The 141944-nt window shown below is 45.6% G+C and overlaps 7 protein-coding genes across 18 annotated transcripts; 4 read left to right on the top strand and 3 right to left on the bottom strand.

Moving 5' to 3' along the window:
• Nucleotides 1-6045: 6045 nt before the first annotated feature.
• On the bottom strand, nucleotides 6046-7953 carry LOC308265139 (alpha-1,6-mannosyl-glycoprotein 4-beta-N-acetylglucosaminyltransferase-like; the record flags this gene model as incomplete). Its single annotated transcript, XM_080698733.1, has 2 exons — nucleotides 6046-7247; nucleotides 7881-7953. The coding sequence occupies 2 exons, from the start codon at nucleotides 7951-7953 to the stop codon at nucleotides 6046-6048; spliced, it is 1275 nt and encodes a 424-aa protein (XP_080554859.1).
• A 9452-nt stretch (nucleotides 7954-17405) lies between these two features.
• LOC308265138 (alpha-1,3-mannosyl-glycoprotein 4-beta-N-acetylglucosaminyltransferase C-like) lies at nucleotides 17406-34075 on the bottom strand (the record flags this gene model as incomplete). The annotated part of the gene is made up of 3 exons (XM_080698732.1): nucleotides 17406-18529; nucleotides 32255-32411; nucleotides 33971-34075. The coding sequence occupies 3 exons, from the start codon at nucleotides 34073-34075 to the stop codon at nucleotides 17406-17408; spliced, it is 1386 nt and encodes a 461-aa protein (XP_080554858.1).
• A 5509-nt stretch (nucleotides 34076-39584) lies between these two features.
• On the top strand, nucleotides 39585-40431 carry LOC308264835 (transformer-2 protein homolog alpha-like; the record flags this gene model as incomplete). The annotated part of the gene is given in 2 exon segments (XM_080698363.1): nucleotides 39585-39616; nucleotides 39618-40431. Coding segments are annotated over 2 exon segments (846 nt in total).
• Nucleotides 40432-47234: 6803 nt separating this feature from the next.
• On the bottom strand, nucleotides 47235-51789 carry LOC308265137 (alpha-1,3-mannosyl-glycoprotein 4-beta-N-acetylglucosaminyltransferase-like protein MGAT4E; the record flags this gene model as incomplete). Its single annotated transcript, XM_080698731.1, has 3 exons — nucleotides 47235-48349; nucleotides 48983-49139; nucleotides 51781-51789. The coding sequence occupies 3 exons, from the start codon at nucleotides 51787-51789 to the stop codon at nucleotides 47235-47237; spliced, it is 1281 nt and encodes a 426-aa protein (XP_080554857.1).
• Nucleotides 51790-68810: 17021 nt separating this feature from the next.
• Nucleotides 68811-69431, top strand: LOC308264763 (high mobility group protein B1-like; the record flags this gene model as incomplete). The annotated part of the gene is made up of 1 exon (XM_080698246.1): nucleotides 68811-69431. The coding sequence occupies one exon, from the start codon at nucleotides 68811-68813 to the stop codon at nucleotides 69429-69431; it is 621 nt and encodes a 206-aa protein (XP_080554372.1).
• A 3180-nt stretch (nucleotides 69432-72611) lies between these two features.
• TMEM183A (transmembrane protein 183A) lies at nucleotides 72612-85130 on the top strand (the record flags this gene model as incomplete). Of its 2 annotated transcripts, XM_080699473.1 has the most annotated exons (8): nucleotides 72612-72893; nucleotides 73048-73137; nucleotides 73979-74146; nucleotides 76613-76772; nucleotides 77992-78172; nucleotides 80540-80620; nucleotides 82502-82657; nucleotides 84945-85130. In XM_080699473.1, 8 exons carry the CDS (start codon nucleotides 72785-72787, stop codon nucleotides 85128-85130), a joined length of 1131 nt encoding a protein of 376 aa, XP_080555599.1. The 2 variants fall into 2 exon arrangements, with proteins under 2 accessions (XP_080555599.1, XP_080555598.1); XM_080699472.1 differs by lacking the exon at nucleotides 73048-73137 and having other exon boundaries at nucleotides 72785-72893.
• Nucleotides 85131-104801: 19671 nt separating this feature from the next.
• PPFIA4 (PTPRF interacting protein alpha 4) lies at nucleotides 104802-141730 on the top strand (the record flags this gene model as incomplete). 11 transcript variants are annotated; one of them, XM_080698984.1, is made up of 29 exons in its annotated part: nucleotides 104802-105180; nucleotides 108681-108782; nucleotides 109170-109334; nucleotides 109617-109691; nucleotides 109869-109958; nucleotides 110556-110747; nucleotides 111026-111172; nucleotides 111434-111568; nucleotides 114072-114155; nucleotides 114405-114536; nucleotides 114762-114824; nucleotides 115410-115501; nucleotides 117323-117431; nucleotides 118945-119150; nucleotides 120839-121079; nucleotides 121702-121737; nucleotides 121961-122094; nucleotides 122381-122547; nucleotides 124508-124601; nucleotides 125071-125152; nucleotides 125266-125466; nucleotides 126156-126218; nucleotides 126814-126840; nucleotides 128789-128964; nucleotides 132755-132852; nucleotides 133374-133549; nucleotides 137742-137810; nucleotides 140986-141163; nucleotides 141681-141730. In XM_080698984.1, 29 exons carry the CDS (start codon nucleotides 104947-104949, stop codon nucleotides 141728-141730), a joined length of 3618 nt encoding a protein of 1205 aa, XP_080555110.1. The 11 variants fall into 11 exon arrangements, with proteins under 11 accessions (XP_080555110.1, XP_080555114.1, XP_080555119.1 ...); XM_080698988.1 differs by having other exon boundaries at nucleotides 104947-105180; nucleotides 111461-111568; XM_080698993.1 differs by lacking the exon at nucleotides 111434-111568 and having other exon boundaries at nucleotides 104947-105180.
• Nucleotides 141731-141944: the final 214 nt, after the last annotated feature.

Here is a 141944-nt window from a genome sequence, read left to right as displayed (position 1 = left end):
GTATAGTTCAGAGGTAGAATGCCCCTGGGCTCAATCCCCAATACTGTGGAAAATAAATAAGACTATTTGCTCTAGGAAAAAATTATACACAAGAGAAAATATAATCACAGATTGCAACTATTAAGTCAAGAGGTCAAGCTATTCCTAAACATGGGGTAGCTGCTTGGCTGACTTGCCACACTTCCATAAATCTAGTCTGTAAGGAAACAATGAGTTCTTTATTACCCATGACACAGCAGGCAGCCTGGACTTCCTATTGCAACAATGCCCACATTCCAAGGGGGTGATGCACGGTGGGTCTGTGTTGCAGTTGAGAAGTGCTAAGCTTAGGAAACCCCAATCTTATAATGAAACCAATACCAAACATGCCCAACCTTCCCTCCAAAGTCAGACATTATTTTCATTATCCTGACTGGGAAACAAAACAAGTCCTCTTTTGGGAGGGAAGGGAGATCTTAACTAAGTCACAATATCACTGGTGGACCTCTAACTCTCTCCAGAGGAAATCCTCTTTATAAACAAATCTGCCCTTTGCCCTGGAGGAAGACATTACCTCTAGCTTCTAAGCCAGTTTGACATCCAAACATCCTGGAAAAGATAATGAATATTAGTGGAGTAGCATCAAGGGTCTAATATCTTATCTAAAGTGATGAGGAGTGTGTAGAGAGCTAATACATTTCAAACGATAACCAAATATATTATTTGGATATTTGGTACCAGAACAGTTAAAGTTAAAGGGCTGGAAAGTAGTTATGTTTGGAGAACAGAGCTAGGGTGAAGGGAGGTGGGGCTGATTTTTTGCATTTCTTTTGCAGCTGTTTTACTTGTTCACTGGTCATTGACGAGGTCTCCTTTAACTTGCTCTATCAGCAGCCTTAGATCCAACTGATTATTCTACCCTCCTTCAAACACTCTCTTCCTGTCCCACTCACTTAATTTTCCTTCTATCACTATGTCTGCTGCAGATTCCCCTCTTCTGTTGGAATGAGTCAGGCCTCCGTCCTTGGTAATTCCATGGCTTTATATGCATTGAATCTCAAATTCTGCAACCAGGAGGTCATTCAAAATCTTGACAAAAGCAAATTTGGTTAAGTGGTGAGGGCACAATCATGGTATGAGGGATGTTCATAGATTTATAAAATATAGATATAGACCCCTTTTTTTAAGAATTCAGTTTATCTATTTACATTACAAATCCCAAATAAAACTTTTTTTTTTTTTTACCAAATGCAAAAAGTCAAACATAAATCGTAAAAAGTTTTTTTTTTTTTTTTTTTTTTGTGGTTCTGGGGTTCCTGGGAGCTCTTCTACCTCTGGGCTACACTCCCAGACCTATTTTTATATATATTTTTTATTTGGAAACAGGGTCTCTTAAGCCAGCGTGGCTGGCTGGCTTCGAACCTGCGCGATCCTCCCAAGCGTGGGGATTACAAGCGTGTGCCACCATGCCCGGCCATAAAAAGTTAAAAGAAATCCTGGTAAAAATTCTTTGACTTCACACTAATGAGTTTTGTCATTTATAGACATTTTTCTATAGTTTATAGAAATATTTTATAAACCATGACTTACTCATTAAACTAGTATGTATGCCTTATGTGGAGGAAAGCCACTTTTTTGTGTGTATGTGTGTGTGTGGTATTGGGAATCGAATACAGAGACATTATACCTTTGAGCTATACCCTCAGCCTGATTTTATTTCTTATTTGGAAACAGGGTCTCACTAGGTTGATGAGACTCTTACTACTAGCTCAGGCTGTCCTCAAACTTGTGATTTTCCTGTCTCAATCTCCCAAGTACTGAGAGTACAGGTGTGTGCAACTACACTTAATTTTTCATTATCAAACAGGGTCTGACAAAATTGCTAAGAGCCTTACTAAGTCACTGAGCCTGTCCTAGAACCTGTAGTTCTCCTGTCTCAGCTCTCCAAGTACTGGGATTACTGGTATGCACCACCATGCTTGGCTATAAAATAATTTCTGAATACATTTGCTGCTTGGAAAATCTAATATATCTTTGCATCATTTTGACACTTTCAGCTGTTACTATATTATTTTATTTCACTTGTGGGACTGGGGATTGAACCCAGGGGCATTCTACCTCTGAGCTACATCCTAGCCCTTTTTATTTTTTGTTTTTGAAACAGGATCTTGATCTTGCTAGGTTGCTAAGAGGCTCTCTCTAAATTGCTGTGGCCATCCGCAAACCTGCAATCCTCCTGCCTGAGCCTGAGTCTCCCAAGTGAAAGGATTATAGACATTCACCACCACTCCTGGCAAGTAAATTGTTTTAAAATATTCACATCCTGTCCCAACAGCTGCTGCTGATTCATTAAAGAGCAGGCACTATTGACATTGGGACCAGATAATTGTTGCCAGGGACTGTTCTGTCCATTATAGTTTGCTTAGTAGCATCTCCAGCTTCTTTTCACTAGATGTGAATAATATCCTCCAGTTGCAACAATCAAAAATATCTGTGTGTTGTTGAATGTCTCCTGGAGGGGGCAAAACCACTCCTGGCTGAGAACACTGTTGAACAGCAGGAAGGCTGGCAAAAAGGCTTCGGTAGATGAGGGTGAATGAAACGGGCAAATACAACCAAATACTTTTTGGTTGTCTCTTTTAATGTGTGTGTGTGTGTGTGTGTGTGTGTGTGTGTGTGTGTGTGTGTGTGTTTGGTGATGGAACCCAGGGCATTCTGAGGAGATAGAAAGGAAATAGGCAGATAGGGAAAAGGCCTCGGTAGAAAAAAGTTAATTTCCTGAGTTTCCTGAGGGGCGACAAATGCCTGAAATTACAAAGGCTCAGAGATAAAAAGGCCAGAGCTTCACAAAGCCATCTGTTTACTAATCAACAAACCCACCAAGCAAGTCTGCCATTCCTGAAAGGAGACCCTTCAAAGGACTTGCAAATACCCTATGCAAATCCTGAGAGCTGCTTCCCAGAATTCCTAAAAGTCACCCTAACAAAAAGCGGACTTGCAAGCAGTGGACAATGACCCTTACGGATCAACAATTGGGACTTTCCCTCTCAGGACCCCCTCCCCTTTTGGGGAGCTGCTCTCTCCCTCTCTCTCTCTCTCTCTCTCTCTCTCTCTCTCTCTCTCTCTCTCAGGTCGTGTTGGCCCTGAGAGAAGGCAGAGTGCATCTGAGGGCACGTGGCTCGGGCAACTCTTGAGTAGTGACCTGAAGGCCTCTGCTGGACATCATGGCTGACCAGGCCCCTAGGGGTGACCTGTACCTCTTTTCTGGCAGATCACGTGGACTCTGGGAGAAAGTAGTTTGTAACTGATGGGCACTTGGCTCGGGCGACACTCGGGTAGTGACCCTGATGGCAGCTACTGGACCCTGGAGTTCCGACTGCCCCTTTGGGGTGTTTGGCCACTTTTCTCTATTCCCTTCTGGCAGATCGTGTGGACTCTTGGAAGAAAGCAGCCTGCACCTGAAGGCAATTCAGCTTGGGCTACTCTCAAGTATTGCCCTGAAGGCAGCTGCTGGACCCGAGTTCCAACCCCTTTGAGGGTGTTCAGCCACCCTCCCCCCATTCCCTGCTGCTTCCAATAAACCTTTTACTCCCCTTCCTGAGGTCTGCGGGTGTCATTCTTCACTCACCGTAGACAAGAACTCGCCGGGTTTCCTCTCAAGAAATCCCCGTTTCAATTCAACCTCCGAGCTACACCCTCTGCCCTATTTTTTATTCTTTATTTTGAAACCAGGTCTCACTGAGTTGCAGAGGGCCTCACTAAGTAGCTGAGGTTGTCGACGAATCACAATCCTCTGGTCTCAGCCTCCTGAGTGCTGGGATTACAAGCCTGTGCCACACACCCGGCTTTCTTTTAATTTTTGCCTTTGTTCTGGTCTCTGTTACTCTTTGTTATTCAAAATAGCCCACATCCTCTGTGTACCAGTATTGGGAATGGCCTAGGGAAATTTGAGAAAGCTATGATTATTAATATATTTCAAAAATTGGGTGAGGGGCAAATCTGTGCAGGGACTTGGTTTCTGCCTAAAAGCGGGCAACTATTCCAATGTAAATTAACCTAGCTAAAAGCAATTAAGTCAATAGGAGAGAAGAACTAGGCCTTTCTCTATCTAAAGACAGATCTACATGATAAGCCAGCTAAGATGGTAGGAGGGGTTGACCTTCATGAAAGGAGACACCTTGCCACACCTTGCTAGGGGAGGTACCTTACAGGGTTAAGGGGAGGTACCTTACAGAGACGTTCACTAGGTCAGAATTACGCAAACAAGATGGAGGTCATGGGTATAAAAATTCTGGTCCACGTGAGTTGGCCCAGGCCGCCCTCCCCCCTCATGCCATTTTGGCATGGGGCTGTAGCTATTTTCTGTATTTCTTTTTAATAAACTTCTTTAAATCTTCAGCAACTGTCCAAGCTATGCATATTTATTCTTAGCTTAGGACAAGAACCTGCGTTTTTTCTGTTTTTGGTCGTTTGGGGTTTTGTTATGGGTTGGGGGAAAGTGTGTCCGGGACCCTCGCAGAGGTTCCCGTGGAACAGTTTCCACATTCTCTCAATCCGTAACACTCTGGGAACGTCAGGTATTTTGGTGTTTTCTGTACTTCTTGAGCATCTTTCTTGGGATGGCACCTCTGCGGGGTGGGGGTGGGGTGCAGGGGAGGACGTAGTATCTGGGAGGATTTTTTTATTTTTTATTTTTATTTTTGGTGGTACTGAGGGTACACTAGATTCCCTCCTATTACCCATTTCTTCCTAGTTTTTGCATATTAGGGAGAGCATCTGATTTTTTATTTTCTTTGATATTTCTCTGTGTATGCCACATTGCAAGTTCCGATCCCACTCTTGAAGGCCCCAGCACCAGCCTGGCCACCCAGCAGACTCTGATCCTGGCCTCGCTGGCTCCAGCACTGGCCTTGCCTCATGGCAGGCTCTGATCCTGGCCTTGGAGGCCCAGCCCCAGCCTTGCCTTTAGGCAAGCTCCTTTCCTGGCCTCGCTGGCTCCAGCTACGGCCTCACCAAATGGCAGGCACAGATCCCAGCCTTGCTGACCCCAGCACCGGCCTCGCCGCATGGCAGGCTCCGATTCTGGCCTCCTTGGCCCCGCACCAGCCTACCACCTCGGCAGGCTCCGATCCTGGCCTCCTTGACCTCGGCACCGGCCTCCCACCTTGGCAGGCGCCGATCTCAGCCTCCTTGGCCCCGGCACCAGCCTCACCCCTCGGCAGGCTCTGATCCCGGCCTCGTAGGCCCCTAGGGCTGGTGTTTATAGCCTGGAGGTAGAGGGCCCTTGGGTTCTACCACTAGTACCACAAACAATCAAACAAACAAACAAACAAACAAACAAACAAACACAATAAGGCTGGAGATGTAGCTGAGAGGTAGAATGCCCCTGGATTCAATCCTCAGTACCACACACAAGCACACACTCAATTTTTTTGTTGTTGTTTTGAAACAGGATCTCGCTGTGCTGCTGAAAGTCTCACTACTTGCTGAGGCTATCTTTGAACTTGTGATCCTTCTGTCTCAGCCTCTCAAATACTGAGATTACAGGTGTGAGCCACCATGCCCAGCTCTAGTATAGTTTGTGTGTATATATGTGTGTGTGTGTGAGTGTGTGCATGGGCATGTGTGTTTGTATGTGTGTGGCACTGGGGATTGAACCCAGGGGCATTCTACCTCTAAGCTACATCCTTAGCAATCCCTGTTTTTATTTTTCATTTTGAAATAGGATCTAAGTTGTAGAAGCCTTACTAAGTAGCTGAGGCTGGCTGAGAACCTTGGATCCTTGTCTCAGCCTCTCAAGTACTGGGATCACAAGTGTGCCCCACCACACCTGGCTCCCCCAGCCCTGTATATGTTTGACTTTGTAACAGAGTTTTGCTACGTTGTTGAGGGTCTCACTGCATTGGTGAGGCTGTCCTTGAACCTGTGACACTCCTGTCTTAGCCTCCAATGTACTGGGATTGCAGGCTTGAGCTGTAACACCCGGCTCTTTTCCTTTCACTCTCTAAAGGGTCCCAGATTGTAAAATAAACAACACAACTTACTTGATTCAAGGCACAGCCTTGGTCAAGTTCCAGATTTATTTGCTGCTTTTGTAGGTTCTATTCCCAAACTGAATCTAGATCCTCCACTACTCCCTCTAACATCCTCTTCTTCTGTCTCTGTCCAGACTCTGATCTGCCTGATCAGGAGCCACCATTCTTGAGTTGCTAAAACCACCACCTGTATGCAACTCAGCTCCTTCACAGAATCTTCTTCATAAAAGACTCTCTGGTCCAAATTTCCATCCACCAGTGGCCCCAGCAGAGCATAATGAGTACAGTGTTCACCGTTTTCCAAGACGTTGAAGCCCAGTAGTACTTTGCCCTGTTGCAGTCGGAACATCCCCTTTTCCTTGGAGCCCGTCAGCACTGCTACCCGGGTGACTTTTTGTGGTGTGTCCAGAATCACTGTCAGCTGGTTGCCTTTGACAGGATCCAGGGTAGAGTAGGCATCCTCATTTAGAATGTATGCATACTGTGGACGAGAATTCATTAAGGGCAGCATGTCTGTGAGGACGATGGCGGTAGGGTTGTCCGGTTCCCCGAAGACCTTGTCCTTCTCCACAGGAAAGCATGTGTCCTCTAACTCAGACTTATTGCCCAGGTGGTGGAAGAGGGAGGGGAAGAAATGAATTGGAACATTTTGAGCCAAGAGGAAACAGAACTGCGAGAGAAGCAAGTGAGTGGGGATGCCCTTGTGGAAGAGGAGGAAGAAAGAGATCAGGCGGGGGAGGTCGCTGGAGTGGAAAACTTTCCCAGAGAATCTCAGGCCGGAGAACTCCAGGATCACCCAATGGAATTCTTTCCAGGCTGCTAATGTCCTGTAGATGGTAGACACAAAGCTCGGGGAGCACCGGACATGATCCTCCATCAGTAGAAAGTAATCAGAGAGCTTGCTTGCGAAGTTCATGAGGAGGGCATAATTCTCTTTCTGTCTGGAATAAAGCTCTCCACAGGGTGAGGAGAAGTTCTCCTTCTGTAGGGGGGAGCCACCCAACAGCCCCTGGACCACGAATAGATTGTGGGCCTCAATGTGGGATGCAAAGAGGACTGAGATATTGGTGACTGTTTGGCTGAGCCATGCAGGGTCCTGGTCTGACAGGTGAACCACCACCACCATGGTCTCCAGCTCATGTAATGAGGATGCATGGAACAGGGACTTGAGGGTGTCCAAGAGGTAGCTCCCATGGGAGTGTTGCGCTGAGGAAATCCCCACTGTCAGCAGCTCTGGAAGATACAGGGAGGGGCTTAGGTGAGAGCTCCTAGGCTTCCTCCCAGGGCCTCCCCTGGATGCCAGTCCCTGTGACACATTCACATTTCTTTCTCCCTGAGAGTGTGTGGTCCAGGGGGCCAGAGGGTGGGAAGTGGTTTGTCTGGCAGTGATTTGAAAGGGCAAGGCTGTCTCTGGAGGGGAAGCAGGCACCCAGCCAAAGCAAATGTGCTGTCTTGGCCAATGATCTCAGTGTGGCCTTGACCTTCAACGGTACCTCAGTCGTCAGGGATCACCCAGCCCTGGATGGAGGGTGTCCATGGCCCTCTGGGCACTGGGGCTCAAAGCCCACATGGCCTCTCCCCTCTCCCCAGGGCTCTCCCGGGGCCACCCCTCTAATCCTGCCTTCCTCTCCCTGGGGGCCTGCCATGACGGAGCTCTGCCCTGGGATATCTCGCTCACAGGTCCAGTGTGCTCTTCTCATCCTGTCGGGCCTTCAAGGGGTGAGCAGGCGAGAGGAGGAGGCTCTCAGGACCGCACCCTGCACTAAATGCCCAGGCTGGCCCTGCCAGCTCATCCCTCTGGCCCTCCTCCATTGCTTTTGCTCCATGCCTTGCCTGGCCCTCTCGGGGCTCTGCCCCCACACTCACTCTTTGCTTTGGGCGGGGCTCCAGCCAGGATTCTGTAGGTCGCCTGTTCCAGTAGAGGGCAGTTTTTCTGCATCTCCTTGAAGACTTCCAAGTGGTTATAGCTCTTATGGATAATTTTTTCTTGAACTACCTTCCAAATTATTTCTTTCTTTTCGTTCTGAGGACAAGGTAGATATGTATTAGCCTTGAGGTTTATCCCCAGATCCTCTGGAAACGATTGAGGGGTATGGCCCACTTTGGGACAGGCTGGGCGAGCCAGTGTCAGGGCTCAGCCACCCACACTCCCCACCTAGTCATGAACCACACAGTGCTTTCCAGTAGAAGCCATGCTCCTGAGCCAGTGTGACCCCGGTGTCGTGTGGAATGTCTAGAGGAAGGTTGTAGGCTCTCGCAGGAATGGCCCGTCCCGCCACACCCCAGACTGGCCAATGTGGTCTCACTTGGCTTAGGTGTATGCCAGGTTCAGGGAGAGATGCTCAAAGCAGAGCCCGGTCCTGTCCTTAGAGATCTTACTCTCTTGCCCAAGCCCTTTGTCACCAGGTCTGACCACATGCAGTCCTATTCCACTCCCCCACACTGCCCTGTGCTTGGCTCTGGCTGGTCTGAGGTGGTGCCAGAGCCTCAGCACTACTGGTCTTCTCTGCAGATGTTTACACTGAGGGAAGCTGCTCTGCAAACGTTTACTTGTAAATGGAGATGTTTACCCCTAGGGAAGAATCCCATCTCCCCTCGCAGGTACCCAGGTACCGGTGAAGGTGGAGGCCGCAGCCAGGCAGTCCTCATGGCCTATGGTCCTGCCAGTCAGCATCGTCCTCCAGAGATGGCAGCACATCACTCTGTCCACACCTAGCACGCCCCCTCCTCTTCCCTGTCCTGATTTAGGTCCCAGCCATATCCTAAGGCTGACTCAAAGTTGATCTCTTCTCTGCCACTCTTTGGATTCAAGTGCTCTATCTAATATCAGAATGTGTGTGAGGAGACCTGAGTGTCCCCCATAATTATGGATGTGCCCCCCCCATTGAAGGGTTGACCAGTGCTCCAGCCTCCACATCTGGTACTCACCAATGGTAAACTGTACTTAACAGGCACTTCTTTTCTCTTGTGAAGGAAGACTCTCAGGATGACAAAGGACACAAGTATGATACATCTCCATCGACAACGGAGCATGGTGCCAGACCAGGGGCAGCTGTCAAGGAAATGTGAGCAGCCATGGATGTGAGCGCCTTCTACTCAGCGAGCATGGGAGTGAGCATGGGGGGGGGGCAGCGCAGGCGTGTAATCCAAGCTACTTGGGTAGCGAAGACAAAGAGGATCTTGAGTATGAGGCCAGCCTGGATAACTTAGAGAGATCATGTCTCAAAATAATTTTTTTTTGCAGTAATAGGGATGAAATCCAGGTTCATTCTACCTCTGAGCTACATCCCCAGCAACAGGCTCTCAGTAAGTTGCAGAGGCCCTCACTAAGTAGCTGAGGCTGGCTCTGAACCTGTGATCCTCCTGTCTCAGACCCCCAAGTACCAGGATTACAGTCATGCACCACTATGCCTAGCTTTCAAAATTAAATTTTAAAAGCACTGGGATCTGGGTATGGTGGCACATGACTGTAATCCTGGTACTTGGGAGGCTGAGACAAGAGGATCACAGGTTCAAGATTTGCTTCAGCAATTTAGCAAGACTTTCAGCAACCTAGTGAGAGCCTGTTTCAAAATAAAAAATTTAAAAAGGGATTGGAGGTAGAGTTTGGAGGTAGAATTCCAAGTACTATACACACAGAGAAAATAAATAAATAAATAAATAAATAAATAAATAAATAAATAGAGGCAGGAGATTAAGCTCAGTGGTAGAGTACTTGCCAAGTGTGCACAAGACCCTCAATCCTCAGTACTTCAACAAAGAAGTAAATAAAGGGAGCCTGTGGGGTCTTCCTCCTTCCTGCAACTTCTTGGCCCCCTTCCCTCCTCCTGGACACCACTACCTAATTATTTTCTTAACTTTTGCCCTGCAAATCCTCTTTTCCTTCTACTTGTAGCCCCAGAGGGAAAGACAAACGTCATAGAATTTGGTTCTATTCAGTGTCTACCTCCTTCACCTCCTCCTGGATTTCCAGGTGAAACTGGAGGCGCTTTCTTCATTGATCTGCTCTTAGAGACCCAACTTGAGAGGATGTGTTACCAAGATAGATGTTCATAATATTTCTTCACCAAACTTCAAACTCGAGCCAAAGTCTCCCCATGGGTTTTATGGTTTGATAGATTGGATCTAGTCTTTTAGCTCCAAATTTACTTTTGTGCCTGATCCTGTCCAGGATTATGTTAAGCAGACAAATGAGGTTTGGAATCAAATCAGAAGGACCAAGGAGAAAGCTTGTTGCTATATCTCCCCCAAGCCAGGATGATAAGAAGGATGAATACCTGTAAGTGACCAGTAAATTCTAATCATGTGAATGGCTTCCCCATGTTTGGACTGCTGGATCCATTAACGGTTTTCTGCCTAACAGAAGATGTAGCTTAAGGGTTTATCTGAGAGCAGGTATTCCTCTGCAATCAAGGAGAAAAGACTTTGATATTGAAGGAAGAGGTCCCAGAGTGGCTACTCTGAGGTAGCTGACACCAGGCCCTTCTCCTGGAGACCCCACCTGACAACCATTGTTCACCTTGAATGGGTCCTGCTTGCTTCTCTGACATCATTTTAAGCCTCTGTTTCTGGGTGAGGTGGAGGCAGAGTTTCAAAACCAGCTTCCCAGCTGGGCATGATAACACGTTTATAATCCCAGCATTTGGGAGGCTGAGACAGGAGGATGGCGGTTTGTGAACAGCCTCAGCTACTTAGTGAGGTCCTTCACAACTTAGTGAGAACTTCTTTCAAATAAAGAATAAAAAAATAGGGCTGGGGATGTAGTTCAGGAGAAGAAAATCCTTGGATTCAATCTCCAGTAGTGCAAAAAAAAAAAAAAGAAAGAAAGAAAAGTTTCTTCAAGTCCTTTGTCTTCAAATCTGGAAATTACTTATTAGTTTGAATCAAATCAATAATGGAATTCTAAGCTGGATGCTGAGTTCTCCCTCATTAGGAGGCTTACAGGGATGAATCACTGCTTCCTCCCTCCCCAGGATGTGGTCACCATGTGTTGTGAGGTGGGTTTTTTACTATCACTCCAAATTGGTCCTCAGATCTCCAGTTCTTGCAGATCTAAGCTGTCTAGTGGACCTCTGAAGTTTCCCATTTTTCTCTTTATCTGTTGTTGTTGTTGTTGTTGTTGTTGTTATTATTATTAGTAGTAGTAGTAGTAGTAGTACTGAGGATAGAACGTGGAGGCATCTGTGCCCCCAACCTGATTTTATTTCTTTGGAAACAGGGTCTCATAGGTGTCCGAGGCTCACTACATTGCTGAGGCTCGCTTTGAACCCGTGATCTTCCTGTCTCAGCCTCCTAAGTACTGGGATTACAAGTATGTGCCACCATGCCTGACTCATGTGCTCAGTTTTAAGAACATAACTTCTTCAGACTAAAAATCTTTCCCTCCTCCACTTTTCTTGTTTGGATTATTTTGTAATTCATCCTCTTTGTACCTCTTTCTAGGGAGTCAATCAACCAATCAACCTTTAACAACTATTAAGATTTTATGCAAGTTAAGGTAGAGAAGATAAAGAACAAATTTTTTTACATTAGAAAGTTATATATGGGCTGAGTGTGGTGGCACATGCTTGTAATCCCAGTAATTAGGCGGCTGAGACAGGAGGATTGTAGGTTCAAAGCCAGCCTCAGCAACTTAGTGAGGCCTTTCACAACTTAGTGAGACTCTGTTTCAAAATAAATAAACAAAGGCTGGGGGGTGTATCTCAGAGGTAGAATGGCCTGGGACTCAATCCCCAGTACCCCCCCCCCCCACACACACACAAATGGAAAAAAGTTATATGTAGCCAAGGTGTGGTTGCACAAATCTGTAAACCCGGTACTAAAGAAGCTGAGACAGGAGGAGCACAGGTTTTTAGAACATCTTTGGCAATTTTGTGAGGCTCGGAAACTTAATGAGACCTTGTTTTTAAATAAAAAAAAAAATGTGAAGCCAGGCGTGGTGGCTCATACTTGTAATCCCTTCTTTCAGGAGACTGAAACAAGAAGATCATGTTTCGAGGCCAACCTCAGCTACTCAGTGAGGCCCTTTGCAACTTAGTGAGACCCTGTTTCAAATTAAAGAATAAAAAAATAGGGCTGGGGTGTAGCTCCAGGTATAATGCCCCTGGGTTTCATCCCCAGTACGGCAAGAAAATAAAAAAGGTTGGGGTGTGGCTTGGAGGTAGAATGCCCTGGGGTTCAATCCACAGCACCATAAAAAAAAAAAAAAAGAAACAAAGTTATATATAGCCAGGTGTGGTGGCACATGCTTGTAATTCCAGTACTTGGGAGGCTGAAACAGGAGGATTGCGGGTTCATAGCTAGCTTCAGGAACTTAGTGAGACCTCCACACTGAGGCCAAGTTTCAAAATAAAATAGGGCTGGGGATGGAGCTTGGAGATAAAATGCCCCTGAGTTCAAGTCCTTGTACCTCTCCTCAAAATTATATATACTTATGATGAAGTTCAATTTGTTACTTTTCCTTTATGATCAATAGTTTTTTATCTTATAGACAAATTTATACATTGTAGAATTGCAAAGGTATTTTCTCATTCTTGTTCCCTTTCTTTGCTTTTTAATTTTCTTTGAGGTTGGGGTTTGAACCCATGGTCTGATGTGTGTTAAGGCAAGTACTCTCTCACTGAGCTATGCCCCAACCCCAAGGCATCCTCTTGTGTTACCTTCTACATGCGTCAGCATGTTCTTTGTACCACTTGGTCTATGATTCATCTCAAATTAATATTTGCAGGTTGGGCATGATGGCCCATGTTTGTAGTCCCAGAGATTAGGGAGGCTGAGGTAGGAGAATCATGAGTTCAAAGATAGCCTGGGTAACTTATTGAGACCCTGTCACAAAATAAAAAGTAAAAAGGGCCGGGCATGGTGGCTCATGCTTGCAATTCCAGTACTTGGGAGGCTGAGACAGGAGAATCTCAGGTTTGCAACCAGCCTCAGCTTAGTGAGGCCCTCTGCAACTTAGTGAGACCCTGTTTCAAAACAAAGAATAAAAAATAGGGCTGAGAGTGTAGCTCAGAGGTAGAATAACCTTGGGTTCAATCCCCACTACTGAAAAAAAAAAAAAAAAGGAAAAGATATTGCTAAGCTATTCTTGAAAGTGGGCATACCATTTTCAATTTCTACCAAGAATGTGCAGGAGTTGTAGTTGGTCCTCATTAATACTTGGCATTGTCAAGGCTGGTTTTTGTGTTTTATTTATTTTTTTAAATTTTAGCTAATAGCTGTATAATAGTATCTTATTGTTCTTTTAATTTACTGTGTGTGTGTGTGTGTGTGTGTGTGTGTGTGTGTGTGTGTGTGTGTTAGTGTTAGTTACTGGGGTTTAAATTAAACCCAGGGACATTCTACCTCTAAGCTGCCCTCCCCCCGACCTATTTTACTTTTTATTTTGAAAGTTGGTCTCAGTAATGTGTGAAGGGCCTCACCTGACTTAACTTACATTCTTATAATGGTTTATATGTTGACAAATTTTCCCTAAATAAGTTTGTGTGTGTGTGTGTGTGTGGTACTGGTGATGGAACCCAGGGGCATTCTACCTCTGAGTTACATCCCAACCCTATTTTGTATTCCTTATTTTGAAACAGGGTCTCACTGAGTTGCAAAGGGCCTCACCTAGTAGCTGAGGCTGACTGTGAACCTGTCTCAGCCTCCCAAGTACTGTGATTACAAGTATGTGCCACCACGCCCGGCCCTAAACAAACTTTTAAATGATTTATGTTTATCTTTTAATTTTTAAAATGATATATTTTATTCTAAGAAGTACTTTAGTTGCATCCCACTTACTAGCTATATTGAATGTTAATTATTATTCAATTAAGATTTTTTTCTTATTTCCTTTGTACTACTTCTTCTTTTTTTGTACTGGGAATTGAACCTAGGAACATTCTATCTCCAAGCTATACACTTTTTGTTTCTTACTTAGAAACAAGGTCTCCCTAAGTTGCTGCAGGTCTCAATAAGTTGCTGAGGCCGGCCGCAAACCTCCCATCTCCTTTCTCAGCCTCCAAAGCACTGACTGGGATTATAGGCGTGCATCACCACACCCTGCTAACCAACTCTTTCCCACTCCTCGGCTTCTTCTATTTCTGTCTGGGATTGGTCACCATCCTCCCTGTATAACCACTGGACTTAGTCTTGGTCCTGATTGGCTCTCTTGGTCCATATACCTTTCATAGGAAATAACTAATTTTTCTTATAAATCTACAATGTGTAAGGGATTAGAGTGGGATTCATTTATTTTACCTAACCAGAAATCTGAGTGAAGTGGGAAGCAAGATACTTAGAGAAGAAAAGGTTGTGGGCCTCGGAGGCTGATTTTCTAGGATAAAAATTCCTTGATGGGTTTTGGACATGGCCAGTCACATCTCTGGACACTTGCCTGGCCAGTCCAGGACAAGCATCTGTGCACGACAGAAAACTGATGCAGGCAGGGTGAGGGGATAAGGTGGGGGTGGAGGCAGGAGCCCAGTGGCCCCAGGCTGGGTAAACCTTCTGGTGAGTAAGATCACTTAACGCTCAGTTGAGAGCCCGAATGACCTCTGGAAATCCTCGGGGTAAGCTCAAGGCCGGCCTGCAAGTCCTCTACCAGAGCTAGAACCCTACTGAAAGCCAAGCTTGCCAACCCTATCTTCCTCTCCTTTGTGTCCTTCTGATGCAAGCAAGGAAGTAGAATAAAGGCACACTGGTAGATGCACTCTTTCCCTTAAGGGACCAGGTCTCTGAGGGATAACTGGGTGATACCAAATTCACCAGGCCTTTACTGTACTCAGATTCTTTCTGGAACTTTCTGGACAGATAAAACCAAGTGTTCTTTAGAGGAATAGAGAATAGCCAGAGGGTGTTTTTAATTATATTTTAATCATAGACCTTTTTGGACCTTTAAGGAAAAATGTATAGAACATGTCTAGGCATTCACTCAACCCCTGCCTCCCAATACCACCTACTTACACAAGCACCCATAACCTGAAATACATATGACAGTACATGCACACATGTAGCATGCCATGCCACATATCCATACACATACAAGCCTTCCTCACACCAGTCTGAACACCTGCATATATATCCACTGACCCATACAATGAGCTACTTCCTCTACCACTTACCCATTCACCCACCCACCTTACACTCTATGTGCACCCTGTACACCCCCCATTTAAAAAATTCACATATAAACCAGGCATCACGCCAGGAATGGTGATGCACGTTTAAAATCCCAGTACTTGGGAGGCTGAGACAGGAGGATTGCAGGTTGAAGGACAGCCTCAGCAAATAGGACTGGGGGCATAGCATGGAGGTAGAAAGTCCCTGGATTCCACCCCCCAGTACCACGCACATAAATACATATAGTGCTCCTTTCAGCTGGGCAAGGTGCTGCGTGTTTGTACTGCCCACTCAGTATTTGGGAGGCTGAGACAGGAGGATCACAGGTTCATGAACAGCCTCAACTACTTAGTGAGGCCTCTATTGCAATTTAGTGAGACCTTGTTTCAAAATAAAATAAAATATAGGGCTGGGGGTGTAGCTCAGAGATAGATTGCCACTGGGTTCCATCTCTAATACTGCAAAACAAAACCCCAAACAAACAAACAAACAAACAACAAACCAAAATAAAATGTGCTCCTTTTCTTTTTTTCCTTCCTGCCTTCATGGATTACAGTGAAATTCCTTTCTCTAACACTGTACAGTAGTGGAGGTCGGGGCTCAGATTTGGGGGGGAAAGACAAATTTCATATTCAAATTAAGATAAAGATATTAGTAAAATACCTAAAACCTTTCCTATCAGAACTATCAAAATAACCAAGTGTGGTGGTTCCCACCTTTAATCTCAGTACTAGGGAGGCTGAGACAGGAGGATTTCAAGTTTGAGGCCAGCTTCAGAAACATAGCAAGATCCCCATTAACTTATAAGTAAATAAATAAAATTGGACTGGGATTGTGGCTCAGAGGTAGAACGCCCTGGGCTCCGTCACTCAGTGCCACGTACACACATGCTCACACAAGAGAAACACATCCAAGTTACGTATAATCTATAGGCAAGACTACGGAGAAGACAGGAATGACCAGAAACCATGGCAAATTATTTGTAATAATTGAGATGCTATATAAAAAGGAATTCTTGGAGGCCAGGCACGGTGGTGCACGCTTGTAATCCCAGCATTCCGGAGGCGGAGACGGGAGGATCGCGGTTTGTAGACAGCCTCAGCTACTTAGGCCCTTCGCAACTCAGTGAGACCCTGTTTCAAAGAATAATAACACTAAAAAATAGGGCTGGCATGTAGCTTGGAAGTACAATGCCCCTGGGTTTCATCCCCAGTATTGCAAAAACAAAAAAGGAATTCTTGGCATGTTGGGTGATCATGTAGAAGATGATACTGCCTAACAGGAAAAGGTATTTGATAAATGCCTATTGAATAATGAGCACTAATAATGGAGAAATGAGATCACAGAAAAAAATACTCATGCTCCCAGCCAAATGACTGTCCTATGTCACATAGGAGGTTCAGCCTCTAACAAATCCACTTCTTGGCTAGTGGAAGGACCCTTTGTCTTCTCTCAGGCACTGTTATGGTCTGGTGATCTGAGCACTGCTCAGTCTTACTCACAAGTTCCGGTTGTTTTCCTTAGTCTTGATCCAAGCTAGTGGACCCTTTTGGATAGGAAACTAGAGGTCTTCATGAGCCCCTTCCTCCACCATGACTCCCCATGACCATGAGGATGTCACCTGTATTCTGTCATTTATTTATTTATTTATTTATTTATTTATTTATTTATTTATTTGTGGTACTGAGGGTGGAACCCAGAGGCTTTCTACCTCCAGGCTCTACTCCCAGACCATATATATATATATATATATATATATATATATATATATATATATATATATATTTTTTTTTTTTTTTTTTTTTTTTTTTTGGTGGTACTGGGGTTCCTGGAAGCCCTTCTACCTCCGGGCTACACTCCCAGACCTATTTTTTATACTTTTTTTATTTGGAAACAGGGTCTCCTAAGCCAGCGGGCGGGGCTGGCTTCGAACCTGCGCGATCCTCCTGTCTCTGCCTCCCAAGCGCGGGGATTACAAGCGTGCGCCACCACGCCCGGCTTTTTTTTTTTTAATATTTTATTTGGAAACAAGGTCTCACTAAGTTGCTGAGGCTGGCTTCGAACCCGTGCAATCCTCCTGTCTCAGCCTCCCAAGCGCGGGGATTACAAGCGTGTGCCACCACGCCCGGCTTGCATACTGCCTTTTAACAGGCTGTGTCTTCTGTAATAAGATTCTTGAAAGGACCCAGCAAAGAGATGTCCTTCACCATTGACAAGACTTTAATGTTTTGTTATCTCTGCAGAGTCTATCTCTAACCCGCCCACTCCCAGAACTCCCAATGGCTTCTCCATTTATTCCTTAGTCCAAAGGTTGATATTCCTGATTATTAATCCCGAGGACAGAGTGGCTGTCACAAGCAACCTCACACATTTCACCTTCTTCCCAGACTCTTCATATAATACCTGCTTATCGAGGACGCCATTAACTAGCATCCCCAGAAGAATATAATCGTCACAGTCATTGACCTTATTGGTAGTATCATAGCCCAGTTCTACTTGCCCCTCTTTCAGCTGATTCACCTGTCTTACTCTATAGCCAGTCAGCACTTGAACTCGGAACACTGTAGCAGGTGTGTCCAAAATCACAGTCAGATGGCTGCCAACCTTAGCCTCCTTGACATAAAAGAAGCTTGTATCCAAGCTATAGGCATTCTTGAGAATAGAGTTATCGGTGACATCAAGGTTAGTATAGAAGGTGGCAGCAGGGTTGTTGGGAGAGCCGATGTCATTCTTCTCAAACTCTTTATCTTTTAGGGCATTCCATTTGTCCTGAAAGGAGGTGTAATGGCCCACATGCTGGAAGAGGGGGGGGGAATAATGGATTGACTTTTTCTGTGTGAGATTATGAAAATGGGAGAGAAGGTGGTCATATGGCATTTCATGGTAAAAGAGGAGAAGGAAGTGAACAAAGAAAGGGAGGTCTTTGGAATGAAAGAGTTTCCCGGTGAAGCTCAGCTGAGAGAACTCTAGAGTAATCCAGAATTTCCTTTCACAGGCAGAGATTATTGTAACAATCTGGGTGATATATTCCGGGGCACATTTCACAGCATCTTCAATCATCATGAAGTAGTCAGAATAGTTGGTAGCAAAGTTCATGAGGAAGGCATGATCCATGTTCTGTTTGGAGTGGAAGGCGACATCATTTACGTTTTTCTTAAGGTTCTTCAAAGGAAGATAGCTTGTGCGGGGGGTACTGATCACTACTAGCTGCCTGGCTTGAATATATGGTTTAAAGAGGGTTGAGATGTTGGAAATCATTCGATTAAGCCATTTGCGGTCAGTATCTGCCAGATGTACCAGAACAATGAAATATTTCTGCTCAGCTGGAGAAGATGTAAAGAAGAGAGATCTCAGGGTGTCGAAGAGGTAGGTACCTTGAGGACGCTGCACTGAGGCCATCCCTATGGTTAGCAGTTCTAAAATTGGGGGAGAAAAGAGAACCTTTATCACCTTAAATAAATAAGTTGGGTAGTTGCTGGGGTAGTCTTCATCTATACTATTTCAAGTTAGAGGCTGGCTTGAGCAATTTATCAGGACCCTGTTTCAAAATGAAAATTTAAAAAGGGCTGGAGCTGGGCATGGTGGCGCATGCCTGTAATCCCAGTACTTGGGAGGTTGAGAGAAGAGGATAGCAGGTTCGTGACAAGCAATAAGAGGTTTTCTGCAACTTAGTGAGACCCTGTTTCAAAATAAAACAAAAAGAGCTGGGGTTGTAGCTCAGGTAAATGCCCCTGCGCTCCATCTTTCAGAACACCACAAAAAGAAAAAAAGAAGGGGGGGGGGAAGGCTGAGTGTGGTGGTGCATGCTTGTAATCCCAGTATTTGGAGGCTGAGACAGCTACTTAGTGAGGCCCTTTGCAACTCAGTGAGACCAATTCAAAATAAAGAACAAAAAATAGGGATGGGGGTATAGCTCGGAGGTAGTATGCCCCTGGTTCCATCCTCAGTACCGCAAAAAGAGAGAGAGAGAGAGAGAGAGAGAGAGAGAGAGAGAGAGAGAGAGAGAGAGAGAAAAGAAAAGAAAAGAAAAGAAAAAGAAAGAAAGAAAGAAAAAAAGAAGGTTGAGGGTAGTTCAGTTGTACCTGCTTAGCATGAGTTCAATCTCTAGAACTGGAAAAAGACATATAACCAACATAATGGAAGGGGAAAGAAAAATCCAGAAAGAAATTCCCCTAACGTAAGCTAACGAGGGAAACATTTAATTGAAGAATATCAGATATGTTAAATCTATTCTCAGATCAGAGGGGAAATCATATTCCTTTGCAAAAAAATAAATAAAAGCTTCCATGGGTAGGAAAAAAATTATGGAAAATATAGATAGAGGCCTGGAGTAATAGCTCAGTGACAGAGCGATTGCCTAGTATATATGAAGCTGAGTGTGATCTCCAGCAGCAGACACACACACACACACACACACACACACACACACACACACACACGATATGAGACTTAAGTTCAGCCAGATTCTTGGCAATAACACTTCATCATGGTGATGTGTTCTTTCATCAGAAATCACATGATAGCAGGTTGTCTCTGTTTCTTTGTTACCAGTCTTTGGTAAACTCAATGCCTAGATCTGTTAACGCAAGAAAGACTGCAATATGGTGATAGTCTAAGTTAAACATTCCTTCTTCATTTTTTTTTTTTTTTTTTTTTTTGGTACTGGAATCGAGCCCAGGGACATTCTACCTCTAAACATTTTTATTTTATTTTATTTTTTGTGGTACTGGGCATGAAACTCAGGGGCATTCTACCTCTGAGCTACACCCCCAGCCCTATTTTTTATTCCTTATTTTGAAACAGGTCTCACTGAGTTGCAAAGGGCCTCACTAAGTAGCTGAGGCTGTCTGTGAACCCAGATCCTCCTGTCTCAGCCTCCCAAATGCTGGGATTACAATCATGTGCCACCACACCCAGCTTTTTTTATTTTTTGAAACAGGGTCTTGCTAGGTTGCTGAGAGTCTTGTTATGCTGCTGAGGTGGCCTTGAATCTGCGATCCTCCTTTCTCAACCTCCCAAGTACTGAGATTACAGGTGTGGACCACCATGCCTGGCACTGATATGCTTCTATAAAAAGAAATTTTCACTTATTTACTCTTTAGCTACCTGGTAGTATAGTTATTGTAGAAGAGTGAAATAAATACTTGATTCTTTCCCTTTATTTATCAGCCTTTAAAATAATGGCTTGAAAGCTGGGCATGGTGGCGCACTCTTGTAATCCCAGCATTCGGGAGGCTGAGACCGGAGGATCACGGTTCGAGGACGGCCTCAGCTACTTAGTGAGGCCCTCTGCAACTTAGTGAGGCCCTGTTTCAAAATAAAGAATAAAAAATAGGGCAGGGGGTGTAGCTCAGAGATCAAATGCCCCTGGGTTCCATCCTCAGACCCACCAAAAATAAATAAGAAAAAATAAAAAATAAATAAGAAAAATAAATAAGAAATATATAAAAAATAAATAAGAAAAATAAATAAATAAGGAAAAAGAAAAATAAAAAGACTAAAAAGTAGGGCTGGGGTGTATAGCTTGGAGGTAGAATGCCCCTGGGTTCCATCCCCAGTACCTCAAAAATAAATAAAATAAAATAAAATAAAATAAAGGCTTGAAGCTGGGCGTGGTTGTGCACACCTGGAATCCCAGTACTTGGGAGGCTGAGACGGGAGGGTCACAGGTTTGAGGACAGCCTCAGCAAGTAGTGAGACTCTCATCAACCTAGTGAGATCCTGTTTTAAAATAAAAATAAAACAGGGCTGGGTGTGTAACTCGAAAATAGAATGCTCCTGGGTTAAATTCCCAGTCAAGCACGCGCGCGCGCGCGCGCACACACACACACACACACACACACACACACACACACACACAAAAGGTTGGTTCCTAGAATTCTCAAATGGTGGCAAAATGTACCAGATTTCCTCCTCCCTTCCTTCCTTTCCCCTTCTTTTGTATCCTTACAAACTCATAAGTTTTACATATTTCAGACAAGATCGGGAGCATTCAGGGTGGTATGGCCGTAGATAATAAATTTTACATATTTCAAACCATTGCCATTTTATTCTTATTGATGTTTAAATTATTTCATTGTTGACAAGTAGACTCTTTAAGTTATATCTTGAGCTTTTTTTTGAGATAACTTTAGTAATTTAAGAAATTATTAAGCTGGGCATGGTGGCCCACGCTTGTAATCCCAGCATTTGGGAGGCTGAGACTGAGACCGGAGGATTGTGGTTCGCGGACAGCCTCAGCTACTTGGTGAGGCCCTCTGTAACTTAGTGAGCCCCTGTTTAAAAATAAAGAATATAAAACAGGGCAGGGGGTGTAGCTTGGAGGTCGAATGCCCCTGGGTTTCATCCCCAGACCCGCAAAAGAAAAAAAAAAAAGAAATAATTAAGCCAACTGCGGTGGCATATGCCTATAATCCTAGTACTTGGGAGGCTGAGACAGGAGGATCTCAGGTTCAGCAAGCTAGTGAGACTCTCAGTAACCTAGCAAGACCCTGCTTCTAAACAAAAATTTAAAAGGGCTTGAGATATAGCTTGGAGGTTCAATCCCCAGTAACACACACACACACACACACACACACACACACACAAGTGTCAATCTTACTGCTCTGTATGATCTTAGTACTCTGTATGGGGAAGGAGAGAGGGGAGGCTGCTGGGGTCCACCAAGTGCTGTGTGCATGTATGTCACTATCAACATAATTTACATCATGATGAGAGACTATAATAAACCAACTAAAGTATATATGGCTGGTGGTGCAGCTTGGAGGTAAAATGCCCCTGGGTTCAATCTCTAGCAACACACACACACACACACACACACACACACACACACAGCCAGTTATGGTGGCACATGCCTTAATCCCAGTATTCAGGAGGCTAAAATAAGAGAATTTTTGTAGGTTCGAGGACAGCCTCAGCAAATAACGAGACTCTTATCAACCTACTGAAATAAAATAAATAAAATAAATAAAAATAAATGAAATAAATAAAATAAAAATAAAATAGGGCTGCCGGATGTGGTTGCACACACTTGTAATCCCGGTGCTTGGGAGGTGAAAACAGGAGGATCACGCAGGTTTGAAGCCAGCCTCGCTGGTTTAAGAGACCCTGTTTCCAAATAAAAATATAAAATGGGTCCGGGAGTGCAGCCCGGAGGTAGAAGGGTTCCATCCCCAGTAGCACCAAAAAAAGAAAAAAAAAAAAGAAAAAAAAGGGCTCGTGGGATGCCTCTGGATTCAATCCCCAATACCGGGGGGGGGGGGGGGGGATATTTTCAAGTGGAATTTAGAAGTAATAGCTCCCAGTATATTTGCTACAACACAACATAGAAAATAAATGACATGGAAAGCAGGGCAAAAACAAAACTACAGGAAGCAGAGTGTGGAATTAAAAAGATAAAAGCAAGCCAGGCATGGTGGTGCACGCTTATAATCCCTGTGCTTGGGAGGCTGAGACAAGAGAATCACACAGTTTTGAAGGCAGCCTCAGCTGGTTTAAGAGACCCTGTTTCCAAATAAAAATATAAAATAGGTCTGGGAGTGTAGCCTAGAGGTAGAAGGCCCCTGGGTTCCATTCCCAGTACCACCAATAAATAAATAAATAAATAAATAAATGAATGAATAATAAAAAGATAAAAGCAGAATTTAATTAAATACAATGGATTAAAACTAGAGGGTCAATAAAAAGTGGTTCTTAGAAAAGATTTCTAAACTAAATGCATGGTTGGAAAGTGAGAAGGCACTGGGCTGTGGTTCAGTGGTAGGGCACTTGCCCATCATGGGAGAGGCCCTGGGTTCTATTCCCAGCACTAGAAAATAAAAAATAAAAAAGTGAGAAAAAGACAAATACTATTAAGGATGAAAATGCATTATAACTAGAGGAATGCAGAGTACCAACAAAAATGTTACAAATAAAGTCTATACGCTATCTCATGAAAGATAAAATATAAATGATCAACAGATAAAAAGAAATGTAAATGATCAATAGACACTTGCTCAACTATAGTGGTATTAGAGAAGAACAAATTCAAACCAAGAATTAAAGAAGTTAAGAAACCTAATGATGAAGCCGGGCATGGTGGCGCACGCTTGTAATCCCCACACTTGGGAGGCGGAGACAGGAGGATTGTGCAGGTTCGAAGCCAGCCACGCTGGCTTAAAAGACCCTGTTTCCAGATAAAAATATATTTAAAAAATAGGTCTGAGAGTGTAGCCCGGAGGTAGAAGGGTTTCCAGGAACCCCAGTACCACCAAAAAAAGAAAAAAAAGAAGAAAAAAAAGAAACCTGATGATAATAGATGGAAAGGATGTAGAACAATATGACCTTTGTATCTTTTATTTATTTATTTATTTAACATATATATTTTTAAATTATTTTATTGGTGCACTGTATTCATACATCATAATGGGATAAAAAAAAAACTTCTGTAGATATACATGCACACATCGCCCAGTTAGCCGCTACCCGATCCCCACCCCATTCCCTCCCCATCCCTCCTTCCCATGCTTGGCTTAGTGGTTGACATCTAGTATTATAGCAATTTATCCAATATTAACGTTGATAATCTCACATAACAGTTTATTTGTCTGATACCAAGCTTTTGATGACTTAAAGATAACATTTCAATATTTCTTTTTGCTTTCTTTCTTACCAGAGAATCTTTTTTCTTTTTTTTTTTTTTTTAGGTGAAACTATCACACATTTATTTATTTATTTTTCAGGAAAAATCTATCCTAATATAGAATATGGAGTCTAGATACCCAAAATGATCTCAAAAAAGAACAAAGCTAGAAGATGTATATTTTCTGATTTCAAACCATATAAAGCTACAATAATTGAAACAGTGTAGTACTGTTATAAAGGCAGATATATAAACCATTGGAGTTAAATAAAAGCCTAGAGATAAATTCTTCCATATATTGTCAAGTTATTTTTGACAAAGTTTCCACAAACATTTGGTGGAGGAAATAATTATCTTTTAACTAAATAGTGTTGAAAAATAATAATTACATGAAAAAGAATAAAATTGGACCCTTACCTAACACCATATACAAATAGTAACTCAAAATAGATAAAAGACCTAAATATAAATCTTAAGACTATAAACTTTTAGAAGAAAATCTGGGTCATAAAACCTCACAACATTGAAATTGGCAGTGATTCCTTGGATATGATTTCAATGGCACAGGCAACAGAAGGGTAAACAAACTCCCTAAAAAATAAAAAAAAAATATTGTATATCCAAAGACAATGTAAACAGAGTTAAAAGTTACTGATAGAATGGGATAAAATATTTCCAAATGCTATATCTGAAGGTATATTAGTATTCCAACTAGAAATCCTAAAAATTAGCAACAATAAAAGCAAACAATACAATTTAGAGATAGGTAAAAGACTAACATAAATAATGAATCTCCACAGATAACTAATCTTAGTTGTCTGTTGGATGGAAAATCTTGTTTCTCTGGTTCTGGTGTGAGTTACCTATTTCTTCTTTGTAGTTAATCTCTTTGAGTATTTTCTCTAGCGCTGGTTTTGAAGACATAAATTCCTTCAGTTTCTGTTTGTCATGGAAGCTTCTTATTTCCCCATCAATTTGATAGAAAGTTTTGCTGGGTAGGAAATTTTTGGCTGGAAGTTGTTTTCTTTCAGAGTTTGGAATATATTACTCCAAGCCCTTCTGGCTCTCATGACTTGGTTTGGGAAGTCTGGAGTGATTCTAATTGGTTTGCCTCCGAATGTCACTTGGCCCTTTGTTTTTGTTGCCTTTAAGATTCTCTGCTTGGCTTTCACATTAGTCATTTTGACAGTTATGTGGCATGGGGATCCTCTTCTCGGATCCTGTCTAAAGGGAGTTCTATAAGTTTCCTGGACCTGTGTATCAACCTCTTGCTCTATGTTTGGAAAATTTTCTGCTATTACTTCCTTGAAGAGATTGTTGATCCCTTTGGTTTCACCTTCTTTTCCCTCCTCTATTCCAATTATTCTTAGGTTAGCTCTCTTAAAATGGGCCCATATTTCTTCAATGTCAGATTCCTGCTGTTGGATTTTTTTTTTTCTAAATTAGAAACTATGCGTTCATTTTTGGAGTGATCATCTTCTAGGAGCGAGATTCTATTCTCCATGTGGTCTAATAGGTTGTTTGTACTTTGAATTGAGGCCTTTACTTCATTAATTGCATCCTTTATCTCTTTTTGACTCTCTCTGAATTCTTTTCAAAACACCTCTATTATTTCTACATTTATTTTCCTGATTTGATCTTCTAGAAATCTCTGAATTTCTGTTTTATCAGGTTCTGATGTTGTGGGGTTGTGGGCATTCATTGCTCCATTGTTTTACCTCTTTCCCATGATTTCGGAAGTTTGTGCCTTCTCTGGGTTCTTGCCTTGGGTCACTACGACTTCACTTAAGGTGCTCTGGATCTCGAGTCTGTGGTATCTCAGTCCCCACTACTCCTTTACTGGGTTGTATTTCAGAGTCTCAGACCCAGGGAGTCAATCGAGGCTGTTTTAGACCATGGAGGGTGCCTGGTTGGGCGTTCTCCTATGGTGTGATATGTCTGCCACCGCCACTCCCCCACTGGGTCAAGTCCCTGGGAGTACAGTACTGGGATTTCTCCTCTAGGGGTCGCAATTTAACTCACTGTTGTTGAGTGCACCGATGGAGCTGTAGTGGACTCAGTGAATTCGCTGCTGCTGCCGCCGCCGGTGGCAATATGGCGCTGCTGACACGCCCTCGGCCGTGAGGCTGGTTATTTCTTCTCTGGTTTTGAGCTCCGCTCTGAGTCCCTGCAGGGTGTACTGAGCCCAGCCCCTGGTAGCTTCAGATGCTCCCTACGCTGAAAAATCTGCCGAATTTTGCCCGGCTGTTCCGCATCGGCTCACCTCAGCTCGCTGTCCACTCTCTGGAGCCTGGTGGGCTGTTGAGTGCATTGGTCAGGAGCCCTCCGGTGAATTTGCTGCTGCCGCCGGCAGTAAGGTACTGCTGCTGCGTCCTCGGCTGTGAGGCCGGCGTATCTCCTCTCTGGCTCTGAGCTCCGTTCTGAGTCCCTCTCCTCTCTGGGGCCTGGTGCTGCAAGGGAAGATGGCGTTCGCTCCGCTGCGCACCGCGGCTCCAGCTGCGGCACTGCGGTCTTGTTTCTTTCTGGTGTCTTGTTTTTCCAGCGCTCTTTTTCTCTGTCCCTTGTAATTACATTTTTTGTTTCTCTGCTGATGGTGTTTTCTGGCTATGAAAGGCACTGATTTTGTGGTAATAAAGACTGGTTGTTATGAGTTCCATCTTCATTACCACCACACACACACAAAAAAACTTACAAGAGTATAAATTACATATCTGTATTTGAAAATAAAGGAAAATGGTGATGTCCTAAGAAAATATAAATTATCAAAATTGGCTCAAGAAAAGTGGAGAAAACCTGAATAAATTAAAAATAATTAAATAACTTTAAATGAAAGGTAGAGCCAGGCATGGTAGTGAATGCCTGTAATTCCAATACTTAGTTGGCTGAGACAGGAAGATCACAGGTTCAAGGACACCCTCAGAAACTTAGTGAGACCCTGTTTTAAAATAAAAAAAATAGCTGGGCGTGGTGGCGCATGCTTGTAATTCCAGTACTTGGGAGGCTGATACAGGAGGATCCAGGTTCGAAACCTTATTCAGTTACTTAGTGAGGCCCTCTGAAGCTTAGTGAGATCCTGTTTCAAAATAAAGAATAAAATGGGCTGGGGATGTAGCTCAGGGGTAATGTGCTCCTGGGTTCAATCTTCAGTACTATATATATATATATATATATATATATATATATATATAATATATATAAATATATAATATATAATATAATATATAATATATAATATATATTATTATATATATAATATATATTATAATATATATATATTATATATATATATATTAGAGCTGGTGGTGTAGTTTGGAGATAGAAGGCTTCTGGGTTCAATCCCCAGTACCACAAAAAGAAAAAAACCACAAAATGAAACAAAACAAACAAACAAACAAAAAGCCTCGTGTGGTGGTGCAAGCTTGTAATCCTAGCATTTGGGAGGTTGGAACAGGAGGATCGCAGTTCGCAAACAGCTTTAGCTACTTAGTGAGGCCCTTTGCAACTCAGTGAGATCATGTTTCAAAATAAAGATAAAAAGCCGGGTGTGGTGGCGCACGCTTGTAATCCCAGGGCTTGGGAGGCTGAGACAGGAGGATCGCACAGGTTCGAAGCTAGCCTCAGCTACTGAGTGAGGTTCTCAGCAACTTAGTTAGACCCTGTTTCCAAATAAAGTATAAAATAGGTCTGGGAGTATAGCCCGGAGGTAGAAAGTCCCTGGGTTCCACCCCCACTACCGTACACACAAATAAATTAAAATAAAGAATAAAAAATAGGGCTGAGTGTATAGCTCAGAGGTAATGAATGACCCTGGGTTTCATCCCCAGAACTGCAAAAAAAAAGAAAAGAAAAGGTAAAGGCAACTTTGACCTTGTCAACAAACAAAAGTCAGGTCCAGATGTTTTCATAGTAAAAATGAAATATCTGAGAATTAAGTAAGTACATTATTTGAATTCATTAATAGACTTTAATGAATAAATTATGGTAAGCTTTTCTGTTGATTCTATCATATTCTTCATCCTTAAATTCCAGCATTGTTCCTGATACATAGTAGGTACTCATATATATGTTGAAAGAATAAAAGCATAGAGAAAGGCACATAGAACTATAGAATAATCAAAACAACCTTTCAAATAATATATTAAACCAATGGTATTAACTAAGGCCTTAAAATAACACCTTAGATCAGTAGTCCTGATCTTGGGAATGCAAGGATGGTAGTCAGTAGTGATAGTAATTGATCAAACGGAAGAAACATATGAGTAGCCAATTGATGCCCACAATGCATGACAAAATTCAACATCGACTTGATTCAGTCCTTATCTAGCTAGGAAATAAGGCAACATTCTTTATAGGATTGTAGAAATAGACTAATATGAGTCCTTCTTATAATAAATCGAAACTATGAATCACTTAAAAAAAGGTAACTGTACCAGTATTGGGAATGGCCTAGGAAGATTTGAGAAAGCTCTGATTAATAGATATATTTCAAAAATTATTGTGTCAAAATGGAAGACCTGGGGAAAGAAAGACTTGGTTTCAGTTTCAGCCAGGAAGCAAATAGCTATTGAAACGTAAATTAACCTAGCTAAAGGTAATTAGCAAGTCTATAGGAGAGGGGAACTAGGACTTCTCCATCTTCATTCTAAAGACAGGTTTACATAATAATTGGGTAATCTAGCTAGGATGGAAGGAGGTGTGTCAACCTGTCACCTTCATGAAAGGAGACACCTTGTTGGGGGAGGAACCTTACAGGGTTTTTATTACGTCAGAATTATGTGAACAAGATGGAGGGTGTCGTGTATAAAAAAGTTCAGTCCACGTGTTGTGTCTTTGGTGAATTCGCTCAAATCTTCCCCCATGCCATTTCTGAATGGCATGGGGCTTTAACTGTCTTCTGTATTTCTATCTTTTTAATAAACGTCTTTAAATCTTCAGCAAGAGTCCGGGCTAATGTGTATTTACCCTTAGCTTAGGACAAGAACCCACGGCTTTTCTGTTTTTCTGTTTTTGGGTTTTCTTGTTGTGGTTTGAGGGAAATTGTGTCTGGGACCCTAACAGGCATCCCTGGGGACAGTTTCCCCAAACCCTAACATATTCTCAAAACCGTAACAGTAACCAGTTTTAACTTAAAGGAAAACCGGAATCAAATCTTTTGGACATGCTGGGAGTGGTGGCACATGCTTGTAAGCCCAGTACTTAGGAGGTCAAGACAGGAGGATCACAGGTTCACGGCCAGTCTCAGCCACTTAGTGAGGCCCTCTGCAACTTAGTGAGACTATTTCAAAATAAAGAATAAAAAATAGGACTGGGGGTGTAGGTTAAAGGTAGAATGCCCCTGGGTTCAATCTTTACTACTCTGAAACAAACAAACAAAACTCTTGAACATAAGAATATTTTAAAAATTCAAATACTGACTACAATGTCTTAATCTATTTTAGCTTACTTAATTTTTCTTGAGCTCCGTTTTCTATACTACACAACAGCCCTCACTTCTGTGTTTTCCTTTTACTCATTGCAAAGGAATAAGAACCTTTGTCAAATTGTCTTATTGCAAGAGCTTCTGTCTTTATTCATCTGAAATATAAGCCTTTTTATTTTTATAGTCAGCAAGGGTTGTGAGAAATGTTCCAAATAATTATAGATAATAATGTTTGGCAGAGATAAGAGATGAAAATGATCCTTCATAAATTATATTTACTGTTAATTCATTTTAAATTTTTATAGAATGGAAAATCAACTTGTTCATTAAAAAAAAATTGAAATCATTTCCTTGCTCTGATGGTCAGTTTTAGGTATCAATTTCTAACCTATTATCCCCAGTTAGTCAAACACTAAGCTCAGTGTTGCTGTGCTGATACTTTAGAGATGTGATTAAGACTCTATCAGTCGACTTTAGGGAAGACAGACTAGCCTAGTAATTTGGGTGAGTTGAACAAAATAAGCGAAAGGCGGTCAGAGCACAGCTGAGGCTGTCCGTAAGGAATAGTTTCTCCTGTGAACAACAGCTTCAGCTCTTGCCCTTGCTTGCTAGCCTACCCTTCTTCATGCTCAACCATTGGTTTTGGATTTGCTTTGCAAACTCCCATAATTGCATAAGCCTTCTTCTTTTTTCCTTTTCTTTTTCCTTTCTTTCTTTCTTTCTTTCTTTCTTTCTTTCTTTCTTTCTTTCTTTCTTTCTTTCTTTCTTTTTTGCAGTGAATCTCTGGCATGTTTTATGTTGGTTTTGTTCCTAAGGTTAAACTCTTTGTACTACATGAGAAGTTCCATGAGATTTCCATCGTTTGGGGGCTACAGCTCTCCTTCTGTATCCTCTCTGAAAATATTAAAAGCATTTTTGATAAACTGTAAACCTAAAACACAGCTCAGAACTTTGTTTGTTCTTGGACATACACAAATGGAAAACTATGGGGAACATCACCCTTAGTGATGAAGTGTTAGAGAAGCATTCCCACTGAGGCTAGAGATAAGACAGATGCTTGCCTCTACTAATAACGGCCAGTGAAATTGTCTAAGAAATGAGAGAAGTGTTGAAAAGAGACAAAGCCATCCCTATTTCAAAATAATAATGATCATTCACAAGCTAACTCAAGAGAGTCAATTGGTGAACTTTTAGAGCTAATAAGAGAGTTCATTAAGATGATAGATATGAGATCAACACAGAGACAGCATTAACACTCTTTCAGATTACAGTAATCAACTCCCAGATGAGATGAAAAGGGTGCCATATAGTATGAAGAGCTCTAATATGCACTAGAACACATCGATGAAAGACCCATAAAAATGGAAAAGCTTTACTGAAGCTCTTAACAGAAGACCTGAATACATGTAGATAAATAACACATTTTCAGATAGTATGATTTGGTATTAAAAAGATATAAATTAACTTCAGGTTTATATATAAACTTAACTTCCAGTCAACAGTATTTTTTCATGAAGTTTGGCAAACTAAAAAAAATCCATCAATAAGAGAAAAATAAAGGAGAGTCAAAAAATTTGAAAGAGTATTAAAAAATCAAGCAGGGGAAGGTTGATTAGTTTAACAACATACAGCAATAGAAACTCAAACCATATGGAAACTCAAACCATATGGAGTTGGTACAGAGACATTTAAAAGGGTTGATGGAATAAAATGGCTTGCAGAATTAAACCCAGAGGCTGGGCATGGTGGCACATGCTTGTAATTCTAGTACTTGGGAGTCTGAGACAAGAGGATTGCAGATTTGAGGACAGCCTCAGCAAATAGTAAGATTCTCATCAACTTAGTGAGACCTTGTTTAAAAATAAAAATAAAATAGAGCTGGGGATATAGCTCAGAGGTAGAACACCCTGGAGTTCAATCCCCAGTACCACAAAAATAAACAAACATAATTAAGCCCTGGATTATATATGGAAACATTTATGACAAAGGTGGCATTTCATGTGGGGAGAAAAGAGTTTTTATTTATTATTATTATTATTATTATTTTGGTGGTACTGGGGTTCCTGGAAGCCCTTCTACCTCCGGGCTACACTCCCAGACCTATTTTATATTTTTGAAACAGGGTCTCTTACGCCAGCGCGGCTGGCTTCGAACCTGCGCGATCCTCCTGTCTCTGCCTCCCAAGCGCGGGGATTACAAGCGTGCGCCACCACGCCCGGCGAGAAAAGAGTTTTTAATAAACTGTGTTGAAGTCATAATATTTTGAATTGTGTGTGTGTGTTTGTGTGTATGTGGTGCTGAGGACTGAACACAGGGGTTTCTATCTCTAAGCTATACTCTCAGCCCTTTTTATTCTTCTTATTCTTTTTATTTTGAAACAAAGTCTTGCTAAGTTGCTGAATGTGGCCTTGAAACTGCAATCCTTCTGTCTCAGCCTCCCAAGTACCGGGATTACAGGCATGTGCCACCACAACTGGCTGGATTTTGATATATAAATAAAATTAGTTATCTAGCTCACATATACAACCTTAAAATAAATTTTATGTATGTGAAATAATTATTCCTGCAAAAGCAAAAGCAGAACAGTATTAGAAGATGGAAAAAGGAAATGGATTCAGAATTACAGTCTGTTTCTGAAAACAATATGGCACGTCTTTAACCTTGAATATTTGGGAAGCTGAGACAGGAGGATAGCATGTTTGAGGCCAGCACAGCGTGACTTAGCAAGATGTGTTTCAAAATAAAAAATAAAAAGGACTTTGAATATCACTATGATGTATAATTAAAATTTACCAATAAAAGAATAAAAAATAGAAGGGCTGAGGGTATAGTTTAGAGGTAAAATGCTCCTGTATTCAATCCCCAGTGCTGAGAGAAAGAGAGAGAAAGAGAGAGAGAGAGAAGGAAGAAGAGGAGGAGGAGGAGGAGGAGGGGGAGGAGGAGGAGGAGGAGGAGGAGGAGGAGGAGAAAGGAAGGAGGAGGAGTATTCAAGGGGAATGAATTACTATCTGTTGTAATCTGAATTCCAGGTGTCAGTTCCCTTTCTTCCCCTCCTGCCTTCCCTCATTCTGTGGATGACCCACATCCGTTCTGGACACTTACTTTTTTCCACTGGAGGAACTCCAATCAAGACACGAGGGTTCACATTCTTGAGCGGTTCTGAGTTTCTCTGCATGTCTTTGAAGGTTTTGAGGTGTTTTTTGCTGCCAGGGTTTACCTGCATCCGGGCTCTCTGCCAACTTACCAGCTGCTTTTCCTCCTGAGAAAAGGACACGATTCAGGCTGTGTTCCATCATCTCTGGAAATCATGGCTAGATGGTCTCCATTTGTATGATATGATACAATAATTTCTGGGACTGGGACATCGGGCAGGCTATTCAGGCTTGGCTCAAGTTTCATCCTTATCTTGTAGAAAAGCTCTATCTTAGGAGTTCTTGTACAGGTATAGGTTCTGGAGTAAAGGGAGTTGAGATTTCTCTAGCTCTCCTTGGTTATATCAGGGAACGAGCCAAGACATTCTTTACCCTCGTAACTGATTACATATGGGTCATCAATCCCATGAAAGCCATGGCATATGTTAAGGGTAGAGAGGCAGGAGGACAGGTAACCCCAGTGCTCCAAACTAAAGTTCTTCCCATCCATTCACCACCCTCCCTTCTCTTCTTTGCCTCTTCTGGGTTCTGGTTAAAGATTCTCTATTCCTTAGAATTTTTCTTGGCTTGGAGAAATTACTTAACTGCTCCGAGGTTCATAATCCTAATAAGGATAAAATGGAGGAAAATATGTAACTTTGAAAACCAAACGAGTTTTTCTAAAATGGGAAACTTATAAAACAAGAAAAAAAATTTCAGTTTCATCAATTTTTATAAGAAAAGGGTCATGCTGGGTATTGTGGTACAAGCCTGTAATCCCAGTACTTGGAAGGTTGAGACAGGAAGATCACAAATTTGAGGCCAGTCTGGGCAATTTGTGAGACTCTGTCTCAAAAAAAAAAAAAATCAAAAGGGTTGTGAGTGTAGCTCATTGGTAGAACATCCCTGGATTCAATCCCTAGTACTAACAAGAAAGAGAAAGAAAGAGCAGTACATGGTGCCACATGCCTATAATCCCAGTACTTGGAAGTCTGAGACATGAGAATTTCAGATTTGAGGCCAGCCTCAGCAATTTGGTGAAACTCTGTTCCAAAATAATAAGATGAAATAGGGCTAGGAGTGTAGCTCAGAGGTAGAAAGTTCCTGGGTTCAATCCCCAGTGACACACACACACACACACACACACACACACACGAAAAAAGAAAGAACGAGAAAAGGCCACCTGTCTGAAACATCAAACGTTATTTATTTATTTATTTATTTATTTATTTATTTATTTATTTGCAAAACTGGGAGTTGAACCCAGGGTCATTCTACCTCTGAGATATCTCCAGCCCTATTTTTAAAATTCTTTCTTTTGAAATAGGGTCTCACTAAGTTGAGGAGGCCCTCACTAAGTAGCTGAGGCTGGCCATGAACCTGCGATCCTCCTGTATCAGCTTCCCAAGTACTGGGATTACAAGTGTGTGCCACCATGCCCGGCCAAACAGGCATTATTCTTTCTCAACTCTGAATGCTCTCTCTGCTGGGGTGCCACCATCCCTTATTGAATTCACCATCCCCCCCCCCAAAAAAAAAAGATAAATTGATTTCTCAAACATTCTTGTCTTTTTTCTTTAAATACCCACAGTATTTTTTTATCGTTTTAAACAAATACTTAGAATAATGTCTTTTCTTTCAGTCCAGGGATTTCAACATGGCACCACCCCAAATCTCTGGTACTCACGAAAGACAAGAAGCTTGTAGTATCAAAAGGGTTTTCATTAATGAAATAGAAGACTGGGATCATCACTGTGGTTGCAATAAGGAGTCTCCTCAGCAGGTCGTTCATGGCTTCTGTTTTTCATGGAGTTTGTGGAGCTGTTTCTTGATCTGAAATCCTTAGATATCAGCAATATATCCACTACTGAAAAACTTTGCATTAGATGGTAATATGAAAAAAGACTCTAATTACAAAGATAAAATTCTTTCTTGCAGAAATAACTTACAATTGAAAGACTGATTTATCACTGAATAAATGTAGTTTCCAAAGCCAGTGATTCCAAACTTGGGGTATGTAGATAGATAATCTTAGGAGTTCTTAATAATTTTTCTCCTTTAAAAGAGAACCATGGCCAGGCATGGTAGAGCACACTTGTAATCCCAGCATTTGGGAGGCTAAGAGAGGAGGATTGTGGTTCTCAGACAGCCTCAGCTACTTAGTGAGGCCCTTTGCAACTCAGTGAGACCCTGTTTCAAAATAAAAATATTCAAAAAGGGCTGGGGTGTAGCTTGGCAGTAGACTGCCCCTGGGTTCAGTCCCAGTACTACAGAAAGAGAGAGAAATATAGATAGACAGACAGACAGACATAGATTTCTCACACTTGAGAAACACAGGTGTATAGACATGTATGCTAGGTGCCCATAATCTCACAGGTAGGGCTTCTCTCTTCTTGCCTGTAAATCTCCCTCCCCAGTCCTTCGTGTTCCTTCTTTTGAACAACATTGTTAAATTAAGTGTCCAGAGCTCCTTCCCATCTTGATTGTCTCAGCTCCATCCTCCCTGACCTGATTTCCACTGATGGTAAGGGAAAAGGCAAAAAGTTTGATCCTGTTTCAATAGGAGTTTTCATGGGCATTATGGGGAACTGTTCTGCACATATTGGAATCAGACCATATTCCTTGGGGGGGTGAGGAAGGAAGGAGAGGTGAGAAATGGAACCCAGATTTGAGTTATACCCCCAGCCCTTTAAAATACGTGTGTGTGTGTGTGTGTGTGTGTGTGTGTGTGTGTGTGTGTTTTCCTTGTGGTACTGGGGATTGAACCTGGGGCATTTTACCTCCAAGCTATACCCCAGCCCTATTTTTTATTTTTTATTTTGAAACAGGATCTCACTCTGTTGTGGAGAGCTTCACTAAGTAGCTACTGATTGAGGGTGGTCATGAATCTGCGAGCCTCCTGTCTCAGCCTTCCAAATACTGGGATTACAAGCGTGTGCCACCATGCCTAAATATTTTTTTTTTCTTTCAATCACAACACACGGAAGTCCTTACCTTTTTAGAACTACGGTTCTACTTGATTCTCCCGAGTGCTCAGGAACTGGTCTTCAGACCACTTGAGTGTCCAGAGCTTTTCCTAAAGTCTTGAAGAAAGTGTAATGTTTGGAGGGACTGGGTTAGGACTAGAAAATGCATCCTCTGAGGCCAAACAGCGTTGACCACCACTCTCAGATGACATGGCCTGGCAACCATTGTTCTCCCTGAATGGGGTTTTTACCAACCCAACCTTATGTCAAGCAGCAGCTCCTTGGTGAGGGAGATGGTGAAGAAGGCTGATCCAGGGATGTGGATTGTAACCCAGGCATATTGTTCTCCAAATAGAAAAGGCTTTTTTGGTATTTTCTTCAACTATAAGTATGATACATGTTCAATATAACACATTAAATCAACTATAAAAGAAGAGTAAAAATCACTCAAAACTCTAATTGTCAGAGATAATCTCTCCTTAACTTCTTTTTTTGGGGGAGAGTGAGATGGGGAGAAGGAAAAAGAAATTTATTGATTTTCTAATAAATCAGATAAACCAGTGAACTTTAGTTCCGGAAAAGGTGAGACAGAGGATCGCAGGTTCAAGGACAGTCTCAGCAACTTAGTGAGAATCTCAGCAATCTAGAGAGAACTTGTTTCAAAATAAAAATAAATTAGGGCTGAGGATGCAGCTCAGAGGTAGACTTTTTCTATGTTCAATCCCTGTTAAAACACACACACACACACACACACACACACACACGCAGGATTTAGCCACAACATAGTAGCATTTCTTTTTCTTTTCTTTCTTTTTTGGGGGGAATACTGGGGATGGAATCCAATGGCTTTCCAAGTGAATTCTATAAATACTTCTCAAACTATTTCATGAAATAGAAAAAAGTGGGACTCTCCCAAATACATTCTATGAAGCCAACATCACACTAATACCCAAGCAGAATAAAGACAGTTCAAGGAAGGAAAACTACAGGCCTATATCTTTGATGAACTTGGATGCAAAACTATTAAACAAAATACGAGCAACATGCATTCAAAACCACATAGAGAAAATCATACACCATGACCAGGTAGGGTTCATCCCAGGGATGCAAGGCTGGTTCAACATATGAAAATCAATGCATGTAATTCATCATATAAACAGAATCAAAGACAAAAATCACATGATCATTTCAATAGACGCAGAAAAAACATCTATTGATATTGTTTGATAAAATCCAACATCCATTTATAATAAAAAACACTGCAGAGAATTGGAATAGAAGGAATATATCTCAACATCATTAAGGCAATCTACAATAAGCCCACCGCCAACATCATATTAAATGGGGAAAAAGTTCAAGAATTCCCCCTAAAAACAAGAACGAGACAAAGATGTCCATTATACCCACTTCTCTTCAATATAGTACTAGAGATTCTAGCCAGAGCAATAAGGCAAGAAAAGGAAATCAAAGGAGTACAAATAGGAAAAGAAGAACTCAAACTTTCACTATTTGCAGATGACATGATACTATATTTAGAAAACCCAACAAACTCAACCAAAAGGCTTATAGAACTGATCAACAAATTCAGTAAAGGGTCTGGATACAAAATAAATCTTAAAAAATCAGAAGCTTGCGTGGTGGTGCACACTTGTAATCCCAGCATTCGGGAGGTTGAGACCGGAGGATTATGGTTCGCAGACAGCCTCAGCTACTTAGTGAGGTCCTCCGCAACTCAGTGAGACCCTGTTTCAAAATAAAGAATAAAACATTGGGCAGGGATTGTAGCTCGGAGGTCAAATGCCTCTGGGTTCCATCCCCAGACCCGAAAAAAAAAAAATCAGAAGCCTTCCTGTACACCAACCATAAATCCCCTGAAAAAGAAATTCAGAAAACACTTCCACTCAGGATCTCCCACAAAAAAATAAAATACTTAGAAATAAACTTAACCAAGGAGGTAAAAGATCTCTACAAAGAAAATTCTAAAACATTGAAAAAAGAAATCTAAGAAGATATTAGAAGATGGAAAGATCTTCCATGTTCATGGATTGGCAGAATAAATATCATTAAAATGGCCATCCTCCCAAAAGTGATCTACAGATTCAATGCAATGCCCATTAAACTACCAAGATCATTCCTCACAGACATAGAAAAATGAGTCCTTAAATTTATTTGGAATAACAAAAAGCCAAGAATAGCCAAAGTAGTTCTCAGCAACATAAACCATGTAAGAGGAATCACAATACCTGACTTTAAACTATACTACAAAGCCATTGTAATAAAAACAGAATGGTATTGGCAAAAAACAGATACATAGACCAATGCAGCAGAATAGAAGACCCAGAAACAAGTCCACACACTTTCAGCCAATTGATTTTTGATAAAGGGGCCAAAAACATACACTGGAAAAAAGATAGCCTGTTCAACAAATAGTGTTGGCAAAACTGGTTAACCATATGCAGAAAACTGGAAATTAATCCCACTTTATCACCCTGCACAAGTGTCAACTCAAGATGGATTAAAGACTTGGAAATAAAACCAGAGACCTTGAAGAGGGCATAGGTCCAACACTGCAACACCTAGGCACAGATAAACACTTTCTCAACAAGACCCCAAAGGCACAACAAATTAAAAGGTGAATCAACACGTGGGATTGCATGAAACCGAAGAGCTTCTGTTCAGCAAAGGAAATTGTCAAGAACCTCAACCGAGAGCCAACAGAATGGGAGAAGATTTTCGCCACCTACACCTCCTATAGAGGACTAATATCTAGAATATACAGAGAACTGAAGAAACTCAACACTAAGAAAACAAAGCATCCAATAACAAAATGGGCAAGGGAACTCTATAGACATTTCACAAAAGAAGAAATTCAAATGGCCAATAAATGCATGAAAAAATGCTCAACATCACTGGCAATCAGAGAGATGCAAATCAAAACTACCCTGAGATTTCATCTAACTCCAACTAGAATGGCAATCATTCAAAACACAACAAATGCTGGCAAGGATGTGGAGAAGTAGGAACTCTAAAACATTGTTGGTGGGATTGAAAATTAGTGCAACCACTTTGGAAAACAGTATGGAGAATCCTCAGAACAATGGGAACAAATCTACCATTTGATCCAGCAATACCACTTCTGGGTATCTACCCAAAATACCACTTCTTTTTGGGTATCTACCCAAAAGAAAGGAAACCAAACTACTAAACTAATGCATGTGTATCTATGTTCATAGCTGCACAATTCACCATAGCCAAACTATGGAACCAGCCATGATGTCCATCAACAGATGAATGGATTACAAAACTGTGGGATATGTACACAATGGAATTTTACTCAGCCATGAAAAAAATTACATCATTTTCAGGGAAATGGGTAGAACTGGAGGACATGCTAAGTGAGATTAGTCAGTCACAAAAAATAAGAAATCAGATGCTTTCCCTAATATGTGAAAGCTAAGGAGAAATGGGTCATAGGAGAAACTCTAGATGAAAAAGGAAATCCTATAGAGGAGCAAACAAGACAACCTAAATGAGGGGATGGGAGGGGGTAAGAAGGAAATTCTCTAAAACACAATGTACTTTAATATATCAAAGTCAACCACTAAGCCAAGCAACGGAAGAAGGGATGGGGAGGAAATGGGGTGTGAATTGGGTAGGGGTTAAATCGGTGATGTGTACATGTATGTACACACAAGTTTTTTACCCCAATGTGATGTATGAATATAATGCACCAATAAAAATAAAAAAAATACTATAAGAGAGAGCCAGGCATGGTGGTCCTGTGATTCTGGCTAGGCTGAGGCAGGAGGATAACAGGTTCAAGGCCAGCATGGACAACATATGGAGACCTAATCTGATTAAAAATGAAAAAGGAAAGGCCTAAGGAAAAATAATCTGATTTTCCTGGAACTATTGTTTCTCCTAAAGTATCTTAAGTTTAGTGACCTTAGTACTCCTGTGAGGTGATTCTGAGTCAGATTACTATAGGACATGTCCTTGTTGAATGTTCCACCTCAAGAGCCTTTTCTCTCAGCACATAGGTTGGTGTGTCAACACCGTGGAAACATAACATCACACACCATCTCTTTTCCAAATATCACAGACTGGATTTACACGAATTTACACAGCTTACCAATGATTAAGTTGATTATAAGTTGATTACCTCAAAGTTTCTGAGGTAGATTTTGCCGGAGCCTGCGACCGAGTGGGAGTGGACGGGGGCGGCCGTTGTTGTCGACTCTCTGCTTCTCCCCGCGGTCCAGTCAGCGAGGTGTAGGCCGTCGGCCCTCGAGCCGGACTTGTGCGTTAGCTAGTTCTGGGGAGCGCCTGGCCGACATGAGTGATGTAGAGGAGAACAACTTCGAGGGCAGAGTCTCGCTCCCAGTCAAAATCCCCAACGGGAACTCCTGCTCGTGTAAAATCGGAGAGCAGGTCAGGATCTCGTAGTCCATCACGGGTTTCCAAACACTCTGAATCCCATTCTCGATCAAGATCAAAATCCAGGTCGAGGTCAAGAAGGCATTCTCATAGACGCTACACTGGATCCAGATCTCACTCTCACAGGAGACGATCTCGAAGTAGGTCCTACACTCCAGACTACCGGCGGCGAAGGAGCCGGAGCCACTCTCCAATGTCTAATCGGAGGAGACATACCGGCAGCAGGGCAAATCCAGATCCCAACACTTGTCTTGGAGTGTTTGGCCTCAGTTTATATACAACAGAAAGAGATCTTTGTGAAGTATTTTCTCGATACGGGCCGTTGAGTGGTGTCAACGTGGTTTATGATCAGCGAACTGGGCGATCACGGGGATTTGCTTTTGTTTATTTTGAAAGAATAGATGATTCAAAGGAGGCTATGGAGAGGGCAAATGGAATGGAGCTGGATGGTAGAAGAATTCGTGTTGATTATTCTATTACGAAGAGGGCTCACACACCTACACCAGAAATCTACATGGGCAGACCAACTCATAGTGGTGGCGGAGGTGGAGGTGGAGGTGGAGGCGGCGGTGGAGGTGGTGGTGGCGGCAGACGTCGAGATTCTTACTATGATAGAGGATATGATCGTGGGTATGACAGATATGAAGACTATGATTACCGATACAGAAGAAGATCACCATCTCCTTATTACAGTCGATACAGATCACGATCAAGATCTCGATCCTACAGCCCAAGACGCTATTGATAACAGAATGGTTGCAGCTAAAAACCTCTTTCTCTTTGTGTTTTTTAATTCTGGATTTTCCCAAGATTTTAATCTTTGCTCCTCAAAGAAATCCTTTTGTTTATTTAGCTTCTATACTTTGCCAATTGTGTTGCTGTTTTTTACCTTTTTCATTATACTCTTGTCATTTTGAGTAGTTAAAACATCTTGAGTAAAATAGGAACACCCAGTGTTATGCTTTGTAAATGATTTTCCTTTGCCTTTCCAGAAGATTAACTTTTAGCTAATTATCTAAGGAAAGAAATGATCTTTTTAAAGCTTTTGTGTCCGATATTGTATTAGACATTGTATTAGAGATCTGCATTTCTGAGGAACTCTTTTTTTTAACTTCCTTTGAAGAAGGTAGTAACATGAAGTAGTTCAGTCATGTCACAATTGTCTGGAATGAAATGGAACAGTCAGATAGTTGAATGTAGAAAGTTTAAAGCTGTAGAAGAAACATTTGGATATTTCTTTTGAAGAATATAATTTTTGAACCTTAAAAGTTGTCACAGTTTTAGAGATGAAAAACTTGTGGACTTCTACAAAATATGTTGTATTTGAAATACATCTGTTAAACCTTAAAAAAAAAGTTTCTAAGGTAATCAACTTATAAGGAGGAAAGACTTTGTATGTGTGGTACTGGGGATGGAACCCAGGGCTTTTTAGCTCTTGGCTACACTCCCAGACCTATTTTATATTTTATTTAGAAACAGAGCCTCATTAAGTAGCTGAGGCTGGCTTCAAACTTGTGCGATCCTCCTGTCTCAGCCTCCCAAATGTGGGGATTACAAGCATGCGCCACCACGCCCGGCTGGATAGACTTATTTTGTCTTAGACATTTGGGTCCATGACTGCTTGGCCTTGCTGCTTTGGGCCTGTGGTGAAGGAGGATATCATGGCAGGGAGCATGTTGCTCGCTTTATGGAGGTCAGGAAACAAAGGGAAGGACAGGAACTGGGGTCATAATAGATCCTCCAAGGGCGTGTCCAGGATAACCTCACTTCCTCCCGCTAGACCCCACCTCATAAGGGCTCCAACACCTCCCAAGAGTGCTATCAGCTGGGGATGGAGCTTTGGACACATGAGCCTTTGGGGGATGTTTAAGAGCCCAACTTATCGTTCTTCTGTGTGCTGACTGCTCTTTCACTTACATAAGAGTTTTGAAACTTTGGCCCTAATGGCCCAGCTGTGTGATGTTTTTGTTTGGCTAGGCTGTTACTTTAATCAAGTTCCCCTCCATGAAGTTCTTATCTGCCAGAGCCAGCTGCCAAAAGTACAGGTTCCAAAGACAGTCGTAAGGGTGGAAGAATTCAATTCTAAGAATTTGATTCAAAGAATATTTAATTCTAGCATGGAAGGATTGCCAGTACACTCCCAGGTCAATATCTCTACTGGCTGATCCCAGGTTTATCTCTCTCATCCTATTTATACATTTCCAGGTCAATCAATCTCTCGTGCCATCACCACCTGTACTTCTCTCAGACCTTTTACTTTGAACTTTCCATGATCCCAAACCTTATTGACTCTGGGCAAAGGACAGTCAGAAGTATTCTTTTAGGGAAAAACCTTAATGGCTCCCCACACTTATCTTCTGAATAATCACAGCTAATCTTGTCTGTGGGACCCAATGGAAAGAGATGTCTTTTACTTATAGACTACATGTAAAAATCAACCAGTCTTATATTAGTATTGTTTTATTATTGTCTTCTGTTGATCCTGACATAATCTGTTTCTTGAAGAAATCTTTTTTTTAACCTAGAGACATCCTACCTACACTCCCAATCCTTTTTTATTTTATATTTTGAAACAAGGTCTCACTAAGTTTCTGAGGATCTTGCTGAATTGCTGAGGCTGGTCTCAAACCTGTGATTCTCCTGTGTCAACTTCCCAAGTACTGGGAATTGTAGGCATGTGATATCCAATCCTTTTTGAAGGCATGCCCCCAGTGACCTAAATTCCTTCCACTTAAAAAGGCCTCACTTCTGGCAAGGCCGCTATTGAGGCCTCTGAGGCCGGGATCGGAGCCTGCCGAGGGGTTAGGCTGGTTCTGGGGCCAGCGAGGCTGGGATCGTAGCCTGCCATGATGCAAGGCAGGTGCTGGGGCCTCCGAGGCTGGGATCAGAGCCTGCCGAGGGGTTAGGCCAGTGCCGGGGCCAATGAGGCCGGGATTGGAGCCTGCCGTGAGGCAAGGCCAGTGCTGGGGCCTCTGAGGCTGGGATCGGAGCCTGCCAAGGGTCAGGCCAGTGCCAGGGCCAGCGTGGCTGGGATTGGAGCCTGCCGTGAGGCAAGGCTGGTGCTGGGGCCTCCGAGGCTGGGATCAGAGCCTGCCGAGGGGTTAGGCCAGTGCTGGGGCCAACAGCCGGCATCGGAGCCTTCTGTGAGGCAAGGCCGTTATTGAGGCCTCCGAGGCCAGGATCGGAGCCTGCTGAGGGGTTAGGCCGGTGCTGGGGCCAGCGAGGCCGGGATCGGAGCCTGCCACGAGGCAAAGCCGATGCTGGGGCCTCCGAGGCCGGGATCAGAGCCTGATGAGGGGTTAGGCCAGTACTGGGGCCACTGGCCGACATTGGAGCCTTCTGTGAGGCAAGGCCGCTACTGAGGCCTCTGAGGCCTGGATCGAAGCCTGCCGAGGGGTTAGGCCGATGCCGGGGCCATCGGCTAACATCGGAGCCTGCCGTGAGGAAGGCCGGTGCTGGGGCCTCCATGGCCGGGATCGGAGCCAGCTGAGGGGTTAGGCCAGTGTCGGGGCCAGGGAGGCCAGAACCGGGGCCGCCCATGAGGCAAGGCCGCTGCTTGAGCCAGCGAGGTCTGGATCAGTCCACTGGGTAGCCAGGCCACTACTGGGGACGTCAAGAGTGGGATCGGTATTTGCCATGCGGCATGCACAGAGAAATATCGCAGAAAATTAAAATCAGATGCTTCCCCTAATCAGCAATAACTAGGAGGAAACGGGCAACAGGAAGTGGTTGAGCTATAGAAAGGGCCCTATAGTGAAGCAATTAAGGTGACCAATCAGAGGGTATGGAATAGGGGAGGATGGAGCCTCTTTAAAAAGCAGGAGGTACATAAACATATGTATCAAAGTTAATCACCAATAAGCATAGGATCGAGGGAGGGGGAGGGAATGGGATGGGAACTGGATGAGGGCTAATTGGATGATGTGTGCTTGTATATCCTCTCAAGTCTTATATTCCAATGTGATGTATGATTACAATGCACCAATAAAAATAAATTAAAAAAAAGGCCTCACTTCTTAAAGACTCACAGCACCTCCCAGTACTACAACTCTGGTGACCAACACTTTACATATAGACCTTTGTGGGCACCACCTACATTCAAACCATAGCACTCTTTCAAGGCAACACCCTTCTAGGCAAGCACTTTACTACTGAATACATCCACATCCCCCAGAGATTACTCTTATGACAATCTTTGGTCTAGAGCCATAGGGGGAAGTGTCTTCAGGATTATTCCAAGGATGAGAGTTACTTGAAGAAAGAAAAGCAGCCCTCAGTTCCAGCTCTCATATTTGACAAATGTTATGGATTTGCTTATTCAGCATCCATTTCACCCTCTTTAAAAAAATTCGCATCTACTAATTATATATATTAATGTGGTTCAATGTGATATCTTCATACCTTTATATAGGGGGCACGGATCACATTCAAACCCCCCCCCCCATTTTCCCACGCCCTTCCCAATCTCTCGTAGTCACTATTCTACTTTCAGGTTGACTTTTCTTAGCTTCCACATATGAGAAAATGCAATGCTTATTTTTATGTCTAGCTTCTTTCATTTAACATAATGTCCTCTAGTTACATACATTTTGCTGCAAAATACCAGAATCTAATTCTTCTTTGTGGCTAAATAACATCCTGTTGCTTTTTTTATACCATATTTTCTTTATTTATTCATTCGTTATGGCCACCTAGGATCCCATGCCTTAGCATTGTGAACAATTCTGCAACCAACATGGGTGTGCAGGTATCTCCTTGGTATGATTATTTTATTTCCTTTGTATATATATACCCAGGCATAGAATAGTTGGATACACTACTAGATCTATTTGTAGTGTTTTGAGAAATCTTCATAATGTCCTCCATAATGGTTGTACTAATTTATACTCCCACTAACAATATATGTGTTCTTTTTTTCCCAGACTCTCCAGCATTTTTAAAAGTTATAACCATTCTGCTGGGTGTGGTGGTGCACCCTTGTAATCCCCGCTCTTGGGAGGTGGAGACAAGAGGATTGTACAGGTTTGAAGAGACTCTGTTTCCAAATAAAAAAGTATAAAAAGTATAAAAAAAAGTATAAAAAGGTCTGGGAGTGTAGCCCGGAGGTAGAAGGGTTTCTAGGAACCCCAGTACCACCACCACCAAAAAAAAAGTTATAACCATTCTAACATATGATATCTCAACCTTTTTCTAATGTGGCTATCTCTTTTATAGAGACTAGAAATCTAAAACCTACATTTTAGCCAGGCGTGGTGGCACACGCTTGTAATCCCCGTGCTTGGGAGGCTGAGACAGGAGGATCGCACAGGTGCAAAGGCAGCCTCAGCTACTTAGTGAGCAACTTAGTGAGACCCTGTTTCCAAATAAAATATAAAATAGGTCTGGGAGTATAGCCCGGAGGTAGAAAGCCCTGGGTTCCACCCCTAGTATCACCAAAATAAATAAATAATAAATAAATAAATAAAACCTACATTTTCAGATTTCTCAGCAGCTACTGTTCCAATAGGATTTTAATTTAGATTTTCACAGTCAGAGAGACATATATGAGATCTGGGAATGAAATGTTTATAAAGTGAGAATAGTAATATATTTATCTCAGTGGTTTTGGTATGACACACCCATATACACACTATATTCTCTGTATATAATATATATGTTTTCCCATAAAACTGCCTCATTTTCCAATTTCAATATATCCCCAAGTTGTTTTATTGTTTGTTTGTTTGTTTGTTTTGCTTTTGGTACCAGGGATTGACTGCAGGGGCATTCTACCTTTGAGACACACCCCCAGCCCAGTTAATTAATTAATTAATTAATTAATTTATTGCGGTACTAGGGATGGAACCCAGAGGCATTCTACCTCTGAGTTACACCCCCAGCCCTATTTTTTATTCTTTATTTTGAAACAGAGTCTCACTGAGTTGCAAAGGGCCTCACTAAGTAGCTGAGGCTTTCCACGAACCACAATCCTCCAGTCTCAGCCTCCTGAATGCTGGGATTATGAGTGTGTGCCACCATGCCTGGCTCCTATTTTTTATATTTAATTTGAAACAGGGTCTCACTAGTTTGATGAGAGTCTTACTACTTGCTGAGGCTGTCCTCAAAACGGTGACCCTCCTGTCTTAGCCTCCCAAGTACTGGGATTACAAGTATGAGCCACCAGCCTATTTTATCTTTTTTTTTTTTTGTAGTACTAGGGTGAAACACAGGGGATTTATACCTCCAGGATACATTCCTAGACATATTTTTATATTTTATTTGGAAACAGGGTCTCACCAAGTTGCGGAGAGCCTCACTGATTAGCTGAGGCTGGCTTTGAACCCATGCAATACTCCTGTCTCAGCCTCCCAAGTACTAGGATTACAGGCATGTGCTGTCAAACCTGGCTTCTAGTTTATCTTTGTGTGTGTGTGTGTGTGTGTGTGTGTGTGTGTGTGTGTGTGTTACTGGGGATTGAACCCAGGGGCATTATACCTCTGAGCTATACCCCCAGCCCTATTTTTTATGTCCTATTTTGAAACAAGGTTTTACTAAGTTGTGGAGGGCCTTACTAAGTTGCTGAGGCTGGTCACAAATCTGCAATCCAGCCTCTCAAGTACTGGGTTTGCAAGTGTGTGCCACCATTCCCAGCCTAGTTTATCATTTTGAATACTAAGCATTTGTTGTTGTTGTAATTAACCTCTTGTTAATATGTTTAATTCACTTATCATCTTTACTACCTTGAATAGGGCAAACAGAACTCATCAAATAAGTACCTCTGAATGAATACATGAAAGGATCATGAATGCATGCTTCCCATTTTTGAACTAAAAATGCAAAATAGATGGTTCCATGCCCTTGCATAATAAATTATATACTGCCATCAAGAATGTGTATTTATAAGTTTAGTAATTTTTATTCTTTGACATATGAAAACACTGACAAATGTTGTATATCTTTATTCTAGAGAAATGTAGACATGAAAATGTACAAAGATTTGCATATACTTCTGAGGAGTTTTTGCTAGTCAAAAGCCTATGCTTGGATTCAGTAAGGCCCAATGTTTGGCAATTTTGAGGACTGGATCTTGTGCTAAGTCAGATAACATTTCTATAATCATGTCATGTTTTGGGCCATTCCCAATACTCTGTAAAGTAATATCTCCCTCAAAGTAAGATCCTGTCTCCTAGGATAGGAGACCTCTGTGGAGAAAATGAGGGAAGATTGGGGTGAATACATCCATCTCCCTTGCTTTTGGGGGTCAGGTGAATCCAATATTTTTTCTACTTCTTGTAAGTTTGTGTCATCTCTATTAACTAGACTGAAATGACTATGAATGTAAAGTGCAGTTTGAGGCTAGCCTCATCTACTTAGGTCTTTTGCAACTCAGCGAGACCCTGTTTCAAAATAAAGAATAAAACACAGGGCTGGAGGTAGCTCAGAGGTAGAATGCCCCTGGGTTCCATCCCCAGTACTGAAAAAATAAAAAATCTTTAATTTATACATCGATCCCCAAACCTGATCCGTCCAGAGTTCACACTGGTCACTTTATTACTATTTTTTCTGAAACTAAACCCAGATACGAATTTGTGTAATACAAAGATAAGATACCTGAGCTGCTGTCACCAACACCCGTACACATCTCACTTCCTCCTCAAAGTCTTTGTCATAATGTACCTTCTGATGGAATTTCCCCTTCACCAGCGGTCCCAGCAGCGTATAGCGGGCACAGCCTTTCTTATTCTCGACAGGCTCATAGCCCAGTTCTACTTGCCCATGCTCTAATTGATATATCCCCTGGGTACCAAATCCTGTTACGATCTCTATCTGGATCACCTTGTAATTACGATTGAATATCAGGGTATATTCATGGCCTTCAAAGACAAATGGAGTCTGGAAAAATCTTGGAGATAGAGAATAGGCATCTTCAGGGAGATGATTGTTTGCCGATGCCATGTTAGTGTAGACATGGGCAAGAGGGTTGTTTGGGAGAGTATCAAGTGTCTTTTCCTTTTCTTCCTCTTGGTAACAAGTGTCTTCAGAAGTAAAATTATTGCCCCAAGATTGAAAGAGATCAGGAACAAAGCTAATTGGAACTGACTGGCCCACAAGAAAACTAAAATTTGACAGAAGTAAGTGAGTGGGAGGGTCCATTGTGAAGAGGAGGAAGAAAGAGATCAGGCGGGGGAGGTCGCTGGAGTGGAAAACTTTCCCAGAGAATCTCAGGTCGGAGAACTCCAGGATCACCCAATGGAATTCTTTCCAGGCTGCTAATGCCTTGTAGATGGTAGACACAAAGCTCGGGGAGCACCGGACATGATCCTCCATCAGTAAAAAGTAATCAGAGAGCTTGCTTGCGAAGTTCATGAGGAGGGCATAATTCTCTTTCTGTCTGGAATAAAGCTCTCCACAGGGTGAGGAGAAGTTCTCCTTCTGTAGGGGGGAGCCACCCAACAGCCCCTGGACCACGAATAGATTGTGGGCCTCAATGTGGGATGCAAAGAGGACTGAGATATTGGTGACTGTTTGGCTGAGCCATGCAGGGTCCTGGTCTGACAGGTGAACCACCACCACCATGGTCTCCAGCTCATGTAATGAGGATGCATGGAACAGGGACTTGAGGGTGTCCAAGAGGTAGCTCCCATGGGAGTGTTGCGCTGAGGAAATCCCCACTGTCAGCAGCTCTGGAAGATACGGGGAGGGGCTTAGGTGAGAGCTCCTAGGCTTCCTCCCAGGGCCTCCCCTGGATGCCAGTCCCTGTGACACATTCACATTTCTTTCTCCCTGAGAGTGTGTGGTCCAGGGGGCCAGAGGGCGGGAAGTGGTTTGTCTGGCAGTGATTTGAAAGGGCAAGGCTGTCTCTGGAGGGGAAGCAGGCACCCAGCCAAAGCAAATGTGCTGTCTTGGCCAACGATCTCAGTGTGGCCTTGACCTTCAACGGTACCTCAGTCATCAGGGATCACCCAGCCCTGGATGGAGGGTGTCCATGGCCCTCTGGGCACTGGGGCTCAAAGCCCACATGGCCTCTCCCCTCTCCCCAGGGCTCTCCCGGGGCCACCCCTCTAATCCTGCCTTCCTCTCCCTGGGGGCCTGCCATGAAGGAGCTCTGCCCTGGGATATCTCGCTCACAGGTCCAGTGTGCTCTTCTCATCCTGTCGGGCCTTCAAGGGGTGAGCAGGCGAGAGGAGGAGGCTCTCAGGACCGCACCCTGCACTAAATGCCCAGGCTGGCCCTGCCAGCTCATCCCTCTGGCCCTCCTCCATTGCATTTGCTCCATGCCTTGCCTGGCCCTCTCGGGGCTCTGCCCCCACACTCACTCTTTGCCTTTCGTGGGGCTCCAGCCAGGATTCTGTAGGTTGCATGTTCCAGTAGAGGGCAGTTTTTCTGCATCTCCTTGAAGACTTCCAAGTGGTTATTGCTCTTAGGGATGATTTGTTCTTGAACTACCTTCCAAATTATTTCTTTCTTTTCGTTCTGAGGACAAGGTAGATATGTATTAGCCTTGAGGTTTATCCCCAGATCCTCTGGAAACAATTGAGGGGCATGCTCCAATTGGGGACAGGCTGGGCGAGCCCCAGGATGCAGTAGGCAGGAGACCCAGTGTCAGGGCTCAGCCACCCACACTCCCCACCTAGTCATGAACTACACAGTGCTTTCCAGTAGAAGCCATGCTCCTGAGCCAGTGTGACCCCGGTGTTGAGTGGAATGTCTAGAGGAAGGATATAGGCTCTCGCAGGAGTAACCTGTCATGCCACACCCTATATCTAATATCTTTCTTCCCTCCCTCTCTCCTTTCCTTTTCCTTCCTTCCTTCTTTCCTTCTTTTTTCCTTTCTTCCTTCCTTCCTCCTTCTTTTCGGTATTGAAGACTAAACCCAGGAACATTCTACCTCTATGCTATACCCTTAGCCCTTTGTTTAAATTTTTAGTGTGTGTTGTTTTTGAAACAGGGGCTTGCTAGTTTATTTTTTATTTTTATTTTTTTTTCCTTTGGTGGTACTGGTGTTCCTGGAAGCCCTTCTACCTCCGGGCTACACTCCCAGACCTATTTTATATTTTTTTATTTGGAAACAAGGTCTCTTAAGCCAGCAAGGCTGGCTCCGAACCAGCAAGATCCTCCTGTCTCTGCCTCCCAAGTGCGGGGATTACAAGCGTGCGCCACCACGCCCAGCTTGCTAGTTTATTAAGAGTCACTAAATTGCTAAAACTATCATAGAACCTGCAATTTTCTTGTTTCAATCTCCCAAGAATGAGGATTACAGATGTGAATCACCATGGTTGGCTTTGTTTCTTTTCATTATTAGACTGACCAATGAGGTTTAACTTGGCTTAGGCCTGTGCTGGGTTCTGAAATGCTCAGGACAGAACCTGTCCTGTCCTTAGGGAATTTACACCCACACCTCAATCTGAAGCCCTTGCTGTCATCCAGTTTGACCACACACAGTCCTGTATCACTTTCCTTGCTTCACTTTCATTTCACTCTCATTTCAAATCCTCAGCATGACCTGTGGGGGTTTGTTCTTCTGCTTTGCATATGTTTATACTAAGGTAGTTACTTTGCATCCTTTCACAGGAAGAATAGCATCCCCTCTCCTGGCACTGGCAAGGGCGTGGCAGCAGCCAGATGTCCTCTTGCCCTGGGTTCCTGTGCCCTGGAGGTGGCTGCAAATCCCCTTCTCCATACCTGGCTTGCCCCGTTTTCCTCCTACCCCTATTCATGTCCCATCCATTTCTCAAAGGCCAGTGGAAAGTGGCTGCTTTAAATTTATGAATTTAGAAAGTAATTGTGAATAAATCTGGCCTGAATTGTTTTAAGCTATTCCTTCAGCAGTGTAGAGACTTTGTGGAATTTTTGAATAAAAGCTACAGGAAGTTCTGGAATCTCAGATATTCCCATTCTTGTCCCTCTGCTACGTTTCTCTTTGATACCACAAATTATGCATCAAATCTCTAATTTTGTGTTTAACGCTATTCTGTTTTCCCCTGAAAAGTTCCGCTTTCTTTGTTGATCTCTACTGTCACTGCTGACCATTACAACAAATTACTCTTCCCTACTCCCCTTCTTGGCTCGGTGACTCTAAAAAGTCACCGGTCTTTTCTGAATATATTTGCAGTGATTCTACAGTGCTCCATATAGATGAGACATAAATATTGACTTTAAGCCAGGTGTGGTGACGCACGCATGTAATACCAGCTTTCGTTCAGGAGGCCGGGACAGAAGGATTGTGGTTTGTAGCCAGCCTCAGCTACTTAGTGAGGCTCTTTGCAACTTAGTGAGACTCTGTTTCAAAATAAAGAATAAAAAATAGGGCTGGGGGTCTAGCTCGGAGGTAGAATGACCCTGGGTTCCATATCCCCAGTACCGCTATATATATAATTTTTAAAAATTATTATTATTATTTTTTTGTAATCCCAAAGTGTGGGCCACCGACTTTATTATTTTCTTAATACTTGAAAATTGGTTCCATTATGGTTCTGGTACTCACCAAAGGAAGTTAAGTATCACCACTATAAAGTTTACCATAGAGGATGATGTTCAGGAAAGATAATAATAAAATTACTGTCATATATTTCCAAAAGGAATGGTTCATGATGCCAGGATTGAATGCAGCTCTGCAGAGAAATGAGCAGTATATGAGTATACCTGTGTACACACACACACTCTCTCTCTCTCTCTCTCTCTCTCTCTCTCTCTCTCTCTCTCTGAGAAACACATAGATGCTTTTTTAAATTTTTTTGGCACTGGATATTGAACCCAGGGGCAATGAACCCATTCAGCCTCTGAGTTCCCTCCTTCCATTTTTCCCTTTTTTCCTTGTTTCTGAGATACTGGGGATTGAATGCATGTGCTATAATGCTGAGCTCCATCCCCAGCCCTTTTTGTTGTTGTTGAGTCTTGTTGTTCCAGGCTGGTCTTGAACTTTCATCCTCCTAAGCAAGCTGGGATTGCAAACACATGCCTCAATGTGTGGCTTCCATTTCTATTCCATGGTATCTTTCTTGTTCCTTCATGAGCTTACCCCTCATATTAACACCTCTCACCCCAGTTTTTGTCATCTTAAGATGAAAGAGGAGAAGCAAGGAGCTTGATTTTATTCCATGTCTACATTCTGTACCTTCTGCATGGATGCCCATCTATGCTGTCATTTTCTAGTGTCTATGTCAGGAAGTCAACTAAGCTGCCTGTATTCATTCAACTAAGCTGAGGATGCTTCTTAGGAAAGGTGAAGAAAGGGAATAGGGCCATTCTTTTTTTTTTGTAGTACTTGGAATAGAACCAATAGAGATACAACCCCCCACCCAGACATTTTTAATTTTGAAACAGGGTCTGACTAAGTAGCCAATGTTGGTCTTGAACCTCTGATCCTCCTGTCTCAGTCTCCCAAGTCCTGAGATTACAGACAAGTACCATCATACTCAGCTGGATAGGGCCAGCTCTTTTCGAGTAGGGATACAACTAAAAAGGGTGTGGTGCCACAGATAGGAAACTAAAGATGAAGGCAAAGGTCTTAAATATTATTCTGTACTCCCAAAGCTTCAACTCAAACTAAAGTCACCTTTCGGGTTTTGCTGATTCTCCCTCTCTCCAAGCCATTGTCCTTTTTGGCTATTCAAGTCTCACCTCAGTGTCTCCTTCCGTTGGTGGGGGTGGTAGGATTTTGTAGGGACTTACATGCTGGAGTCAAGTAAAGATAGGAGAGTACAAGCCTTTCATCACAGGTGCTGTGTTCCCCTAAAACAAATGAGGTAGGACAGAAAACAGAAAGTAGCCAGAAGTTTCTAATCATGTGAAAATCCCCACCATCATCAGAGTAGTAAGCCCATCTCTTCTGTCCGATGCTTCCAAGATCACACGTGCAAAAGCAACTTAAAGTTTCTCAGAGAGTGAAGATTTTTCTGAAACTAAAAAGAAAACAAACTTAGTAGCCAAAGGGCTGGGCTATGACTGTATGGAATACAAGGTTGAGGCCACCAAAAGACTCCTACTAGATAACCAAGCAGGACTATCCCTCCCAGGAGGCATCTCCTGGCAACCATTGTTCTTTCTGAATGGGGAGCAGGCAGTCTTTGTCCCATCATCACAGGCAGACCTATCTGCAGGTCAGCTGTGGATGGTGACAAATTGTTGAAACCAGTTTTCTAGTTGTGGCAGAAACAAGTTTGCCGGGGTCCAGCCCTAGCAGAGTCGGGGTTCGTGTGAAGGTGAGGGGGAAACCGAGGCCGATGAGAGAGGACGCCACACGAGTCAGATTCAATCTTCTCCATCTTATTCAGGATTGGTTACAGTTTTTATATTTTATTTTTTGGCAGAAAAGCAAGAGCATAGTCATGCAAGCAGGATTGCCAAGGACAGTAAAAATTATTATTTTCTATAAAGTTTAGGGCAAGGGTGCTGGACATAGTATATTTTGTCTCACTTCACAAGGCTGTCTCAAACTTAATCATATACAGTGGCTCTAACTAAGGTCAGTTTGAACTTAATAGTTGGCCCAATATCTTCATCCTTGGGAAAGAATCTTTGCTATCTGAGTCTCTCACAAGCCGCTGCCCATCAGTTTTTAGTTATAATGTTTATACATAAAGTTCCAATTATACATATTAATCCAGATAATCCTAAAATAATTTATTTATTTTTAACAATTTTTATTGAACATAAATAGTATACATTTAAACTATATTTGGTGCCCTCTTCCCCCGCCCCCATTTTTCCTTCCCCCCTCCCACCAATGGTTGTCTAGGTTAACCATTTCTTATTCATAATTTTACACATGTTCAGATGTAGACCCTCATTAATCAAGATCAGCCTTCCTCCTCTCCTATCTTTCCATTCAAACTTTGCTGTTATTTCCCCTCCATTATCTGGAGTCCCACTGGTATCCTTTGTGTTTCCTAGTTTGGGCATATTAGAGGAAACATATGTACCTTCTTCTTCTGTGCTTGGCTGATCTCACTTAACATAATGTTCTCCAGGGCTTTCCATCTTCTTGCAAATGATATAATTTTGTTCTTCTTTATGGCTGAATAGAATTCCATTGTGTGTATTTCCCACAGTTTTGCTATCCATTCATCTGTTGATGGTGGTCTGGGTTGGTTCCATATTTTGGCTATTACAAATTGTGTTGCTATGAACATAGGTATGCATATGTTGCTGTCTTTCTCTGAATTCAACCCCTTTGGAAAGATACCCAGGAGTGGTATAGCTGGATCATATGGTGGATCTATTCCCACCTTTCTTAGGAATCTCCACACAGATCTCCATAGTGCTTGAACTAGTTTGCATTCCCACCAACAGTGTAAAAGAGTTCCTCTTTCCCCACATCCTCGCCAGCATTTGTTGTTGTTTGATTTCTTTATGCTTGCCACTCTGACTGGGGTTAGATGGAATCTCAGTGTAGTTTTGATTTGCATCTCCCTGATGGCCAGTGATGAAGAACATCTTTTCATGTATCTATTGGCCCTTTGTATCTCTTCTTTTGTGAAGTGTCTATTTAGTTCATTTGCCCATTTCTTGATTGGGTTGTTTGTTTTGCTAGTGTAGAGTCTTTTGAGCTCTTTGTATATTCTGGATATTAGCCCCCTATCAGAATGGTGGCTGGTAAAGATCCTTTCCCATTCTGTCGGCTTCCTCTTTAGGTTATTGATAGTTTCCTTTGATGAGAAAAACTTTTTAGTTTGATGTTATCCCACTTGTTTATTCTTGCTTTAATTTCCTGAGCTTTGGGGGTTTTGTTGAGAAAGTTACTGCTTGTGCCAATATGTTGTAGTGTTGAACCTATACTCTCCTCTACTAACTTCACAGTCTCAGGTCTAATTTCTAAGTCTTTGATCCATCTTGAGTTGATTCCTGTGTTTGGTGAGATATAGGGGTTTAGATTCATCTTTTTACAAATGGTTAGCCAGTTCTCTCAGCACCACTTGTTGAAAAGGCTGTCTTTTCTCCAGCGTATGTGTTTGGTCCCTTTGTCAAAGATTAATTTACTAAAGATGTGTGGGTTTGTTTCTGTATCTTCTATTCTAATCCACTGGTCAGTATATCTGTTATTGTGCCAGTACCATGCTGTTTTTACTACTATTGCTCTATAGTATAGTTTGAAGTCTGGGATTGTAATGCCTCCTGCTTGTTTCTTATTGTTGAGAATTGCTTTGGCTATTCTAGGTCTTTTCTTTCTTCATATGAAATTCATGATTGATTTTTCTAGGTCTCTGAAGAATGTCACTGGTATTTTGATGGGAATTGCATTGAACCTATAGATCAGTTTTGGCAGAATGGCCATTTTGATGATATTTATTCTGCCTATCCATGAGCACGGGAGATCTTTCCATCTTCCAAGGTCTTCTTCAATTTCTTTAATGTTTTATAGTTTTTGTTGTAGAGGTCTTTTACATCTTGGGTTAGGTTTATTCCTAGGTATTTTATTGGTTTTGAGGTTATAGTGAATGGAATTGTTTTCTTTGTTTCTTTCATTGTGGATTCATTGTTGGCATAAAGAAAAGCCACTGATTTCTTTAGGTTGATTTTGTAACCTGCGACTTTGCTGAATTTGTCAATCAGCTCCAGAAGTCTTTTGGTTGAGTTCTTTGGGTCTTCCAGATAAAGGATCATGTCATCTGCGAATAAAGATATTTTTAATTCCTCTCTTCCTATGTGAATTCCTTTGATTTCCTTCTCTTGTCTGATAGCTGCAGCAAGAGTCTCAAGGACTATACTGAAAAGGAGTGGTGATAGTGGGCATCCTTGTCTTGCTCCTGACTTTAGCGGAAATTCTTGCAGTTTTTCTCCATTCAATATAATGTTGGCTTTGGGTTTACAGTATATTGCCTTAATGATGTTGAAGTACTTTCCTTCTATCCCAAATTTTTGCAGTGTTTTTAACATAAATGGGTGTTGGATTTTGTCAAATGCTTTTTCAGCATCTATTGCTATGATGATGTGGTTTTTGTTCTTGGTTCTATTTATGTGGTGAATAACATGTATTGATTTGCGTATGTTGAACCAGCCTTGTTTTTCTGGGATGAAACCGACTTGGTCATGATGTATTATTCTCTTGATATAGTTTTGAATGCGTATAGCTAGTATTTTGTTTAGAATTTTTGCATCTATGTTCATTAAGGATATTGGTCTGTAGTTTTCCTTTCTTGAGGTGTCTTTATTTGGTTTGGGGATTAATGTGATACTGGCCTCATAGAAGGAATTTGGGAGAGTTCCATCTCTTTCGATTTTCCAGAATATGTTATGAAGTATTGGTATTAGTTGTTCACTGAAAGTTTTGTAGAATTCAGCTGAGAACCCATCTGGGCCTGGGTTTTTCTTTGGTGGAAGAATTTTTATTGCCGTTTCTATTTCTTTGGTTGTTATTGGTTGGTTTAGGCTTGCTATGTCCTCTTGGCTGAGTGTAGGAAGGTTAACTGTGCTTAGAAATCTATCAATTTCTTCCAGGTTTTCAAGTCTATTGGAGTATAAATTTTTAAAGTAGTTTCTGATAATCTTTTGAATTTCTTCACTATCTGTGGTGATATCTCCTTTTTCATTTCTAATCTTGATAATTTGAGTTGATTCTCTTTTTCTTTTGGTTAGGTTGGCCAGGGGTTTATCAATTCTATTAATCTTTTCAAAGAACCAACTTTTTGTTTTATTGATTCTTTGAATTGTTTTTTGTTCTTTATTTCATTTATTTCTGCTCTAATTTTAATGATTTCTTTCCTTCTGCTGGCTTTGGGAATAGACTGTTGCAGAATTTCTAGGTCCTTGAGTTGTGTCATTAGGTTCTTTACTTGGTGGTTCTCTGTGCTTCTTATGTGGGCACTCAATGCAATAAACTTTCCTCTTAATACTGCCTTCATGGTGTCCCATAGATTTTGGTAGGTTGTATCTCTGTTTTCGTTTGTTTCCATAAATTTCTTTATTTCTTCCCTAATTTCTGCTCTTACCCATTCATCATTCAATAGTGTATCATTCATTCTCCATGAATTTGAATACTTTCTTTCGAGTTTCCTGTTGTTGATTTCTACTTTTATTCCATTGTGGTCTGAAAAGATGCAAGGAATTATATTACATTTTTTGAATTTGCTGGTATTTTCTTTGTGTCCCAGGATGTGGTCTATTTTGGATAAGGTTCCATGGGATGCTGAGAAGAATGTGTATTCTGTAGTTACTGGTTGAAATAATCTGAAAATGTCTATTAGGTCGATTTGGTTGATGGTTTCCTTTAGTTCTAAAGTGTCTTTACTCATCTTTTGCCTTGAAGATCAATCCAGTGGTGTGAGAGGCATATTAAAATCTCCCAGAATTATTGTATTTGGGTCTACCTGGGATCTTATGTCCAGAAGGGTTTGTTTTACAAATGTGGTTGCACCCACATTTGGGGCATAAATATTTACTATCATTATATCTTCTTGGTGTATTGTTCCTTTTAATAAAAGGAAGTGTCCTGATTTGTCTCCTTTGATGTGTTTTAAAGTCTGTTTTGTTGGATATCAGGGTTGCTACCCCTGCTCTTTTTTGGTCACTGTTGGCATGGTATATTTTTTTCCATCCTTTCACTTTCAGCCTGTGAATGTCTTTGGCTGTGAGGTGAGTTTCTTGCAGACAGCATATATTTGGATTGTTTCCTAATCCATATTGCCAGTCTATGTCTTTTGATTGGTGAGTTAAGTCCTTTGACATTAAGAGATATTATTGAAATATGATTTTTGTTTTCTGCCATTTTGTGTTTTGTCTACTCTTGGGTGGTGTGATCTTTCTTCTTTACTTAAATGGCCCACTTATTAACTTCCTCTCTTCTCTGATTCTGAAGTCTGCTTCTTTTTTCTTCCTTATGGTTTATTTCTTTAAGAATTTTCTCTAGTGTTGGCTTTGAATTCATAAATTTTTTGAGATTCTGTTTATCCTGAAAGACTTTGGTTTCACCATTGATCTTGAATAGTAGTTTTTCTGGATAGATGAGCTTTGGTTGGAAGTTATTTTCTTCCAGGGTCTGAATCATGTCGTACCAGTCTCTCCTAGCATTCATGACCTGGGTTGTATTGTCTGAGGTGATTCTTATTGTTTTGACTCTATATGTCACCCTTCCTTTTGCTCTCACTGCTTTTAAGATTCCTTCCTTGGCCTCTATGTTGGTCATTTTGGTTATTATGTGGCATGGAGTGGTCTTTCTTTGGTCTTGTCTCAGTGGAGTTCTGTATGCCTCTTGGACATGAAGGTCCAAGTCTCTTTCCAAATTTGGAAAATTCTCTGAGATTATTTCCTTGAAGACACTACAGATGCCCTTGGTCTGTACCTCTATTCCTTCTTTAATGCCTATTATCTGTAACTTAGGATGCTTCATATTATCCCATATTTGCTGGATGTTTAGGTTTTGTTGCTGTAGAGATTTTTGTATATCGCTGACTGTGTTTTTGGTTTGGGATGTACTGTCTTCTAATATTGATATTCTGTTTTCCATTTCATCTAATCTTCCAGAATTTCTTTCTATTGCTGTCTTTATTTCACTTATTGCCTCTTTCATTTCATTCCAGACCTCTTTCTGATTCTTTTTTAGTGTTTCTAACTCACCTTTAACCTCCTCTATACTTGTTTTAAATCCTTTCATCATATTGTACATCAAGATTCTGAACTCCCCTTCTTGCATTTCTAGTAGGTCAGCATTCATGATTTCTGCTGTCTCTTCATAATTTCTGGTTCTCATATTTATAGCGTTCTCTGTTCTGTTTTTCTGATTTCTACCCATTGTTCGTGAGTATTATGCTTAGTCCAATCTTAATATTAGGAGTTTAGGGGTATCAGCAAGTCAGCAGAGCTTTTCCAGTTGAGGGTGGGTGATGTGGGAGGAGCTGAGGTGATGGGTAAAGGAGTCGGATTAGGTAGAGGATATGTTTAGGTTGAGAAGACTTTAAGTATGATAAGGTAATATCTAGCTAAGAATGAGAGAGAGAGTTAACTAGTAGGACTCTTGTTGTTAGTAGAGTAAGTATGGATATATGAAATACTTTGAGTATTAAACAAGGAGGTATATTATGGGGAAAAGTTTTGGGGGAGAAGAGTATGTAGGTTAGTGTGGAAAAGTTTGTAAAGAGGGGTGATGGAAGGAGTAGACAAACATAAAAAAAAAATCCACACAAGATACCAAGACTATTATGTAATCCAAGAAAAAGAAAGGAAAAACCAATCAAAGGAGGAGAACAAAAAAAGGAAGGAAAGAGGAAGAAAGAGGAAAAAAGGACAAGAATAAAATAAAAGGAACTAGCAGCTGTGTGAAATCAGAAAATAAGGCAAACTATCAAATATTTATATAAAAAAACAACAAGTTAAAGTAAAAGAAGGGTGGGTTAAGAAAAAAAAATATAAAACAGCAATAACCATACCAAAACAAAAGCACTATAAAAGCAAAACAAAACAAAACATCCACAATAAAAGTAAAACAAACAGTCCTACGTATTTACGAATATGGGGTCAGGTCCATATAATATTTGCGTATCTGATTGCTTTGGTAGCTTTTAGAATATAATCCAATGTCTCTTAGTTTTCTTTGTACTCTACTTTTATCTTCTTAGGTCACTCTGGGTGTTTGGACACCTTTCTTTCCTTTAACTGCTTTGGGCTTATGTGTCAGGATGTCTGGTTTCACTGTTATTAGATTCTGTACAATTCCTAGGTTCTGCGAAATTCCAACCTGTAGTCAGCACCTCTGCACTCACCACCCTAGACTCCTGCCTGTGCTTCCCTACAGCAGGGGTGGAGGATGTCCAAAGTATACTTGGAGCCTCCCCCTGAGGTCCTGTGCAGATATTGTGTCTTGATGGATTTTCCTGTGTCTCTGGAAATTCCAACTGGGCTGGCCGGTGTGGTCCCAAGATGTACCCTGGGCAAAGAGATGCCGGTTCCTGGATGCCCACACTTACTGCCAGAGCTCTGCCTATTCTGAGAGTGCAGGCTGGGTGCGCTGCTATTACTGGGCCCAGGTGTGAGTGGGTGAAGCTGCCTATTGCTGCTGCTATGCTCTTCCAAAGTGTATTGAGCTGTGTTCTCGATTAGAACTAAGCATCAGGCTACCGGGCAGGCAGGAACTCCCAGTGGTGGGCCAGGGGTTCAGGATAGGTGCACAAGGGTCTGGGTGCACAGGCAGTGCGTGGTGTCCAGCAGTGATCTCTGCCTCCCGCGGGACATAGAAGCTGGGGGGTGGGGGCTGAGGAGATTTCAGGGGCGCACAGAGCTTTCGCCGCCTGGAAGGCAGGCCTCTGGCAAGGTGGATGTCTGGGCTCCAGTGGGGGGCAAGGGCTAGACACACAAGGTAGGCTCCGATTTAGGGGTGGCAGTGGCGCAGGCACTGACTACTAGCAGGGGTCTGGGGCGCAGACAGGGTGCGCGAGGACAGTGCTGGGTTCTGAGGCATGGGACAGATGCCCCGGGCCAGTGCTGGGGTTGGGGCTGGGGCGCACGCTAGGACCCGCACTTTCCCTGGACGCACTCAGGTACCTGGCTTCCTTGGTTCAGGCTTCTGTGGGAGTCCCCGTTGCTATTGTGATCCAGTCGCTGGTGAGCACACAGAATTCTGACGTGGGTGCTGCTCGCTGCTTAAGATGAGGTCCTATGTCCGTTTTCAGTCCCGGATTATCTTGCCGCGGTGATTTCAGTCAGAGCTCGGGAGTGCCGCCGTTTGGGGTGGCAGGCAGTCACGCAGGCATCCCTCCGGCGGGCGTCCCGATTGTATCTGCAGCAGGTCTGGTGTTGATCTTTGTTCTTCTTCTTCAAGTTCAGGGTTCCGCCGAGGTACCTGGATCTGTTTTGGTTCCTGGTATGTATTTATTTTGTTGATTAAGACACTGCTTTCTAAGTAGTTGAACTTTATTTGTTTCAGCTACTGAGAAGTGCTGTGTCCCTCAGTCGCCATTTTGAATCAGCTGCCCTAAAATAATTTTTTGAAGAAAGGAATGTCAGACATACTCCATGGGGGATCTATGCCGTTGTGGATCCCCTGATCGAGCTTTCTCAAGATCTGCATGAAGATGCTGTGGCACAAGTTTCTCTCCAAAATTCCATTTGCTCCCTTACCTTTCTTGGCTCTCTTGCAGTTAAAAAAAAAAAAAAGAGAAAGAAAGAAATTCTATAGGCAACTAAATCTGAAGAATAAAGACAACAATTACAGATAATCATTAATTAATGATAGTATTGTTTTGATAAAGACTCATGTATAAAACTATAGCATTAAGCCATAGGCCATGGCTCAACTGAGACTGAGATAAATAAACTTCTTTCCCTTTCTCTCACTTCCTTCTTCTACCTCTTCCTCTTACCCTTCTTAGTTAAAGAAATAAAACTTCTTATCCTCTCCCTCCTCTTTTGACCAAAATACTTATTTTTAAAAGCATTTTGTTTTTAGTTAAAAATAATTATACATATTTATTAATGCATACAGTGTGATATTTCAATACATGTATAGAATGTATAATGATTATATCACAGTAATTGGCACATTTATCACCTCAGACATATATGGCTGCTTTTTGATGGGAGCATTCAAAATCCTATAAGCTAAGCTGGGCATGGTGGCACACACTTGTAACAGAAGGAATGAGATTCCTGGACAGCCTCAGCTATTTAGTGAGGCCCTTTGAAACTCAGTGAGACCTGTTTCAAAATAAAGAATAAAAAATAGGGGTGGGGGTGTAGCTTAGAGACAGACTATGTCTGGGTTCCATCCCCAGTACTGCAAAAAAAAAAAAAATCCTATTAGCTATTTTGAAGTATTCAATTAATTGTTGTCAACTGAAGTTATCCTACTGTGCCATAGAACGTTATTCCATCCTCTTTCCAACCATCCCTCCCCCACACACTTCCCAGATTCTGGTAACCACTATATTCTCTCACCTATATTTTTCTTTGGTGGTAGCTGAAGGATTTTTTTTTTCAGGTCTAGGGATAAAACCCAGAGGCATTTGACCTTTGAGCTACACCCCCTATCCTATATTTTATTCTTTATTTTTGAAACAGGACCTCATTGAGTTGTGGAGGGCCTCACTAAGTAGCTGAAGCTGTCCGCGAACTGCGATCCTCTGGTCTCAGCCTCCCAAATGCTGGGATTACAAGCGTGCGCCACCACGCCTGGCTAGCTGGACGTAACCCAGAAGCATTCGTCCTTTGAGCTACGCCCCTGGCCCTTTTTATTTTTTATTTTTGAAACAGGGCCTTGCGCCGGGCGTGGTGGCGCACGCTTGTAATCCCCGGCTTGGGAGGCGGAGACAGGAGGATCGCGCAGGTTCGAAGCCAGCCGCGCTGGCGTAAGAGACCCTGTTTCAAAAATATAAAATAGGTCTGGGAGTGTAGCCCAGAGGTAGAAGGGCTTCCAGGAACCCCAGTACCACCAAAAAAAAAAAAAAAAAAACAAAAAAAAAAAACAAAAAAAAACAGGGTCTTGCTATGCTAAGTTACTGCACACTGGCCTTGAACCTGTGATCCTACTGTCTTGGCCTTCCAAGTACTGATATTACAGGTATGAGTCACAGTGCCCAGTTAATGACCACAATTCTATTCTCTGTTTCCTTGAGATCAACATTTTAGGTTCCAAATATGAGTGAGAAAATGTAGTACTTGTCTTTCTGTGCCTTCACACAACAATGTCCTTCGGCTTTATCCATGTGGCTGCCAACGACAAGTTTTCATTCTCTTTTATGGTCAATTAATATTTCATCATCTATATGTACCACATTTTCTTTATTATTAGTTGATCCCTGCTGATTCCATCTCTTGGCTATTGTGAACGGTGCTTCAATAAACATGTAAGCACCGATGTCTCTTTAACACGTGTGTGTGTGTGTGTGTGTGTGTGTGTGTGTGTGTGTGTTACTAAGGATGGAACCCAGGGGAAGTCTACCTCTGAGATATACCCTTAGACCTATTTTTTTAATCTTTATTTTGAAACAAGGTCTCACTAAGTGGCTGAGGCTGGCCACGAACCTGTGATCCTACTGACTAAGCCTTTCAAGTGACTAGGATTACAAGCATGTGCCACCATGCCCAGTTGACACATTGATTTTAATTCCTTTAGATAGTTGTGTCTTAGATTATGGTAGTTCTATTGCTAGTCTTTTCAGGAGCCACTGTATTTTTTTCCACAATAATTGTACTAATTTACATTCCCACCATGAGTGTAGGAGAGTTCCCTTTCTCTACATCTTCACCAATATTTGTTATTTATTTATTTTTTAATATTATGGACATCCTAACTGAGATGAGATGACATCTCATTGTGGGTTTTTCCTTTTCTTTCTTTGTGGTGCTGGGGATTGAACCCAGGGGCATTATACTCTGAGCCACATCCACAGCCCAACTTTTTTATTCTTTATTTTATTGCGGTAATGGGGATTGAACCCAGGGGCATTCTACCTCCAAGCCACACCCCCCCCCAGTCCTATTTTTTTATTCTTTACTTGAAACAGGGTCTTACTGAGTTGCAAAGGGCCTTATTAAGTAGCTGAGGTTGTCCACGAACCACGATCCTCCTGTCTCAGCCTCCCAAGTACTGGGATTACAAGTGTGCATCACCACACTGGGCTTATTCTTTATTTTAAAACAGGGTCTCACTAAGTTGCGGAGGGCCTTACTAAGTAGCTGAGGCTGTCTGCAAACTGTGAACCTCCTGTCTCAGCCTCCCAAATGCTGGGATTACAAGCATGCAGCTAGGTGTCACCAACTCTTTTTTTTTTTTTTTTTTGGTGGTACTTGGGTTACTGGAAACCCTTCTATCTCTGACTATACTCCCAGACTTATTTTATATATTTTTTTTTAAATTGGAAACAGGGTTTCTTAAGCCAGGAGGCTGGCTTTGAACCTGTGTGATCCTCCTGTCTCCGCCTCCCAAGCATGGGGATTACCAGCGTGCGCCACCACACCCAGCTGTTACCAACTCTTTTTAAAACAAGGTCTCACTGTGTTGTTCAGGCTGGCCTGGAATCTGCTTTGCTAAGTAGCTGAGGCTTGCCTAGAACCTGTGATCCTCCTGTCTCAGCCTCCGCAATGCACGGGATTACAAGCATCATGCCTGGTTCATTTTTAAATTGGAAATAGGGTCTTGGTAAGTTACTGAGAACCTCACTAAGTTGTTGAGTCTAGCTTTGAACCTGCAATCCACCCGACTCAGTACCTCCCAGGTACAGGAGTTACAGTCCTGTGCACCATAGCGGGTTTACCTGCCATCTTTCTTTCCTCTCATTTTTGCTGTTGAGTAATCCTAGCATTTGAGAGGCTGATACAGGAGGATCACAGTTCTCAGACAGCCTCAGCTACTTAGTGAGGCTCTTTGCAACTCAAGAATAAAAATTAGGGTTGGGGGTGTCTCTCAGAGGTAGAATGCCCCTGGGTTCCACCCCCAGTACTACAAAAAAAAAAAAAGAAAGAAAGAAAGAAAATTTTTTCCTTAAGATCAGGAACACGCACGCTTGTAATCCCTGTGCTTGGGAGGCGGAGACAGGAGGATCGTGCAGGTTCAAAACCAGCTGCACTGGCTTAGGAGACCCTGTTTCCAAGAATCCCAGTACCACCAAAAGAAGAAGAAGAAGAAGAAGAAGAAGAAGAAGAAGAAGAAGAAGAAGAAGAGGAGGAGGAAGAGGAAGAAAAGATCAGGAACAGAGCAAGGATGACCGGTTTTGCCACTTCTGTTTAACATAATATTGAAAGTTAGAGCCAGAATAGTTAAGTGAGAAAAAGAAATGAGATATCCAAATTGGAAACGAAGAAGAAAAATTATCATTATTTTCAGATTATCTATAATCTTATACATAGTAAAACATAATAAAACCGATTATAACTCATAAATGAATTCATTAAATTAGCAGGATCCAAAATCAACAAAAAAGTCAGTTGCAAATTTATATGCTCACGGTGAATAATCCACAAAGAAAATTAAAAGCTGGGCATGGTGGCTCATACTCGGGAGGCTGAGGTGAAAGTATCCCTTGACGAGCTCTCAGTTAGCTATACAAGCTGTAAACAAGCTAGTAATGCAACTACACTTTAATTTTTTTTTTTTGCTGTTTTTTTCCTATGTTACCAGAAGACAGGAATGAAGCAGGTATTCTCTGATGGAGGAGTCAGCATAAAGGCCCAAAGGTCGGAGTATGGCCCCCGAATTGATGACATATACGATTATGAGGCCGAAGAAGATTGTGGACTTCCCCCAACTTGCTCTGGTCTGCCCTTAGATATGACACTCAATCAAATCTCTTCAACTAGTATAAATTCCTTCTTACTAAATTTCATTTTATGCTAAACTCTGTCCACTGTTTGTAAAATTAGTGTTTGGATTCCCTTTGTAAAGCTAGTAATTTATAAAAGCAAAAGCAATAAATAGTACCTACTTGGACTGATGCGCATCCGACACACAGAAGATTAAGAGAACACAGATTATGTGGGTTCTTACATATGGGCCGTTTCTCACAAGTGACCAGGGAATTAGGAAGGAAACTAAGAAAGTGGAGTGTCCTGACAAACTTGGGTGGGATATCCTAGAAATATAAGGAGAAAGAGATCTCAGAAAACACAATTAGGAGGACACTGGCTGCCCTGGAGAGTAAATTTTTAAAAAGAAAGTAGGTTTTGAAGCCAGAGTTGAGAGACATAAGAAATGACTAGTGGTGAAGAAACAGAGACTGTAGATAAAGTTGTTCTTACTAGTCATGAATAGCAGAGGAAGGAACTGTGTTTGGTATATAGATATTTTCAAGACACAATAGAGTTGTACGTATTATTTGGAAATTAGAGAAAGGAGCCTCTGTGTAGGAAAGACATTCATTTCTATAAGTCCTGGTGTGTTTATATTTGCAAATTTTAACTTTTATTAGGTCACCAAATCTTGATGGTGGAATGAAGCTATACTGCCCCCATGTGGTGGACACTGCCCAAGAACTTTACTTAAACTGGGAGTGTGGCCACCTTGTTGTAAAGGGGCAGATAGTAAATAATATAGGTTTTGAGGGTCATATGTCTTCTTCACAACTACTCAACTCCCCTTATGGAATGGAAGCTGTCACAGATAGCTCTCTGAGTAAGATGTGGTTGAAGTTGTAGCAGAACTCTGGTCCACTGGCTCCTGCTTCTGAATTCCACGTGACATTTATTTATTTTTATGCTACTAAAGATGGAGCCCAGGGGCATTCTACCTTTGAGATATACCCCTATCTTTATTTTTTATTCTTCATTTTGAAACAGGCCCTCACTAAATTGGAGAGGGCCAAAGTAGCTGAGGGTGGCTGCAAACTTGTGATACTCCTGTCTCAGCTTCCCCCTCCCATGTACTGGGATTACCAGCATGTGCCACCATGTCTGGCCACAGAAAAGCCGAGCAGGCTGGCACACGCTTATAATCCCTGCATTTGGAAGGCTGAGACAGGAAGACCGCGGTTTGCAGACAGCCTCGGCTACTTATTGAGGCCCTCTGCAATTCAGACCCTGTTTCAAAATAAAAACTAAAGGAAAAAAAAATAGGACTGAGGATGTATCTCAGAGGTAGAATGCCCCTGGGTTCCAACCTCAGTACCACAAGAAAACAAAAACAAAAACACAGGACAGATACCAGTGAAAGCAGAGGTGGCCATCCATCGAGTTAGAATTACCCTAACCAGACACATTGGAAAACTCCTGATGAAGATGTGTTCTGACCTGATCAAAAGTGCCAAGGGAAGCCGGGCGTGGTGGTGCACGCTTGTAATCCCAGCATTCTGGAGGCTGAGACCTGGAGGATCACGGTTCACGGACAGCCTCAGCTACTGAGTGAGGCCCTCTGCAACTCAGTGAAACCCGGTTTCAAAATAAAGAATAAAAAATAGGGCAGGGGGTGTAGCTCAGAGGTCAAATGCCCCTGGGTTCCATCCCCAGATCCAAAAAAAAAAAAAAAAAAAAAAAAAAAAGCGCCAAGGGAGAGGGAAAGAATCTCAAACAACAGGACCAGCTCAAATCCTACTTAGATTCTGAGAACTCTGAGAAAACTCCTTGTGGTGCAAGCACCAAGACTCAGCAGACTCCAAGATGTACCCACAAGAGAATCCAGGTGAGCCCCCATAAGTGGCTCCCTGACTCTGCAGTCCTGTCGAGAGTGTTGAGTAGATGATCCCCATCACTTCAGTCAGTGCCAAGGTGAAGTCACCGCTGCAGATGATTCATCAATTTAATAAATAAACAATCAGTTAAAATATAAAGGAGACAGTAGGCACAGATAAAGCATAAATGAATATGCTTATGTGTGTTTTAATAAAACTTTATTTCCAAAACCAGGTTAGGGGTCAGATTTGGCCTGGATCCCCGTGTTTGCTGGTACTTGATCTAAACCTGCAGTTTCCAATATACTGGATAATAAAGTTACTTGGGGGTTGATTTCTTTCTTTCTTTCTTTCTTTTCTTTTTTTTTTTTTTTTTGTGGTACTGGGGGTACAACCAAGGGGCTTTCTACCTCCAGGCTATACTTCCAGACCTATTTTATATTTTTTATTTGGAAACAGGGTCTCACTAAGTTGCTGAGAGCCTCACTAAGTAGCTGAGGCTGGCTTCGAGCCTGTGCGATCCTCCCAGCCTTGGGGGTTGATTTCTAAAAGTGTAGGTGCATAGGAACTTTGGATGTGGGGCTAGGTCCCTGGTACTTTATAAAATTTCACCAGGGAGTCTGTTGTGCATTCAAGATTGAGAATTACTGATTCAAATAACTATTCCTTTGGTTGTAAGTATAACTAACATTTATTAAGTGCTTATTTTGTATCAGGTTCTGAGCCCAGAACTTTCCATATATTATCTCACTAAGTCCTCACAATTCTATGAATTGGGTACCATTATTGTGACCATTTTATAGATGAGGAGACTAAATTTTGGTGAGATTAAATAATTTGCTCAGCAAGGCATGGTGGTGCATGCCTGTAATCTCAATACTTGGGAAGCTGAGACAGGAGGATTGCAGGTTTGAGGACAGCCTTCAGCAATGCAGCAAGACTCTCAGACATCTAGTGAGACCCTGTTTCAAAATAAAAAATAAAATGGGGTTGGAGTTGTAGCTTGGAGTTAGAATGCCTCTGGGTTCAATCTCATGCATACACACAAAAAATAATTTGCTCATGGTTAAATAGCTGTTAACAAAACAGCATTCAAACTTAAACACCTCCTAAAAGAGCCTGAGCTCCCCATCACTAAGCAACTCTGTGGAGCAGGTTTTTTTTTTTTTTTTTCAGTACTGGGGATGGAACTCAGGGGCATTTTACCTCCGAGCTATACCCCCAGCCCTAGTTTTTATTCTTTATTTTGAAACAGGGTCTCACTGAGTTGCAAGGGCTTCACTAAGTAGTAGCTGAGGCTGTCCACAAATCACAATCCTCCTGTCTCAGCTTCCCAAATGCTGGGATTACAAGCATGCAACACCACGCCCGGCTGGAGCAGGTATTATTATCTACAATTTATAGGCAAAAACAAAACAACTGAGGTTCAGAAAGGTTAACTTTCCAAAAATAAGTTGTAAAGACAGGTTTTGAGCCCATGCAAGCCTGATCCCACCATCTGTGCTCCTTGCTATTTTTTAGATACTGCTTCATAGGAAATTTCACTCTTGGCCGGGCGTGGTGGCGCATGCTTGTAATCCCAGCATTTGGGAGGCTGAGACCGGAGGATCGCAGTTCACGGACAGCCTCAGCTACTTAGTGAGGTCCTTTGCTACTCAGAGTTCCTGTTTCAAAATAAAGACTAAAAAATAGGGCTGGGAGTGTAGCTCTGAGAGCTCAGAGTTAGAATGTTCCATCCCCAGTACCCCCCCTCCCAACAAAATGGAGGGAATAATTTTCCAATTATTTAGCAAAGCAATTCTCTCGGGCTTTAGAAATTCACAGGCTACTACAATTTCACCAAAATAAGTTTCTGGCAAAAATATAGATTTTTCAACTTTAAATTTTGACAAGAAAGGACCTAAACAATCAAATATCCTCTACCATTATTTACTATTAGCATAAAAGATAATTTAATACCAAAAAAGTAGAGTAGACATAATCCAGAAAATAGCATAATACTATGTGTATTCACAAATTATCCTTAAGACACTGAGCTCCATAGAGACAGCGCCGGGGCAAGTGAGAGCCGAATGGGCACTGGGCGACTCGCTGCCTTGCAGAGGGAAAACAACTAAACATGGGCAAAAGAGATCCTAAGAAGCCGAGAGGCAAGATGTCATCATATGCATTCTTTGTGCAAACTTGCCGGGAGGAGCACAAGAAGAAGCACCCAGATGCTTCAGTCAACTTCTCAGAGTTTTCTAAGAAGTGCTCAGAGAGGTGGAAGACCATGTCTGCTAAAGAGAAAGGGAAATTTGAAGACATGGCAAAGGCGGACAAAGCCCGTTATGAAAGAGAAATGAAAACCTATATCCATCCTAAAGGGGAGACAAAAAAGAAGTTCAAGGATCCCAACGCACCCAAGAGGCCTCTGCCGGCCGCCTTCTTGTTCTGTTCTGAGTATCACCCCAAAATTAAAGGAGAACATCCTGGCCTATCCATTGGTGATGTTGCAAAGAAACTGGGCGAGGTGTGGAATAACACTGCTGCAGAGGACAAGCAGCCTTATGAGAAGAAAGCTGCTAAGCTGAAGGAAAAGTATGAAAAGGATATTGCTGCCTACCGAGCTAAAGGAAAACCTGGTGCAGCAAAAAAGGGAGTTGTCAAGGCTGAGAAGAGCGAGAAAAAGGAGGAGGAGGAGGAGGAGGAAGATGAAGAGGAGGAAGAGGAGAAGGAAGATGAAGAAGATGATGAATAAGTTGGTTCTAGTGCATTTTTTCTTGTCTATAAAGCATTTAACCCCTTGTACATAACTCACTCCTTTTAAAGAAAAACCATTGAAATGTAAGGCTGTGTAAGATTTGTTTTTAAACTGTACAGTGTCTTTTTTTGTATGGTTAACACACTACTGAATGTGTCTTTAGATAGCCCTGTCCTGGTGGTATTTTCAATAGCCACTTACCTTGCCCGGTACAGTCTGGGGGTTGTAAATTGGCATAAAATTTAAAGCAGGTTCTTGTTGGTGCACAGCACAAATTAGTTATATATGGGGACGGTAGTTTTTTCATCTTCAGTTGTCTCGGATGCAGCTTATACGAAATAATTGTTGTTCTGTTAACTGAATACCACTCTGTAATTGCAAAAAAAAAAAAGTTGCAGCTGCTTTTGTTGACATTCTGAATGCTTCAAAGTAAGTACAATTTTTTTTTATTAAAAAACAAATTATCCTTAAATTTCCCACTTTCTTGAGGAGAAAGATTTTAGAACAGTATTCCTTCAACTTTCTTCCTAATAGTAAGGTTAAGCAGTTTCCATTTCAATGTAATATCAGCATTAATAACTTTTACAACTAGTCTTTCTAGAAGGAACCTGTATCTTTGGGTCTGGAAATTAACAGTGTCATTAATTTAAAGTTGTTGCTTTTTAATAAAAGGTAGAATAAAATATCTATGAGTCCTTTGTTCCATAAAGTAAACTTTAGTTCCCAAAGAACTAGAATCTGAGAGGCTTTGCGTGGTGGCACACACTTGTAATCCCAGAGCTTGGGAGGCGGAGACAGGAGGATCACACAGGTGTGCTGGCTTAAGAGACCCTGTTTCCAAAAATAAAAAAAAGTATAAAATAGGTCTGGGAGTGTAGCCCGGAGGTAGAGGGCTTCCAGGAACTCCAGTACCACCAAAAAAAAAAAAAAAAAAAAAAATTCTTCTCAGTCTTCAAATTTTGAAAGATTAAACAGTTTTGAGCTGGGCATAGTGGTGCATCCTTGCAATCCCAGTACTTGGGAGCATGAGAGAGGAGGATTGCCGGTTCAAAGCCAGTCTCAGCTACTTAGTGAGTCCTTATTTCAACATAAAAGAAGAAAAGTAGGCTGGAAGTGTAACCTGGAGATAGAATGCCCCTGGGTTAAATTCCCAGTAACACACACACACACACACACACACACACACACACACACGGGAACTAGCATTTCTTTAAATTCAATGCATTAAAATAGCAATTATATGTTGAAAAATGATAATTCAATTAAAACCTTTAAATATTTGAAAGTGATGATGTATTAATAAGGTGTCTCTTGTATCTCTGATTCTATCCAGAGTCTTAATGTGTGGCACTCAATAGAGTGCCACATGAGCAGAAACACACATGCATGAAGGTCTCATGAATTCTTTATAATGTAAAATGAGAAGGCTCAGTGCTTACCATCTGCATTTTTAGCTTAACTACAAACATGAATTATGCATACATGGAAAATTATTTGAAATGTTTTTCTTTTAGTTTACAGTCTATTAGTCCCTTGTTTTGTGTAACAAATTTAAGTAAATGAAATTTAAATATTTCACTATTATAATAAAATATATTCAGCTTCAGTTATAATTCCTAATTGACTCAGGTTCGACCTGTGGTGGTAGTCTGTTATATAATGCTAGTAAAAATACAGCTATTTGTTCTCAATAAACTTTTGTATTGGCTAATTAGGTTAGAAATTGAGTCCCCTAGCCGGGCGTGGTGGTGCACGCTTGTAATCCCAGCATTTGGGAGGCTGAGACAGGAGGATCACGATTTGTGGACAGTCTCAGCTATTTAGTGAGGCCCTTTGCAACTCAGTAAGACTCTGTTTCAAAACAAAGAATAAAAAAAAAATGGGACTGAGGTGTAGCTCGGAGGTGGAATGCTCCTGGATTCCATCCCCAGTATTAAAAAAAAAAAAAAGAAAAATTGAGTCCCCTTGTAAATATGTTAGGTTGCCGCTCTTTAGTGGGTTCAGCAGGTTGCATGTCTGAGCCCTAAGTACTGTTTCTCAAACCTGTCATTGTCACCCCTTAGGAGCTGCAAGAAATTTAGAAGGACAAAAATAAAACAACACCAATAGTCCCCAACAAAACCTAAACCAGGACTTCTATTCCAGTGCAAAGATGATATTCTTTTCTCTCTCCCTCCTTTCCTTCCTTTTTTCCTCTTGAAGTACTGGAGGTTGAACCTAAGAGCATTCTATCTCTGAACTACACCCCAGCCGTATTTAATTCCCCCCCCCACCCCCAGTACTGGGGATGGAACCCAGGGTTAGTCTACCTCCGAGCTACAACCCCAGCCCTATTTTTTATTCTTTAGTTTGAAACAGGGTCTCACTGAGTTGCAAAGGTCTCACTAAGTAGCTGAGGCTAGCTGAAAACCCGCATCCTCCTGTCTCATCCTCCCAAATGCTGGGATTACAAGGGTGGGCCACCACGCCCGGCTCTCAACCCTATTTAATTTTTAAACAGGGTCTCACTATGATCCTCCTCTCTCAGAGAGAAGAGGCAGGGAGAGGGAGAGGGAGAGGGAGAGAGAGAGAGAGAGAGAGAGAGAGAGAGAGAGAGAGAGAGAGAGAGAGAGAAAGAGAAGGCACAGAGAGACAGGACAGGCAGGCAGGTTGGGGATTGAACTCAGAGGCATTCTACCTCCGAGCTACACCCCTAGTTCTATATTCTTTTTATCTTGACGCAGGTCTCGCCAAATGAATCTATCATCCTCCAGTCTCAAGTCTCCCAAGTACTGGGATTGCAGATGTGTGCCATCACGCCCGGTTCAAAAAGCTTTAAAAAACTCCTTCCCCTATTTTGAGAACTCAGAAAATTATATCCTTGGTAAAAAAAAATTACAGTGAAGCCTCTTATAGACCTAGGTCGGAACTGCAGGCGCTTAGTCTACGCGGCCTTAATGCAAAAAGCACAAAAATGACACCGTATGTTTTGAAATGAACCTGGAACGTGGGCAGAGGCGTTAGCAGAAAGAATCCAGGAGAGCAGGAAGTAAAATCTCAGTCCTTTATCAACGTGAGCATGAGTGCCGGGTCCAATACATCAGACGTCTCAAAACACCTGACATCGCCCTGTACAGTACCAGAACGCTCTACGCTTCTGGAACCCAGACCCAGCTGGCTTTCAGGGCGCCAGATGATGACGTTTTCCTGAGCCTGGCGGTGATTGGTTCCCGTGGAGGGGCGTCGGCCGCCCACGCGATTCGCAGCCCCGTCCCGAATCGTCGCGAGAGCCGCGGCGTCGGGTTCGGGATGGCCGCGGAGCCGGGCGGAGCTGGCCAGCGGCTCCCGGCGCCCGCCGTCCGGCCCGAAACATGGCCCGGGGTTCCGGCCCGCTAGGCCGGCCTCGCCCCGACACGGTCGCCATGCCCAAGAGAGGAAAGCGACTCAAGTTCCGGGCCCACGACGCCTGCTCGGGTCGAGGTGGGCGAGGGGGCGGGCGCGCCGGACCCCGGCTGCCGGCCGGGAGGGGGCCGGGCCGCGTGCGGGGAGCGACCCGGGCGGGGACCCCAGCCGAGGGGCTCGCGGTGGGGAAGACACCGAGGCCTCTGCCCTGAGCCTTGCTGCTGTGTTTCAGTGACTGTAGCGGATTATGCCAACTCGGATCCCGCAGTCGTGAAGTCTGGACGAGTCAAGAAAGCGGTCGCCAACGCTGTTCAGAAGGAAGGTAGGCTTTTTTTTTTTTTTTCCCCAGTCTTTTTAGACCCCCGAACCCTGAAGACAGAACTGAGCGTTTTATTTTCCTGGAATTCTGCTCCCGTGTTTTCCCTGCAGTCCTTTGGACATCTTCCCGTAAGCGTGTGTGCTGTCCTCACTGTTTGCTCTTCTATTCCGGATAGGGAAGGAGAAGCCAAGAGTAGCAGTTTCCGTAGCTGAAATTCTGTATTTCTGTCTTTGCATTAGAAAAAAAGAACAGTATTTCATATCCGTCGTCAGTTTCCACCCCTTCTTCCTGGGTATGGATCTCGTCCCTATAGTTGCTATATATTTTGTTTTGGAGTTTGCTTCCTCCTGTAATAACCTTGGTGTGTTCCTTTCCCTTTCTCGTTTTTTTCATATTTTCAGACTTTTTATTCATGGCTCCCTAAGACTTGTGTTTTATAACACCCATGATCCAGCCCAAGACAACAATTAAATGGGATCCAATACCTTTTAAACATTGCTTCTTGGAATTTATGTAAATGAGAATAAAATTCACCTTTTGTTTTTATACTGCATAATTCACAGTGGATGAATTGTGCTTTTTTTTTCTTCTTTCAGAGCTAAAGCTGAAGATGGCACTTTTAAGGAATCAGTTTTACAACAACTTTGGAGTCAATTTGCCCATTGTTTTTACTATGTCTTGTTAAAATATTAAAATTTGTTTTAACCTGGCTATAGGTTCTCAGCTCTCTCTAGCAGACTCTTCTCACATTGCCCCCCAACCCTTATGGATGCTGATATCTTGGCTAAACTGTATTTCTGGATGGGATTGGGTGCCATCTCATTTTCCCCTTATTTTCTTCTAGTAAAATCTCTTTGTGGCTTGGAAGCCTCCCAGGTTCCTGCAGAGGAAGCTCTTTCTGGTGCTGGCGAGCCCTGTGACATCATCGACAGCAGTGATGAGATGGATGCCCAGGAGGAAAATATCCATGAGAGAACCACCTCCAGAAAAAAGAAAAGCAAGAGGCATAAAGGTACGTGACTTGCTCTCCTTTGGCTTCGTAGTCCTGTTTGTGGTGATCAAAGCAGTGATACCAGTGGGAACCAGAGTTGGGAGAAAACCTGGCTCTTATCTAAAAATTCCCATAAGTAAACCTGGGATTTCATCTTTTGTTTAAATTTGAAAGGGAAGGAGACTGTTAAGAGTCTTATACTTCGGGGTCTGTGAATTGGACTATAGTAGCTGTTAATGAGAACATGTCATTATCAGGTAAAAACCTGCATTTCTAGATTTCCGAATGTGTTGGAAGCGGACATAAAACAAAAATCTTTCCCCAAATGTGTGTATTAATGTATAGTCATCTTCATTTCAGATAAAGTTACATGTTATCATAGGCTTTTAGGTGCTCTGCAATGATGAAAATCTGCTTTATGTCTGCTAGGTATTGTGGGATATTGAAAAGTATATGATAGTTAAATCTTAAAGGTGATATGACTTACACAAATGAAACAACAACAAAAATAAATGCTGTATAACATGCCAGACCACTGTTCAAATCCCCACATTGTGCTCTAGCTTAATAAATCAGAATTTCTTGGGAGTGTAGCCTAGAATAATTATTCTTAAGGCTTGTGTGGTTCTGAGGATCAGCTAGGATTAGGGAAAAACTGAAAAGTAAAAATAATTTCTACATACATGCTCATAATCCCAGTACTTGTGAGGCTGAGAAAGGAGGATTGCAGGTTCAAGTCCAGGCTCTGTACCTTAGATCCTGTTTCAAAATTAAGAATAAAGTAAGGCTGGGGGTGTATCTCAGAGGTAGAATGCCATTGGGTTCCATCTCAGTATCATTAAAAAAAAAAAAGGAAATGAGATTTCTAGCCTATAATCCCAGTAACTTGAGGATGAGGCAGGAGGATCACCAAGTTTGAGGCCAATTTTGGCAACTTAGCAAGACCTTGTCTGAAAATTAAAAAGTTGAAGTGGTACACACCTGTAATCTCAGTATTTGGGAGACTCAGACAGAAAGATCACAGGTTTAAGGCCAGCCTCAGCAACTTAGTGAAACATGTTTCATAATAAAAATAAAAAGGGCTAGGCGTGTAGTTTAGTGGTACAGTGTCCAATGTTCAATCTCTAGTGTCTCTCTCTTTCCTCCGCAAATAAATACATAAATGCCTAGCTAAATTAAAAAAAAAAAAAGGGCTGGGAATGTAGTTCAGTGGTAGAGCACCTCTGGGTTCATTAACATGGAAAGAAAGAAAGAAAGAATAAATGTATTTTTGGTTTCAGATCTACCCAAACTTTCATCTCTGCTTGAGAATAGATACTTTTATTTGTTGAAATAGTGTATTATTATTATTATTATTATTATTATTAATTATTTTGGTGGTACTGGGGTTCCTGGAAGCTCTTTTACCTCCAGGCTACACTCCCAGACCTATTTTATATTTTTATTTGGAAACAGGGTCTCTTAAGCCAGCACGCTGGCTTCCAACCTGTGCGATTCTCCTGTCTCTGCCTCCCAAGCACGGGGATTACAAGCATGCACCACCACACCCAGCTGAAATAGTGTATTCTTAAGCTGGCATTACTTAGTCTAACAGGAAATAAGGCCAACATTGGGGAGGTGGTGTAGGGGCTTTTTGTCCAGGAAAGAGGAATGCTGCTTTTAGTTAGGGTAGACTTGAATAAAGGGTTAGGTTAGAGTTAGTCTAGATAGAGGTATCTTTATGTAACGTATATTGTTACCTGAACTTCATATGTATAGTGGACCTCAGGGTCAAGAGAATTATCACTAATGAGGTCTGAAGGAGGAGGAGGTGTGTATACATTGCCAAGGAGTGACTGATTGCCTTTGGTCAGGATCATAGGTCAGACTGGCAGTGAAACAGGAAGAAACTAGAAGGAAACAGGTTTATAGGAAGTTATTTAGTAATGAGTATTCACTGCAACTTACCTTTTTTTTTTAGTATGTACCTGAGATTTCCTCATACCACCTTAAAATCAAATTTTTTTTTCATGACCAAATTGAAAATAATGCTTGATGGATGAAGACTGTTAAAAATTTTTTTGAGGCATTTTTTTTGTTTGTTTTTTTGTTTTTGGGTTTTTGTGGTACTAGAGATTGAACCCAGGGACATTCTACTTCTGAGCTATATCCCCAACTCTATTTATTTTTTATTTTGAAACAGTCTCACTAAGTTGCAGAGGGCCTTACTAATTTGCTGAGGTTGGCTGTGAACCTTTAATCCTTCTGTCTCAGCCTCCCAAGCACTGGGATTACAAGTGTACCACCACGCCCAGCCAAAGGCAGGGTTTATTGTGCAAAGCAGGAATTTGGAGTTAAGAAACCTGGATTCGATTTACTTTGCCAAGGTGGAAAGGCTGTTTTCTTATTATTAAGATGGGCACAACGATATTTTTTTTATATCTGTAGAGTTAGGTATGAGTATAATAGAAGATCAGAGGTTATTGTTTTGGTTTTTTTCTGTTTCAGAGGACCTGGAGGGGGCTGGAGGAGAGGAGTATCCCATGGATATTTGGTTACTGTTGGCCTCCTACATACGTCCTGAGGACATTGTGAATTTTTCCCTGATTTGTAAGAATGCCTGGACCGTCACTTGCACTGCTGCCTTTTGGACCAGGTTGTACCGAAGGTGCGGCCAGAGAGAGCTCACTTGTTTTCTCTATAACCAGTTTTGTTGCTATTTGTGATTTGGAGCTACTCCCTGGATGGTGTCTTCTTTTTACTTTCTCTTCGCCATGACCTTAACTTTGGAACCCTTGACCCCTCTCTAATTTAAATTTGATATTAATTCATCCAGGTAATTGTCTTCCCTATAGTTACCATCTTTCTCCCTTCACTATCTACTTTTAGCAAAAAGTCTTGGTTTATGTCCTAGAAAGAACTGATTTTAACTTTTTTTTTTGGGTGGTACTGGGGGTGGAACCCAGAGGCTTTCTATCTCCAGGCTATACTCCCAGACCTATTTTATATTTTATTTGGAAACAGGGTCTCACTAAATTGCTGAGAGCCTCACTAAGGAGCTGAGGCTGGCTTCAAACCTGTGCAGTCCTCCTGTCTCGGCCTCCCAAGTGCAGGGGTTACAAACGTGCACCACCATGCCTGGCTGGTTTTAACTTTTTTTCAGAGCTTTATCTTAGCTAGAAGGTTCAAAAGCTATACATATACATATACATATACATATACATATACATATACATATACATATACATATACATATACATACACACACACACACATACACACACACACACACACACACACACATATATGGCTGTATCTGCTTACCTTTCCACTGGATTAGTTGTTTCCTGGATTTTCTAGTCATCTGGAATTATCGTATAGTTTTTGTACTTTTGCTGCCATATATAGAATTGTAGTGGTGAGGAGTAAGTAGCTTTTGATGAAGGGTGTGAAGGTATAGTGAGATAGTAAATTTTCAGTAAGACTGTGGTTGGAATGGATGTTGAAGTAGCAAGAGTGAAGAATTTAAGGAATCTGACAGGGGAACCTGGAGTCTCTTCTATAGAACAGTTTTTTTTTTTGTTTTGTTTTTTTTTTAGCTATCAAAGTATATTATATTGATACCAGTTCAGAGACTTGCTCTTTTGTAGAGTAAAATAGTATTTAAACATTTAAAATGAGTGGAAAAGTACAGGATCACAAGCTGAAGAAGAAAAAGTCACTGAGAAGCTGAGATGATTTGTATGTATGGGAACATTGGGGCAAGCTAAGTACCGGCCAGTGGAATAGTGCAGTAAAATTCATATAGGGACCAGGAATCCTAGGAGACAGACCTAGAGCAGGAGAGAGAGGTCACATATTGGTAGGAGTAATGTGTCATGTTTCAGGCACTACACGCTGGATGCTTCTCTGCCTTTGCGTCTGAGACCAGAGTCAATGGAAAAGCTGCGCTGTCTCCGGGCCTGTGTGATCCGATCTTTATACCATATGTATGAACCATTTGCTGCTCGAATCTCCAAGAACCCAGCCATTCCAGAAAGCACTCCCAGTACATTAAAGAATTCCAAAGTAAGTGAGAATTAGTGTTGGGGTTTGACTGATAGACTCGTGTATGGTGGGCTGTTACTATAACTTGTTTTTAGCTTTGATAGGGTGGGCTGTAGGTGTCAGCTGCTAGGGGACTAATATGAACCTTTAGAGCTCAGAGGTTTCATTTCGCCAAGACATTCCTGCTGTGCTGGGCTGGCTTATGTTATCTTTACCTTAAAGCTTTCTTACGCTTTTAGTGTATTTCTTATTCTAATTTATTTTCATGCATCGTATATTGGACCACTTTAGATATAAAGTTTAGACTAGGAAGAGCACAACTCAAAAGTTAGATGTATGCTATATTTTTTAAAAGGTGATTAAGCTATTATACAAAGATATAACATGAGTAATTCACTCTTTCTCATGTATCCTTGACACCTTTTTTATTGTGAACTGCATTAAAGGATTCTAGTGTAGACATGTTTAGCATTTGCTAAGTGCCCAGTACTGGGCTATTGTCAGGTTCTGGCAGGTTATCTTAGAGACTGTAAGGTGCTCCAGTTTATTAGGGCTCTAACATTCTACCTGTGTTAGGTTATGTTAATTTCAGAATTCTCCCAGCATTTCATGTTCATACATTATATTCAAGTCTGTGGTACTCTTCTGATTGGTGAATAGGTCTATTAGCCTTTGGTGCGGCCTTCCCTTTTCTTCTCCCTAATGAAATTTCTAGAAATCACCTTTGCCAAGCTAGACCAGTGTAGTAAATATGATTTTTTTTAGGCAGGTCGATGTCTTAGCCTTTTTTTATTCAACTAATATTAATATCTTACTGAGGTTGTAGTTAATTTTTATTCTTTTCCTACCAAAAATCTGATGTTCTATAGCACTTCCAATTCTCTTGTACTTTATCATCATGGACATTATATAATGATTCTTTTTCTCTAGTTGCGCTCTAGGCTGGTAATATTCTACCTGATACATATACATTAAAAGGCTGCTATTGATTTCATGATAATCATGGTTTCTCCCTAGGCTCGCAGACTGAGGCAGTCAGGACCATTGGCTGAGCTCAATTTAATATCATGCTAACTGGTAGATTTAGGGCAGGAGTAGCATGTTGCATGAATAGAATTCCATCCAGCAGCTGCTTCTGCTTGTAATATGAGTGGACAGTTACCATTTCACACTTACTGTGTCCCTCCCCCAGAAGCATTTGTTGGTAGCAGACTATGTGGAGGGTGGGCAGTGATCCTGAAGTTAGCCATGCCAGGTGTGAATCGGTTGCTGGGAGCAGAGCAGCATTGGGCAAACTCCTCGTGCTTGACACATCTTAGCGGCTCCAGTGCACAATGCAAGTGCTACTGCCTAAATTCTGAAATACTCGTATCTTCATATTCTTATCGCTATATATTAAATTTTTAAAAGGGAGACTATAAAAAGCCAAAGTGAATGAAAACTAAGAGCTTAATCTAGGTAGCAAGCCTAGGCCATCTGGCTGCTTCTTTTGTGCCATATTGGAGCTCTTCTGAAGAGGGTGTGGGGCCTGCAGCGGCAGGTGTCCCATGCATGGCCTCGCCACTAGTGTGCCCACAACCGCATGGCATTCAGGGAGTTGCCAGCATGCCTACAGAAATTGTCCCTTGTTTCTGGACTCCAGCTTTTCGTATTTGATTCCCCCTCTCTCTCTTTTCAGTAGCATAGCTTGTGTGGGACACTGGAGCCGTTGTGATGGCAGCAGAAGTGTTTTCCCCTTAAAGCCAAGCCCATTATTTTTGATGGAACAGCAGGACGTACAGGGCATGTCTGAAGGGCAGGACAGCTGGCACGGCGGACGACCCACCCCTTGTCCCCTGGGAGGTACTTCACTTCTTGTGCTTAACCCTCGCTGTAGCCTGACTTTCATTGAGGGCCTTACTCCAGATTGAATCCAGCCCAGCTCTGTGATTTCCATACGGCTGTCTGTTCCCAGAAGGTCCTGAGCGGCTTGCTCCTGTTACAGGGCCAGCCCTCCTTGCCTGCCTGTTGGCCTTGTTGTCATCTTGCCTGGTGGCTACTGGCTGCCCTTATATTTTAATGTAGAGCAGTGGCCTGATGAATTAGAAAATGCCCCAGTCTCTAGATAGCACATGTCTGTCTTTAAATAAGAGAACAGTAAGGGTTGATCTCAAATAGTCTCTGAGGTTGACTAACTCTGGTCCCTCTTCTTGCCTAACAGCCCCGGGATTGACTTTTCACGTTGCACGAGCATCAGGTTGGGGGTCTATCTGTGCCAAAGTCCAATCTTAGCATTAAGATTGGTTGGTTTGGAGCTGTCAAACAGAGAGGTTTTTGCTGATTGCTTTTTGTTACCTTAATAGTGTATTTTTGGTATTTCCCTCCTTAGTTTATTTTATTTTCTTACAGTGCTTACTTTTCTGGTGCAGGAAGATTGTTGGGAACAGACAAGAGCCAATGTGGGAGTTTAACTTCAAGTTCAAAAAACAGGTGTGTGGTCTTTCTTATCTTTGTCTTTCAGGTAGTATCTTATTTCATTGAACTTTTTTTCTTTTTTTCTTGGTACTGGGGATTGAACCCAGGGACATTCTACCTCTTATTTTTTATTTGGAATAAAGTTTCACTAAGTTACTGAGGCCCTTGCTAAATTGCTGAGGCTGGGCACGAACCTGTTTCAGCTTCACAAATGCTAGGATTACAGGCATGCACCACCATGCCCGGCTCAAACTAGCTAATTGTTAAGAAGAGAAATTACTTTCATCACAGTTGTAGAGCTGGAAAGTCCAAGATCGAGGCTTCTTCAAGTTCTATGCCTGGTGAGGCACCAAAATGATACTTCTGCTTCCAGAATGATACTTTTTTGTTCCCTTTGGAAGGAAGAAATGTTCCCCTCACATAGCAGAGTGTAGAAGGTCCCAGGATGTGAACCCAGTGTGAAGTGTCTTTTGTAGGGGCTATCCCATGTATGAGGTAGGAGCCCTCATGACCTAATCACCTTGGAAAGATTCCACCTCTCAATACTGTTGTGTTGGAGGTTAAATTTCAATGTGGATGTTGGAGAGAACACAGACACAAACTGTAACACAAAGCATGAAGTGACCTTATTAAAAGTCAAATAATGGGGCTGGGATGTAGTTCAGTGTTAGTGCTTACTGAGCATCTGTGAGGTTGTGGGTTTGATCCCTAGCACTGCCATATGGTATATGTCAAAACTTTTAACATCATTAAAATAAAAAGGAGGTACTATTTTATATTGAAAGTTAAAGATAATAACCTAATGAAAGAAATAAACCTTGAGCTGAGTGTGGTGGCGCATGCTTGTAATCCCAGTACTTGGGAAGCTGAGACAGGAGGATCTCACAGGTTCAAAGCCAGCCTCAGCTATTTAGTGAGGCTCTCTTAGCAACTTAGTGAGACTCTGTTTTCAAATAAAATATAAAATATGTCTGGGAATGTAGCCCAGAGGTAGACAGGCCCTGGGTTCCATCCTCAGTACCAAAAAATTAAATAAATAAATAAATAACCTTCAATGAATCCTGAATCATTATAAAGAGCTATCAGACACATTTGGGGGCAGCTGAGGAAATTTGAATATACTGTGAGTATTAGATGATATGGAACTATTAATTTTTTATGTTTGGTAATGATATTGTGATTATGTGTAAGTGTGTAAATTCAGTCATGCTGAATTGTTTAGAGGAGAGTGTAACTGTTACTCCCAAAAGTCTTTGCACCTCATCCTTCTCAAAGTGTTTTATACACACACACACACACACACACACACACACACACACACACGGAGGAAGAAAGAGAAAGAAAGCAAAAAAAGAAAAGTATAAAATAGAATGAGAGCTGGGCGTGGTGGTGCACACTTGTAATCCCAGCATTTGGGAGGCTGAGACCAGAGGATCACGGTTCGCGGACAGCCTTAGCTACTTAGTGAGGCCCTTTGCAACTCAGACCCTGTTTCAAAATAAAGAATAAAAAATAGGGCTTAGGAGGCTGACAGGAGGATCACGCAGGTTTGAAGCCAGCCTTGGCTACTTAGTGAGGCTCTCAGCAACTTAGTGAGACCCTGTTTCCAAATAAAATATAAAATAGGTCTGGGAGTATAGCCCGGAGGTAGAAAACCCCTAGGTTCCACCCCTAGTACCACCAAAAAAAAGTTTTTCTTCTTCCAAAAGTCAGATTTTCTTTTTTCTTTACATAGAACATAGAGGTGTGTGTGTGTGTGTGTGTGTGTGTGTGTGTGTGTGTGTGTGTGTGTGTGTTAACAGAACAGTGTTGGGTTGTTGGATTTCATTGGTGGACTCTTATAAAGAGATAAAATACTTCCTTTAGGTCATTAGATTAATTTTTAGTTCTCTTCAGTCCCCTAGATTAAAGAGCAAGAGTATGGGACGATTGCAGCCTCCCATTCAATATGAAGATGTTCATACCAACCCAGACCAGGACTGCTGCCTGCTGCAGGTCACCACCCTCAATTTCATCTTTATTCCAATTGTCATGGGAATGATATTTACTTTGGTAAGTAGGGACTCAGGATTTTATTCATAGCTCTTCATAGACGTGCACTCTATATAGGTTAAGGAGATTTGTAAATTTAACCATTCAGGAAAAAATTTCTGAAGAATAATAAAAATACCTGAAATCAGATTTGTATATTAGCAACAGACAGATTTGGGGAGAAGTTAAGGATATCTGACAATATTTTTAACCTGTTTCCTTCTTTGTGGGAAAGGGAATGTTCTTGCATCTTCATGTGGGATCATTAATGATTGAGAGATACTATCCTGAAAGGAAAAATGATGAAACATACACACGAGCACTGTGTGTCAGGGCTGTGAGGCATGCGTGTGCTGTCAAATTGATCATTAAGATACAGGATGGGGCTGGGATGTAGCTCAGCGGCAAAGTGCTTGCCTGGCAAGTGCACCACTCTGGGTTCGATCCCCAGTCCAAAAAGACAAAAAAAAAGACCCCCTTTAAAAGATACAGGATGAGCTACGCATGTGGCGCACGCTTGGAATCCCAGTACTTGGGAGGCTGAGACAGGAGGATCCAGGTTTGTGGCTAGCCTCAGCTCCTTAGACCCTCTGCAACTTAGACCCTGTTTCAAAATAAAAAATAGGGCAGGGTTGTAGCTCCGAGGCAGAATGTCCCTTTAATCCCCAGTACAAAAAAAAAAAAAGTAGAGTGACTAGCTCTCTCCTTTTTATGATCCTCTGGTTATTCAAGACTTGGCAGAGAAATCTTTTCTGTGTCTTGGGCATACATTCAGAGATATGTTGATTCCTTTAAAATGATGATGGTTTCCTTATGTTAAAATAAATTATGATGCCGGGCGTGGTGGCGCATGCCTGTAATCCCCGTGCTTGGGAGGCAGAGACAGGGGGATCGTGCAGGTTCGAAGCCAGTCACGTGCGCTGGCTTAGGAGACCCCGTTTCCAAATAAAAATGTAAAAATAGGTCTGGGAGTATAGTCCGGAGGTATAAGGGCTTCCAGGAACCCCAGTACCACCAAAAAAAAAAAAAAAAGATAAAAAATTAAATAATAAATAATTATGTGGCATAGATAATAATTTTTTTTTTTTTTGGTGGTACTGGGGTTCCTGGAAATCCATTTTTAATATATATTTTTAAAATTTGGAAACAGGGTCTCCTAAGCCAGTGGGGCTGGCTTCAAACCTGCGCCATCCTCCTCTGCCTCCCAAGCGCGGAGATTACAAGTGTATGCCACCACATCTGGCGAATTTTTTTTTTTTTTTTTTTTTTTTTTTGGTACTGGGGATTGAACTCAGTAGCATTCTACCTCTCAGCTATACCCTAAACCCTATTTTATTTTTGAAACAAGATCTCACTAGGTTGATGAGAGTCTTGTGATCCTCCTGTCTCAGCCTCCCAAGTACTGGGATTACAGACATGCACCACCATTCCCTGCTAAGAATTTAAGTAATACACAGATATATGGAGAAAGTAAAGGTGACATTGTCCTTTGTAATTGTCATTAACCTTCAGGGAGCTGTTTTTAATATGTTAATATGCTCATGTATAATTGAGATTATGTCATATTTGCTATTTTTATTGTAGGTACTTCTTCCCTCATCTAGGTTAAGCCATATGAGTGACCTAGTATGTACGCACGCACTCCATGTACTCCATGCTAAGTCTCTACAGGCCTGCATATGCCTACTTGGAGAACTTATATTTTATTTTACAAAAATATGGGTTCAGATTTATATTTCATGTGTCTTGCTTAACTTGTTGAGTTGTATCTCATCAAGATCCCTTCAAGTTATCCCTTTCAGTTCTAACCCAATTTAAAAACAATTGATTTGGTGCTGGGTGTGGTGGCACATGCTTGTAATCCCCAAGCTTGGGAGGTGGAGACAGGAGGATCGTGCAGGTTCGAAGCCACCCGTGCTGGCTTAAAGAGACCCTGTTTCCAAATAAAAAAAGTATAAAAATAGGTCTGGGAGTGTAGACCGGAAGTAGAAGGGTTTCCAAGAACCCCAATACCACCAAAAAAAAAAAAAAGAAAAAGAAAAATTTAATTTGATGGTAGTCTGTGAGTATATATATCCTAATTTATTCACCCATCAGTGAGACTTCCTTTAGTATAGTTTTAATATATGAAGCTGAGAAGACCTTATAAAATCACCCTTAATTATGTGTTTACAAATAAGTTGGCAATTTAGAGATTAATATTGAGACCTTGCCAGTGTAAATTATGCCTGGACTATCTCATTTCAGGATGAGCCATAGGAAGCTGAGGTTGTTTAAATTGGGTACTAAACTTGCTTTTCCCTTTTAGTTTACTATTAATGTGAGTACAGACATGCGACATCATCGAGTGAGACTGGTGTTCCAAGATTCTCCTGTCCATGCTGGTCGGAGCCTGCGTAGTGAACAGGGTGTACAAGTCATCCTGGACCCAGTGCACAGCGTTCGACTCTTTGACTGGTGGCATCCGCAGTATCCGTTCTCCCTGAGAGCATAGTTACTGCTTCCATCCCTGTGGACAGCCCTGAATCTAGTCCATTAGTAATCAGATTCCAGGTGGGGGCGGGCTCGATTGTATATTTGATTGATAATGCACATTCTCTTTGGGTTCCTGAGGCTCCTGTTATGGGAGAGAGAAGGGTTGAATCAAGAGGAAAAACAACTATGGTTTATAAACATATTTTAATGTAAAAATTTGCATTTGAAAGGAAAAATCTTGCTCTGTTTTCTGTGTTAAAACCCCACTTGGTGCTATTGAGTTTGTTATTTATTCTTTCATCCTAGTGGAAATGGATGATCTTGCTCTAGGGAAAAATTAAGCTCTTAAATCTTCAAGTAAGGAACTTATCCCGCATGTATCAAAGGAACCCAAAGGCCTAAAATTTTTGTTGCTACTGCTTCCTATTTAGCTGCCCGTCAAATTCAAGCAAATATTTTCTCTTTTCCCATTACACTTCTCCAGAAATAAAGCAGGTGACAGGGTTTTCAGAATCTTACAAGATTGGCTTGTGTATCTTTTTAAAAATAATATTTGGATATTTATTGCATAAATTGCTTTGTCTATTTTGGATTTTAGGTTTTTTTTTTTCTTTCTTTTCATGAGGCTGACTTTGTGCCCTTGTCATTGTACTAGGAAATTTACATAGTATTCTAGTCCTTACAGTCTTGCAAGGTAGGTGAACTATTTCCCTTTTATGGTTGAGTAACTGAATCAGTGACTTACCCAAGGCTGCAGCAGCCAATAAATATCGTTAGGATTCTGACCCATGTACTTTTTGCTGTGCCACAATTTAAAAGGTCAGTTTCATTTTTCCTGTGACAGATGGTGGTAAAAGAGAATAGGTAGAATATAATAGATAAGGTAAAAACAAAAATTTGATCAACCTAAAGAGTATGTAAGATTGAAGGAAAGAATCATTTTAAGTATCTATTCTTAAGTAAAGCCAAGAAAGTTTTTTCATGACAGACAGTGGCATTTTCATTAAACCGTTAGGAAGGCATTTATTATGCTAAAGGCCGTTTAAGAAAATGCATTGCATGTTGCAGCCAGCCTCTTCAGTCGAGCACTTAAGTACTGCTCTGCTCTGCCTTTCACTGTGCTGCCCCTGCAGTCACCCCGAGCACCCATGCGAGCCTGGCCTGGTGTCCATGCAGGAACGGCAGTGTCCTGTGGATCAAAGTCGGCTGTGGCTGGTGTGCTCTGAGAAGAGGGGATCAAGATTATCTCAGAAAATAATCTTGCTGCTCTCCCCTACCACAGCCAGTGAGCTGGATATTGTCAACAGGTAGGCATTAGGATGGTATTCTTTGAACATGAAAATCTTGTGGGGGTAGATGGTAGATATTATTTTTTTTTGTTTCTTTTTTTTTTCCCCTGCCATTTCCCCCACTTCCTGTTGTTTAAAGATCATTCTTAGGAAGCATCTGCTTAATACCACTAACAGCTCGCCATACCCCATATTGAGGGTGGTATTAAAGCTGTTCACACAGGAAGTGCCTGGGTCAGTGAAAAACAGAATTTGGGTATTTCAATGATAAACAAACTTAAGGACAGTAAGCCATCACAGGTCTCTTCCATGAAAAGTTAATTGCCTCTTTACAGGAGAGGGGAAGAAGCACAGCCCCTAGTTCCCTGAACAAAAGACGCCATGGAATAGGAGGAAGTTGGATTGGTGGATTGTGTGTCCTCCAGATAGGAGTTACCTTTAAAGGGGGTGTGTGTGAAATAAATTTGGCTTAATAATTGTGTTCTGACTCTACTTGTGTCAAATCCATGGTATGATTTGGATAATATTGGATATTGTCTGCTAGTCTTTCAATTTGAAAAACACAAAATGTACTATCAATGGTAATCTTGGTTTCAGTCTTCCTTTGCATTGGCCAAATTGCCTTTGCAGCATGAGTCGTGTGTTTTGTTAGTGAAAAAATGTTCATGAAGAAGGATTTCCTATTGGTAAGAACTCTTACCTGGAGGAGAGTTGGAACTCTGGACTTCATGTTAAAAACTTCTTCATAAAGCTGGGCGTGTTGGCGCATGCTTGTAATCCCAGTAATTTGGGAGGCTGATACAGGAGGATCTGGGATTGTGGCCAGCCTCAGCTACTTAGTGAGGCCCTCTGCAACTTAGACTGTTTCCAAATGAAGAATAAAAAATAGGACTGGGGGTGTAGCTCAGAGGTAGAATGCCCCTAGGTTTTATCCCCAGAACCACAAAACAAAACAAAACTGCTTAATAACTTTCACTTATTAAACACACATACAATTTTGCTGAGCACCAAACAATACAGATTTTAGTTCTCCCCTAAAAAATCAGAATTACTGAGATTTCCTTGCCTTCTTCCAGAGGTGCAAGGACATGGAGCCAAATGATGTCTATATTGGGGGAAAAATAGTAAATGAAAGGCTATATGTGTCAATTATCTCAACTACAAGCCTTTGCTGTTGAGAGAGAATGTACGCACTGCATGTATATAAAAATTCTTCACACTTGTAGCAGTGCTTACAGGGTATTTGTAAAGGATTGAGTAGGCACTGTGGTGAAACTTAACAAACCAGATGGGAAAGATGCATTAATAGCCATGGTGGTGGCGGTGGGAGAGCTCAAGGGAAGGGAGCAATTGAGGGAAATGGAGAGGTGTAGCTACAGTTTGTCAGGAATTTTGGCTTTTGAGTCTGTTTCTATACTATGTATCTATAGTAGGAAAACATCTCATAGTAACATGTTAGAACAGTCTGGTGCCTGAAGGCAAGTGACAATTCACAAGTTTATACTACAAAAATGTATCTAGATTTCAATTTTTTTCACTTAAAAGATGGGTGGGAAAAGGTATGGAAGGTGACAGCCACTGTCAATTTAGAAAACAGGTTGTTAGACAAGGACGGGGTGAGTTCCAAGGGAAGGCAGATGTACATTGCACTCGGCCCTGCGTCCTTAACTCCTGCCAGGTAAAGCCCTGCGCTCTGCCACCTCCCTGGCACCCAGAGGCTGCAGCAAGATGGCGCACAGCATCAAAGCGGCGCCCTCATCACGTGCCAGGGCCGGGGAGCGCCCGAGGGCGGGAGGCGTGGCATTGGGAGAGGTGGCGGCCCCGCCCTTGGGGGTGGGGTCAGGTTGTCCGCGGAGGGAGGGGGCGGGGCCTGGAGGCAGGGCGCTGGGGCGGCGAGGCTGCAGCTACCTCCGCGAGCGCTCGGTTCCCTAGGACGTGTGGCGCTGCCCAGGTCGGGGTGGCTCCCGGTTTCTTCCAAGCTGACTTGCCCACCATCCGGCCTTCGGTGATTGCCGGCAGGTGAGCTCCCAGAGCCCGGGCCAGGGGGAAGGATGCCTCTTCTTCCCAGCCCGAGCTCCCCTCCAGTTTGGGGAGGAGGGGGTCTCTGTCTGGCGTGCTTTGGGAAACAGCCCCTTTTTTGCCCTGGTGGTTCTGCGGCCGGCGTCGATACTGTTCCCTCCGCCGCCCCTCGCCAGCCTTCGCCGTGTTCTGTGCCCTGTGCCCTTGGGGGTGAGAATGGGGGGCGATGCCCCATTTGCAGGGAGGGCGTGGGGTTCGTTTTCCGTTCCATTGGCTTTGCGGGAGGGAGGCTGAGTTGGCTAGTTTCCGGGTGGGAACTGGGTAGCCTGCCCCCCCCCCCATTTCCCCTCCAGGAGTCAAAGGAAAAGCGCCCCTCGGCTGGTGAGCCACTCTGCTCCTTTGGGCAAGCGCTTCGAGCGACTGAAATGCTCGTGCTTCCTGGGGGTATTCATCCTCCCTGCGTGCCTCAGTACACCCTTGTTACTATTGCCAACGCTCCATTCTTGGAACTGCCAGGCTCAGGCTGTGCCAGAGATGCCCCCATCTCTGCAGTGCCAGGGCGGTGGGGTGGAAGGAGCGGCCAACCAGAGGCCTGGTGGGGGTGGGGATGAGGGTGGGCGCAACAGGAAAAGACAGCTGGAATAGATTCCTGAACTGGGAGGGTGCGACTGGGGAGCTGGTTTGTCCATGCAATAGGGATGTTTTCCAGTACAGGTCTTGAGGTTTGGGTGGTGGGTAGGACGAGGACTTGGAAATGTGGTGTGGGTGGTTTTCTGTTAGAAAGAGGGATCCAGGACAAAGTGCCACTAGGGCTGATGTCACCTCTGAGGAGAGATTTGCTGGTAGTATTCATCGAGGGGTGGGGGACTGAGGCTGCATTTCATCCTCTGAGGAGAGCAAGTGGTTAGCAAGGAGACTGCTCAGCATGGGAATCCCCTGCTGGTGTGAGTCTAGGGCCCCCACCAGGAGCCAGGTTGCAAGGGCTTCCTGCAGTCTTTCCTAGAGTTGTTGGAACTGGTACTTAGTATTTTGTTCAACATCCAGCAAACATTTATTGGGGCTAGAAACCAAGCTAGATGCTTGGTCATCTAAAGGCAGTTGGGGACCATGGAAAGGCTAAAAGGTAACCATAGGCAGCACACATAATAGGTACTTTACTTTTTTAGCAACCCTCCCCCAACACACACACACACACACACACACACACACACACACACACACACAATTTAGTTATATTGCTTTTGGATTTCCAGAAGATTCCTACCCCTTGTGGTTCCTACCACAGTGAACTGCCAGGTAGTCCCAGGGAAGATGCCCTAGCAGAAAGGATAGCTTAAATGATTTTCCTTGATTATTTCCTCAATTTTCATCCTAAGGTCTGAGGATACTTCCTTAGAGAAATAGTATCTCAAGATAATGAGTTTGGTGGCTAGTACAGTGGTTAACCGGGGGGGGGGGCAAGAAAGTGCTAGATACTCTGCATGGTGGGGGATACCACTATTGGGGGGATCCAGAAGATGGAAGGTTATGGGGACAGGGGCGTTCAGTGGTGTTTGGGTCTGCTGCTGAGCATGCCGTGAGGTCAGAGTACAAGAGGCCTGGCTGTGTCGTTGTAAAGAAGAATTGGAGGGGCGGGGTAGCTCTCAGCCTCCTGGGCCCCCTCTGTGAGTTAGTTGACAAAAATTTTGAGTTGGAAAGAGTTATTAGGAGCTGGGTGTAGTGGTGCATGCCTGTGATCTCAGTACTAAGGAAGCTGAGACAGGAGATTGCAGGTTCAAGGACAGCCTCAGCAAGTTAGTGAGACTCTGTTTCAAAACAAAAAATAAAGGTCTGGGGCATAGTTCAGAGGTAGAATGCCCCTGAGGTCAATCCCCAGTCTTCCCCCACATACACATACAAAAGAGTTATCAGGAGTTTGGTGTGGTGGCATATTCCTGTAATCCCAGTACTTGGGAGTCCAAGACAGGACAACCACAGGTTTGAGGACAGCCTCAGCAACTTACTGAAACTCTCAACAACCTAGTGAGACTCTGTTCCAAACTAAAAAAAAAAAAGGGTGGGGGGACTGGAGTGTAGCTCAGAGGTAGAATGTCTCTGGGTTCAATCCCCAGTAGCACTACAAATAAATAAAGTTATCAGGAATTGCTTTTGGTCTTTTCTGAGCCCCCTGAGGCTAGCAGGGCTAGAGCTGCAGAGAGTGAGTAGTTGGGCTGTGGTGGTGGTGATGCGGTGGGGGGGGGGTGAGGCTCAGAAGTCCAGGGAGCTGGGCGCCACGGGCTTTAAACACAAGGGCTAGCCGAGGCTTGCTTATGCCAAGGGTATGCTCTCCTGGCCTTAGGCTGTGTTGTGTTAGGTTGGGAGATGTGTTGCTGCATGTACAAGGTATGATGACTGGGTGGTATAGAGTTGTGTGTGTGCCACACATGTGTATATGTTTGTACTTATGTTTGTACTTATGTTTGTACTGTGCCTATGCGTGCACCTATGTTTTCAGGGAGGATGGAGGTAGTGAAAGGCACCTCAGAGCCTGGGTCCAGGTAGGGAGCTGGGGGACATGGAGGGGAGAGAGCGGGGTCAGAGAGAGGGATAAGTGTGTATTGCAGCCACGTGAAGTTACCATCTGTCCCCCTCTGGCCTGCTGGCTCACTGACCTATAATTAGCTCTGGAGGGCAGACGGGTTTGGCTCACAGGAGCGGGCGCGTTGGGTGGCCAGCACAGTGAAGAGTATTCAGAGGAGCCGTGGCCCTCGGCTAAGGACCATATGCCCAGGACCGTGGCCCTTCTGAAAACTCCACTCTGAGAGGGGCTGCTTCTAGGTGACCCGCAGTATTTGCTGGACTGGGAGAGGCCTGAAGGAACTGAGAATGTTACTGGGGACAGGACTGGTGAGAGGAAATGGCAGTGGGTGGGGAGTTCTTAGTGGCATGGTAGGAACCCACAGTCAGGAGGACCCCGAGGACCCACCTCTCATCCTCAGCTGGCCCCTGCCTTAGCAAGCACGGAGCAGAGCCACTGCCTGGCTCCTGGCTGTGCTTGCAGCAGGCGTGGGTGCTGCCACCCTGGGCTTCCCTCAGGTGTCTTCTGTTCCCCTAGAAGACGTGAGCTCTAGCTCTAGGCAACTCCTGCCTTTCCACAGGGGGTTTTCCTTGGCCAGGGTCCCTTCATTCTAGAGCTGAGTGAAACTACCCTGGCTGATCCAGTTGGTCATACTCCAAGTGGTGCTTACCGGCGATCCCCAGGCTGGCTCAGAGACAGTATTTGGTCCCGTGCTGCTCTGTATTGCTCTTGAGCAATTCTTTGTATGTCTGTGTTCTTCCAAGTAGTCTGTGAACTTCCTGAAGGCTGATACCATTCTTAATGGTATCTGATTTCATGGAAATCACTCAGTGAGTGATGGTTGGATTGAAATTGAAGAGGTCTGCCTTCTAGTCCCCTGGGTTCCATGAAGAACCTCCTTGCAACTACAAATACTTATCCTGGAGCAGAGAAGTCTCCGGGAACCCCATAAGTGTTGTTACATCTCACTGGGGGAATTAAATCCTGTGGGTGGTAAAGTGAAGTTCTTTAAGTTTCTCATAGAGCCGGGCGTAGTGGTGCACGCTTGTAATCCCAGCATTTGGAAGGCTGAGACTGGAGGATCACCGTTCGCAGGAAGCCTCAGCTACTTAGGCCCTCCGCAACTCAGTGAGACCCTGTTTCAAAATAAAGAATAAAAAATTGGGCAGGGGGTTTATCTCGGAAGTCTAACGCCTCTAGGTTCCATCCCCAGACCTGCAAAAAAAAAAAAAAAAAAAAAAAAAAAAAAGGTTTCTCATAGAGCATGGTATATGGGTTAGATTTATAATCCTGAGTAAGCCAGGCATGGTGGTGCATGCTTGTAATCCCAGCACTTGGGAGACTGAGACAGGAGGATTGCGCAGGTTCGAAATCAGCCTCAGCTACTTAGTGAGGCTCTCAGCAACTTAGTGAGACCTTGTTTCCTAATAAAAATATAAAATAGGTCTGGGAGTCTAGCTCAGAAGTAGAAAGCCCCTGGGTTCCATCCCAGTACCACTGGGGAAAAAAAACAACAACAACCCTGAGTAATAATATGAATGTATAAATTTAATAAATATTATATATACTCTTTGTTAACTATGTAAGTAGATAATGTATATATTTTTATTTATTGTTGTACTGGGGATTGAATCCAGCAGCATTCTGCCTCCAAGGTATATCCCCCAGCCCTATTTTTTAATTTTTTGTTTTGAAATAAGGTCTCGCTAGGTTGCTGAGAGTCGTGCTACATTGCTAAGCCTTTTTTTGAACCTGTGATTCTCCTATCTTAGGTTTTTAAGTACTGGGAATACAGGTATGCACCACCATGCCTGGCTTTTTTATGGTGATTAAGAAACGAGTACATATGCCCAATATAATTTTGAGTTAAGTGTCAGATGAAATAGCTGGGTTGTATTGAGAGGGCTTTGTTGCTTATTTTGCCCAGCTGGCAGAGTTGAATTCTCATAAATTAAATGCCTGAGTGCCTACATGGCCATTGTCTTCAGATAGATAACTCTTTCACTGGGTGTGGCACACACCTGTAATCCCAGTATTTGGGAGGCAAAGACAGGAAGATTGCAAGTTTGAGACCTTGCAACTTAGGCCTTGTTTCAGTTTCAAAATAAAAAAAAATAAAAAGATCTGGGGGTATAGCTCAGAGGTAGAATGCCCCTAAATTCAATTTCTAGTACTAGAAAAAAAAAAAAAAAAGATAACTCATTTCAAAGGGGAGATAGATTTTCATTCAACTTCTGAGAACAGTGAAGGCTTCTTCATTTAGAAGTGAACTTGTTCCTCAGGGATAATCAAGTGGAGACTGAGCTGCCAGATGTTGTGATGGAGCTCCCACACAGGGTATCTGCAGTTCCAGGTAGGGGCTTCCATGGAGGTGACTGCTGGATGAACGGGTCCTTGGCAGCTGCTTCAGAAGAGGGGTCTCTTCTGAAGCTTAGAGGTATATTGCTGAGAGTGAGGGGACTGGGAGTGGGGCCAGACTTAGAACTTGGCAGGGGCTTTTCCATGAGAGTGAGCACTTTGGGAGATGCAGGGAGGATCTCTAGCCATCTCTCGTGGACATGGAACCCTGAGCTTGGGAGATCCTGCAATGTGTCTCTGACGGCAAGGGAGGTAATTACAAGGGCAGGCTGGGCTCAGTTCCATGGCTTCAGCTCACAATGGGTCAGTTGTGGAGGGCCTGAAATTTCTGGTCTTCTTTGGGGCAGAGTACCTGGAGCAAGTGGAGTTTTCACTCTTTTATCCCATCTATCTCTCTTCTCCCTCACACATTCTCACAGAGTTTCAAGACCACTCGTGCCTGTGCACACCTTCATGACCAGCGGCATGCTTGGATGGTCACACATAGGTGCACGCACAAGCTCTCGAGGCCTCTGCACTGTCTGTATTAGCTCACATGATTTCATGACTCCTAGATACGGCAGCTTGTTTGACCACACACACTTACTCTCATGACTGGACACACAGGTGTACACATGCATATATACATGTGCGCGCACGCGCGCACACACACACACACACACACACTTTCTCAGGTCCACAATCATATGTGGTCATGAGCCTCAACATCAAATTACAACCACACACATCCACACACACTCACCCATACACAACCACTGGCTTCATGCACCAGGGTCTCTTTCTTATGACCATACTCTTCCACACGCACACATTTTCTCCCTCTTTCTTTTTTTTCTTTTCTTTTTTTTCTTTTTGCAGGTCTGGGGATAGAACCCAGGGGCATTTGACCCCCGAACTGCACCCCCTGCCGTATTTTTTTATTCTTTATTTTTATCTTTTTTTTTTTTTATCTTTTGTGGGTCTGGGGATGGAACCCAGGGACATTCGACCTCCGAGATACACCTCCAGCCCTATTTTTAATTCTTTATTTTGAAACAGGGTCTCATTGAATTGCGGAGGGCCTCACTAAGTATCTGAGGCTGTCCATGAACCACGATCCTCTGGTCTTAGCCTCTCGAATGCTGGGATTACAAGCGTGCGCCACCACACCCGGCTTCCCTCTTTCTTGACTACACATTCTCACTACGAATTCTCATAGCCACACACTTGCATGCTCTATTGCATGAATGCACCTGTCCCCCTCACATCCTCTTTCTTTTTATAAATACACACACGCTTTTGTGACACATGTATACTTTTTATGGTGCCTGCCTTTCTCTGGCCTTTGTACTCTAGACCTTATACCCTGGCACCTGTCAGCACTCTGGTCAGTACTGTTGTCTGCTACATGATAGCTCCCTAATCTTGTGGCCCATCTATTAATGCAGTGACTTCTCAGCATCTATTTGTTTTGAGTGCCAGAGGAACCTGTTTAATATTTGTCCCACACAGACCTCTGGTTTTGAGAGATTTTTATTCTCCAAATACACCACACCTACTACTCTGTTTGTTTGTTTGTTTCTTTTTTTTTTTTTTTTGGTGGTACTGGGGTTCCTGGAAGTCCTTCTACCTCCGGGCTACACTCCTAGACCTATTTTTATATTTTTCTTTGGAAACAGGGTTTCTTAAGCCAGCACAGCTGGCTTCGAACCTGCGCGATCCTCCTGTCTCCGCCTCCCAAGTGCGGGGATACAAGCGTGCGCCACACGCCCGGCCTATTTCTTCTTTTGCAAACGTTATTTGGGAATATTTGTGTTAGTTATGGTTCTGGTTAGAAGATGGCTAGGGTTGCTGTGCCCAGTGAAATAAGTTGGGCAAAAGGTGTGTGCTGTGGTCAGTTGTGCAGCCGTACGTCTTGGCTTGAGTAAATACATGGCCTCTATGGGATACCTGGGATGTGGAAGATGGTTGGTGGATCCTGGTGCTACCTATATCCATCCTAGATTTATCCTCTGCTATAATGCTCTGCCTCTCTGAGAAAACTTATGTTTATTTTAGGGTGAAGAAAACCAAACACAAGACAGGTATACGAAGTATTTCTATTGAGAATATTTAAACCTCTTTTTAGACTTGGAACCCTTTTATACAAATGTAACCTTAATTAAATGTCCTACAAAACTAACAGGTATGGAGTTGATGAAGTTAAAGTAAGAAAAGAGTGTTCAGAGCCCTTAGAATTTGTTACACCAAGCCGGGTGTGGTGGCGCACGCTTGTAATCCCCGGGAGGCTGAGACAGGAGGATCACACGGGTTTGAAGCCAGCCTCAGCTACTTAGTGAGGCTCTCAGCAACTTAGTGAGACCCTGTTTCAAAATAAAATAGAAAATAGGTCTGGGAGTATAGCCCTGAGATAGAAAGCCCCTGGGTTCCACCCCCAGTACCACCAAAAAAAAAAAAAAAAATTCATTACACCACTTCACTCACACACTTTATTTATTTATTTGTTTGCTTATTTATTTATTTAGTTTTTGGTGCAGGCTTCCCCTAAAGTTACTCTGTCATAGAGCCTGGTTTGCAGTCTCCATGAGGTTGTAGGGAATGTGGGTGTCACAGAAGAGGAGCTGTGTTTGAGGAGCACGGAAGCTTGTCGTCCCCCTTCCCCACTAGTTGTCTCTGATCGTGGTCCTCTTGGGGTGATGCAGTGTGACTGCACTTCTGGGTGTGCCAGGGACAGAGCCTTCCCCTGTGTCCTGGTGTGATTGTGGGCAGCGTCACCTTTTACTCTCCAGAGGGGCCTGGTTTGGACAGTCCACTGTACGCTCACCCTAGTGATAGGCCATATCTTGGAAAGAGATGACTCATGCCTAAGTCTGGGGAGCAGCTGGAGGGGTGGGCTTCACAGACTCAGGTCCAGGGGCGCTTAATGTGTGTGTGACTGGCAGTGGGAGGCTGGTGCCAACTGGTGCTTGGGCCACATTTGATACTTCTCAGAACCGTTTCTTATCTTTAGTCTCCTTTGAGGTTGCTGGAGTGTGTTGTGTATAATGTCCTTTAGTTTCCAGATTTGGAAATCTAAAGTCAGAGAGGCAAAGTGTCATTTTGTTTTTGTTTTTTTTTTTTAATTTTTTGCTTTTTCTTTTCTTTCCCCCTTTGTGGTACTGGGGATTGAACCCAGGAGCATTTTACCTGAGCTACACCCCCGCCCTATTTTTTATTCTTTCTTTTGAAACAGTGTCTCACTAAGTTGTGGAGGGCCTCACTAAATAGCTGAGGCTGGTTACGAACCTGTGAACTTGTAATCCTCTTGTCTCAGCCTCCCAAGTACTGGGATTACAAGTGTGTGCCACCATGCCTGGCTTTTTTTTTTTTTTTTTTTGGTGGTACTGGGGTTCCTGGAAACCTTTCTACCTCCAGGCTATACTCCCAGGCACCTATTTTTTTTAATATATATTTTTATTTGGAAACAGGGTCTCTTAAGCCAGTGTGGCTGGCTTTGAACCTGTATGATCCTCCTGTCTCTGCCTCCCAAGCGTGGGGATTAAAAGCGTGTGCTACCACGCCCGGCTATTTTTTGCTTTTGAAACAAGGTCTTGCTAGGTTTGCTGAGGCTGACCTAGAACCTGTGACCCTCCTGTCTTTGCCTCCCAAGTACTGGGATTACAAGTGTGGATGCTTTTGATGGGATTCGTGGTTTTTGTGGTTACCAGTGAGAAACTTGTGTGTGTGTGTGTGTGTGTGTGTGTGTGTGTGTGTGAGAGAGAGAGAGAGAGAGAGAGAGAGAGAGAGAGAGAGAGAGAAAGAAGAGAAGAGGAGGGAGAGAGGGGGAGAGAGAGACAGACAGACAGACAGACAGACAGAGACAGTCAGACACTGGAGATTGAGCCCAGGGCATTCTATCTCTGAGCTATACCCCAGCCCAGCCCTATTTTTTTCCTATTTTATTTTATTTTATTTTTTGTGTGATACTGGGGATTGAACTCAGGGGCATTCTACAACCAAGCTACATCCCCACCTCTTTTTTAAATTCTTTATTTTGAAATAGGGTCTCATAAGTTTCAGAGGGCCTTACTAAGTAGCTTAGGCTGGGCACAAACCTGTGATCCTCCTATCTCAGTCTCCCAAGTACTGGGATTACAAGTGTGTGCCACCACACCCAGCTCCTATTTTAGTTTGAAACAGGGTCTCACTAAGTTTCGGAGGGCCTTACTAAATTGCTGAGGCTGACGGCGAACCTGTGATCCTCCTATCTAAGCTTCCCAAGTACTGGGATTACAAGCATGCACCATCATGCCCATCATGTAAGTGAGAAACTCTTACATAGAGCCTTTCTGAGACTTGAGTTTTGGGAATGACTTCCTATAGCCAGATAGACTTTGGATTTTATTATTGTATTTTGAGCAGGACTATTCTAAGGGTTAGCACAGAGCACATGTGTCCCCCAGGTACTGGTCTTAGCACTTTATGGATATTAACTCTAGTAATTCTGCCACTAACTATCTGAGTGGGGTACTGAAATCAGAGGGGGGGCGGACTAAAACTCAGCGAGGACAAGAATCTTCCCAGAGTCACATGAGTAGTCAGAACGAGCCTGTGTTCAGACACATTAGCCTGCTCTAGAGTCTGCCTTTCAAGGTAGGACTGGCAGTTGAAAAATGGTGGCGTGTGCCTGTAGTTTCAGTACTTGGGGGACTGAGACAGGAGAATCACAGATTTGAGGCCAGCAATATAGTGAGACCCTCAGTAATTTAGTGAGACCCTGTTTTAAAAATAATAATAATAAAAGTGATCTGGGAGTATAGCTCAGAGGTAGAATGTTTCTGTGTTTAATTCTCAGTACCTAAACCCAATCAACCATCCAAACACACAAAAAACAAAAAATAACAACAACAAAAAAGAAAGATAGGTGTGGCCCCACCTTAATCCCAAGAAGCTGTAGTTTTCTGAGGGTAAGATTTTTCTGCATTGGGGTTTTCTTCCTTTGAAGTTTGTCAGGGATGGGCTTCCCAGAAGCCACTCTGACAGACACAAACCATTCACTTCACTGATGTTAGCACCCTGTGTTAGACCCAAGGAGCATACAGTTCTTACCTGAGAGCCTGCAGAGAAGATGACTTCAAGGAAGATAAGTGCCAGAAAGAGGCATAAGTAAAGGTCTCTCTTGGGTCAGCGAAGGGCAGATCTCATCTGATGGAGGAATCGGAAAAGGCTCCTTTGAGGAAGTGGGTTTTTTTGTGTGTGTGGTATGGAACAAGTGGTGTTTTGTGGGAATGAACCCAGAGATATCCTACCTCTGGGCTATGACCCCAGGCCTATTTTATTTTGAAAAAGGATTTTGCTAAGTTGCTGAGAGCCTCACTACATTACTGAGACTGGTTTTGAACTTGTGATCCTCTTGTCTCGGCCTCCCAAGTACTGAGATTGAAGATGGGTGCCATGCCCGACTTGAAAGTGCTGTTGGAGATGAGCTTAGAAGGGCCATTCAGGTTCCTTAAGTCCATGTGGGAGAGGAGAGGCGGGCCAGCTGAGGCCCAGAGCGTGCACCTGAGCAGGGTGGGTAGTGGCTGGGAGGAGGCTGGTTGGGCCTTCTTGTGGAAGTGAGTGGGAGCCGGGTTTCTCTGGGTGATGAGCAGGGCAGTGGGGGACGAGAAGCTTCTTCTGGGTGAGAGGGAAGGGGCGGTGGGCAGCCTGCGGACACGGGCAGCTGCTGTCAGTGCCACAAGGCGATAGAGTCTGAACCCACTGGATGCGGGGAGCAGCGGCCCAGAGTCAGTCGTGCTCTTTAGCGCCTGCAGGAGAGGGCGGCAGGGGCTCAGGGACCCTGCTTGCAGCCTCTGGGTGAGGGAGGAGATTTGAGTGCTAGAAGGGAGACCTTAGAGACAGACCACTTCTAGTAGGGAAGAAGCTGCCTTGTGACCGTGATGGCTGCGCAGCAGAGGCCTTCCCACAGGCTGGGGAGGAGGGGTGGAGAGAGGGCGAGACGAGGTGTCCTCTGGCCACTGTCACCTTGATGACGGTGGAAGAGACCACAGCCCAGGTGCCTGGGATCCTTGGGGGAGACGTGATGCCAGAAGGCGTCACCTTCATTTTCTCTCTTTCTCCACCTCCCACCCTCTTTGGAGTCAGACAGACACATTAAGTCCTAGTTCTTCTTTTCACCAGCCCTGAGACTTGCCTACATGACTTTGGATTCCAGTTCTTAAATCTGTTAAATGGGAAGAAAGATCACATCTTCCTTGTAAGGAATTTGAAGATTAAAGTTAGTTAAGCTGGGGGTGCTGGCACACGCTTGTAGGACTTGGGAGGCTGAGACAGGAGGATTGGAGGATTGGGACCAGCCTCAGCAGCACAGTGAAACTGTCAACAACCTAGCAAGACTCTACTTTAAAATAAAAAGGAGCCGGGGGTGGTGGCACACGCTTGTAATCCCAGCATTGGGAGGCTGAGACCCGAGGATCGCGGTTTGCCAGCCTCAGTTACTTAGCGAGGACCTCTGTAACTTAGTGAGATCCTGTTTCAAAATAAAGAAAAATAGGGCAGAGGGTGTAGCTCTGAATTCGAAAATGCCCCTGGGTTCCATCTCCAGCCCTGCCAACAAATAAATAAATAAATAAATAAATAGATAGGGGTGTAGCTCGGAGGTAGAATGTCCCTGGGTTCCATCCCTACTACTAAAAAAAAAGTTTTGCCCCGGTCTCCTTGGGGCGGGCAGCCTTGCCTTGCCGAGCTAGCTCATGGTGGTGGTGCCTGCCATCTGCTAGCGCAGTAGGGGGCCAGGCCTGTGTGTGTGTGTGTGTGTGTGTGTGTGTGTGTGTGTGTGTGTGGCCAGCTGGAGCATCAGACCCAAGTGCCCATCCCTTCTGTTTGTTGGGAAGAGATGGGGGTAGTGTTAGGAAAGCCAAAGACACTAGAGTGGGCCTTTCTGTGCTTCTGCAGCCAGAGGCCTCCTTTTCGTGTGAACCCTCCCTCCTCACACACACGCAGGCCCACGCACTCTGAGCTGGCTTCTGCTGTTTCCCAGCCTGCCCGCGCCCCTCCCAGCAAAGCCCCTTGCGGTGCTCGCTTCGGGGGCTGGCAGCTTTTACCTCTGCATCAGGACCTGCGAGTGTTACTTAGAGTTGTGCATGAGCCGAGGAGGCTTCTGCTAGGCTGAGAAGATAATTGCACTATTTAAAGATGGCCTTGGAGCCAGAAGGAGCCTGGTGGGTGTTCAAAGCTGCCTTCTGCTCACTGGCTCATGCAGTGGGTGGGGGCCAGGCAGGAGGTCCAGGGCGGTCATCTCAGGGCATCTGCCTGGTGTCCCTCTCTGGGCTCATTTTCAACCAGCTCTGAACCATTTGGCCAGGGGAAGTGGAATTGCTACCTGCTGCGTGGTTGCGGGGAGGTTGGGAAAGGGTTGATGGCACTGAAACCAGCTTTTCAGTTGCCAGATGACCAGGAGGACTTGGGGAAAACAAGTTGGACCAAATAGCGCCTCACAGCTTGTTCTCCCCCACTGAGAACTTGTCTAGCCACTTTCCTTTAAGGAGCTTTAAAAGCTCCATCCGCTGCCGGGCCTAGAGGTCCATGCTAGTAATATTAATACTTAGGAAGCGGAGACAGGAAGATTGCAGGTTCTTGGCCCTCCATAACTTAATGAGACCTTGTTTCAAAAAAAAAAAAAAAAAAAAAAAGCCAGGTGTGGTGTGGTATGCCTGTAATCCCAGTACTTAGAGGCTGAGACAGAAGGATCTTAGGTTCAAGGACAGTCTCAGCAAGTAGTGAAACTCAGCAACCTGGTGAGACCCTGTTTCAAGTAAAAATAAAGTAGGCTTGGGGGTGTAGCTTGGAGGTAGAATGTCCCTGGGTTCAATCCACAGTACCACAAAAAGAAAAAGAAAAAAGGATGAGGGCTGTAGTGTAGCTCAGAGGTAGAAAACCCTGGGTCCAATTCCCAGTACCCCAAACAACAAACATACAAACTACCCACAGGCCCGTCCTTGCCCGGCACTAAGGTGATTCCTTCTCCCCTGCCATCAGAGGGCATGCTGTGCTTTTCAGATTTTACTTGTCAGGCAGATGAAACAAGGCTTGCAGGTTCCATCTTAAAGTGAGGCTTCATCAGCCGTGACAAGCCCCAGAGCATCCAGCTGATCTCTAGAAGAAAGGAAGCCCACCTCTCCAAGGCCCAGCTCTGTGCTTCTTCCTTTGCCATCCTGCAGGCTGCCTGGGAGTCTGCTGGGCCGAGGCCATCCCCGGGGTACCAGAGCCCCCGAGCACATGGTACTCTTCTTCAGGGGTAGCCTCTGCCACAGGGCCTTTCCCAGCCTGCCTTCCTCTTCTGATTGGTCCGTCCTTTTTTTGGTATTTGGGGATTGAACCCAGGGGCATTCTGCCTCTGAGCTATACCCGAACCCCTTTTATTTTTTATTTTAAAACAGGGTGTCACTAAGTCACTAAGGGTCTCAGCTGCTGAAACTGGTCTCTAACTACTAGGATCCTCTGGTCTCAGCCTCCCAAATACTGGAATTACAGATATGTTTCACCACACCTGGCTTGTCTTTCTTTTTTCTTTTTCTTTTCAGTACTGAGGATGTAACCCAGGGTCATTCAACTTCTGAACTACACCCCAGTCCTATTGTTTTATTCTTTCTTTTTAAACAAGGTCTCGCTAAGTTGCAGAGGCTGGCTTTGGACCTGCAATCTTCCTGTCTCAACCTCCTAAGTACTGGGATTACAAGTGTGTGCCACCATGCCTGGCTTCTTTTCTTTTCTTTCTTTCTTTCTTTCTTTCTTTCTTTCTTTCTTTCTTTCTTTCATTCTTTCCTTTTTTGTGGTACTGAGGATGGAACCCAGTGGCATTCTACTTCCGATTTTTTATTCTTTTCTTTTCTTTATGTTATTTTGGTGGTACTGGGGATAGAACCCAGGGGATTTTCTACCTCCAGGCTATACTCCCAGATCTATTTTTATTTATTTATTTATTTATTGGTGGTACTGGGGGTGGAACCCAGAAGCTTTCTACCTCCGGGCTATACTCCCAGACCTTTTTTATATTTTATTTGGAAACAGGGTCTCACTAAGTTGCTGAGAGCCTCACTAAGTAGCTGAGGCTGGCTTCGAACCCGTGCGATCCTCCTGTCTCAGCCTCCCAAGCGCAGGGATTACAAGCCTGAGCCACCACACCTGGCTTATATTTTATTTTAAAACAACAGGGTCTCACTGAGTTGCAAGGGCCCTCACTAAGTAGTAGCTGAGGCTGTCCGCGAACTGCAATCCTCCTGTCTCAGCCTCCTGAATGCTGGGGTTATAAGCATGCGCCACCACGCCTGGCTCCTTTTGTTTCTTTTTGATGAATGTCTGAGTGGGGGAAAGAAGGAATGTAGGCCCTGCTGTTGATGAGTTTGGAGAGGGAGTGTGCAGGGAGTGTAGGGCCCCATAGCTTTTCAGCCTTGAGGCCTGGAGTGTTGGGGTGGAAGGTGTCGGGCACGGTGGGTGGGTGATGGGAGAAATTGCTGTTATTAGCATCAGTGGCGGCAGCTCTAGCCAGAATGGGACAGCAACCCCTCCACTTCACTTCCAGCTACTCTGTAGGGAGGGAGAAGAGTGTGGGCTGCTCTGGCAGCATCAGCGTTGGGGAGGGAGGGTGTTCTGCTTTTCCCCTGGGGAGCCTCTTGGGCCCCTGCCCTCCATGGTGGGTGTCCAGTTGGGAAAAGGATGATTATGATCAGAGTTTGTGTCCATTTTTTTTAATGTCTGGGTATAGGTGTGTGGCTACATGTGTATATACTAGGTCTCCATGTTCTCGTGTGTGTGTGTGTGTGTGTGTGTGTGTGTGTGTGTACCATGGACCCCTGTAGGAATGCCATGGGTGTGAGTTGTAGGGTTTTTTAGCTGCTGCTCTTTCATCTGTTCCAGGCCTCACCTTCCTCCCTGCCTCCCTCTTCCTGGCCCCTGTTTCTGTGGATCCTCAGGACCCAGGATGTGTGTAGGGGAGAGGCTCAGGCCCAAGAGAATGGACGCTCCTTTGCTCAGCCCTGCCAGTGTCTGCCCTCTCACCTCATACTGGGTCCTGATGCCTCCTCCATCCCGACCTCCCAGTTCACCTCTGCCCACCCCTTCTGGTGGACAGGAGGCTGCCCCTGTGTCCCTTAAGAGGGGAGGGGGAGGGTAAGGGAGGGACGCCCTGTTTATGGAGGTCTCTGGTGCCACCCCTCCGTGTGCTGGGCGTCACATCCCTTCAGAGCTCTCTTGCAGTGGGCAGGCTGGTGGTGACCTGCAGCAGTGGGCGGGGAAGCCGATGGCAGGTGGGCAGAGACATTTCTGGCTGCGTGCTGCCTTCTTAATTTGTCTCCCTTTGCCCTGGCCACTGGGCTTCCCCGTGCCAGGCTCAGGCCATCTCCAGAGCTGGGCTGTGCTCGTGCTGGTGTCTTCCCCGTGACTCTTACAGCAAGGGAGTAGATTCCCAGCTTCCCCCAGGGAGCCCCCCCCCCCCCGTGAGAGTGACCCCCTGTGTGGACCTTGGGCTCCTTTCAGTCCTTCAGGCCCTGCTCCAACTCTGAGGTGGTAGGTTATGAATCCAGAATCGAAGGCTGTCGTCCGCCAGGCCTGCACGCGGGTCTCCCTGGCAGGTTTCAGAAGCGGGAGCGACCTGAGCCAGGGCCTCCTCCCTGAGGTGTGGGCCTTATTGCTGGTTGGGGCTCTCTGCCTGTTCCAGTGCCCTGTCCAAGGCCTCAGCCATACTGTGCCAGTGGTCAGGGCAGGAACTCCTCTGCCCCCGTGTCCTGTGGTCCCCAGGAGTCCAGCCTCTGTGGGCTCCACCTGCTAAGCCTTTAACCCCTTATATACTTGTCTCAGCCTGAGGGGTGAGGGGGAGGGACTAGAGACCCTGTTTCCTCCCTTCCCACCTTCAGGTCTCAGGAGGACTCTGGGCAGCCTGCCGGCTGCTCCCCTACCGCTGACTGAATCATTTCTATATTTGGCCAGTGAGCCACGTGGGTGGGGGAACCACTGCGGCTGCACTCTGACAGCTGTGGGGGCGGGGGCAGGGGCTGCAGGCGCCCAGGCTAGGCGGCAGGCTTGTGCGTTCCTTGAGAACTCAGGAGGCGCCATCAGGCTGAGTGAGCCCTGAGAAGGGGCATGCGCCAGCACCTCCCTCCTCCCTGCGCTGGGTTCAGGCTGGCCTCCTCTCCCCGCCCCCTCCCTTGGATGCCCTTCTCTTTTCAGCTGGTCCTCACAGCAGTCTCTTCTCCCACAGACCACACCACCCTCCAGAAACAATGGGTGTCGCTAGACCCAGCTGGGACTCTGCCAGGCTCCAGTGCTCAGTCTAAGACAAGGGCCATCTCCGAGCCCTGCTCTCCCTGCCTGTCATGGCCACGCTCCGATGCTGCCCGCTTGTCTGGGGATGCAGGGCATCCAACCCTAGCCCTGAGAGGTTAAGCTGGGCCTTCTGGCTGCATTCCACAGGAGCCCTGCAGGCTCCAGGCTCCGTTCAGAGGAAGAACAACTGATGCCATGGAAGAAGCCCCTGCCCACCTGCCCACTCACCTGGCACTGCCTGTTCTGACTCCCATGTACTAGGTCCTCCTGCAGGTGCCAGCCTTGTGAGTCCCTCCCCGTCCCCTAACCCTGAGAAGGCCCTGCCCGCCCCTACCATGTGCGAGGTGATGCCCACAATCAACGAGGGGGACCCTCTGGGTCCCCCCCACGGCGCCGATGCTGACGCCAACTTTGAGCAGCTGATGGTGAACATGCTGGACGAACGGGAGAAGTTGCTGGAGTCCCTCCGGGAGAGTCAGGAAACCTTGGCAGCCACGCAGAGCCGGCTCCAGGATGCCCTGCACGAACGGGACCAGCTCCAGCGCCACCTTAACTCTGCCCTCCCCCAGGTAAGGCCTAAAGCTCTGCACTTTCCTCAGCACCTCCCCCTCCCCCAGCCTGGTGGGGGTCAGTTTCCCTAGGGCCCGCTGCTTATCTGCATCTATTTGCATATCAAATATTAGGATTTACCCCATCATCCTATATAAATCCTTTCCCTGTCACTCTCAAGCTCCTCAGCCTGGGATTGGCTTCACCTGGAGGGAGGAATGGATAGAATTTGATGCAGGAGGAAAACCCAGGCATAATAGTCAACTGCAGTGAGCCCAGGAAGCCAGCAGGTGGCACCCTAGACTGGAAGGAAACCTCCGCGCTGCCTGCTTCTCACCAGAGCCCTATTCTTGGAGGTGGAGGGTAGGGGAATCACAGAAAGCGGAGGTGGGCGAAGCCATAGAGATCATCTAGTCCAGCTCCACTATTGCACAGATGTAAAAAGAAAGAGATGCCACAGAGGCAGTTTTAGAAAGAGCTGGGTCTAGAAGCTAGGTATCTTGACATCCCACCTCTTGTACCTCTACAGCGTTGCTACTAGCTAAAGTGTAGTCACCATTTATTGTGTATTTTATGTGGACTCTGCTGGTATTGTCTCACCAAATTCTTATAATGATGAAGTTGGTACTGTTGTCACCATCGTCCTATTTACAAATGATGGATCTGAAGTGTGGGTGGATGAATCAGTTGCTCATGGGCCATGAGTTGGTGGGTGGAAGATGGAGGAGTTGAACCCCAGAAGGCTGTGTGTCTCTAGATGCAAAGTGTCTCGCCTTCCACTGTATTTCTACTTCACCACATTGCCCCAGGAGCTCTCTATTGCTTCCTCCTTATCCGCCACTTGGTAGATGTTTCAGGCAAAATGTGTGCTCTGAAAAGGGAGCCGCAACCTGAGTTATCCCGCTGCTTGTCAGAGAAGGTGTGAGCCCTGCCTGGTAACCAGGCCCAGGGTGGACGGGTTTGTCTGTCACAAGCACTGTGTGCTTGGGGACTGCATAAACACCCTGCTTTCTCCACCTCCTCTTAGGAGAGAGATGGCTGTGGACACCCATCCGGGCGCTGGATGCCTCGCACCGCACACCTGGAGCTGTGGGGGTGCTGCGGGGGCTGGGGGAGGCCGCCCTAGGAGACAAACAAACCAAGTCCCAGCACTAGGCCCTTTTCCCAGGTGTGGAAAGAAGAACCAGATCTGGGCCTGGGTGGGCAAATATTTTGCCCAGGCTTAGATGTGATGGGGGCAGATTCTTGTGATGCTTTATCAATAATATGGAGCCTTGTTAAAGAGGTGGGGTGGGCAGATGGTCCCCTCCTACCTCCCTGTGCATGAGGCTCTGAACATAATCTGTAGTGAAGGAGCCAATCCTTGCCCCTAAGAGCTCAGAGACTGGAAAGGAGACACACAGGAACCCACATGACTAGTAGAGAATACAGAGGAAGATAGAGAGACCCAGAAGGATTGTTAAGCACCACATCAGTGATAAAAATAGCTGCCTTTGATGGGCTCATGCTAAAAACTCTCTGTACCTGGGCTCATTTAACCCTGGGCAATTCCTACCTCTGCCCTACAGATCAGAGAGCAGGTTAGGTAATTTGCCCAAGGTGGCATAGTAGCAGGAACACAATGAGATTTGATCCTGCCTTCCCTCCTTGCCTTGCTGCAACAGCCTCACGAGGTCGGGCGGGGCTGTATCTTTCTTATATTCCCAACAACCGGCACAGGACTTGGTACTCACAAATATTTTTGGTGGGTGTTCATAAATATTTGTAGTTGAATGCTAGGCTCCCAAGCTGATATTCTTGACCATTGTTTTGAATGGTTTTCCGTGGAGGGAGGCAGGGAGACTTCCACTGGGGAACCTTGAAGGATCACAAGGAGGCTGGATCCTTGGAGATAGGCTTTGAGAGATGAGTCTTATCTCCTCAGGTGGGGATTGAGGGTCAGGTTCTGCAGGGGGAGGGAGCCTGCTGAGTGAGGGCGTGGTGTGAGGAAGGCTTGCTGGGGTTTGGAAATAGCAAAGGACCTGGGTTGATGAGGTGTCAGGGTGAATGAAAAGGAAGCTTGAGAGGGAAGTTTGAAAATCGGGATAGGAAGTTTGTATTTAACTTTGCGAGCAGCATCATGCTTTGGGAGATTGTCCTGGCAGCAGTGTCAGATGGGTTAGAGTTGGGAGGGAGGGGACAGATGTCCTGGGGTGGGGAGATCAGGCAGTGCTGAGCTCAAGGCCAGGAGAGGGGACAGCACCACTGCCCTTGGATGGTAGTGTCATGGTGTAGGGCAGGGAGCATGCCATTGATTCCGGGTGCTCCCATGTGCATATGTGCATGTATGTGTGTGTGCATGCGCGTGAGCAGGTGTGAGGATCTAACTGTGCACGCATTTGGGTAAGGTGGGGGATGAAGCAGCAACAGACCCAGGCCTCAGCTTCCAGGTGTGCAATGCTTGGCCTTGCCTGCCTTTGGCTGTGGCCTTGACAGAAAGACAGTAATCAAGAAATAGGGTCAATTGTCCTTGTTTTTTTTTTTTCCCCTGTACTCTGGCTTCTCTTGTCCATTGTTTCTTCCATGGAGTGATGGGAGAATTGCCTCGGAAATGCTTCCATTGTCTTGGATTCTTGGTGTGCAGGGGAAGCTGCAGTGTAGGGTGGGGCTGTATCCTGTATTCAGTCTTTCTTAGACCTCGGCAGCCCCAAAGTCCTGGTCGCTCACCTGAGAACCATCCTGCAATGAGGTGCTGTTTAGTAAATAGATAGGATATGATGGGCCAGGATGCTTGTCCTGATGGGAGAGAGTGGGCTGACAGGTCTCTGAAAGTGTCTGGGTCTTGCAGGGTGAGGATGGATCCTCACACTGGATGAATTAGTGCATGGCGGTTCAGTATAGCCAGGGCAGGTGCCTTGGTATCTGGAGCCAGGATGCAGCTCTGGCTGGTTGGGCAGGTGAGCTTGCCCTCTTGTTCCCTTGTAGATGGGCCCTTGGAGCAGCTTGTTTCCTGGCCACCTGCAGCTTGTGGAGCTGTGGGGAAGGGGTGGAAGGTAGATTCCTAGAACTCACTCACATTTGAGCTTCAAAAAACCCTTCTCTAATGCCCATCAGCTTCTGTGTGACCCTCACCCTGCCAAACAAGCAGTGGCATGTGTTTCCATCCATGTCTGAGGGAAAAGGCCACCGAAGTGCTGGAGAAACAGCAGCGGAGTGGGAGGGAGGGTGTCATGTGGGCACTTTAGTGCCTGGAGAGGGAAGGGGCTGCAGAGCAGATGCAGTGACTCCCCCTCCTGTGTGCATCTCTGCTTCTTCGGATCCTAGACATACCTGGGCTGTACAGAGGACTCAGACATAGACCTCTTTTGGGGAGCTCATACTAGCTGCAGGCCTACTGCTCTGCAATGTGGATGGATTGGGTCTTTCTAGGTGGGCAAGTGGAAGGAAGGGATGGCTGGGAAGAGCCGGCCATGGACTTGAATGTGCAGGATGCTCATAGGGGATGGATCCCTGAGCACAGAGGGGCTTTGGGGGCTTTCAGGAATTTGCCACCTTAACCCGGGAGCTGAGCATGTGTCGGGAGCAGCTTCTAGAGCGGGAGGAAGAGATATCAGAGCTGAAAGCAGAACGGAATAACACAAGGGTAAGTGGGGATGATGGGAGGCATGTGTCTATGTGTGTGAATACCTTGAATACCTTGACCAAGAGAGCAGGCAAGACCAGGGCCAGGCGTAGCCCACTCCATCCGGGGCTCTTCCTGGCTCTTGCCCAAGGGTCATAGATCATTTATCCATCAGTGGCAGGCTTTTCACCTGCAGATGCTGGGCCACAGAAAGGCCAGGGTTCTTGGGAAGAGGCCAGGGCAGCTGAATGGGGCAAGATATTTAATTGGGGAGCTGCTATTTATCAACATGGAAGAATTTCAGCATGTTAATAGTGGTATGGTTGTCCTTGTGTCTACATGGTGATCATGTGGGCCCTGCTTATAGCCCCGGGGGCGCGTGCTCACACCAGCCCCTGCCTCCGCCAGCTGCTTCTGGAACATCTGGAGTGCCTGGTGTCCCGCCATGAGCGGTCCTTGCGGATGACTGTGGTGAAGCGCCAGGCGCAGTCACCCTCGGGGGTGTCCAGCGAGGTGGAGGTGCTGAAGGCCCTCAAGTCCCTGTTTGAGCACCACAAGGCCCTGGACGAGAAGGTACCCACCTGCCTCTGTCCTCTCCCAGTCCAGCCAGGCATCCCTGCAGACCCCTTGGCCCTTTGCAGAGGTTTCCACATCCAGTGACTGGTGAAAACTGTCTTCTAGTTTCAGAATTGGCTCCTTCTGCCAGGGGCCTGATTTCAAGTCCTCTTAGATTCTCTCCTAGGAATTTGCTCTTGTCGAACCCTCACTTCCCCTCATGCCTGACAGTGGTGAACCAAGCCCAGGCTCCTCCAGCGGAGTCCCCCTTCTTCCTCCATCTCTTCTTACGTTGGGCAGGTACGGGAGCGGCTCCGGGCAGCACTGGAGCGAGTCACCACCTTGGAGGAGCAGCTGGCTGGAGCCCACCAGCAGGTAAGCTGCCCACTGCTCTCTGACGTCACAGCTCCTGGGCCGCCCCGGTTTCCCCCTCTGATCTGCTCTGTTCCGCATGGGATTTCCCCTAGCCTCCTAAGGCTAGGCAGACTTAGGAGGGTCTGAAATGTGTAGGAAGTTCTCCTCGGCTCACTGTGCTGGGTGTCTACCCTACAGGTGTCTGCCCTGCAGCAGGGGGTAGGGGTTCGGGATGGAGTGGCAGAAGAAGAGGGGACCGTAGAGCTGGGACCAAAACGCCTGTGGAAGGTGGGTAATGGGGGGCTGTATTGCGGGTGCCTGTATTCCCTAAGACAGGCTTGGGAGGCCCTGCCTGCCTGAGGTCAGTAGTATAGTTGCTTGAATTAGATTTAGGGCTTTCTGCAACATTCCCACTTCTCTTTTTTTCTTCTCCCCTTTCCATCTGCAGAGAAATCTATAGATTTGTTTTTGTGCTAAGTACATAATATGCTTGTCCACTTGTGTTGTTAGGGGCTATAGCATCAGGCAAGGTTCTCTCTCTCTCTCTCTCTCTCTCTCTCTCTCTCTATCTATCTATCTCTCTATTTCTCTTTCTCTCGGAGTCTTTGTTCCCCTAGTTGTGCCCCTTCTGGGTCGCCAGAGGCTGAGATAGCAGGTAAAACTGGAAACTTGTTTTTCAAGAGATACTCAGGAGAGCAAGGGTATAAGGCACTGTCAGGACCAGAGGAAGGAAGGGAAAGGTGTACCTGGAGACTGGCATTGATGCTGGTGGCAGAGCTGTGAACTGCTGTGGGTGTGATGCCCCTCTTCCCACCTCCCTGGGGAAGGGAGGGTGTGGTGCGCCCTGAGCCCCTGTCACTGACCGTGGGCTCAATGTCCCTGGAGGAGGACGCGGGCCGGGTGGAGGAGCTGCAGGAGCTCCTGGAGAAGCAAAACTTTGAGTTGAGCCAGGCTCGGGAGCGACTGGTCACCCTGACAGCGACCGTAACAGAACTGGAGGAGGACCTGGGCACGGCCCGCCGGGACCTCATCAAGTCCGAGGAGCTGAGCAGCAAGCATCAGCGGGACCTGCGGGAGGTGAGTGAGGGTCTGACCTGGTTCTCAGTGACCTAGGTGCAGGAACGTGGCCCTCGGGAGGGTGGGGACAGAGGCCCACACTGTCCGCAGAGCTGGGACGTATCTGACCAAACATCCAGCAGGATCCAGAGGTAGGAGAGTTGGGTCAAGGCCAGAAACTGATGGGGGAGATCATGGCCCTTTCTGGGGTGCAGCCAGGCAGGCGGCAGGAAGGCACATATGGTGGGGGCAGGGAAAGCCTGGTGACCTTCCTTCTCATCCCCTCTGCTCCCTCCCAGGCTCTGGCCCAGAAGGACGATATGGAGGAGCGAATCACTACTCTAGAAAAGCGCTACCTGGCTGCTCAGCGTGAAGCCACGTCCATCCATGACCTTAACGACAAACTGGAGAATGAACTAGCAAACAAGGAGTCCCTGCACCGCCAGGTAACTCCTCCAGGCGGAGTGGGGACGGGCATTGTACTTCACTCTCCAGCTTCTAATGATTATGCTGGAACCCTCCCCTGCTGGCCTAGGAGCACCTGGGGCCCTACCAGTTCCCTCAGGATAGGGGAAATCGGACATATGGTGCAGTCAAGGACCAAGCTTGCCCCTTGCTACTTCTGACTTGTCACCTGCTCTCTGCTGAGGCTGGTAGGGGCAGGGGTCCGTGCTCCTCTTGAATCCCTTCCCCGCCTGCATCGCTAGTGCGAGGAGAAGGCCCGACACCTGCAGGAGCTGTTGGAGGTGGCAGAGCAGAAGCTGCAGCAGACCATGCGCAAGGCAGAGACGCTGCCAGAGGTGGAGGCTGAGCTGGCCCAGAGAATCGCAGCCCTCACCAAGGCAAGTGGGCCAGGGGCCTGGGATCTGCCTCTGTGTCCTGAGCTCTCACAGAGCCAGGCAGGGCGTGGAGAGAGAGGGACGCACACGGGGCTGGGATCCAGAGAACTGGTTCCCCATGCATCTTACCAGGAAACACACGGTCTTACCTCCTCTGTCAGTTGGAAGAGTAACCCCTGTCCTCATTGTGCCCCAGAGATGTGACAGTCCCGTAAAAAGAGAGGTGGGGTGTAAAGGTATTTTAAGAATAGGAGAATACATTGATACAAATTATTTTTATTATCATTTATACTATTAAGATTGGTCCTTTTTTTGTGGGTGGTACTATGGATTGGGCCCAGAGGTGTTCTACCTCTGAGCTATACCCCTGGCCCTATTTTTTATTCTTTATTTTGAAACAGGGTCTCACCATGTTGTGGAGGGTTCACACTGGCTGCAAACTTGCAATCCTCCTGTCTCAGCCTCCCAAGTCCTGGGATTACAAGCATGAGCCACCATGCCCAGCTTCCCTAGCCGTATTTTATTTTTTATTTGGAAATAGTGTCTTGTTAAGTTGTTAAGTTGAGAGCCTCACTAAGTTGTTGAGGCTGGCCTTGAACCTGCAATTCTTCCACCTCAGCCTCCTAAGTGCTGGGATTACAAGCCATGCACTAAAAAGCCCAGTTAGGTTGGTACTTCTTTTTGTTTGGGGCTATAATAGAAAAATTAGGATTTTGCATTTCTGGAAAGACAAAATCTCAGGGGAGTTATGATGATAGTCTGTATATTGAGCTGGGCGTAGTGGCACATGCTTGTAATCTCAGCACTTAGGAGGTTGAGACAGGAGGATTGCAGATTTGAGATCAGCCTCTCCAACCTAGAATCTCAGCAACTTAGTGAGACCTTGTTTCAAAATAAATAAAAATAAAATCAGCCTAAGGCCGGGCGTGGTGGCGCACTCTTGTAATCCCCGCGCTTGGGAGGCGGAGACAGGAGGATCGCACAGGTTCAAAGACAGCTATGCTGTCTTAAGAGACCCTGTTTCCAAATTTAAAAAAGTATAAAATAGGTCTGGAAGTGTAGCCCGGAGGTAGAAGTGTTTTCAGGAACCCCGGTACCTCCAAAAAAAAAAAAAAAATCAGCCTAAGGATGTAGCTTAGTGGTAGAATGCCCCTGCATTCAGTCCCCAGTGCCCCCCTCCAAGTTTCTGTTTCCTTGAAAGGGGTGCAGAATGGGAAATTAACTTGAATATATCTTTCTTTGAAGTATTCTAGATCTAGGGACCACTCCCTGGTTGCCTGAAGGCTTTAGGATGAATAAAAGAGAATATACTTTTACCCAGTGGAGAGGTAGCTTTATGTAATAATAATTCCTAGAAGGTATATGGGCTCATGACAAATAAGTTCTAGAGGAGTTAAGTAAAGCATGGGCTTAAATGTGTAGCAGGTTGATCAGTTTAGGAGCCTTTCTAGCTGGTTGGAGGCCTTCAGGGGGCCTGATGTGGAGTCATGATAGCTACTCCCAAACCCAAGGATAGAAGGAGACCCATGTTCAGTAAGCACCTGGCCTTGGAACCCCCAGCCTGGCTTCACCTCAGTAGACCCACGACCAAGTTTGTTTCTGCCACCGACTGGCTCTGTGACCTGAGAAAAGTCACCCCCTCCCTAACTGCGCCTCAGTGTCCTGATTGTGTGATGGTGGAGTTGGCCTTGGCAGTCTCTAGGTCCTTCCAGCCCCTAGGAGTGAAGTCTGGGTTTAAGTTAGAGCAGAGGATGTTAAATGTGGGATGCTGAGCACAGGCTGACAAGAAGGGATGGGCTGAAGTGACTGATACGTTCAAGTGAATCACAGAGGGAGGATTTTAAGAAAAGATTTTCTGGCTGTAAGATATGTGGTATTCTGGAATATCTTTTTGGCAGAAACCATAGTTTCCATCTCTGGAGATGGATTTGAACCGGAAGGGAAACCACCCTGCCTGGGCTGGGTTAGTAATGGGCAGCAACCATGGCGAGGCCTGCGTTGCTGAGTTCTTATTGTGCTGTAAAACGGCAGATCATTGCATTTAGTCCTTGCGGTGGACCAGTGGGCGTAGGTGCTGTGACTATCCACACTTCGTAGTGGAGGAAACCAGGTGCATAGAGATGCAGTGACTTGTCCAAAGTCACAGGACTGGTAAGAGATGGAGCTCAGGCGGTCTGGATGGAGTCTGTGGCCTCAAATTGTATGTCCATCTATCTGGAGATGCGTGGTAGCTCATGCTGTCAAGTGGAGTTTTTTTATTTTTATTTCTCTGGAAACACAGAGAGGATTGACAATGTCTTGAGTTGCTAGCTCTGAGACATTTTAAGGCTGGACCTGAGCAGGAAGGATGTGAGAGACTGGGTAGGGGTCAGAGGGCTGGGGAAGAAAGGTGGTGCTGACGACGGCTCTGCTGCAAGGCAGGCAGAGGGCTGGCTTTCCTCGGCCCTGTGCCAGTGGGCCGTGGGGCAGAGCTCTCCAGGGTGCACTGACCTGTCCCTGGCCCTAGGCTGAAGAGCGTCATGGCAGCATCGAGGAGCACCTGCGGCAGCTGGAAGGGCAGCTGGAGGAGAAGAACCAGGAGCTTGCAAGGGTGAGGGCCCGGGCTGGGCTGGCTCTCAGGACAGTCCGTGGAGGGGCACACAGGAAGGGCCTGGCCAGGCACAGGGCCACACAGCGCTGAGGAGGCCGGCAGGTAGGGGAGGAGGTGTTCAGGAACGCTGGAAGGAGGCTCTGGAGGATGGAGCAGGAGAAGGCTACGGTTGAGGAAGATAGGACCCAGCGGGGATGGGAAGTTCCCGAGGAGGGAGAAACAAGGCCCTGAGGTGGCCTGGCTGTGCAGGTGCGCCAGCGGGAGAAGATGAACGAGGACCACAACAAGCGGCTGTCGGACACCGTGGACAGGCTGCTCAGCGAGTCCAACGAGCGCCTGCAGCTCCACCTCAAGGAGCGCATGGCGGCCCTGGAGGAGAAGGTGGGGCCTGGGTGGGTGGGCCCGGGAGGCAGGTGGGACCAGTTGGCATGGCTTGGACTGAGGCTGAGGAAGGAGGGAACTTTCCTGGATGGGGCGGGATGGGCAGCCTGGGGAGGTGGGCTGGGAGAGCAGCTGGAGGGTTGGGCTGGGAGGGGAGGGCCTGGGCAGAGCCAGAGGCAGGAGCTTTTGGGGTGTGGCCCCTGGCTCACAGCCGTCCTCCCCTAGAACACACTGATCCAGGAGTTGGAGAGCTCCCAGCGTCAGATCGAGGAGCAACACCACCACAAGGTACCCAGCAGCAGGCCGGGCTCTGAGAGGGAGGACCCACCTGTTTTCCATGCAGCTGCTCTGATACCCAGTGCTGTGCTGCCTTTTCTGTTAGTCCATATACATAAGATATTTCATCATTCTCTACTGTAGCCCACCCAGTAGATATGTCATCACCCAGAGGTGAAAACAAACAGGCCATCAGCATAGGGAGAGGGTGGGCAGTAGAGTCAGGGCTCAGCCTGGTGGGTGAGGCAAGAAGGGGCAATTATGGGAAGATGAGCTGCTGACCCTGCCTCAGCAATGTGGGGGAGGCAGCCGGGCCCCTCTGCTGCCCCACCTGGGTTGGCTGGCCTGTTCCAGTAGAGGCCTTCTGCAGATGGAGCCCTCTCCTGGCTACTCCCCTGCAGGCCTGCTCGCTTTCCAGTGGCACCTCTTCTCTTTGGTGGCATCCGTGGGCCTGGCCTAGGGCCCCTGACCTGGACTTTCTAGGGCTTTCTTTTGCTACAGCCCACCCCTGCTGTTCTGTGTGTCCCTCTCTGATTCCGATTCTCCCCTCTCTGCCCCTCCGTGGCCCTCTCCCCACCCTCGGTCTCCCTGGCACAGGGCCGCCTGTCTGAAGAGATTGAGAAGCTGCGCCAAGAGGTGGACCAGCTGAAGGGCCGAGGGGGCCCGTTTGTGGATGGCATCCACTCCAGGTACTGGAGTGCGGAGGCAGGTGTATGGGATGGGGTCCTGGCTGGACCTGAGGAAGGAGATTGCTCTCTGCCAAAAGACTGCCCAGGAGCTCAGGGTCCTCCTCCTCCCCAGGGTGGGACGCTGAGGCCCAGAGAACTTGGAGAGAGATACCTAACTCGCTGTGGCAGTCAGAAGGGAGCACCTGACCCTCGAGGTGTGGAGGGGCAGGTAATCAGATGGTACCTTCCCCACAGCCATGGGACACGGCCCTGCCCTCTGTGTCCTTGACAAAGGGCGTGCCCTTGAAGGAGGTCTGCTAGCTTCCATGCTCTTCTGTGTCCACTGGTAGAGAGGGCGGCTCACTCTAGTTCTCTTGAGACACCATCTTTGACATGGCCATTTGAGAGTCGAGGGCCACCTGAGTTCAGTAGGCAGAGAAGCAGCAGGAGAGACTCGAGTGAGGCAGCAGAAACTTCTTCCTGCTGGAAGGTGAGATGCCTGTTGCTCACAGGTCATGGCATCCCTTTGCCTGAAGACATTGTCAGCGATGGTGAGTGGAGGTTTCACCCAGGTCTTAGAAAACTCTGCGTGTTTCTTCACATCCTGTCAAGGAGTGGAACTCAGGCTCAGCCTGTCCTCACCTCTTAGCCCAGAGAGGAAGAGTGAAGATCAGGGAGACTGAAGTGGACCATGCCACTCAGGGTTCACGGCTCTGGCTGTTTTCTCTCCACAGTCTTTGTTCTTGGTGAATCAAAGAATCAGGGATTGACTACTGTGAAAAAAGTTTAACGAAATGTGTGTGTGTATGTGTCGGGGAAGGGATGTTGAGCTTGAGAGAGGCTCATAATGGTCCCAGGTGGTAGATGCTCAAGGCTCACCTTCAGGTTTATCAGGAATTAGTCTGCCTGTATAGGGGTATGACGAGAAGCCAGGGGTAGAGACAGATGGTAGCTGTTCCCTCCCCGTAGGAAGGAACACTCCCTCAATTAATAAGACTTGGCGTGGAGTACTCCACGCCATTTGGCACTGCTTATCTTCCTTACTGATTGGGAATTCTTGGCTTTGGCTGTAGCGTCACAGGATCCATAATGCAGTTAGGGCTGAGTTGCAGGGGAGAAGAGGCATGACTGCCCTCTTGGTCTAGCTCCTTGTTGTAGTCTACAGGCTCCACTGGATCTTTTGTACTGGATCTTTTGTTTGGGGCTCCCTCAAGGAATCCAAGCTGTGAGGCAGAGGGGAGAAGCATGGTAGAGAGGCTTCTCAATAGCCCAGAGATTGTTGCTGGGACTCTAAAATCTCAGGTTGGAATAGACCCTTGGGACAGTCAAAGTGGTTTTTCTCGTCTGTGTCTCTGATATAATCAGGCCCTCCCAAAGCTTCCTGGGGGTAGGAAGGGGATATACCTGGCTTGAATTTTAGCCAGAGATGTAGTCCAGACTATCGGGAGACTCACGGAAGGTGGCCGGGGAGAAGACCACGAAACAAAGACCCTCAGAGTTAAAAGGACCGCAGAGATCATCAACGCTCTTGTTCTGTTCCTGGCAGAAAGCCAGAGAATGTGCACTTGAGCACCTCTTTGAGAGGTTGCTCAACTCTTTCAAAGCACTATAAGCCAGTTCTTGGCCTGAGAAGATCCTCCATGCTAAATGGAAAGCCAGCTCCTTAGAATTCTCTCCCCTTGGTTATTCTGAGCCTTGAAGCAGCAGAGGATGAGTCTAACCTTGTCGTCATGGCAGCCTTTCACACACTTCTGATAGCTGTTAAGACTTCTCCCTGACTCTGTGGGCCAGAGGGTGCAAGCTGGGGCTCTCAGTCCTCGGGGCCCATCTTCCCCACTGCAGGTCACACATGGGCAGTGCAGGAGATGTGCGCTTCTCCCTGAGCACCGCCACCCACGCACCCCCAAGTCTGCATCGGCGCTACTCAGCACTGAGGACAGAGCCAGCCAAGGTGAGGGGTGGAGGGGCCGGTGTGTGGGGAAGGGGGCCTCCCTGGGGAGTTTGGGGTCAGCGCGGCCGCGTGCCTGGCTCCAGTTACACAGACGGCTGGCGTGTGGTGCAAATCCTCCCCCATTTCCACGACAGCTGCGGCCCTGGGGTTGGGGCCATTGTCAGCTGCAACAGCTGTCACCCTCCCCCTTGCCTTGGCCTCCTAGTGGACAAGAGGTAGGGGCTGGACGGCGGCCAGCCGGTCCCTGAGGCCCCACTGAAGCACGTGTGCGTGTGCCTGGGTGTGCAGGCGTGTGTTTCTGGTGGCCAGGGAGGGGATGCAGGGGGAGAGGGGGTTGGCAGGCTTCCGGGATGATGGCTGTGGTTTACAGGGGAGTTGAGGGAGGAATGACATGGGAATGACACCTGGAGTTTGCTGAGAGGCAGATGTGGGTTCATGCTGTCTGAGTAGGTCCAGGAAGATTCAAGGGGATGAGGAAAGATGAGGGGCAAAAAGGTCTGACTCCCATCTTTTGGGGAAGTCGCATTCCTGCCTGGTCCCCAGTTGAGTCCAGCGCCTCTGCGTGCTCTGGGGAACTAGAAGATACAGATGAAGAAAGAGTGAGCTCCAGGGGTGATGGGGGAAGAGTCATCTCCGCCCTTAGGGAGCACCTCTCTGATCGCAGGCTAAAGGCACTTCTTTTTGTCCCTACGTCCCTCACTTATTTGCTCTTCTGTTTGTAAGAACACAGAAGCTACCCAGGAGCTGGAATAGAGCCAAAAGCGGGAACTTGAGGGCTTGGGTCAAAAAGGCTGTGAGTTAGGGCCCCCTCTGTCCCCGCGCCCTTCCTTTTCTTTTCCTGGTTTCCCTCTCCCAGCCCCATCTTGTGGTCTCTCCTCCTATGGGCTTTTATCTGCCGAAGAGGGTTGTAGGCTGAGTTCTGAAAAGTTGCCACCTCTCAAGGTTGACCACAGGACACTGTGATGTGCTGAAATTCTGGGAGCCCCAAGACAGTCAGGCCTACTTGGTCTTGTTTTGGTCCTTGACCTTCAAACCGTTTGCGAGTTTGTCTGAATAGAAGCCAGTAACCTTTATATAGTGCCTGCCTTGTGCCAGACCCTGCATTTCCTCATGTAAGCTTAACAACTACCTCTGAGGTAGGCGCTATTACTGTCTAGTTTTGCAAATAAAAAGGAGGCAGAGAGAGGCCAAGCAAGTTTTCCCATGTATGTACAGCTAGAAATTGGTAGAGCCAAGAGTCAAACCACCTTTCTGGAATCTATTCCTAATCAGTCTGCCATCTAGCTCCTTGAGCTGGTTAGAGCTGTGTTTCTTGGGCTCTAGTGTGCAAGCAAGTTGTCTAGGGTTCTTCTTGAAATACAGATTTTGCATCAGTAGGTGTGGCAATGGGGCCTGAGGTTCTGTATTTCGAACCAGCTCCCAGCCGATTCTGGTGCTGCTGGGTGGAGATGTGGAGGGTCTCATTCCTCATGGGTGTCATCTTACTACCCTTTTACTCTCTTTCTTTGTAAAGGACTGGGAGCCATCTCCACTGCCTGGGGTGCTGGCCTCCACGGCTGCCTCCGTCTTTGACAGTGACCCTGAGATCTCTGATGTGGATGAGGATGAGCCGGGAGGGCTGGTGGGCTCCATGGACGTCTCCCCTGGTGGCCACTCAGATGCCCAGACCCTGGCCATGATGCTGCAGGAGCAGCTGGATGCCATCAATGAGGAGATCAGGTTGGGGCAAGGGCAGAGGGCCTGGCAGCGCCTTGAGGGATAGGGGCCCTTGTGTTTGGGCACTGCAGGGAAAGTTCTACATGTGTTTGTTCGTCTCTTACAGCTGCGCCTTAGAGGGCCACAGTCTAGGGACCACCTGTGGGGCAGCAGGTGAGGTTCTGGCCCAGTATTGACCTGAGAGGGGCAGGCCTCACACTGATTCTTGGTTGGTGAGGTAGCTGGGCTTGGGAGGATGGTGCTGGGTTCCTGTTCACAGAGAGTGTAGCTCCCACTGCAGAAGGCAGCTCAGGGAGAGGGCTTCATGAACATTCCTACCAGTCTTGCTCTTGTCCCTAAGGCAGGCAGCATGATCTCTGTTTTATAGAAAAGGGAACCAAGACTCAGACTTGAAGGGATTTGCCACATAGGAAGTGGTAGAGCCAGGATTTAAACTCAGGTGGAAAGCCGGGCGTGGTGGCGCACGCTTGTAATCCCCGCGCTTGGGAGGCGGAGACAGGAGGATCGCGCAGGTTCGAAGCCAGCCGTGCTGGCGTAAGAGACCCTGTTTCAAAAATATAAAAAATAGGACTGGGAGTGTAGCCCGGAGGAAGAAGGGCTTCCAGGAACCCCAGTACCACCAAAAATAAATAAATAAATAAATTAATTAATTAATTAATTTAAAAAAATAAACTCAGGTGGAAACTCAGTCCACTGTGCCAAGCCTCCCACCCCTAGTGAGGCCTCAGATAGAAACTGGTGGCAGGATAAACTGTCAAAACCTTCACTTTAAGCTGAACGTAGTGGCATATGCTTGTAATCCCAGTACTTGGGAGGCTGAGACAGGAGGATCGCAGGTTCACGGCCAGCCTCGGCTACCTAGTGAGGCCATCTGCAACTTAGTGAGACCTTGTTTCAAAATAAAAGATTTAAAAATAGGGCAGGGGGTGTAGCTCAGAGGTAGAAGGCCCCTAGATTCAATCCCTAGTACTGCAAAACAAACAAACAAACAAACAAACAAACCAAACCAAAAAACCTTCACTCTTTATCACTTTATTAGTGAGTTTATTAATGTTAATGGCAAACAGCAGAGGACAAGCTGAACCAAAAGGTGTAGCTTTACTGTTAAGGTTATCTGGTTCAATGTTACCATCACAGCCATTTGCAAAAGAAAGGACATCTTAACATTTCTAAGGGGAAAAAAAAATGTGCTCCTGGAATAAAGACGCTTCCTTCTCCTGGAAGGACAGTTGGCGTCTTCCACCAGCATGTGGAGTGTATGGCACACGTGTGAAGTTACACAAATTCCTCATGGAGTGCCTCCCATGAACACACGGGCTTTTTCTCGCTTTTCCATGGAACAGGGAAAACTTCCTCCGGGGCTAGCGTCAGTGAAAAGACCTTCGTCTGGGAATCACTAAGACCACTCCAGACATTGCGTATGCTGGGAAACTGAGGCGCTCAGAGCAAAGTGCCTGACAAGAGGTCACCTCTCCTGTCAATAGTAGTCAAGAATTCTGACTCCCAGGATGGTTTTTATTTCACTGACCGAACTGCTTCCTCTAAGCTTCAGATCTGTCTGTTTGATAACGCCAGAAACAGCGGGGTGCCCTTGGGAGTCAGCCCGTGTGTGGTCCATGCAGAGCCTAGTACTGCCTCCTGCTGCTCCTTGCTGGGACTGATGGCCAGGTGTGGTTTTCCCTGCCTCTCAGGATGATCCAGGAAGAGAAGGAGTCCACAGAGCTCCGTGCAGAGGAGATCGAGACGCGTGTGACCAGCGGCAGCATGGAGGCCCTGAACCTGACGCAGCTGCGCAAGCGCGGTTCCATCCCCACCTCACTCACTGCCCTGTCCCTGGCCAGCGCGTCCCCTCCACTCAGTGGCCGCTCCACACCAAAGCTCACCTCCCGCAGTGCTGCCCAGGACCTGGACCGAATGGGGGTCATGACCCTGGTGAGAGTCTTTGGGCAGCTGATGAGCAATCCTACCCTGGGCTCGGCTGGGGGGACTTAGAAGGGATGGCTGGGCTCCTTCGTAGCTGGAGCTATGGCGTGGCATCTTCTTCCCGTGATGGGTGCAGATCCCACGTGTGCTGCTGGGTTAGAAAAGAGCTTTTGTAATATCATCCTTGCCCTCTCCCTTGGATAAACAGAATGCTATGCTATGCTGCCCACTTTCCATCTTCTAGAGGTAGCTGTGGCCTTTTTTTTTTTTTTTTTTGGTACTAGGGATGGAACCCAGAGGCATTCTACCTGTGCGTTACACCTTCAGCTCTATTTTTCATTCTTTATTTTGAAACAGGGTCTCACTGAGTTGCAAAGGGCCTCACTAAGTAGCTAAAGCTGTCTGTGAACTTCGATCTTCCTGTCTCAGCCTCCTGAATGCTGGGATTACAAGTGTATGCCCAGCTTGTGGCCTCTTTTTTCAGCCAGTTTTCCCTGCTGTGATAGTCTCTCCAGATCTATGGGAAGCACTGAATCCTATGTTCTGGTTCTAAGACCACTGGACCCCCCTTGGGGTTGGCTTCCAGGCAGCAGAGGGGGAGCCTGAGCTCACCATTCTCTCTCTCTTCCAGCCCAGTGACTTAAGAAAGCACCGGAGAAAGCTGCAGGTGAGTGCTGCCTGATGATGCTGGTACCAACGGGGACTTGGCCCCAGGCCCTTCCCTTTTGGCTTCTCCCCAGGGCCCTTGGGTCTGAATCTGAGCTTGAGAAGCTGCAGGGCCTCCCCACGGTGTTTCTCCGCTTCTCTGTGCTCCTCTGCCTCGTCCGGGCTGGGTAGGCAGGCCCCGGTCTCTCTCCCTCTATCCCCTGACGGCTCCACTGTCTGTTCAGTCGCCAGTGTCTCGGGAAGAGAACCGAGAGGATAAAGCCACCATAAAATGTGAGACTTCTCCTCCTTCCTCACCCAGGACGCTGCGGCTAGAGAAGCTTGGCCACCCAGCCCTGAGCCAGGAAGAAGGCAAGAGGTAAGTGGCGCAGGCCCCACTGCTGATGCCTCTGTTCTCAGGGTCATCTCCTCCCTGCTTCTGCATCTCGCCCGTCCCAGGTGCTTGGCCATCTCACCTCTCTTTGAAGCACCATCAGGAAAGGATGCTCCCCTGTCTCCCTCGGTCCCCTGCTCCGATTTTGCTCCCTCTGCCCCCAGCCTGATGCTGACACTAAAGTTCTTCTTGAGGTCTTACTTCCGTCTCTCCTGCTATAATTTAAGTGTGTTTCTTCTTATTCCACCCCATCCTGGCTGTCATCCTGTAGTGCCTTGGAGGATCAGGGCAGCAACCCCAGCAGCAGCAACAGCAGCCAGGACTCCCTGCACAAGGGCGCCAAGCGCAAGGGCATCAAGTCATCCATTGGCCGCCTCTTTGGGAAGAAGGAGAAGGGCAGGCTGATCCAGCTGAGTCGGGATGGAGCCACGGGCCATGGTCTCTGCCCCCTTCCTAGCAGAGGGCTGGGTGGGTGGTGGGCAGTCAGAGCAGGAGGGCACATTCCATCCAGCCTTCTCTGCCTCCGAGGGCCAGTGGGTGGGAGCCGCAGGCAGGCATCTGGAGAAATGTTAGAGCTATTTCGTGATGGGATGGATTGCCTCCGGAGAGGGTAAGCGCCTGCGCCCAGAAGTATCTAGTGATGGCCAGATGGCTGTTGACTGAGCATGCTTTATACAGCCTGGATTCCCATATCCAGCAAAAGACTAGACTGTGGTGGTGCCTTCCATGTGGAGGTTTTCTGAGGTATTTCTTAGGACCTTTAGGAGAAATGTCTCAGTTCTTTCTTTTAAAGTGTCAACTCTTGATTAGAACTTACTTCTGGAACATCTGGCTTTCAGGACTCAGAATGTGAAAACACCTAATTTTGGCTTTGTAGACAGTCAGCTCAAGACAGTGCTTGGGCAGGGGTGGCACTTGTCACACTTTGGTGGCATAAGCTCCAGTTCATGCATGGTGACTGGCAGGCATAGTAAGCGTTCACCTTCTGCCTCCTGCCCCCCACGTTCTTTCTTTCCTTCCTTCTTCCCTTTCTCCTTCCCTCCCTCCTTTTCTTTCTCTCATTTATTTGGTCATTTGTTCAAACATTTACTGAGGAATTCCCATCTGGTCTAGTATGAGGGGTTGGAGTGATAGCTTATTCCTCAAGGAGCTCTGTGTCTAACGAAAAGGGAAAATGAGGTGATGGTTCCCGAGCAGTGTAACAGTGGCCCTGTGCCCGGGTGCTTCAGGGGTGGCAGGGATGCTTTCTCTGCTCGGCAGCCCAAGCTGAAGCTTGAAGGCTCTTAGGAACTAGCCAAGCTCGGGAGGGGTCTGAGAGAGGGAAGGCAGAGTGGGTGAGAGCTTTGTATGCCATGATGTCTGCTCAGCATGGAGGAGGAGGTGGGAGAGAGGAGAGGACTGTTCCCTGGAGGCCTAGGAACACCTAGGAGTTTCATGTAGGGAGGAACTTGATCAGCTAGAAAAAAAGGAACCCTTGAGCCCAGGTACATAATTAGACCTTCCAGCACCTCAGGAAGGTGTGAATCAGAACACAGTTAGCTGAAGGGGGAGCCAGAGGGAGAAGGTAGGACCTCTGCTCAGGATGGGAAGTCTCAGCCCAGGAGCAGGTAGAGAGCCCATCCTCAGGGCTGAGGGGAACTGTGGAGACCAGGAAGGTCTGGTCAGTGGCAAAGGCATTTTGTGCATGGGGGTGGGGTTGGGGGAAGTATGATTTCCCGTTCCCCACACCTCATGGGCACCGGAGCACAGGCTAGCATCTCAGATGGGCTCTGGATTCCTGCAGCTGCTGCACACACACTTGCACCAGGGGGAGTGGCCAAGACTTCAGTGAATTCTAAGATGCTGTCCTTTGCCACAAATTCTATAGGCTCTGCCATGAATTGAGGATATCCTCCAGAGAAGGCAGAGTGGACCATGTTCCTCTTTGTAGTTTGTGCAGGCGATTGCATCCAGAGAAAGAGGCTGGGAGATACATCTCTCTGTGCCAATTTCCCCACCTGGACCTGAGTCAGGATAATCCTCTCTGAGCCTCGTGGGCCACTCATGTCTGCTTTCTGAGTTTGCTTTGTACCTTAGCTTGGAGGAGGAGCAGGTTCTGTCTAGGATTCTAGGATGGGACATCTTTGGTCCCTTTGGCTAGAAAGGAGTACAGGGCTGAGAGGACACCACCTGACATAGGCGTGACCCACCTATGACTCTAAGACTGCCTGGATGCCACTCTAAGACTGCCTGGATGCGGGGCTTTTTGGGAGGAGGCTCCAGGAATAATGTGGGTTGACCTGCCTGGGTTGTTCTGTGCTGATGAACCTCCTGCTGTTTCTGCTCTGTATTATGCTTCTTGCCCAAGCAAGGGAGGAGAAGCAGAGGGCCTGCTAACACACCCCTTCCTCCCTTCCAGTTCTGCTAACAGACTCCGAGCTCGGTCTGCAGGAACCCGTGGTACCTGCCAAGCTGGGGACCCAAGCAGAGAAGGACCGGCGCCTGAAGAAGAAGTAAGAGCCACAGGCCAGGCTCTGCCATGGCTGCATCTACTTTCTTTCCCCTAAGCTGCCATGAGACTGAGCTCAGAGAGCCAGAGCCCAGCAAGGTCCTCCCTGAACTGAGGTCTATGTGGGCACATCGGGGGTTGTCCTGAGTTGGAAGAGATTCTTTTAGGATGACCCAGGGAGAAGGAGGCAGAGGGGTATGGGAGAGTGACCTGGGACCCAGGGGTCTCCAGCAGGGCAGATCAAAATGTCTTAAATCAGGATGTGTGCAGAGAGCCCCTTGCCCCCTGAGCGTGGAGAGGTTCCTGTCCCACTTCCTGGTGTCACATTGCTTTGGGCATGAAGTGAAGGAGTCCAAGGGTGGGGAGCAGGGGAAGTGGGAATCCCACCTCTGGGCCCAGCCCAGTGGTCCTCAGGAATCAGCTTGGGTGAGAGGAGGAAGGACTAGTGAGTCTGTTGTTTCTCTTTCTACAAGGCACCAGCTGCTTGAAGACGCCCGCAGAAAAGGAATGCCCTTTGCCCAGTGGGATGGCCCGACTGTGGTCTCCTGGCTGGAGGTGAGCCTGGCTGACTGAGTCTGCCCCGGGGTCTGGAGGGAAGACTCTGTGGCAGTGGGGCTGGGTCTTGGGGGGAAGGGGCTGAATTATCCCCCTGTCCCCTACGTCTGCAGCTCTGGGTGGGGATGCCTGCCTGGTATGTGGCAGCCTGCCGGGCCAACGTCAAGAGTGGTGCCATCATGTCTGCCCTGTCAGACACAGAGATCCAGCGGGAGATTGGCATCAGCAACGCCCTACACCGGCTCAAGCTCCGGCTGGCCATCCAGGAGATGGTGTCACTGACTAGCCCCTCTGCCCCGCCCACCTCCAGGACTGTGAGTGGCGGCTCCCCCTCCCAGGACAGTGATGGAGGCCCTGGAATAGTTTCTCATTGGTCTTCAGGAAGATGGTAGCATTGAGCTCCGTCCCTTATCTTCTCATCCCTATAAAATGCTCTCCCTGGTCTTGAGGGGGGTATGCCATTGGTTCTAGGAGGATCAGGCAGGCCTGGTTCCCTACCTGCCAGATGCTGCTCGGGGGCTTCATCTCCCCATCCATACCTGACATCAGTTCCACATCTCTGAGCAGAGATTTGAGGACAGGACCTTTTGGGTTCTGTGTCATGCCCAGGTTGGGAAAGTGGAGGAACTAGGGCATTTATGAACTCTGTCTTGTCCTCTAACCTCAACACAAGACCACACATGCTCCATGGACCCTCAAGATAAATCTCATTGTTCATCTCTGTGGCTGGGGTTGGCCCCCATTTCAGGTCAGCACTGTTGATTTATATTTACCCAGGAGACACTGAGCCTGTTCTATGTGCCAGGCACAGTGCTGAGCAGGGTGAATATAACGATACTCACACCACTGTGGGATTGCTTGGAGCTAGACTGTGCCAAGCTCAGGGCTGGGCATATGGGAGGACTCGGGGAAGGGAGCTATGTCCTTGTCCTGGAGGCTCTGGAGCTGCTGGGGTTTCTGAACTCCCCACTCAGGTCTAGCTAGGTTTCCTCTTTCCCTGCAGTCTTCTGGGAATGTCTGGGTCACTCATGAGGAGATGGAAACTCTGGCGACATCCACCAAAACAGTGAGTCTGGGCCTTGGCCCTGGCCCTGGGGTTCAGACAGTCGACTCCCAGGAGAATGAGGGGAGGCTGTGGGAGGTCAGAGGGCATGTAGTTGACCTGAGGTTGGTATCCCTGGTGCCAGTCGGTCTGTTCTTGGCGTGGAGAGAGGGTGGTGGGGGAGGAGGGTAAATCTAGAGAAGTTGGATGGGCTCAGTTTCCAGGAGTCATAAGCTTACCCTGGCACACTGCAGTGAGAAGATGTGGGCTGGGGGGTGTGGGGGACTTGCCCAGCTGTAGGCCGAGCCTCGCCCTTGGGCTTGATCCTTGGTGGAGGAACAGGGAGGCTTGAGGGAGCCTGGAATTGCGCCTGGCTCCCAGTCAAGCATGGGAGACGTGGAATCATGTTTTTGCCACACACATTTGCTCCCTTTTCTCCATAAACTTGGGCACATGCACCACCCTTCTGTGCTCTACCAGTCACCCCAGCGAACTTCCCCCGGGCACCTGCCCAACGAACAGGGCATCTTCTCCCCCTCTTAAATGGGGCCTGGAGTGGGGGCTGCCAGGTTTCTTAACTTTGCCTGTTTCCCCAACACGCGGCACTGGTTCCTGCTAGGACAGTGAGGAGGGCAGCTGGGCTCAGGTAAGACTCCGCCCTTCATCAGAGCCACTTCCCCGAGGGTTGGGCAGCAGCCTCCCTACAGTTCTCTCCCGAGCAGGACTCTCCACGTCTTAGAATGTGAATGTCCTGCTGAACCTCCTCAGCTCCCTTTGGCGGTATCTCCAGCTTGCCTGGTTTTTGTCAGTTTGACTCTTCTCAGAAAGGATGAGAGTTCATTAGTATGAACCTCTTTCCTCTCCTTGTTCCCTTCAGCGGCACCCTTGAGCTGATCAAAGGCCTTTCATGCATGCGTTTAGTGAGCGATATTTACTGAGCATCTACTAGGAGCTAGGCTTTCTGAGACCTCTTCTGGATGCAAAAGTGAACAAGCAAAGCTCGCCTAGAGCAGTCAGCCAGTGAAAGGTGGCATCAAGAAACAAACTATCAGCAGGGACAAAAAGACAAGGTCAGATAGTGCCAAGCGCCCTGAGGCAGAGGAAGGCGTGGAAGAAAGCTGCTCACACTCGCTCAGGAGATCTCCCTCCGTCTTCAGCAAGCCGACAAGTCTGTCGCAGCATGTTCACACTAAGAAACTAATCAGCAGAGGAAATAGAAGAGTCCGAGAAATATGTTAAGCAAAAAAGGCAAATTCCAAAGGCTTCATAGAATTTGATACAAGTGAAAAACAAGCAAAGTTATTAATATGTTGTTTATAAATATATTCACTGTTTTTGTAAAACCACAGAAATTTTTTTTAATTGAGAAAAAAGTTCTAAACAATAACAGTTTTTTTTGTGTGTGTGGTACTAAGGATGGAATGCAGGGCATTCTACCTCCAAGCTACATCCCAAGCCCTTTTTTTTTTTATTCTTTATTTTGAAACAAGGTCTCACTAAGTTGCAGAGGGCCTCAGTAAGTAGCTGAGGCTGGCTGCGAACCTGTGATCTTCCTGTCTCAGCCTCCCAAGTACTGGGATTACACGTGTGCGCCACCACACCTGGCTACAAATTTTATGTAATATTCAGATTTTGTGAAATAAGAAGCCCCAATTAGTTTTAAAAGATCCAGGGTAAGGTAATTTGATGAGAAGCAGAGAAGCGCTAGACTGGAAGCTGGGCACAGTGGTTGGTTGTGGGAGAGGCGGTAGGAAAGGGGATGGGGAAGGATAACATACGGGTGGGTGAGAGGGTGCAGACGATGTTCTGATTCTTAACTTGGATGTTGTCCACAGACGTTAATTTCCTTTTTATGCTTAATAGTGAGCATATGCGACATGTCATTTTATATTTATCAACAATTTCATTTTAAAAGGTAACAAAATAGAATTTTTAAATCTGAAAACGTCAATTAGGGTAAGGGAAGAGAGGTGGAGGCTGACTGTTAAAACTACAGCTTTTTAAGATGGTTGGCCCGGGAGCCCTGCTCGCTCAGGTCAGGAGGCAGCGTCTAGACAGCTGCTCAGAGCCAGGTGGAGGGTGCGCAGGGAGAGAGCAGCAGAGGGCTTGAAGGATGCTTGGAGCAGAGGACCAAGCCTTAGAGAATTGAGCTAGTTAGCCAGAGACAGTCCGCTGCCCTTTGCTTTGTTTTTCTGTCTTCAGTCAATGTTTAACATCCCTGCGGACTGTGAGGCCAGCCACTTCCCAGAGTAAGTAAGGTGGTGTCCTTGGCCACCCTGCAGGTCCACAGTAACATAGCCTTTCCCTGGGCTCAGCAGGCTGGAGGCTTTTTGAAAATTAGGCCGTGCATTCCAGAGTTGACAGGGAAGACTCCGTGTTCTCCGCTTCTTAGACAGTTCCCTCTGTTCCTTAGTGTAGATAATTGACCTGTGAGTGGAGCTGGATCATTTTGAGATCTTGCAGAGTTCCATTTAAACCCCACCACCAGCCCCATTGTGAGAAGACGGGGATGGATTCAGGTTTCTCCAACCTAATATGCCGGCTGTAACCCAGCAGCACCGCTGCCCCCCAGCCTCCTCCTTCTCATTCCCCAGACACTGGCCTACGGAGACATGAATCATGAGTGGATTGGGAAGGAGTGGCTGCCCAGCCTGGGCTTGCCGCAGTACCGCAGCTACTTCATGGAGTGCCTGGTGGACGCACGCATGCTGGATCACCTCACCAAGAAGGACCTGCGGGTCCACCTGAAGATGGTGGACAGCTTCCATCGGTGAGCCCGGCTAGACCAGGGCCCCTCCCCAGCGTGGGTCTTCCCTAGCCCTGGGAATCTGCCCCGGGAACAACGGTGCCTCTCCTCTCTTCCCATGCCCATTCTGGGTTAACAGGTCTCCCTGTTGAGAATTTCCCGTATTGAGTTCTTGTTCAACTTACAACTTTGAGGTTTTGATCCTCTTACTTCTAATCTTTAGAACACAAAAAGACATTTCTCCTTAGCATCTTCTTTTGAGATTTGCCCCCGGGTCTGAATTTCATTGTTTGTCTTCAGGCTTGCTGAATTCTGTATTACTTACCCCAAAAGACTCAAACCACATCTGGCATTTAATGTAGGTGTCTTATTCCTTCCAGGATGAGGAGAAAGGGGTTTCTGGGCCTTTTCCCTACCAGCATCCGGGGTGGGAGCCCCTCAGCTTGGGACCCACGTTGTTAGGTACAGGGTGTCACCTGGTCCTCTCCTTCTCTTTGCCAAAAGGATCTTCTGTTCAAAAGTGTCGTGGAGGAGGTCCCAAACTAGCAGCGTGTGGGCAGAATTTAGCCTACAAATATGTTTTGTTTTGCCACATGTATTTTTAAACTCATGAGTTTAGTTGCCAGTACTTAAACAGTAGGGGATTTTATACAAACTTCCAGAATTCTGGCTTCTCCTGAAAAGTTGAATGCGCCATCAGCACACTGCAGCATGGAAAGGGCTGGCTGGGGCTGGAGCCCTCCTAAGGACGGGGCTGCGCCGGCTCCCCCACCCCGCGGCCCACTTCCCCGGCTTCATGGCCTGCCTGGTCCCAGGAGGCATTTGAGTCAGAGAGCCAGCTGGGTGGTAAGAGGCCCAGGAGTTGACACTTTTTCAGAAGTCCTTCACAGCATCACAGCATCCAGCTTCCAGTAGCTCCGTTGCCTTTTAAGCCAGATCTTTTGCTTTGAGATAAAGGGATAAAGATGTGGATTGGGTGTGTATATGGCTTCACAGGGTTCCCTCCGGGCTCTGTGGATGTCCCCAAAGTGGGTGGCGGACTGTGGGTGCCTTCCAACTATGTACCATGGAAATTTATAATGGTTTATACACTCCCCACCCCCGGTGTTGGGATGGAACCGAGGGCCTCACCGTGCAGGGCAGGGCTCTACCACTAAGTGACACCCCATTCCTACCATGAAAATTCAAATCTGGCATGGATCTACTTAGCCTCATTCATGGAGCAGCAGACTGAGGCCCCTCAGGGAAGATGGCTGAGTACAGTCCAGTGTGCTTGCCCACTGCAGTTTCCTGGCCTGGGACCCTCAGCCTTCCTGACCCTAGTGGGACCTGTAAGGACTGACTCTGTGAGGGAAGCCTCGTCCTCCCCCTGCACCCCTCCCAACTAGGGCTGAAAAGGAATCTTTTGTCTGCCAGGAGGCTGCTGGGCCCAGCTGCACCTGTCCCCTCCAGGGTGATTGATGGGGCTGGGGAGAAGGGCTAGTCCCCCACCAAGTAGGGATGTGCCTGGGTTGTGAGAAGACTGCAGAAGTCCGTCCTCCCCATGGCCCCTTTGCCTAGAGTTAGAGCCTGGATAGAAGCCTAGCCTGCCACGTGGTTCCAGGCCCAGCTCCGAACCGCCAGTGCTGCAGATTGTCTAAAACACTTCCACGGGCCTCACCCCAGTACACACAACCTTTCGGAAGCATGTTCTTAAGTCTTGAAAAATTTTTTTCATAAGCATGTTCTTGGTCTTGAAAAATTCCTTTAAGTCATGTCTTTTTTTTATGATAAGAAAGAGATTTTTAAAATCTTGATTTTAGAAACAAAACAAGTCCAACAGAGTTTGAGTTCTACTGGGTCACTCAGCCAGGTGGTGACAGAATGGGCTAAAATCTTTGTCTCCTGACACCAGCTGAGAGCGCTTTCCCTTGGAATAGAGTGTTATGCTGGGCTGTTGTTCCCAAGGAGCTCCTGTTTAGATAGAACCCACACAGGCAATGATCGGAACCACCATCCTACTAGGGGTCTCGTCTCTGAGTGCCTGTGACGTTCCAGGGGCCGGGCTGAGCCCGTCTGTTCATTGTCACCTTTAATACTCATCCAGTCCCGAAAGAGAGGCAGGTCCACATCTCACAGCCGCTCTGTCCCTCAGCTAGTGGAGGGCAGAGCTGGTGTTCAAACCTAGCACGACCTGACTTGAAGGGCTTTCTATTTTTGCTGTGCTGTGCAACAGCTTTGAAAGTCATCAGGACTGTACTGAAGAGCGTAGCACGTGAGGTTGAAATGAGAGGGCGTTTCCCTTGTTGAGCTGCATGTGTTATGGCCTTCCCAGAGGACCAAGGCTTAAGCCAGTGGCTTGAACAATGAAGAGTGCTCAGCCAGGAATGGGTTTCTAGAAATAGAGTCTGTAAACTATGAGAAGGGCTTCCTGTGTAGAACTGAGAGAAGAGGGGAATGATCTGCATAATTTAGTCTCACAAAGCAATGGCCTCAATAATAGAGTCAAAAGCATCAGGAGTTGGGAGGGACCTTCTGTTCTGTTCCTCCATGGATGGGAAAATTCAGAAAGGTTACACGAACAAAGTCATGTTCACGTTAAGCAAGAACTTAACAGTTCTTCCAGGATGGACTGAGCTGCTTTGAGATCCCTTTCGAGGGAGGTGTTCATGTGCTGGCTCAGTGACTTCTCTGAAGGAAAGAGGGGCAACTTCTGCCTTAGAAGAAGCCCAGGCTGTTGGTTCTGAGGTCCTTTCTAACTCACAGAATCTGTGCTTCTCAGCCTCGCTTAGCTGTTATTTATCCAGTGCTTGTGACGGCTTGATACTAAGTACTTTTAGTAATTTATGTGAGTTATTCCATTAAGCTCATTAAGCACTCATAGAGTGCCTATTATGTACTGGAGGAATGAAGCAAAGTTCCCTGCCCTCAGAGGGCTTTGAATTCTAGCTAGGAGAGACAGTTAATAAATAATAAATATATGATATGTTACTAGGTAAAAAGTACTAGGAAGCCAGATGTGGTGGTGCATGCCTGTAATCCCAGTACTTGGTAGCCAGAGAGAGGAAAATCTTAGGTTTGAGGCCAGCCTCAGCAAGACCCTGTTTCAATATAAAAAGGGCTTGGGAGTGTAGCTTGGAGGTAGAATGCCCCATCCCTGGTACTGCAAGAAAAAAGAAAAGTGCTAGAAAAAATTGATTAAGATAAGGGAGAGATTGGGAGTGTGGATTGGTGGTAATGATGCTGATGGTATATTTAAATCTGATGAACAGAGTAACATTTGAGCAGACGTAACAGGAAACCCTGAGCTCTGCAGCTCACTGGGGGAGAAGTGTTCCAAGCAGAGGCAGTGGCCAGTGCAAAGGCGGTGAGGCCCTAGGCCTAAGGAGGTCAGTGTGTTTGAGGATAGCAGGGGTGTCAGTGTGGCTGCAGCAGAGAGTGAGGGGGAGAGTCGGCAGAGCCAGGGTCAGACAGGTAAGGGAGTGGATCATGCAGCAGCTTGTAGGCCACTGAAAGGACTCTGAGTAAAATGGGGATATTCTTTGACTTGTAGGTGACAGGGATCTTGCCATTGCCAGGAGAGAAGGAGCATATTGATTTCATTCAAAGCACTTTCCTTCCATTTCTCTGCTTTCTGGCTGAGAGGGAGGATGCAAGGTTGCAGAAAGAGGGAAGTGACCTTGGCTCTTGTGTGAGCCCCAGCAGCAGCAGGAGCGTGAGGGGCTGGGATGCTGGAGGCAGTGGGTGTGCACCTTCTGTGGCTGCTGTGAGATGTGGGGCAGGTGGGGGGACGTGGCCCGGCTGAGGTTCTGGCTCAGAGGCTGTGTGCCTGCAGAGCCAGCCTTCAGTATGGCATCATGTGTCTGAAGAGGCTGAATTATGACCGGAAGGAGTTGGAGAAGAGGCGGGAGGAGAGCCAGCACGAGATCAAGGGTAAGCAGGCCAGGCCCAGCAGGGCCACCTCAAAAGGGTGTGAGGGCCTCGCTGTAGAGGAAGCATCCCAGCCTCAAGGAAGCGCCCAATCTGAAAGGGGAGACACAGCCCCACCTGGGACAGCACCATGGACTGTTGTGCTCCTGGAGCTTGGCGATCTGGGTGGAGTTGGATGGGGGAGAGGCAGGTTGTAGAAGAGATTTTGAGGGTGAAAAGATGAAAAAGTCCATTTGGTCTGGAGTAGGGGGATGACCTGTGCAGGGAGGGGTTCTAGGGAGAAAGGTGGGAGCCTGTTGTCTTATCTAGAGTCTTGCAGATTGGCAGGGATGGAATGAGGTGGGGCTGGTTCTGCAGGAGTCCAGGTGCCAGGGTGGTCAGAACAAAGATGTGGAAAGTTGAGGGAGGGTTGGGAGCCAGAAAGCATGGGGCTTTGGGTCTGCAGAGCTCTATTTCTACCACTAGAGGGGTCAGGGCCAAACCTACTGTCTCTTTTTGCCTCCTTTTCTTTCCCTGCTCTCCAGATGTGCTGGTCTGGACCAACGACCAGGTGGTTCATTGGGTCCAGTCTATTGGACTTCGGGACTACGCAGGAAACCTGCAGGAGAGTGGTGTCCATGGTGCCCTGCTGGCCCTGGATGAGAACTTCGACCATAACACACTAGCCCTGGTCCTCCAGATCCCCACCCAGAACACCCAGGTGGGCAAACCTTTAATCAGCCGATCTCAGTCGTTTCTCTCTCTCTCTCTCTCTCTCTCTCTCTCTCTCTCTCTCTCTCTCTCTCTCTCTCTCTCTCTCTCTTTGTCACAGACACGCTTAAAGATTGGGTTGGGGTTGGGCACTTTCTGAGGTCCAAAAAGGAGACTGCAGTGTCCTCACACCTTCAAGTGTGGCCCCTGTGCACAGCCAGTGCCCCTAGGGAGCATGTGTCCTTCACACACAGACACACCCGTGTTCATCTGCACTCTGCTGTGGGGACCTTCACTTCCTCCCAGCACTGTTCTGTATCTGAGGCTCTGTGCATTCCTTCTCCTTGACCTGCTTCTCTGACCTAACTGTTCTTGGAGAAGAACTAGCCCTGGTCCCCATAGAGACCATAAAACCCATGTCTCCTTTGTCTGCCATCTTAGGGATCCAATCCTGGGACCCCAGGGTTAAGAGAGCTAAATATACAGATAGCATAGCCCAGAGTGTCTCCATGCCAGGGCTTTGTCTGCCCATCAGCAACTCAAAAGATTAAGATGGTTCCTTAAATTACATTTCATAATTATTATGGAACTGTCATCTAAGAATATATCTAAATTCTCTTGAACCTATTTATATTTTTGGCCTTTCTAACTTCCTGTGGGTAATGGGATTCCAGAAGTGCTACCAGTTGTGTAAAGTACTTCCTGATTTTATTTGTCCTAAATCTGACCCTGTCAGTCTTCCCCTAGGGAAGGAACTGCTTCCTCCTCATTGTTTAAGTTTGGTAAGGATGTTTGTAGTGACTAGTTCTCACCTTCTGTGAGAGCTGTGAATTTCATAAACTCTGAGTATATTGCTTTTGTCTTTCCAGACAGAGTGGTCTTAATTATTTTAGTCTTTCCTCATATAGACTTGCCTCTGTCCCCTGATCACTTTAGCTGCCCTTGTCTGGACTGTTTGCAGCTGTCGGATTGCTTTTGAAATTCAGCCACCAGGGCTATACAGGCTATTCTGGGAGCAGACACATTTTAGCTTGAGGAAGGGGAGGGCTATGTTGTCTTGTCGTTCTGGGTGGTACATTGTCCTTGGGTGTGATGGTTGTACACAGGGCTAGGGTGTCCCAAAGTGATCCTCATAACCTGTCGAAATGGAGAGCACAGATCCCCTCTTTTTCTAAGAAGAGTGTGTCTTTCCCCCTACCCCAAATGCAATTCTCTGTACTTGCCCACCTCAAACTTCATTAGCTACTTTTCTGCTCACTCACACAGTTCTCCAGATGTTTCTGAAATACATATTTGGCTTTTTCACCATCCACCACCCAGAGGAACAGAGTTATTGGATACTCAAAAATTTACTCTGCTTCTCCTTTCAGATCATTTGTAAAGGTGCTATGTTCCCCATACTGACAAAAACTATCCTTGTAAAATTCTATGGTTAATTTTTCCACCCTGATATGGGATTTTCTTTTTCTTTTACTTCCTATCTCAAAGTGCCTTCAGTGTTTATGGGTAGCAATAATCCTACAAATTGTAGCAGGGATGCCTTTCCAATTGTTTTTTTTAACTTTTCTTATTTTTCTAACTTGTTCATTAGGTATTGGGGGAAGTAGCATCTGATCCAATATGGAATCTTTCACCAAAAAATGCTTGTATTGGTTTGTTATAATTACATATTATAGTGATATTCAAAGGAATACATTCATACATGCATACATCAGTTGGTATATTTCCCTCCTCCTCCTTCCCCTGTGTACATGTTAATGAGCTTGGTAGTGATACCTTAATGAACGGACAAACCATGATTTGGTCTGTTTCCCTCCTCAAGCCCCCTTTCCCCACCTCCCCTCCCCCAAGTCCCTTCCACTATTCTCCTAGTCTCTCTCCTGGATTTTCTGAAATCCTTTTGTTTCTCCAGCTCCCACATATGAGAGAAAATATGATTCTTGACTTTCTGGGACTGATCTTACATAGCACAGTATTCTCTAGTTTCATCCATTTTCCTGCAAATGATATAGTTTTGTTCTTTATAGCCACATAAACTCCATTGTGTGTACATATCACATTTTCTTTATCCATTCATCTTTTGACCGATATCTAGGTAGACCCCATGATTTGGCTACTGTGAATTGTGCTGCTGTAAACATGGGTATTGCATGTATCACTATAGTATTCTAACTTCAGTTCTTTTGGAAGATACCATGGAGTGGGTCACATGGTGGTTCCATTCCTCATTTTTTGAGGAACATCCATATTGATCTCCATAGTGGTGAATCTTTTTTATGGTACTGGGTATTGAACCCAGGGGCATTCTACCTTTAAGCTACAGTCCCTATCCCTCCCTTTTGTGGTACTGGGGATGGGACCCAGGACCTTTCTACCTCCAGGCTATCCTCCAAGACCTATTTTATATTTCATTTGGAAACAGTGTCTCACTAAATTGCTGAGAGCCTCACTAAGTAGTTGAGGCTGGCTTCAAACTTGCACGATCCTCCTGTCTCAGCCTCCCAAGTAGTGGGATTATAAGCACGCACCACCCTGCCCAGCTGTTCCTAACCCTTTTAAAATTTTCCTTTTGAAATAAAATAGGGTATTACCAGATTGCTGAGAGTCTTAAGTTTCTGAGGCTGGTCTTAAACCTGGGATCCTCCTGTCATAGTCTCCTAAGTAATGGGATTATAAGTGTGTGCCACTACACCCTCAAACTGAATCCTTTATTTTTTAAATGATCAAAATTAAGTCAGGCGTGGTGGCGCACGCCTGTAATCCCCGCGCTTGGGAGGCTGAGACAGGAGGATCACATGGGTTCGAAGCCAGCCTCAGCTACTTAGTGAGACCCTGTTTCCAAATAAAATATTTTTAAAAAAAGGTCTGGGAGTATAGCCCGGAGGTAGAAAGCCCCTGGGTTCCACCCCCAGTACCACCAAAAAAAAAAAAAAAAAAAAAAAAATCAAAATTACTTGGTGTCATAAAGTTTTGAAATTTTTCCTATTTCTAGTAATTTTCTTAATGAGTTAATTTCTGGGAGGCCTAGAAAAGCCTCTATACCACATAGCCCAGAGCCACCAATACCCATGACTTAGCAGTCTTCCTAATTTAAGTAATGTGATGCAGAATCTTGCCAAATATATTTATTTAATCCAAATAAGCTATGGTCTGCATGTTTACCCCCTTCTCTCCCCTCCCTTTGCACAAAGGTAGTCATATGAATCCTTGTAGACAAAATGTGATTTTTCCCCAATAGATAAAGCTTGTCCATCCATATGTTCTGTGATAATACTTTATTTATTTATTTATTTATTTATTTATTTATTTTTGTGGTACTGGGGGTGGAACCCAGGGGCTTTTCTACCTCCTGGCTCTCCTCCAAGACCTATTTTATACTTTATTTGGAAACAGGGTCTCACTAAGTTGCTGAGAGCCTCACTAAGTAGCTGAGTCTGGCTTTGAACCTGTGCGATCCTCCTGTCTCAGGTTCCCAAGCGCTGGGATTACAAGCGTGAGCTACCACACCTGGCGATACTACTTTAAAAAATTTTTTTTTATTTATTATTATTATTTTTTGTGTGGTACTGGGGTTCCTGGAAACCCTTCTACCTCCGGGCTACACTCCCAGACCTATTTTTACATTTTTATTTGGAAACAGGGTCTCCTAAGCCAGCGCGCGGCTGGCTTCGAACCTGCACGATCCTCCTGTCTCTGCTTCCCAAGCGTGGGGATTACAAGCGTGTGCCACCACGCCTGGCACTACTACTTTTTTTTAAAATTGTGTTTTAGCTGGGTGTGATGGCACACACCTGTATCCCAGTATTTGGGAGGCAGAGACAGGAGGATCACAGGTTCAAAGCCAGTGTCACTTAGCAAGATTCTGTTTCAAAATAAAAATAAAAATAAAAATAAAATAGGGCCGGGGCTCTAGCTCAGAGGTAGAACACCCCTGAGTTTAATTCCCAGTAAAAAATAAAATGTGTTTTCCCCCTAGTTTCTACTATATGAAAGACTCCTAAGGTTAACAGTTTCCCCTTCAAGAAGACTCAGGTTTGTTTGCAGGAGTGACTTCAGAAGGTGTGCAGAGGCTTCATTTGGGCTTAATGCACAAAGCCTTTCCCATATTTGTCCTTGGACCATAGGAAACAGGTGAAAGATGTCGTAAAAGTCATTGGCTAGAGCCCTGCTCATCACTGTTTCTCTTCTCTTATGTACTGCAGGCCCGCCAGGTGATGGAGAGAGAATTCAATAACCTGCTGGCCTTGGGCACTGACCGGAAGCTGGATGATGTGAGTACCTGGCCATGAATTCAGGGCCTTGGATTTTTGGTTATGGTTGGTTGGTTGGGTTGAAGATCATGAGTTCTGTTTTCCTCGGGCAGCTGACTAGTGGGCTGGTCTACAGGAGGAGAGCCAAGGGGAATGGAGATGAGCTAGGGGCCTGGGGAGGCAGGGCAGGCTCATCTGTCCTTGTCTTAGGGCCGCAGTGGGCTATGGCGAAGTCTCTATGAAACTCCGTTTTGGTGTGAAGACAGAAGGCCCCTGTATGTTATACTTTTCAGCATCTTCCAACTCTGTGCCAGTCCTCCTAACCACACGGGATCAAAGTTTTCCAAAGGCCACGTCTTTGGGATCGTGTATTTGTCTTTGTCTCACACCCCGTCTCTTCGGTGCTGACAGCCAGCACGTCTCTGGCCTGCTCAGTAAGATTGCAGCCCGCCCCACAGCAATGTGCTTTGAGGATAGACGCTCTGCTGGGCCACTGAACGTCAGCTCTGCTCCCTGTTCTCAGTGCAGTCAGACACGCTCAACCCGGGCTCAGGCTTTTGTCATCCGGCCCTCCCTCTAGTACTTCTCTTCTGCCTTCATACCACATTACTTTCCTCTCTCTTGACTCTCCTGGTCACTGAAGGAACGGCCCTTTGCCCTTGCTGCCATCTGCCTCCCGCCCCCACGGGCATAGGGAAGACCCTGGCATCCTGAGCTCTAGTCTCTAGTTAGTGATGCCGGCGGCACGCACCTCTTTCCTGAGGGTGCAGCCCCGCCTCAGCCCGCCGTCCGCCGTTCACTTTCCTGTCTCTAACCTCGCTTGCCCTTGCCATTCATGTTGCCCTTAGCTGAGCTGGCTCCCAGCAAGTTAAAAAAGAGCCCAGTCTCTATGTTTATGTTTAGCATCTTCATCTTCAGTCAGATCGTCGTCTCTTAGTTGGGTTTAGCAGGGCTAAAAGCCACCTTCGTGAAGTGACTGCTCTGTCCCCACAGACAAGGCACTCTCAAGAATGCACAGAACTTATGGAGGGATGTTTTCTTCATAGAGGAACTCTGAAGTTGGGTGTGTGTGTGCATGCATGTGTGCGTGGACTCGCCCTTTCTAGTCTAGGAGATACGCTCACCCCCACCCGGCTGTCTCCTACTCTTAGAGACCTTAATTTTCCCATTTTCTTCCACTTAGTCTTAACACACCTAAGGCCTTAGCTTGCTTTGTTTTTGTCTGGAAAAATGACTCTCATATACATTAATATGGTGCTTTCTGATTTAGAAAGTTACCTATTCCTTCAGTCCTGACAAGAATATTCTTTGAACACCCGGCCTATGCCAGGGATGAGCTAGACGTGGTAGCACAAAGGTGGCAGATGTTTTACTTTATGCTGACAGTCACTTATGGGATGGGTTACTATCCTTATCTTACAGATGAGAAATTGAAGCCCAAAAGAAGTACTTTACCGGGCTGGGGTGTAGCTCAATAGTAGAGCACTTGCCTAGTATGTGCAAGGCTCAGCACAAAAAAAGAAAGAAAGAAAAAGAGAAAGAAAGAAAAAGAGAAAGAAAGAAAGAAAGAAAGAAAGAAAGAGAAAGAAAAGACCTTTCTGGTGTCAGAACTGATATGTGACAGAGCAGGACTGGAGCAGACGTGTATTTCATTCCAGCACTACCCCCCCCCGCCCCCTGTATCCCACTGTCTCCCGGGGAGCTCATGCAGCTGGCTGGTCCACGAGGCTTCAGCCTGGGGCTAGAGTTATTGAGTTGAATGGTGACATCATCGCCAGCACAGTGCGATTCCTGGAGTGCATGATGTGGGGCTAGAAAGGACTGGTTTTGGCAGGAAGCTTAAGGCAGAAGCCAAGTCCTAGGAACAAGGTGAGATTTAGTGGGGGGGGCCTGTTGGGGAAGAAGGCCTGAGATCCAAAGAGACTGGCTCCTGGCCAGACATCTAGCACTGCCTCAGCAGCCTGGAGCTGTCTCTTTCAACTAGTCTTTCTGCCAATTCTGGTTCTGTTTCCCTTCTCAAGCTTCAAGGCTCTGAAAGGCTGCACCCAGTTCTCCCTCTCCATGGAGCTCAGGACTCAAAGGAAAGAAGGGGGGAGTAGGAAGAATGTGTCTCGTTGGGGGACTGGAAGGAATATAGCAACAAGCCTTAGGATTGCTAAGATGGATGGGGGGCTCAGGGAAAGAGCTCTGGGTTGAGGCTAGGGTCACAGGGAAGACAACGGGGATGAGAAAAGTGCCCACTAAATTCAGGAATGGACCTCTTTGCAGGGAGCCAACTGTCACCCATTTAGTTAACAAATATTTATCTGTAGTGAATGCCTACCATATTCCCAGACACCACTCAGGAGCCAGGGATACACTGGGTGGAACAAAAACGATGATGGTTTCTGTCCTTATGAAGCACAAGGGCAGAGGCCAGGAAAGGAGAGGAAGAAATATTAATGGGATAATCTTGTAAGACCATGTAAAAATGCTTTTGAAATGAGGCACCTGGTGCTAAGAACTGACGGGAGCATTTGGCCTCCGCAAGTCACAAACAACAAATCCTATCCTGCTGTGGTGGTGCACACCTGTAATCCCACCTACTTGGGAGGCTGAGACAGGAGGATCACAAAGTTTGAGGCCAGTCTGGGCAAATTACTGAGATGTTGGCAGGACACATGTTGGTGTTCCTGTTTTATAAACCAGGAAGCTGAACTTTAGAGAGGTTACTTCACCTGCCCAAGGTTACATAGCTAGTGATATGGCAGAGTTGAGATTGGAAGCCAGATGTTCTAATTCCTGACACAGTGTTATTCTGTGTACCTCGGTGAGATCCCTGAAGGACAGAACATACTGGGGGCTGGTGGATGACTTCCACTGGGGAAGCTGAGAAGAGGGACACCTGGGAAGATCACTGGGCACTGCAGGCTCAGGCAGAGAAGCCTGGATGGGCAGGGGATTAGAGTTCACTGATGGATTACAGATCTGACCAGATCTGGAGACAGTTTCAGAGTCGGGAAGGACCCTGGAGTCACCCACTTCAGCCCTTGTTTCTACAGATGGAAGAACAGGGGGCTAGGAAGGAGAGGGACCTTGCTTCCCTCCTTCCAAGTGGAGTAATGCCCTGGAAGGGTCACCACAGCCTTCCCCCAGGCAGGGAGCGAGGGTGGCAATTCCAGCGCACTCTTTGGGCCTGTGTGTCCTCCACCGGCAGGGGGAAGACAAAGTGTTCAGGCGCGCTCCCTCCTGGAGGAAACGCTTCCGACCACGGGACCACCACAGCGGTGGCATGCTGGGCACCTCTGCAGAGACCCTCCCCGCAGGCTTCCGCGTGTCCACTCTGGGCACCCTGCAGCCCCCACCGGGCCCGCCGAAGAAGGTCATGCCTGAAGGTGAGTGGCGGGCCTGCCGGGCGCCCAGGGGCCGCGCGGGGTGGAGAGGGGCCGGGCCGGAGCTGCTGGCCCACGCACCCATAGCACCCAGCCGGCTGCTGCACTAACAGCTGCGGGCGGCGCCTGCGGACCTGAGCGAGCGTGCGCGCACTAACCGGCTCTGTGTTCTCCCGCGGCTGCCGACTCCTCCCAGCCGGGACGGCGGGGGCGCAGAGACTGGAGACCTCCACGGTTCGGACCTACTCATGCTGACCCCCCACCCTCCCGCCCCGGGTCTGACGGGGGTGTGCCCCTGGCTCGGGGTAAGTGGGCCAGGTCCTGGTCAGGCCTCGGCCCCACGCACCTCTCGCCGCCGGCCTGGCCCTGCCCTCCAGCCCGCTGCCAGCTCTGCCCGGCTTGCACCTGCCTGCTTCTGTGGCCTGGGGCGCTTTGCGCTTGGGAGCATGCGCAGATACCCTGCGAGCTGGCTGCCGGGACCGCCCTGACTCAGCTGCTTGTCTCTTGTCTTCTCTCTTAGCTCACTCCCACTATCTCTACGGACACATGCTCTCCGCCTTTCGGGACTAGCCAGGCCCGGGCGGCCGCCTCCTCCTGGTTTCACAGGCCCAGCCAGCCCTGCCCCTCCTGCTCGTTCCCCTTCCTCCCATGGCTCCTAGGCTCTGCTGTGACTTTCCAGTTGCCCTGGATCTCAGAATATACTCATCCACCCCTCGCATCCCACCACCCCGAGTCCCACGCGTGTCTTTGTAAGTCTCTCGTGGATGTGGCTGGGGACTCCGGT

The sequence above is a fragment of the Muscardinus avellanarius genome, assembly GCF_963383645.1.
Source record: "Muscardinus avellanarius genome assembly, chromosome: 7".
Classification (NCBI taxonomy): Eukaryota; Metazoa; Chordata; class Mammalia; order Rodentia; family Gliridae; genus Muscardinus; species Muscardinus avellanarius.
Note: the sequence above shows the minus strand (reverse complement) of the source record. Positions and strands in the feature narration are given on the sequence as shown.